Source organism: Barbus barbus (assembly GCF_936440315.1).
Source record: "Barbus barbus genome assembly, chromosome: 20".
In the NCBI taxonomy this organism is placed as follows: domain Eukaryota; kingdom Metazoa; phylum Chordata; class Actinopteri; order Cypriniformes; family Cyprinidae; genus Barbus; species Barbus barbus.
In genome coordinates, this window is record NC_136748.1 from 20,199,814 (window position 1) to 20,343,992 (window position 144,179).

The following is a 144,179-nucleotide window of genomic DNA, read 5'->3' on the forward strand; positions in this document are numbered from 1 at the left end:
TTTGAGAATAATTAATGCATTTGGCCTAAGCTTCTACAGCTTATTAAATCATCTTTACAGTACTCTTCTGTAAAGGAAGACAATCCCCGTTTAATGATAGGTGGTATTGATTTGTTGGATAAAAAGTGCAATAATATTCATATCAGAAGAACATTACTCTCTATAAGCAGTATTGCCCCTAAAGCACTCTTTTCATGGAAACGGATGTATCTTTCTGCATTTCTGGTCTGTTCATAATAATTTTGTGATACCAAACAAGGTTAAAGAAATTCATCTTAAAATCCTGCACAATTTTTACCCCTGTAAGTTATTTTTATCTAAGTTTATGGATATTCGCCCTGAATGTTCATCTGAAAATGAAACAATGCTTCATTTGTTTTTTAGATGTCCCTTCACAGTACCATTTTGGACTGAGATTCCAATTTTGATCTTTCCGTCCTTTAATAACCTCATTGATATTACAGAAGAAATGGTCCTGTTTCTGTTGTAAGTGTAAAGTTACAGCCTCCAAACCAAATTTGATAGTATTTTGCTCTGAATTAAAAAGTTTTGCTGATTCACTGTGCAATTTAAAAAGAAACAAAAAAGCAGTTAAAACGTACCAGATTTTAAATAAGATTATTGATTCGTCTGTGAACAGAGATACATGGTTTAGATGAGGTTTCTTACTCCCTACTTGAGTCAAAACGAAAAGTAAACAAAATTTTTTTTGGTTATTATTATGTATTTCATTATTTCGATTTTATATATTTGTTATTGTTCTTTATCTTCATTTATTTGATCTTGTTGGTTTATATATCTTATGTTTGTTTGATACTTTCAATCCCTCGCAATAGGTTGCTTGTTCTTACACATTGTTAAAATCCAAATATCTTTGTACCTTAAAGTAAGTTTTCAAACTGAAAATGTTACTTGCAAAACAATAATAATAATAAAAAAAAAAAAAATCTTCAGCAAGAGGGCTGACTTTGATATTGCCTGATTTTATAAATATCTGACTCGGTTGACAAAACGTTGGGACACAACCTTATAAAATATGTACATTTCTTTAAAATTAACCTGATTTGAGGACATAGCAGCCTTTTTTTATTATTTAAAAGTATACATTCATATTGTTGTTCTTCTAAAGTTTAAACTATGTTTAATCTATATGCCCCCGGTTTCACAGACAAGGCTTAAACCTAGTCCCAGACTAAAATGCAAGTCTGAGCTGTTTCAACAGAAATAAACTTGCACTGACTGATCTTAAAACATATCAGTGCCTTTCTTAAGATGCACGCCAGTAAAGTTTTTTCTAAGGCATGTTAAAAAAAATTACTTCAATATCCTAATTGAACTATGGCCTAATCCTGGTTTAGTCTAAGCCCTGTCTGTGAAACCGGACCATGATGTATTAAGTTATGGTCTATGGGTCAGAACATACCGTAAATTGGATAAACAGTTTGTTACTTAGAAAATTAACTTGTGTGCCATGAACTATTCATGGAAATGTTTTGCTTATTAATTGTTAGTGTTTCTAAAAGAATTTGAGTATGTCACAACCGGATTGGTGGTATCTCAAACATTTGGTACTGTGCCGATGGTGTTTCGTGCAATGACAAATATGTGTTTTTCACAATTTAAACAGTTGCTCAACCACATTTTGTATAACAGCATAGTACCACTGTGACAGCAAAAAACAAAAGACCTAAAAAAATCAAACTCTCGACTTAATAAACTGAATAAAATGTCTTTTTGTGCTCCTCTAGTTTGCAGTACTCATTTAGACACCTGTTTCTCTGTCTGCATGAAGACTGAAGCAACTTTCATTCCTGTGTTTTTGCTTCGACCACTATGAGGTTCTTCCTTAATTAATGATGAGGCCTTAACATGTTTATGGGTAGAGGAGAGCTTTTGTTTCTTGGTTGCTGGTGACTGCATTTCATTACAGAGATACAATGAAAGACAAGTTCGTACCTGAAACCCAGACGCTAAGACTTAGATGTAACATGAATAAATAAAAGTCAGACTCAACTCCAAAGTCTTCCCTTAAGGCGAAAGCACTGCTCGTCACAACATGTGCACAAGCTCAATCCCACAGTCAGCCTTCATGCATTAGCCTATGCTAAGCACACAAGGTGCTTTCCTCTCTCAAACGCTTTCTTTTGAGGTTCGTAATATATCTGTGGATTTCATGACAGTGCAGTCAATAGGAGCTTTGCTGAGTACACAGTGAAAAACGGCTAAAATGAGGGTCATAAATGGGTGATTCTTCAGTTAGATGCACTTTTGACTACTTGAAATCTTGAAAAATTAAACTTCTTCAAACTACATCTCTCTGGGTGGATTTTTAATTGTGTGTGATGGTTAAGTTTTTGGAGAAAACGTTGAGTAAGGCATAGCTATCGGTCACTCAACTTACTGAACTTAAATTAAAAAAAGAAATCAATTTCTGAATTATACCAGTTTTATAATGACATTAACAAATCTCTCAGATCATGATGTAATTTTTAAAGGGAGTTGTTTTCAGAGATGTTCTTGCCTGTCCCTTTTCATTTCTAACTGTTTTAAAAACTCTAAAATTATAACAGCAGTATGTTAAAAAAAATACAAAGTTGTACACGTACAGTAAATATACAAGTTTTACACAGAAGCGTGAAGTAGAATTACCGAACATCAACTTTGTTTTTTTTTTTTTATAAATGTATTAGTCTGAAAATCCAAAATGAATTTTCCACAAAACACTCTAGTAATTAAAGAGTCAAATAATGTTTATATGTATTATAATAGGCAAAAAATGCAAATTCTCAGGCCTTGATGCTGGCCAAAAAGTCACATTTTTAAAGAAATGTAGAAGTGTTGCTAAAACTAGATTAACTGTTCTTAAAAAAATAAATCATTCAAGAGAACAGAAAGGTTTCCCTGATTTAACAATCACTCATATGTTAAATAACCGCGTCTTGCTGATTTACTGCAACCAAATATACAATTAACTTGCAGTGAGTACATTCAAAATGTAAAATCTCATTGTTTCCATAAACTTTTACCTTTGTACTGAACTGTTAACATTAAAAACTGCAGCACAGTTTAGTGTCCATGGAGTTAAATCACATTCTCTCTGTGATCAAACCCTGTATTGTGAAGATGAGTGGTTACTCATTTGCATTGACAGTCTCTTCTTATAAATGTAACAATTCACAGAAGCTATTTTCTGCCATAAATAATGGTTAAAGGCTCCATTTCTGCTGCCAAGAGCTTAAGGTTGCAAGGTGGATGACTAATAGTATTACTTTTTACTAAGAAATGTGACTCTACTGCAGTTCATGAAATAAAACACTCTTACAATGTCTTTATTGTATAATCATTTCAGAACAACAAATTAACACCTTACCTTAACACCTTAATGACTTCATGATTTGTTTCATTAGACATCTTTCTCAAACTTTCAGTATTGTTCAACCAGACAGCAGTTTCCTGTTCGACGTTTGGAGGTTAATTTGATTGAATATGCCTCAGTAGTGCTGAGAAATGTGAACAAGCATTTCCGAAATACATTTATAATTTTCTCCCCCTCATGTCGTTCCAAACCTGTGTGAGGAACACAAAAGATATTCCGAAGAATGTGTCTACTTTGTCAATTCAATGAAATTCACTCAGGTCCAAAGAATTTATTTATCTGTTCAAAATACGGCATCTTCTTAGCTGATACACAGAATAAGATCAGATTTGTTTATTTCTGGGTGAACTATCCCTCTACTGAAACTATCAAAACAAAACCAACTGAAACCTTTCTGTAGCACTATGCACTCATATGCATTTCAGAAAGAACTTGTGGGTGTGTGGCACAAGACTATAAGGCCAAACCCTTGCAAACACAACAGTCTTGCAATATTTCACTGTTGACTAAATACATTATAGTTTTTCCTCATAGGATGTTTCTAAGCTGTTGTTTCTAAGGAAAAACCATGGCTCCCACCAAATTTGTACTTTGACTAAAGCATAAATCAGCTCACCATTGTTTAAATATGATCATTTTATAATGCAAGTTTCAAAGTCCATTCTGGATTTTTAAGAGTTTTTGGGGCTGACTGACTTGAACTGAAGCTCTCTGTGACGTAGAAAACATACAAATAAAAAACCCATCATGATCAAATTGAAATATATGCCACAAATTTACATGAAAATTGATATTCATTTTTAAGCTTACTATCTGTATCTGTAGTTTCGGTGTGTGTTGCAATGTGTGTGTGGTTGTCATGCTGGTGCTGCAGAACCTGTTTGGTGGCTCCACATGCATTTATCTGACAGAAACCCCATGACAGAGAGGATGACAGTCATATTGACCTGGAGTTTAGAGGTGTCAACATCAACGGCTACAGATACACTCAACATTAACTACATTGGGTAAGTTACTCACTCTGACCAGTGCTTAATTAAATCATACAGAATCAGAACATTATAGTGCAATTTATCATCCTGCGTCATCTAATGGGAACTGATAAATTCAGTTAATTGCAAAATGTAGAGGTTTGTCATATCAAGTCAGACCTAAAGAAGACTGTTCTGTTGTTGAAACAGCTCCTTTAATATCTTGTTTAATATTTGTGTTTGATGATTTATAAATGTTAGTCTATTGAGGTTTTACTGATTAGTTGTCAATTGAAAACGGTCACAAAAATGTGAACAGGAGAAACATTTGGGTAGACTTTCAGAGTCTGAAAGTTTCGCACATTAAAAAATAAATACGACCTCACGTTGTGTCAATCACGTTTACACACTGCCTAAAAAATTCGGATCAGGCTCGATTTTCTGCGTTTTTTAAAATCCGTAGCAAGCATGTTGATAGGAAAGGATGATGGAAGACAAATAATTAAGAAAACAAATGGAAGACAAATATTTAGGGGGGGAAAGCCAGGAGAGATAGAGAGTGGCCTTGTATACATCTCATCTTTCTTTCATCTGAACAAACTGGTTCTCCTCATTCTCCACAGTCCATTCATTCCTAAAACATTCCTGACACAAACCACACATACACAAAAAACATACACAATCTGTTGCAGAGGCAGAATACCAAGTTAAACAGCATCTTATTTTGAGTTAAATTAGGAGGTTGTTTAATAATCTAAAATCTGAAAAAATTGGGCATGTAGAGGCTGTACCTTGCACATATGCAAGGTTTCAGCAATTCTTTCTTTAAAAGATTTAAAAAATCTCTGCTGGCCTGTGAAATGTTACCTCAAACCTCAGTGAGAGAATGAAGATGTCATAATGCCATAAAACCACTGCCCATGTGATTGGTTACCAGACTGCAGATCTTAAAAGGGAGCATAATAAAGCATCATTTGCTTATATTTTGTTCTAAGCAATGTGGTTTGTAGCATGGAATAGTATCTTCCCTTCTTATTTACTTCATTTTTTAACAAACACCTTCTCACTGTAAGATCTAATGTGATTAACTGCATTACATCGGTCTTTGAAAAACTGGAGGCGATTCCTGACTTTTCCCTGCCACTTCTTTTTTCCCTTCTTTTACACGCAATGTTTGTTATTTTTACTTAATATTTAAATAACTGATTTTGATATAAAAAAATAAAATAAAATGGCAATACTATTAATCAATTCATTTTTAAAAACATGTAACACAGTGGTGCCTAGATTAGCTTTATTACCAAGCAATGTACAAGACTACTAAAATGATGCAATATAGATGTAACAAGTGTCTAAAGGAGTGTGGGAAGAGGGTTAAAAAAGGAAGTAACCACACACCTCTGCACTTATATGCTCATTTTATAGAGTAAAGATGGCATGACGATTGCTTGCAACATCTTTGTTTTGAATCAGCAGGTCTAAAACTGGCCTTAAATTCAAATTACAATTAGTCATTGTACTTCCATTGTATGTTCATAAAAATACTAAAATGACATGTTTTGTTGAATGGCTTTGAGTCAGTCATTTTCCTTGGTAATTTTAAATGTAGCCTACTTTTTATAAAATGAATATCCACATAATACATTCCTAAATGTAATGACAAAGATTACTTCAAGTCTTGTTGCTTTTTGTTTTGACAGATCTCCTGAAAACTAGTATTCATGACATGTCAGTTGTATTTAAAGAAGTGAAGACATGATGGTTGGTACCCTCTCCCCAAATTAACAATTTAAAGATTATTGTCATTTTTTAACAGAATTACACACAGAAAATATTCCTAACATCTGACAGATGTAATCAGATTTGTTTAGCCAATCAGAAGTCAGGGCGTGCCTGACTCAATGGTTATGTCTGCTAGAAGTTTCAACATGGCTAACAATAGTTTACAGCACCTTTAATTACATTTCACACATTCATTATACCTCTGATTACATCCTTGCCATGGCGTAGCACATAATTTTTACTTTTGCAAATAATATCATCAATATCATATGAGATTATAAACAAAATACTGTATGGTAGTAAGTCACATTGTTCATGTGCAGAATGGAGAAACAAAGATCCGTGCCCTCTCAGAGACTGTAACTTTGGAGGACACACAAAAAGGAGGAATCACAAATCCAGCAATCAACCTGAAGGAAGGTAAAGAACTCACATGTATCCTCTATGCTGCCTCAGTCATACAACAAGCAAACTTAATGATAGTGATGGATTCTGTAACGTACCTCATCTTCTCTTTTTGTCTCTTGAAGGAGATCAGCTTGTTGCTGCAACCGTTCACCTGGACCACCTCAGTAAAGATGAAGTGCTAAAATTGATCAGAATACTCGAGCCCTATGACAAGAACCTTGAACTCAAGACAGCAAAAGATCTGAAAGCAGGACTGGTAAGCAACCTTGAGATTTAAAGAAAAAGCATAATTAGAGAATAACTGGGTCTCATCGTGTCTTCATCTCACCTTCCTCTTTAGTCTCTTGGTGATCTTCGACTGAACAGTGAGGCAGGACTTCAAGCACCAGGTGTTCAGGTTAATGGGCTAAATGGAGAGATAAATGCCCCAAGCCTTAAGGGTGGCATCTCGACCCCAACAGTAAATGCAAAAATGCCACAGATTGAGCTAAAAGGTGCCACACCTAACTTCAGCAACCGAGGGTTCAAAAAGCCAACTTTTGGATTGTCTGCACCAAATCTCGAAGGAGCAGGTCTGGATGGTGCATTAGAAGCACCTGATGTCTGTGTCTCTACCCCTACTCTTAACACCCCAGATGTTTCTCTTAATGTGGATAAACCGGAACTGAAGACCAAAACGTCCAAATTCAAAATGCCCACCTTCAATCTACATGGTAAAAGACCAAAGGTTGATGGTGATGTGAATCTAACCGTCCCAGACATAAATGCTGACCTAAAAACCCCTGATTTGAATCTGTCAGCCCCAAAGATTAATGGAGAAATTGGGACCCCTGACGTAGACATGACCTTGCCAAAAGCTGAGCTCAGTGGTCCAAACCTGGACATCGAAACACCAAAAGCTAATATCAAAGCTCCCTCTGGCAAGATTAAATTTCCTAAATTAAAGAAAGCAAAAACTACAAAACTAAAAGTACCAGAGGCGAGTGTTGATGCAAATCTTTCTGCTCCAAAAGTAAATGCAGATCTCAGTGCACCAAATGTTGACATTGATCTGCCAAGAGCCAACCTTCAAGCTCCAGATGTAGATATTAAAACTCCTGGTGTCGATATAAATGCTCCCTCTGGGAAAATAAAGTGGCTAACATTTAAGAAACCCACATTTGCGCAGAAGGCTAAATTACCAGAGGTTGGCTTAGATGCCAATGTCTCAACACCTGATTTAAGTCTCTCAGCACCAAAGATAGATGGAGATATCAGCATCCCAAAAGCAGATGTCAATTTACCAAACGCTGATGTTGATGTAAAAGCACCTAATGCAGACATTAATGCTCCAACTGCAAAGCACAAGTTCTCAACTCTTAAAATGCCAAAGCTAAACTTACATAAATCAAAGCTGAAAACTCCAAATCTAAATGCAGGAGTAAAAGCACCAGACTTGGACATGTCGGCTCCTAGGGTAGACATTAATCTGCCAAAAGCTGAACTCGAAGGACCGAATCTAGAGGTCAAGGCACCAGACCTCAACCTCTCTGCAGCAGCTCTAGACATTAAAACTCCAGCTGCTGATGTTACGGCACCAAATATTGACATAGAAGCTCCATCTGCAAAGTTAAAGAAGCCCCATGTTAAACTGCCTAAAATAAATCTATCTGGGCCAAAAGTGAAAGGTCCAGATGTGAACCTCAATGCACAGGCAGATCTCCATGGACCGGACCTAGACCTGAAAGCTCCAGATCTCAGTCTTTCAGCACCCAAAGTGAATGGCAAACTTAGTGCTCCAGAAGTGGATCTGAACTTGCCCAATGCTAAAGTCAAAAGTCCAAATGTAGACCTTGAAGCCCCAGACATTGACATTGATGCCCCCTCTAGCAAAGCCAAGGTACCTCACTTTAAGCTGCCTAAATTTGGTCTTTTTGGACCTCGGGTTAAAACACCAAAACTAGATGCACCTGATATGGATGTGAACATGCCCACAGCAGAACTCAAAGCACCTAATGTAGATGTTAAAGCACCTGATCTTAGTGTTTCAACACCTAAAGTTAAAGGTGACATTTCTGCTCCTTCTTTAGACCTTGGTTTACCGAAAGCCAACTTAAATGCAAACATTGGGGGAAATCTAAAGTCACCAAATCTCAATCTCTCCACCCCCGATGTAGACCTAGACTTGCCAAAAGCAGAGCTCGAAGGACCTGATGCTACACTTAAAGTCCCAGATGTTGACATTAATGCCCCATCTGGAAAATTTAAGATGCCACATTTAAATTTGCCAAAACTGAATTTGTCTGGGCCAAAAGTAAAAGGGCCTGAGCTGGATGCTAACACAGATCTAGATCTCTCAGTTCCCAAACTCAAAGGAGAATTAAATTCACCTAGTGTTGACTTAAATCTTCCCAAAGCTGAGGTCAGTGTACCTAATGTAAATGCAATTTTACCAAAAGCTGAGGTCAGTGTTCCCAATGTAGATATCCAGTCCCCAAACTTAGAGGCTCCGTCTGGAAAGCTGAAACTGATTACATTTAAGAAACCAAAGGTTGACCTTTCTGGTTCAAAAGTGAAAACACCTGAGATTGACTTAAACACAGAAGCTCCTGATCTCAGCCTCTCAGCTCCAACAGTTGATGCAGATGTCAAAGTGCCAGATGCTGATATAAACCTTCCCAAAGCAGATGTTGACATCAGTGCTCCCAAAGGAAAGTTGAAATTCCCAACACTTAAAAAGTTTAACCTGTCTGGTCCAAAAGTCAAATCTCCTGATATTGACATTGATGCTGATGTAAATGGACCAGATCTTATCCTATCTGCGCCTGAAGTTGGTACTCCTGATCTTGAAGCGAGTCTACCAAAAGCTGGGCTTGATGTCGATGTCCCCACAGCAGATGTTGACATCAATGCTCCCAAAGGAAAATTGAAATTCCCAACACTCAAAACGTTTAACCTGTCTGGTCCAAAAGTCAGATCTCCTAATGTTGACATTGCTGCCGATGTAAATGGACCAGACCTTAACCTATCTGCTCCTGAGGTTGATACTCCTGATCTTGATGCGAGTCTACCAAAGGTTGGGGTTGATGTAGATGTCCCCACAGCAGATGTTGACATCAATGCTCCCAAAGGAAAATTGAAATTCCCAACACTCAAAACGTTTAACCTGTTTGGTCCAAAAGTCAGATCTCCTAATGTTGACATTGCTGCCGATGTAAATGGACCAGACCTTAACCTATCTGCTCCTGAGGTTGATACTCCTGATCTTGATGCGAGTCTACCAAAGGTTGGGGTTGATCTAGATGTCCCCACAGCAGATGTTGACATCAATGCTCCCAAAGGAAAATTGAAATTCCCAACACTCAAAACGTTTAACCTGTCTGGTCCAAAAGTCAGATCTCCTAATGTTGACATTGCTGCCGATGTAAATGGACCAGACCTTAACCTATCTGCTCCTGAGGTTGATACTCCTGATCTTGATGCGAGTCTACCAAAAGTTGGGGTTGATGTAGATGTCCCCACAGCAGATGTTGACATCAATGCTCCCAAAGGAAAATTGAAATTCCCAACACTCAAAACGTTTAACCTGTCTGGTCCAAAGGTCAAATCTCCTGATGTTGACATTGATGCTGATGTAAATATACCAGATCTTAACCTATCTGCGCCTGAAGTTGGTACTCCTGATCTTGAGGCGAGTCTACCAAATGCTGGGGTTGATGTAGATGTTCCAGGCATCAACACTGAAGTAGAGGGCTCCAAGCGTAAGGTAAAATGGCCCTTCAAACGGAGAAAATCTACTGAATTAAAGGATGTGGATATAAACATGAAAGCACCAGAAGTAGATGGTACCACTGCAGAAATTAAATTCCCCAAAAATATACCATTGTTCAAGCCTCATTTCCTACCTGACTGCACTATTGACAGCATCTTACAAGAACTCAATGGAGTGGTTGACCCCAGTACTGACCCTACAAAAACAATTAATGACGCGGTTTTCTCAGTCTCCTCAGTCAAAACAAATCTTAAAGCTTCTTCTCCGTCTGTTGGGGTCAATAGACAGACAGCTACTGTAGATATCCGGGAAAGGCTGAGATTGTCTAATGCGCGTACTACAAGCCCAGATTTTGGCATATCTTCAGAACCAGGAAGCCCTACAAAAGTGAACAGAGGAACATTTAAAGTCACAAAGCCTGATGCTGATAAGGACTACCCAGTGATTGATACAACAAGCAGTGAAGATGATGCCAAGATTGCCCTCAGCTTGAACAACATGCTTGGTTTGCCAACGGATTAAACCTTAAATAAAATCAAGAGCCTTGTTAGTGTAGTTCCACACCCACCGCATAGTGCATATGTAAAATATGTAAGCAAAAAAAAAAATTCACCTCCAGCTGCTTGCTTTTAAAATGGGTATAGTATTAAAAGAAAAGAATTATAGAATTTGACAGATGTAATTATTTTTATATTGTTATATACATAATTGTATAAAGTTTTCTTTAAATGTGCAATGATTGTATCTTCTCAAAACATTGACAAGAACATGAATGAAAATATCACTGTTTTTTATGTAATAATTTCTAATATATAGTCTTTTGTTTACACTTTTTTCCATTCCAGTTATATACATCTATATATTTGTCAGTATTGCAAATTGGAAAAAAATCCACTTTTTACATATATTAACTATTTTGTGTATTTCTGTGCGTTTACATAAAGCATGTACCTATTTGCAAGGGCACAAATCTCTCAAAAGACTTTAATAAAGTTTAAGATATGATCATTGCATGGAAAATTCATTTTAACACTCACTCCTGTTGATGTCAGACCATTATTCACCACTGACATTCAAGCGATGCCAGTAGTTCATAATGTATTGCAGATGAAAAAATACTTTATACTTACACTATAAATGGTAGTTATAACAAATATTCAGATACTGTGCATAAAAAAGTTTTATTTTTAAACGGAGAACCCTTGATGCACATAAACAGGCTTTAATGTTTAGACACAGGAAATAAAAAGCTAGGTAGGGTACATGGCACAAAACCAAACACTTTTTAAAGTCTAGAAGTTTAGAAGAGGTAATGTTGTCACATTCTACCCTACTACCTGCATTGTACATTTCACCATACATTTTGAAACACCCTGCATTTTTTAAACTAATATTTTCAATAAAGTCCAGTAAACTTCCAGATCCACTGATGTCTGCAGTTATACTGCTATTTTACCACTCCTTTCTCAGAGACATGCTAAATCTTTCTTAAAGTCTCAAAATAATAATTTTTAAAAAAGTGCCATTCATACTAAACATGATACTAAATTCAAGTGCTCAGTGAGCAGTGCAATGGGAATTTTGATATATAATCGCAATGTTTTACATGCTCAAATACATGTAAAACAATGAAGGAGATTCAGATTTTATACACTGAGTGGAGATGCAGTTTTTGTTTGATTAATTCTAGAATGACCCTGTTACTAGAATGCAGACTTAAACCAGTCTTAAACCAATTTAGATAAAGAACATTGACTCATAGTAGATGTTACGAATTTAAGGACACTTCATAAGACCACCAACACTGGCACACCACCATCAGATGACTGTTTGTCATCCGTTTATCTGTTTATAATAAATTAAATGCTGTATGACCGGAATCACAGTGAATTTCCAGACAGAATCTAAATGAGTAATCACACCTGAGCGGTCTTTCCGTTTTCTCCTGAAGTGCTGGGGAGCTACTGTGCATATATTTGTTAATCTTATCACATAGCTAATGCAGCTAACCAGCTGGTGACATTTGGAGTGATAAAAACAGCCAAAGGTTACCAAAAAAGTACATCCAGTGTAAAACCTCGTAAACACTGTCTTTGTACCACTCTGTTCAGTAATGTGTGTTCTGACCTGCTGTCCATCCCTGCAGTCATGAATTTCAGTTTCTACCAACACGTTTCTCCTTTGAAGTCCAGTTATTGTGAAGTCCCAGCTAATGGGCCTCCTGCCAGCGCGAGGGCCAGTCGTTCTCCATCCACCTCTGGAGCAATCGAAGCACATCGATGCGCTGGTAAAGCTGGCAGAGTTCGGTGAGCTCCGTGACAGGTTTCTGGTTGTAGCGCAGGAGGAACTCTTGAGTGGGACTGTGGTAGGTGGGACCATGTGTGCGCTGCTCTAGAAGCGTGAGCTCGTCGTAGCTCATTCCCCAGCGGCTTGCAAAGTTCTTCCAGTTTTTGACAGTGCAGTGAGTCGGATCGAGTTTCAGCCTTAGAGTGTACAGAAGGTCTTCGTCGTTCATCAGGTCACTGATTTTGGGTGGAGGAGCAGAACATAAACACTCCTTACAAGCCTTATGTTCTTTACTGAAGTCTAGAGAGTGGGGAAAGAAAAGCAGACATTGCATAAAGTCGGGATATCTCCAAAATTCATGCTAACAGTAACAATAGCCCTCCAAAACCCAATTTACACATGCTTCTTAACCCTCCGAAGGCTGTTTGTCTATGAAGCGCATTTTATTTTAAAACACTTCTTTTAAACCCTTTCTGTCACCTGATGGAAAACAAACACTTTTCAAATGAAATATGAAATTACCAATATAACCAGTAGATGGCAACAGAGGATCACTCATTAGCTCAGTTGAAAATACCACTCCCTAGTTCTTATCAGGTCTTGTATTTAGATTTATTGTAACAAATTTTAGTACCTTTACTGTATAGAAGTATGAAGTATAGCAAGCGCAGGAAGTCACGAAGTCCCATGTCATTAAATAAACCCAGACCCCAACAATTTAGAACGGTTAATTATTTAACTATTTTTGCACTAGTTAACTACAAATTAAATAAATTTGTTACCACAATAATAATTAATAAAATAATAATACATTAATACCTTCAAATATTTTTAGATTTAATAATAAAAAAAAAAAATTTAAACATTGCTTTACTTTTTGCTGCTAAATGTATTCAGCCAACACTGACCTGTTGCTGTTGTAGGTTTGTTGCTGAGCATTTACACTGCATTACGTAAGAAGAAGCAAATGATTAAATTACCTATTCATAAAGTCATCAGTCACTTGCTTTGTTCCTGAATGAATCAGTCCTTTTGAAATGATTAAAAGACTTATATATATATATATATACACACACACACACACATAATTCTTATACTGCATTTCTAATATAAGAATTTTACATAAAAGATTAGAACAGGTTAACCAAAAATTGGTTAATACATCTGTTGTGTATAATTGATGCATGGTTTCAGTTCAGTAAATTATAGAATGTGATAAAAAAAAAAAAAAAAACTAATGATTTATTGTTAGCAATGTACAATGTATTAATATCATATTGCCCCATTTTTATAACATTGTGTCCAATATGTGATGACAGTTGTGTACGGTGGGAATGGTAGTATTCTAATATTTACACATACCTGATGAAACAGAAGATGATGGAATAAATTCACTACAGTCATTTTCCACAGGCTGGGTGATTAAAAAAAAAAAGAGAGAGATTGTAAGGTGTATTATTGAAGTTGAAGATTTAATAAAGAAGGCTTAAGTATTACACATTTCACAAATACATTAAAGGAAACATCGGATGCCCATTTTCCACAAGTTCATATGATTCTTTAGGGTCTTCATGAAATGTCTGCAAAATAATTTGGTTAAGATTCCTTAATGGTTAATGTTAGATTCCTAACATGTCAAACATGCAAGGGGAATTTAGCATTAATATGAAAACCACGTTTCTTAAAAAGCCCACATGATACAACTCCTTGAGAATCATTATACAACACAGTGAGTGATCTGAATCTATAAATAAGGATGTTGTCAGAAATGTGTACGTGACTTCGGCAAATCATGATAGAAAGTGATCAGACCAATTCATTTCCAGTGGAAGATGCAAATTGAAAGACTCACTTGTCGTATCCTGTCCACCGCTGAAGACAAATATCCAGGGGGAACAGAGCTGAGCTGTAGGGTTACAGGATCTGTAGAGAATCAGAGATTCTATGAATAAACCCGTTGATCTTTTATTAATGCCTTCATGTCCTTTTTATTAACATCATCATGTCCTATTGAGCACGATTAGATGGAAAGTGTGGAGGCTGAACCAAAGGTCGCCACTCTAATTGCCTGAGATCAGCGGAACTGATTCAATATGCAGACAGGAAATAATCATTAATTGTATGCCTTTACACATTTATCACTACCAATACAAGCAGCAACAATGTAAATAAACAATTAATACCTCTGATACCTTGTGGATCAGTGACCTGAACGGGGTAATTTGACCTCAGCGACTGAAACAAACAAACACACACACAAACATCAGTAAAAACCCCCAGAGGTCAAACATCACATCACACACACATCGGAATCGGGACTTCAGAGGAAAACAATACACCTTTGTTCCTCTTTCTACACGTTGGGACACATTTGAAGAGAGGTGGCGTACAGTGTAGCGAAGGGAGGAAAATTAAACTTTCAGATGTGTGGCTAAATGAGCAGAGAACATGCTAGAACAAACCTCTGAGACTTAGTGGAGGGCGTCCCACAACATCGTAAGAGTGTGAGTTTCAAAACCTGCTCCTCCCATTCAATGCTACTTTCATATCATGTATGAAAATCATGTCTAACCTACATAATCTGTTGTGTTTGATCACAAAATGAAAGGCACCAATGTTTACAACCCATGTACCGTGTCATAATCCAAATCTAAACATCAACCTATGATTCAATTGATGTGTCAGTGGGTATTACCCAACGTCACCCATCCATAACATTGCACCATCTCTTCTGAATGAGTAAAGTACATCCTTAACTTATAAATGAATCAACTAAATGTTTAGGAAAAATAAAAAATCATACCATATCTTTAATGAAGCTGCTGGGGTCAGTGTCCTCCACCGGTTCAGAAGCCACTCTCCCTGCAAAAAAACCAAAGGTGAAACACTACATCATGTCAACCATTAGGTCCATTACACTGAATCAAGCAGAATGACCTATTTTTGATTTGTGAATTCTCAAATGAAAATGTATACATGTAAATATAGAGATATTAGCACAAAGTGAAAAGGCAGAGGATGAGAAGTGCGATGATTGTATTAAGAAAAGAAAATGGTTAAATCCATATATGGAATTAAAACCATCAGTTAAAGTTCTAAGTTTCAAAGACAAAAGGCACCTGTTATTGCTTTATCAGTCGCAAAAAGTCTTCTCTGCCAATACAGGCACTTTTAGCGTGCCAGATTCGAAAGACGTGCAGATCACAAACACTCCTCTGAAGCTGTATATACCATTATGGAACCAACAAGCAACATAAAAAAATAGAGAAGACTGTGAGAGGAAGGAAGTGAGAGAGATGTGTGTCTGTGTGTGAGAAGCACAGCGTGAGTAATTCAGTGGTATCAATGGCATGTGGCAGATTTCAAATACAGATATCTTTACTCTTCAATAATTCTGTGATCACCCCAATTTGCGATACCAAAACAATACATAGCTAGAATTCTACAGTGAGTTGTTTAGCAACAAACAATTAATCAGAAATTGAATGGTGCTTGTGTAATAACTATTGATTAGCTTTGTACAGCCATGGAAATGTTTCATTTCAGTGTCTGAAGGAAAAAAACTAAATCACAATTTTTGTTTGTACCGTTTTAAAACCAAAGTCATCATTAAATAAAAACCACCCTATCTATTATCTAAATGCATGTTATTGATCTTAATGTGTGAACGGTTCATACATTCATGTGTTTAATCTGCTTCAATCAGATGTAAGTCACAATGCACACTGTTACACTTTCACACAACCAGAGCTGATTTTTTTTTGTGATGACTTTCCACAGATAGACATGCAGTCATTTAAACAGGTCACGTGCTAGTTGTGCTACTGTATTCAATCAATTTTTCTGTCTTGTAAGTAAATAACAAAAACAGCGAGGAACAGAGATACATAGCGAGAAACCTGGGACAACTTGGAAGAGTCTCCAAAATTAGTATTTTAAACTCTTCTGTCGCATTTCAGAGGCAAAGCGTAAAAAAGCATGACTTCCATGTTTCCGAGATTAGCTAAAGAGACAGCAGAGACACAACTGACTGTTTGTTGCTTGAGGTTTGGTGACGGGAAAGATTGATCATGCATGGTTATCACCACAGTCTCACCCACACCAGACAGCTTAACCTCTGGTTGTGCTGTGAAATGTGTGTGTTGACCGCCAATGCTACTTCACACGAAAGTCACAATTCAGAGGAATTAAGAAGTAATTTTTGCTTGCTTATACAGACCTTAAAAAAAGGCATGAGCACAAAATATAGGGTATTTTCTAGGAAACTGAAACAGGATGTTGCCCTTTCACTGCAATCATGATGACCGCTGAAAGTACAGGCAGGGAAAAAACAAGCAACAAACTCTGATGTAAGCAGCAAACCGGAAAGGGTGCCTAGCACCTTGAGCTGATGTTATCTATGGAAACTTATTTTCACTTATGCTGTCCCACTGCAAAAATACCCAATACTAATAAAAAGAAAACCTTTCACAATCCAGTGCGTTTCATTTTTTTACAGGAGTAGAACGATAAACTAACGCTCATGGACAGATCAATCTACACGTGCCACATTGAACCTCTGTCAGTATTACAGACGAATCCAAACCTGCGCAGCCTGAATCCATTCATGACCGTTTCTGCTCAGCCAGGGAATGCAGAGAGCATGTAGCCGCTTGCTCGGGATGCACTTGAAGAGAGAAAATGTAAACCACATCATAATATAATCCTGCAGGGCAAAACCCTCTGCACAGACCTTCTTCTGCATGGCCACCCATACACTAACAGAAGCAACACACAAATACTGCAGTATAAACCCCGTCACCTCTACAGAAGAACAAGCAAAGTCTTCTGAAATAAAGACAGAGCAAAACCAACAAGTTTTTATCCTTTTACACAACAGACTGCAGCATGAGAAAGTCTACCTGATTTGATGTAACTCTACAAACAATATATACACATACATACACACATATAGCCTATATAGCTATATATATATATATATATATATATATATATATATATATATATATATATATATATATATATATATATATATATATATATATATATATATATAGGCAACATATATATATATATATAGCCTATACACACAATCGCACACAAATAAATATATATATATATATATATATATATATATATATATATATATATATATATATATATATATATACACACACACACACCATGACATAAACCATGATGTTCCCTATTGTCTGCTTACATTTTACATAAGACCTTACCCTGTAAATGTTCACCTTTTGACGTTTTAAACTTCTTATTTAAAAAACTGAAAACCAAGTAGCCTAGGCTACTCCGAACCAAAACAAAACCATTTCTTGCCCATCATTTTGTCGCTCATGTCCAGTATAAAGCGCATGTATTCTCCAGGTACAAAGAAGCGGCTTTACTTACCAAACGGCTTGGTGAACGCCTTCAAACTCGTCATGTTCACTACAATTGTTTCAAACATAGGAGATGATCGCTGATGACCTTTTACACGATGGCTGGATTTAAATGTTGGGTACGGCGCCGGTGAGCGCGTGCTGTCCCGGTAGATAGAGCCTACACGAAAACCTTCAAACTACCTGCTCTAACTTTTCCTGCACGGAATATCAGACATCTGCTTGTGTGCCGTGAGCTGTCTATTCTGTCCCACTAAAGGAAATTGCGTAGAGCATTTACGCCACAGATAACGTCACATTTTCTCACCTCCGCCTCTACACACGTTTAATGTAATGTATAAACACTGTGCTTGTTTGGTTTGTATAAACGTAACAACTGTATACATAATACTTTACTAATTAAATGATAAGGTTTGATTAAAGATATCTTAATTATGATAATGTGAATAAACCTCGACTTACACGTATGAATGAATCAATGCATCAAGTAAAAATAAAATATTTGCCTTGTACCTTTGACTACAAGTGAGCTCTCAAACATATAAACTTTAAAAATATATATATGTTTAACTGGGCTATGGCCTATGGGCCTATTTTAATTAGAAGCGGATGTACGCTTTGTTTTCTACTTTAATTTACAGGAAATTAAAGCATAGTTGTATGCTATATGTTGCATCTCAAGGTGAGCAACCTACCTGTTACAATCAAAAATGCATATTCTGTCAGCGATGAACGTCAGTCACAACCTATATTTAACTAGCTGGGCGTACAACTAAAAATAACCTTATGACCCAATAGGTCCAATATAAGAAAGTGGTTGGAAAAAAAACCCTCCTAAAATAATTTAATAGTGTCTGTATTTCACAATGTCACCACTGTGGGTCGCTATAAGCACACGGTCTAAAAAATACATTATTTGCCTAATAATAATCTCTGCAAAGAATAACAGCTTGCTTAGGGTATTATCTGTAAAGATAAAATTTTAACAGCTACCCAGAGAAAAATTCGGTTAGCTTTGACTAATTAATTAATTTAAATCTAAAAGTAAGCTTTTAGAACATGTGTCACAGGCAGGCACAAGTTCTTTTTCTTGTGCCAAAATTCTACTTTCTATCCCAATGGGGAACAAACCAAAATCTTCAGTAACGCCACAGAAGGACCACTTTCTCAGAAACGTCTTTATTTTACACAATTAAAAGCGGAAAAGTTCAAGTAGTCTGTTTACGTAGCATTCAATAAAATTAATCTGAATAAATAAAAAGCCCATAGACTGATAAGCACCACAATACACCTACGTCTAAATCAGCCTTGAATAAGCTATTTAGTAGGGGAACCAAGTACTAAGAAAAGCCCCAAAGAAAACCTCACAATTTGCACACACTTAAAAGGCAAATAATCACTACAAGTGCACGGTGAACCCGTACTATAAATTCCCACTCAATTTCATACCACACAAAATACTTAAGTTCCTATTCCCCGATTTAAATTGGATCTAGTGCAGCTCTTTATACAAGGCTGAAATATAGTCGTAACACAGCAAAAGACGAATAATACGCACAACACGACAGTAATGATGCTACTAAAATAACACAATGGTTTCTATTGATAAAAAGCCAAGGATTTAAAGGTCCCTGAATACAACCCCATCCCATCAACTCAGGGGAAGAAGTCTCTGATGGATCATCATGCTCTTGTTCCACCTCTAACTACTGCAGGCACGGACGAAGAAGGTTCTGGTGGACCACCCGCTCTGGCCCAGTTCTCCCTTCTGGTCTTATCACATACACAGGTTGGTCTTGGTATGGTAAGTTCACCACTACATCTGGTCGGGGGTCCCACCGATCCCTCAGCTTTCCCCTTCCTTGTCTCCGTTGATTTCTCACTAATACTCCTTCTCCTGGCAACAAGCGGCAGTCACGTGCAGTCCGATCATACAATAGTTTGTTCTTCTCAGCAGCTCTTTGTAAATTTTGGCAGACCTTATTCTATGCTTGGGTTAGGGATTTATGATGTTCTTGCACCCACTCTTGGACACTCCCCACCCCACTCTGATTAAAAGTCCCCAATGCTAAGTCTACCGGCAGGCAGACATGTCGACCAAACATTAAATTAGTAGGGGCATATCCAGTTGAACTGTGCACAGAATTATTATATATGCGAGTCAAAAAGCAAAGTCGACTCGCCCATTGATCTTGTCCTTCAACATCTAAATGTGCCCAACAAATTCAGTAGGGTCTGGTTAAAACATTCACAGGTCCCATTTCCTTGAGGGTGATACGGAGTGGTGCGTTTTTTTTCGGCACCCATAGATCTTGCACAGTTCTTGTACTAACTTAGACTCAAACCCTGGCCCTTGGTCTGAGTGAAATCTCTCAGGGCAACCAAAAGGTTGAATTACACAGTTCCACAGTACTCAGGCACTTGTTACAGCTGTCTTGTCTGGAGTGGGTACAGCCCATGCAAATTTAGTAAAAAGATCATTCATAACAAGAATGTTCTGATACTGGTCCATAGGTCGACTCAAAGACAAAAAGTCTAGTGCCACAATTTGCAAGGGTGCCTGGGGGACAAAGATGGTCAATTGAGTCTTAGCATCTGGTTTAGCCTTTCGAAGAACACAATGTGGGCAGCCTGCAAGGTACTCACGAACCGAGGTCTCCATCTGGGGCCAAAAGAAATGTCTCTGCAGTAAGGAAAGTATCTTCTCAACTCCTTGATGGCCCATCCGACTGTGGTAAGCCTCTAACAAGCTCTGCTTCTGAGTCTGAGGGACGACTATCTGTTGTACTATCTCCTGTTTTGCTGAGTCTTGTCTGAAACGACAGAGTACACCCTCTTTCAAACACAGTCAATTCCACTGACACAAAAGCTTCTGCACGTCTTTAGGCTGAGCCAGTCATTTCCAATCTCGAGGGCAAACATCCTGCCTCCACATAGTTGCATGCTCTCCTCAAAACTGCATCTTGTCCTTGTAAATCTCGCCAATGTTGTGGATCCCACCCCCACCCAGAGGGCGTATCACTGGGGTGTCTGCCTGGGGCTTCCACCATTGCCACGTTCATCTGCCCTAAAGCAACATGGGGGACTGGCTTATGGGAAATCTGTGAGACCGGCAACCTTGACAAGGCATCAGCATTAATATAAGCCCTCCCAGACCGATATCTTATTTCATAGTCATAACTTGCCAATTGGGCCACCCTCCTCTGCTCTACCGCCCCCAGTTTCGCAGCATGAAGATGTACTAAGGGGTTATTGTCAGTTATCACTATCACTTTAACATCCCACAAATAGTCTTTAAATTTTTCAGTAATGGCCAACTTCATTGTTAGCAGTTCTAGTTTAAATGAACTATAATTTGCATCGTTTCGTTAAGCTGGGTGAAGACTTCTACTCGTGGACGCTATCACATGCTCTACCCCCCCCCCCCCTTGCTGTTGTGCTAATACTGCTCCCAATCCTTGATTACTAGCATCCGTGTACACCAAAAAGGGCAATGAAAAATCGTCATAAGCTAGAGTAGGTGCTTGCACAAGCTCTTTCTTCAACTGTTGGAAAGCAACCTCACACTCTAAGGTCCATTCAATCTTCTGCAAATTTTGACGTTTACATCGCCCTCTACCTACCAACAACCCATTCAAAGGCTTAGCAATCTGAGAGAAACATCTGATGAAATGACGATAATACCTTGCAAACCCTAAAAAAGATCGTACTTGCTTAAAGGTCTCAGGGGTGGGCCATTCTCTTACCACTGTCAGCCACTTCCTCTCCACTGACACAATGTCTCAGAAACTTCACACGTCTGCGGAATACCTGGCACTTCTCGGGTTGCAACTTCAGCCCATACCATTCCAAAGCTTCAAATACTGCACCTAGATGTTCCAAAATGGGTTCAAAATCCTGAGAAAACACAATAACATCATCCAAGTATGCTAAAGTGGAATCTGTAAGGGGACCATTTAAACACCGCTGCATTAACCTTTGGCCCTCTGGTTCCCGTTCACTCGGGCCAAATAGGACTCATCACGAGGATAATTGGTTAATGATGATCGGTTCTGACACAGCTCTTAAAAAAAAGGATCTGACATCCCAGTGAACTGTTCTTTTACCTCTTGCATTAGCTCATGACGAAACATCTGCTTCCAATTGGCGGCAGGCTCTACTGCGACATTCTGGGTAAATACTGGTATAGAGGAGGCCCACAGATCTTGCCTCTTGCTCTCCAAAGCCTCCTTCCTCACATCTTCAAAAGTCAGCCACTGATTTCTCCGGACCTGGGCCCGTAACTCCTGCTGAATAGGTCCTTCTCATAAACCCATTACAAACTGGTCTCTCAGCAGCATATCTCCTCCTTCCAAGCCGGTGTCATCTCGCCACTCCAACCTGGAAAACAAAAAGCCCTAATTGATTGCCAAGCTTCCTGTCTATAATTAAAAAAACTGTGCCCTCAACGCAGCAACTGGGGTATTATCACCATACAGTCCCTTCAATAATGCATTCTTCTCATAGGCATTCAATAAATTTTGACTTTTAGTCTGAGTTAAATCTCTCTTTTTGGCTCTTTTTGTCTGTAAAAGAAAACCTCCCTAATAATTTGGCATGCCTGAATATAAGGAGTTTTTGATTTCCAGCCTTCATGGACAATTATATATCACTTATAAATTATTAAATACAAAGTCAATAGTAGTTATTAAGATTGATGTGGTTTGGAATTGGTAAAATGTTCTTGGAAAAAAATATGACCAGAATATCAACTTGCTTAATAATTCGGCACACCGTGTAGTATTCTACAGTATATGCAGAATAGTGACCACAAAGCAAGACCACATTTTGTGCTTAAATAGGATCTCAGCGTTAATGAGTAAACAGTTCTTCACCGTTCCTCTCCAAGCTCATTTTATAACACAGTTTGCTTATTCCATCTATATATGTTAATGTTGGCTTCACTTCATTGAGATGAAGTATTAAATGCATCCATGTAGAAAGAGAACATTAATACACTTCTTGGAAAGCGGCAACCAGAATAATTAGCTGCTCGCTAGCTGCCCGTACTAAGTGCTCCATTGTTTAAAATGGCAGGCCATGGTCTGATATACAGCCTTACAATGGCCAGTTTTCATTCCTGATATGGTCCGTTAAACAACAGAGGGTTTGAGAAAAGGGGCATCCTAAATGAAAAGTGAGTGGCTACTGTTAATCTTGTGGTAATGAAATTTAGCACTTCATCTTTAGGGCTAATTACTGAAAAATGAACATATCTCCAATCGTGTCTTATTCATGTGTTTTATTAATCAGTTTTATTCACTGAATAATGACAGATGGAGAGTTACTGTAGAGTTATTATTATTATATTAGCACAAGACATCCTTACAGTGAATTACACATCAAATTGTATTAAATAAATAAATAAATACACAAATGGTGGTCAACTAAAATCAGAATCAGTAACTAACAGAATCAGTTTTAATTCAGCTTTGGCAACTAACTAAAGACACTAGATTTTTTAAGTGTGATTTATGTATTTAATCAGTACTATTGTGTAAGAGTGTTTAATAAAACAAAAACAAAATAAAAAAATAAATAAAATATAATTAGTATCTACCATAATGAAGCTGTAGATAAAGAAATGTTTTGTCTCATGGTTATCAAAACTTTCTCCCAACCAAAAATTAGTTATTAAACTTAAATATATACCCTCACTTGAAATCTCACACTTGTAAAAGTGTTCAAAGTGATTTTTTATATAGTTATTTTTTGCAGTCATGTCATAGACTCACCTAGGCAAAGAATTGAACCAGAATTGGGAATGGTGTCTCCCCTCAACAAATAAATTGTAAGTAAATAGCTTGACGCTGCTGTGTGGGATGCAAGGAAACAGTTATTGGACAATTAGACATTTACAAAATAATTATATTTAGAGATAGTGTTGGAGTGTCATAAGAAGCTGCTGCATTTTCAAACAGTTTCAGACACGCTCAGAGCTGAGATATCCCTAAATGAAATAAAACCTGTTGTTATTAGCATGAGTGGATAAGGACACTTTTTTTTTCTATTACTTCCATTTGCAATTAAAATTACTTTCAGGTGCCTCCACAGACTGCATAAGAGTGTCTCAATAACAAGCTGAATAATTGCCCAGAAAGAGGACAACCTCATCTAATACCTCTTAAAACATAACGAATACTCCTCTCTTAAATCACAACTGCTTGAGAATACAACAACATGGTGTAAAAAAACATTGCTGCTTTGTTTCAAGGCCAGAATGTTTTAAGCTATTCAGGATGAGCCTTTTGTATGACTGTATGTGTCATCTTTGCTGCTAACATTTATTTGGTTGAGCACAAGACACCATGGCAGGCCCTCTAACATTGTGTGGTGCATTCACACACACTCTAAAGGGCTCAGGGACCACTGCTCTGTCATTTATGTGACATTTAAAATTCTTTATGAGGTCCAAGATGGTCCTATCTGAATGAAATTGGTTAAGAAATGCACACATTCACGCACAACACAATACTGAATGGCTTGTGTTATTATGGAACATAATCTCTGCTGATTCCTTCAAATGCCAAATAATAGTGAATAGGCTCTTTTAAGCTGCAAGACAATAGAAAATGAGACAAAAAAGAGAATGACTATAATAAAACGATGTGTCTGCTTGCCAGCAGATGCTCCCTCATAATGATTATGTCTGATTCTGATATAAATGCTTCCCATCAGATCATTTTAAACTTTAACGAAGAGCATTTAGGCAGACTTTGTGGATGTGTAGTTGTGGATTTGTAGACCTAAATGACTAAAAACATAAAAATTCTGTAGGTTTTTGAAGCATATGAGGCATAAGAGTAGAAACAGCTGACACTTGTGTGTTCTGGATGATGGATGGATCTATGTGAATAATATGAAGTTGTTAGTCTTTAATCTGTCCTCCTGTCAGATACATTACACTGCAGTGCATTTCACACCAGCTAAAGCTGATGGAAACCCAGTGCACAGCCCAAGGGGCTTCCCAGGTTTTCACATGAGGCCAGACACACTATACGTTTCAAATAAGGGTGCTTCTCAAATGCAAGGCTGCATCCTAGTAAGGCAATTTTTTTTAACTATTACGAAGTAACTTTCACATAAAGTACCTACTAGACAGCATGCGATTTCAGAGCTACTGTATTACGCAGCTCATCCGGGTAGTTCAATTGCGACGGTGCTAAAACTGCGCTCTTTTTCATACAAACGCCGCCATCTTGTGTCTAATTTATGGATTGTAGTGACATTGAAATATGGTTGCAGTTTGTTTCTTTGCTGTTTTGTACACGGTAATGGACTGGTCCTTCTGTGGAAAATAAAATTAGATTTTTTTGATAGTAATTCACTCTCCACAAACAATATAAACATGCGTAAAATGTAAAAAACAAAACAAAAAGCAAATCAAAAATTAAATGTTAGAACAACATTAGGGCTTGTAAATGCTCTTTTAAAGAATCATAATAATTTGTTCTTCACATTTAGGCTACAGTAGGCTATTGAAGTTACAATGATTGTGAATATTCAAAGCATTCTCACTTCCATGTGTCAAATACCTGTGCCACCTTCTTTAAGGGATAGTCCACTCAAAAACAAAAGTTCTCTCATGATGTACTCACCTTCATGCCTCATATGTTTTCTTTCTTCAGATGAAGACAAAATTTTACAAAAATAATCTATATGACTGTGAACCATATGCCAAATGTCATGCATGACGTAAACAAATGTGTTGTGAAACTTGTGGGAGAAGTCCCACACTTGTGGTTTCTGCACTTGACCACTTGTTTACTTAAATAACCTGTTTCCTGTATTTTAAGGGTTCATAATTGGCTTTAAAACTGCAAGTCTGGATAGAACATTTGATTAACCAATGGAACACACTAACAATAGTGTTGTAAAAATGCAAGTAAAATTTTTACAAAGCTTTATTTACACATTTTGTACATATAATACTTTACACTTTAAAATAAAACTACTAGCTGCTAATATTTCAAACTATAAAAGTTTATAGTTTGAAATATTAGTATTTTTCTTCAGAAGACATTTTTGAAGATTGGGGGTCCCATACATTTATTAAATTGACTTAACAAAGGTGGATATTTTTCTAAAAACATTTTTTGCATTAATCTGAAGAAAGAGGGTCATTAACATCTGAACCATCTGTAGTTACCTGAACTACAGATGGAACCTGAATCATGGATTGACTCATGGTTGTCCAACAGTGACGAGAGAAAAGATTTGAGCAGTTTTGAATGTGCAATATTACATTAATGAATGTGCGGTTACATTAATGGCATTGCAATGAAATTTCTTGGAAAAACAGCCCATTGTCAATAGCGATGCATGAATCACAACTCACAAGCTAATCTGCATGACTTTTCCTCCCTCAAGCATTACAGCATGAATTTCTATTGAAATTACTCAATTTTGCCTGCAAATCTGGCTGCACATAAGGTTGTCAATATAATAAATAAATAAAATAAAATACGGCACATTTAAATAGTGTAGTTAATAAATATTTGTTAGTAACTACTAAGGGTTACTTCACCCAAAAATGTAAATTCTGTCATTAATTACTCTTCCTCATGTCGTTCCAAACCCGTAAGACCTTCGTTCATCTTCCGAACACAAATTAAGATAGTTTTGATGGATTCTGAGAGCTCTCTAACCCTCCATAGACAGCAAGGCTATTACCAAAATCAACGGACAGAAACGTAGCAAAAACATCGGTAAAATAGTCCATGTGACATCAGGGGTTCAACCGTAATTTTACGAAGCTACAGCAAAGGAAACAATAATAACAAATTAATCAATGTAATCAGCGTTGTTTACTTTCAGCATGCACGTGCTGTCTACTGAATATAAACAACATTGATTATGTTCTGGGGTACTCTCCAAAATGGCGGAAGACAGTAACTTGGAGAGAAGAATTGTTGAATAAATCATGTTATTATTGTTTTCTTTGTACACAAAAAGTATTCTTGACTTCGTAAAATTACGGTTGAACCCCTGATGTCACATGGACTATTTAACCGATGTCCTTGCTACGTTTCTGTCCGTTGATCGTGGTAATATCCTTGCTTTCTATGGATAGTCAGAGAGCTCTCAGATTCCATCAAAAATATCTTATATATTTTATTTGTGTTCCGAAGATGAACGAAGGTCTTTCGGGTTTGGAACAACATGAGGGTGAGTAATTAATGACAGCATTTTAATTTTTGTGTGAACTATTCTTTTAAATTATGCAGCGTGGCAGTTTCAAAGTAGTTTCCACAACACCATTAAAGATGACACCTTCTGTCTTCTGGACATCAGTAAGCGAGCATGTGTGTGTGTGTGCTTATTCAGAACCACAATCATAAAAAGAGACACACTGCAGCCACTTGGCTCTAAACAGGATTTCCCAAACTTTATTTCCTGTGTAGAGGTGTACTAGGGGAGCAATCACAGTTAGTGGACATCCATCTTATTAGATTGAGTGCAACACAAAAATAAAAAAAACAAAAACAAAATCTCATATTTAATTATTCAGATTGAAATTAAAACAACCTAACGATCAAAACAAAACAGCGTGAAATAAAGCGAAAAGTGCAAGAGAGAAGGAAGAGATAAGAAAGAGAGAGAGTGAGAGGAGGAAAACAGAGTCAGCTTTAATAAGCCCATAACAAGAGGACTGTGTAAGACACACTATGCCACAAGGCCACACACACTTGCATTAACATGACTCTCAGCATTAGCTTACAGCGATCAAACACATACAATGATTTGAGCCCCTCGATCTATACAAGACAGATAAGATAATAAAACTTACAGGCTTTAGACCAGCTATGACGTTACATACAATACATTCAGTCCTGCTTTGGCATGAGAGCTTTCAGCCTTGTTGTTGACATTACAAAAAACAGTGTTTTGTCTTGTTTTTCTGTGTAAATATTCTCTTTTTAACATTTAATTTTTACCCTCTTGTTTTTAAGCATAAACCTCATTAAATTATTAGATTTATGCTTGAATCAACAACAAAAAATAATTCCTTGTTTTAGATTTTTAGATATTTCTTACTGGAAAACAAGACAAAATGACTAGTTAAGAACAATATTCTCTGCAGTATAAGTGGTTTTGCAAACCTTTATACATGCTATAAATTTATACATTATAAATAAGTGATATGTAGACATTTACACACATATACGCACTGTTCAGGAATACCAGGAACACCGCTACACACATATACTCTGCGATTGTTTACAACATACAGCCTACATAATTTCACTGGACACATTAATGCAAGATGTTAGTGAGGCCTTGGATTGGAGAGAGAAAGAGAGTGATAGAGAGAGATGGGAGGAGGAGGAAATAATATTATCAAAGATTAGTATTAAACTCCTGAAAGACTAGAGTCCATCTGAGCAGTGAGGAAGAGAGAGGGGGTTTAGGAATGTAAGACATACACAAGGCAAACCCTGACGCTTCACACACATTCTCCTGATGTTTTACAGACATTTTCCAGATGGTTCACTGATTTTTGCAAGATGGTTTACAGACTCAGAGCAGATAAATAACGGACTGTATGTTCCCTTAATTCTTACAAATATCACAGACTGCTCCAGACCGACCAAACAAACACACTCGCACACACACACTGCTCAGCGAAGAAACTAGAACAAAACAAGCTCTATGCAACAATCAATCCAAAAGGCAATATTTGTCATTCTGAAGTCTCAAATAAATACATTGTATTCTCTCTTTGATAACGGCAGAGCGGTGACTCTGCCTTCATTCTACTGTACAGTATATACATACACACCTGAACACTTCAGTGACAAAATATTTCATACTGTTAAATAATATAACCATTGCAACAACCAAGCAAAGGGCCTTGATATATTGCTTCCTTCATTTGTACATGTGCTCCTGTACTAAACGACAGATACTGCCTTTTTAATATACATGTGCAAGTAAAAAAAAAAAAAACAACAACAAAAAAAACCAAATACATTTAAATGAAACTTACGGACAGGAAAATCAGAAAAAAACAGAATATCTATACAGCTTTCAAACCTCTGTCGACTACATTAATGAAGGGGATTCTGCGTACTATATACAGACAGGTTAGCATCCATGCATTGTCAACACGAAGCACATTAACATTCCAAATATGGACATGGGAAACAAGGGGGCGGGGTAAAGGGAGGGGCTAGGTTCCACAGGGGGGCGGTTCCAATGCAGCCACGCCCTGATTTACAGACCACAGAGCACAGACGCACAATTGCTGACCCCTGCTCTGCCAAAGCAAATACATATACAGTATAAACTGTAGAGACCATGTACAGTTTGAACGCCCCATACGGAGAGGCGCACCTGCGGTCGGTTGGTGTGACGGCTAGCGAGCAGCACGTACAGCAAGAGTCTGTGAAAGACTTCTCGGCAGAACTTGGTATGGCTGTAATTCACATTATTTCACCAACTTCACCTGTTTGTTTATTGGTTAGATAGATATTAGGCTTCAGGTAAGTGTCTTTTATTGATGTTGGTTTAATCCTTCTTTGTTTGTAGTGTCTTTCTTGTGGATTTTAGAATTAGCAAGCAACAGCGGACCATCTTCATCAGGGATTGCAGGTCATCATCGAAGGCTTCCTACAGAAATGCCCTGGAGCTGGTACAGTATAGTTTCCTTTCATTCAAAATGCAAAACAAAACAAAACACAACAAAAAAAAGAAAGAATAATTTTTCTTCTCTTTCAAAATCAAGCTTCTGAAACTACAAACCCCAACACAGAATCCCTTTAAAAACACTCTTTCATTACAAGAAAATGTGTTCAGATGCAGTAAAAGAGCTGTAGGCTGGATCCCTTCAGTACAAACACCTATAAGAAATGTCACCAAGGCCTCTTTATCCTTGCAAGGACATTTTTGCTGTGGGTAAAAAAGGTAAGATTGGAAATACAAAACCCACTTCAGGGGCCTGTGTGGCACACTGCAGTTCTCCACTAGAAAGAATTTCCCTTTGGCAAATTTGGCGCAAACTACACAATAGATGAAGTCCAAAATATCTACGTCAGATCTACTGTGCTCAGTCCAGAAACACGATTTCATATATTTACTTACCCACTAAGACTGAAAATCGAACTTTGGAAAGGAGAGTGAAAAATCCTGCAATTGCATTTTTTAAATTTTAAACCGAGCTACTTTTTTTTCAGTTTGTTTGTGTTAAACCATGCTATCCTAAGGATGTGTATCCTAAGTCAAATTTAGATTAGTTCTACAATTTCTGCTTTTAAAATCGACCTACTTCTAAAGCCGTGACTTCTCTATGAGATTTACCTTACAGCTCTGTATGCAGCGAATCTACAAAGTACAAAGAAGCAATCTCAGCAGGGTTGGAGGGAAAGCGTGCCCTCGTAAACTCCACATAGATGAGTGACTGACTGTCTCTGTATGAGCAAGTTTATCAAGCAAAAGACTACCGATTATACATGCTTGCAAATTGTGTGTTTGAGAACAAATCGCTGAAAGTATGGCCACTGGTTTTGTGTATTTTTCGTAGTGTGTGTCCGTAAATGTATGCGTGCATGTTTGGACGGAAAGTAACAGTCATAATTGTAAACTCTCGAATGTGATGTTGGCAAAAGCATGTCACATGCTGGATTATCTTCACTACGCTGACCTCACACACGGTCCATCGATTGCATAAATTAATAATCGAATCAGTAACAAACCGCAGTGTGTTTGTATTAGAAAATTCAGGATGTTCCTTAAACCGAGCTCTTTCGATAACACTTTACGATCTTTGAGAGCGTCAGATCAAGGCTTTTAAATCAAAGTCTTGCACTAGTGCACCGCTGGTCTCTAAAGCTTCAGCGCCGGGAGAGATTAGAGCTGGCGTACTTCACTCTCCTTATTGTTATTCTCTTTCTGAACTGGAATGGACTACACTAGTGCAAGAGTGCGATAAAAACTGGCCTTCACAGGAACTACAAGCTGCTCTTGAAAACAACAAAAGCTTAAACAGGAGCGGCGAAAGTTGACCCCTTTCGGTTAGGACCGCTCTGATTACATAATCTGTAAACACAAAGTAGTGTGTCTGAAAAATCACCCAAGCAAAATTACAGTACCGCTCGGTCCCCGTTAAGATAACAAACCTATAACACACAGCCACATTACCCAGAGCTCCATGGCACTATGAAGGGAGCTTACAGATTCCACGGTCCAACATGGCTTTTATACTGGTTTACACAACAAAAAAAAAAAGGTTAAAAAAGCACAACTACAGTAGTTAAATGTAGCAATAATAGCTTTTCATAGTCTAGATTTGATGTTTGAACACTGTGGTCAAAGCCCGCCCAATCAGATGCAGTCACACAACAAATAGAGGAAGATGAGGATGAAGGAATGGCATGTTGAGAGAACAGAAGAACGGGCCGATGGTCTGCGGAAAAAACAATTATCCTCATGAACCCGAAACCGAGTCTGACGCTGTTGCCTTCCTCTACAGTCTTTAGTCTTTGCTTATTTTTCCACAGAATGCATGATCGTGTGTGTTACTGTGTGAAGGTGTGTAGTTCTGTGTGTATATGCATGTGTGAGCGCGTGTACGTGTGTTTAGAAGCCCTTGATGTGGCAGTAAGCCTCCAGAGAGGAGAACAGGATGTAGAGGAGCCAGAGGCTGACGAAAAGCATGGTGGTCAGCACTTTAGCAGTCCGCGGACCCCCCAGCTCGCCGCCGATGTCGGGTCGGCGGCGGTACATGAGCACCGCCACACAGATAAAGGCGAAAATGGTGAAGAGGGTGACGGAGAAGGCCAGGCTACCTGGCTCCACCCTGAAGTCGTGGCCCTTTGAGTTGTGGTAGATGGCGGCGATGGACCAGGCCACTCCAATCCCCAAGAAGACGTTCACGGCGTTGCTGCCCGTCACATTTCCAATGGACGCGTCGGCGTACTGATCCTGTGTCGCTGCCACTTTACTGGCAAAAGTGTCTGAGAGGAAGATGACAGGAGGAAGAGGAAGAGAAAGAAAGGAGTTAGAGGAGAAATAGAGGTGTTAGTATAGTCAAATATTTCAGTCAATACTTATCATGATTCATAAACATTCTGATAAATTAACTTAGAATTATAATTGTTAAATAAATAATCAAATAAATAGACTAATAAAATGTTTATTTATTTTACTTGATTTTGAAAGATTTAGATCATTTCTGGGACCATAATTCATAAAAAAGCATTAATGTAACAAGAATACATAGATGAGTCACTAAGTGTATCTGTATGGGATACTGAGCAAGTTTATCAAGCAATAGCCTAGTTATCATGATTTCATAATTATTGTGATAGATTAATAATGTATTTTATACCTTATACTTGTAAAATAAATAATTAAACAAACAAACAAATACAAAGTATTTAAAAAAAAATAAGAATATTATGTATGTATTTCTTTATTTTGCCATAAATCACAAAAATCATTCATGTAGAACAACGCATAAATGTAACAAAATTTAGCCAGGTTTATGCTTAAAACAAGAACGAATAATAAGAATAACTATATATATATATTTCTTTTTTTCTGTACAGAAAATAAGTAATTAAATAATATTCAATTAACATAAAATAATTCAAATAAACAAGTAATTCAAATAGTTTTACTTCAAGTATATCTTGTTTGTCTAAATATGTTTAGATATTTTTTGCAGTGCACACATAAGTGTATGCGCACAAAGTACTCATCTTCTCTCTCGTTCGTCTCTCCTTTTTTGGTGAGGATGCAATTTTGTAATAACAGACTGGTTAACCTCTGATTTGAGTTGAAATCAGAGGGCTGTCTGCTGTTTAAACAGTGTGGTTTCTCGCTCAGAGACAGCTGCATGCTAACAGGGTGATCTATTGCAGACAGCTGAGAAACCATGAGGATGCTGATTGTGAGTTCTGTCTGGAAAGGCCTCTAAATAATCCTAGATGCACATACACTCCCTTTCTAACTCTTTCTTCCTCTCCGTCTCATTTAATCTCCCTCTCTTTCTTTCGTTATGCTAATACGGTCCATAACACATTACCCTGCTGAACTGCTCTGGATATCTTGATATTATTCTTTGCTGCCTGTGATCACAAAGGGCCATTATCCTCATTTAAAGGTCTGGCTATCCTGGATATACACTTTAATATTCACACATTTACATATTTGTGTTCCTGCAGTGCATCTCAAGTGAAAATATATCCAAAAATATTTTATCACTGAACAATACATCAAACAAACAAACAAAAGAAAATAATAGAATATAAACTTGATTTAAAGACATTTTGGTTTCCCCAAAAATATTAAGCAGCACATGTTCAACATTGATAATAATAAGAAATGCTTCTTAACATCAAATCAGCATTTCTGAAGGATTATGTGACACTTAAGACCTGAGTAACAATATATTTAATTAAAACAAAAAGCAGTTATTTTAAAAAAGTAATAATATTTCACAATTTTTGTTTAAACTGTTTTTTGATCAAATAAATACAGCTTCAGTGAACAGAAGAAACTAAAACACAAAATATGTTTAATATTCCATTTTATTATACAATGCTACCAAGTGCTTCTTAGTTTTTGCGTATTTATCAAGAGCTTAAAGAGGTGTTTTAATGTTACCATGAGGCATCTTTCTGCACTCAACAATGAGCGTTCCCACAGAAATGAATCATTTCTGAGTCCAAGGATGTGAAAAGCTAAAAGTTGTCATCTGGTAATTACGGTAATTCCAGCGCGACATGACTGCAGCACTCAACATCTGTCTAAAAGTGAAGGTTAGAAATTCTCCCTGCAAATCTGACAAAGTATCTGAGAACAACATCAGCCATTTAAGGGCTTAAAGGACCAAAATTGACTCAACAACATGTCAAAGACACAGCATTATAAAGCGAAAGCTGGGTTTACTGTAAAATACTTATTTCTGAAATAACATTTTCCTTCTCGTTGTTCATCACTGTCCTGTTATGTTGTTGTAAACAACAGCATGGATGGAGCCGTTTCCATAGCATTACCATGGAAATTCTCAGTTAAGACTCAGCTAACACCCAGTCTGGTGTAAAGTCCTGCCAAAGAGCCTGGCAGCATGCGGACGACAACTGCCGTTAATGTGGGTGTCATGGCAATGAAAAGCTTCATCCCAGAAAGACGCTCGGGAGCAGTTAATCTTTACGGACTTAAACGGATCAGCGTTCCAGACTGTTACAGACTTTGAAACTGTTATAAAACCTCAAACTGCTTACGGTTGCACACAGACACAAATTTGTATTAAAAAACGACCACACATAGTTTAAATGAGTATTTTATCGACTACAAATGTCTCTGTGGCTCAGCCAAGTACAAGTACCAAGTACAAGACTAAATAACATTTAATCCAGAGAGAGAAAAATCACTATAATTAACTTTTTATATTACCACACTTTAGTGGCACTGCATTCAGAAGATGCACGTCAATCATCAAACCCATTTCCATTTTAATTAATCGAGCAAATTATTAATACAAGATACTATATGCTGAATCTATTAGGTTAAAAGGCTTTGTGTTCTGTCTAAAAAGCATTGGTGAACATTGCCTTATCTGTCAGCGTACATTTTCCTTCGCCTTTCCTAATTGGAAGTTCAGTTGTTTTCTCAGTTCTCAATACGGCTTTCATCTCCCACTACAGATTGATACATTTGCTAACTGCTCAATAATGCCTCGTTCAGTATGCAACGTGCAGCATTTGTCATTTTGTTAAACTGTGAAGAAACAGCAGAAAAACAATCAATGGATGTGGTTGTAAACCTTTCACTAGAACACTTTTTTTAAGTCTGCTTCACTGACCTTACTAAAGACTTTGATTTTTGACCTGTTACTAGTTAAATGTGTTTGTTTAATTTTTAATTGTTTAATAGAAATTAAAAATTAAAACATTATTTCATCTGTAAAAATTAAAGGGCATTAAAGAAATTAAGGTTTTTGAGGAAAACATTCCAGGATTTCTCTCCATATAGTGGACTTCAACAGGGATCAGCGAGTTGAAGGTCCAAATTGCAGTTTCAATTTCAGTTTCAGGGCTCTACACAATCCCAGCTGCAGAAAAAGGGTTTTATCTAGCATATCGATTGGTCATTTTCCAAAAAAAAAAAATGTATATACTTTTTAACCACAAATGCTCATCTTGCACTAGCTCTTCGATGTGTGACTTCACGCTTTGCGTAATCACGTTGGAAGTGTCACGCACAGTAAGTTTTTCGTCTGTGTACTCCGGTTCGAAAAGGTAGGGTAGGTACAAAAAACTTCCGCCAACCTCACGCGTGCATGATTACGTAATGCTTGAGGTCAAGCTAGTGCAAGACATGCATTTGTGGTTAAAACATGTATACATTTTTATTCTTTATAGAAAATGACTGATCATTTCGCTAGATAAGACACTTATTCCTCAGCTGGGATCATGTAGAGCCCTTTGAAGCTGCACTGAAACTGCAATTTGGACCTTCAACCTGTTGGCCACCATTGAAGTCCACTATATGGAGGAATCCTGGAATGTTTTCCTCAAAAACCTTAATGTCTTTTCGAATGAAGAAAGAAAGACATAAACATCTTGGATGACATGGCGGTGATTAAATTATCAGGAAATTTTCATTCTGGAAGTGGACTACTCCTTTAAATAGTTGTCAACAATTAATCAAACTTGACTAAAAATTAAGATTTTCTAGGAAAAGACACCTTCCCATAGATTATATAGTTTCCTCCTCACACATAAACATGCTCTCTCTCTCTCTCTCTCTCTCTCTCTCTCTCTCTCTCTCTCACACACACACACACACAGCTGTAAGCAGGTAATAATGATTTTAGCTGATAGGGTACAATGTAAATAATTTTTATCTGATAGGTTACAATGTCTCTAAGGGCTGCTGGGATAAAAGCCGCTTGGATGTAATTTTCTCCTAAAACAAAAATCACAACAGCAATTTTCTAAACATCTGTGGTACTCCTACTAAGTCACAATATTAGATTTTCACTACTCGATTATCTTGGACAAAAGAATTCATGGCAATTATATCATCACTTTCTTGATAATGTTTTTAATTACAATGATGATTAGATTTTTCATGATGATTAGTGCTTTATTTTTTTTGGCCAATGAATAAAATAATTAAATGAATAAAAACATTTGCCTTCAAAAGCATGCAGTGATGCTTGGAATCACCTTAATAATACAGTGAAGTGCAAGATGTGCAGCACCAATCTGTCACAAACATAACATTATAATGAGAACATTATCATGACAGAATGTAATTTTAAAAAGCACATTCACAGCATGAATTAAAAATTCTAACTAGCATGGTTAAGTTCACTTGTGCATTTGCATTGTTTTATGCAGATGTACAGTAGGTCATAATATTATGGTTATAGTATATATCTGATTAATCTCAAACAGGATGCATTTGTGTGTTTTATTAACTTGCGGGCAAAACACTTCAGCAAACTGCTGTTCATTAGCTTCCACTCATGCAGATCAAAAGGCAATACCCAACATTATTGGCTATGATTAAATTTAAAGCAATCATATTCATTTTAGATGTTTCTGTTTCAAAAACATCAATACATTATTAAAAATATAGCAGTGTTATTTTTCAGATATAGTCATGTGTAGTATTAACATGATATCTTTTTAATGTCAGGCCTATTTCCTATTATAAACCCCAGGCTTATGTCCAGTACACAATATATATTGCAAAACCCCTGTTACCGTGGTATCAATATTTAATTTCTTAAATATCACAGTTATCAACAATAATGGTATACTGCAACACCCCTAACTTCCACAAATTGTTCTGCATAAATGCAGAGAAATGGATTTGTTACCAGAACAATATAAACATTTATTATAAAACAGTTATAAAATGCTAAAAGTGATTGAAATAAATATGAAAAATGGGACACTGTTTACTAGTTCTTCAATACTGGTTTTTAAACAAACGGTGCTACTCAATCAATATTTAATTAATGTTTCTTTTTCTATTGCAATACAATTTAGGGCCAAAAAAATCCTTAAGGAAATGTATCCTTTTGTTTATTTTTATATTTATCTTTATGACTTTTTATTCCATTGTTGTTTTGGACCCCACTGACTTTGAATGTATGAAAAAAAAGCATTATTCAAAAAATCTTTTGTGTTTCACAGAGTAAAGAAAGTAATGCAGGTTTGGGTCGACATGAAGGCGAGTAAATAATGACAATGATAACATTTCCGGGTGCACTATCCCTTTGAGGATGTTTTGAGAAAATACTAATTAAGAAAATGATGTCCTTGTGTGTCCATGACATTGTCCACATATGATGGCTTTTACTGGAAGGCAAGACGCAAATGCAAGAAAATTATTTTCTGCGGTGAGATGAGAAGAGCAAAAGGGTGAGAAATAGAGGATGAAAAGAAAAGAAATGGGGTGAGCGAGGTAAAGAGGGAGAAGAACAGCATTAGAGAGAGAGATGGGAATGCTTCTGCGTTCTGCTCTCTCAGCGTTTTCTCTATGAGCAGTCCAGTGTGTCTGGAATACTAAACATGGGGAACATGCACTGCTCTTCCAGTGTGTGTGTTCTGTACATGAACATAGCTGTGTGTGTGTGTGTGTGTTTGTGTGTCTCCTGTTTTAAATAACCGTTATCATGACTGATGAAGGTAATATATGGAGGTGCAATGTAGAAAGCAGCTTTACTCTGCATAATTATATGATATATCATAATCATAGCCTTGCACGTATACACACACACACACACGTGCTTGGACATCCTCATTTTATGATAATTGACTATATGTAAATATAAACATGGGTGGCTAAAACACAAAAATCATGTCGCCCACTCCCCTCTCTCTCTCTCTCACCTGGCACTGAAGTTCCCAGCGCTACAAACACCACTGCTGTGACAGAATCTTTGAGTCCGATGGTGCAGCCGAAGTGGGATGCCAGGTCTCCAATGAAAGCCGTCAGAACGCCAATCATAATGATCGACACCACGAAACACGCCCACCCGTTCCAGTAATCAGTGGGCGGGACAAAGGCAAAGAGAACTTTCCAGAAGACAGTGAGGAAATGCATGACGTAATCGAAGCAGGAGGGGAGCTTCTCCTCTCCGCATTCTTCATCATCATCATCCTCACCTGCAGGAAGATAATGAGAAATAATTAAATATGACTTTATAGAAGGTTAATAAAACCCCTAAGTGCTGAAATTTGGCACATGACTCATCCACATGACTCAGAACTTGCCAGAACAACTTTGCAACCCCCTATCAATCACCCAGAACATCAGCATCCTATCAACTTTATAGGAATGCACCTAAAATGCAGCAGCGACCTGGCAACTGCCTACAAAAAACATCACCGTAGCAGGGAGTTTTGCACTGACCAGGCACCACTTTTCTTTAGAATTTTTTTAAATTTTTTTATTTTGTACCTAAAAGCCACACACCAGGTCAGCCATCATGGCAGTATAGCTGAAACCTTCACATACGCAGACACAGGGTTTATCGATATGTAGAGCACACAGCGTGTGTGTGTGTTCAGGAAGGTTGTAATCTGTTTGATATTCTGTTGGTGCTGCGTTTCCTTAAGAGCGTAAAGAGAGCAGCTTCCAGACGCCTAAATAGTGCTCTCTGACAGGTGAGGCTGTTCCTTTAAAGTGTGATTAGATGCTACAGGATGTTCAGAAATCTCACCTATTCACTGAGAGCAAACGCATTAAAGTCTCGGGCAGGGGATTTAGTCATTGTTTTGTCAAGACATTCATTCTGTTCACAGGCAAAAACCTGATTGCGCACTGTGATTAAAAGGATTATTGATAAAGTAGATGCTTAGGCTAGAACACACACACACACACACTTAGACAGAACATTCACACTGATCTGTATCAAACAAAAACTAATTCAAAAAGATTCAAAGATGACTGAATCATCATGAGTCCCTATTGAAGATTCAGACAGAAATGTCAGCTGATACGAGTTTCTATGTTTATGTATATGTGTATACAGGGATTAAATTGGGATTTGTTATGTGGGGGGTCTCTATGGTATTGAACTAATATATATATATATATATATACACACACAGTTGAAGTCAAAACTTTACATACACCTTTCAGAATCTGCAAAATGTTAATTATTTAAATAAGAGGGATCATAAAAAATGCATGTTATTGTTTATTTAGTACTGACCTGAATAAGATATTTCACATAAAAGATGTTTACATATAGTCCACAAGAGAAAATAATAGTTGAATTTATAAAAATTACCCCATTCAAAAGTTAACATCCACTTAGCTGTGTTTTTTTTTTTAAACTGCCTGCTGTTCTTCAGAAAAATCCTTCAGGTCCCACAAATTCTTTGGTTTTCCAGCATTTTTGTGTATTTGAACCCTTTCCAACAATGACTGTATGATTTTGAGATTTATCTTTCCACACTGAGGACAAATGAGGGACTCATATGCAACTATTACAGAAAGTTCAAACGCTCACTGATGCTCCATGCATTAAGAGCCAGGCGTGAAAACATTTTCAATTTGAAGATCAAGGTAAATTTAACTTAATTTGTCTTCTGGAAAACATGTAAGTATCTTCTGTAGCTTCTGAAGGGCAGTACTAAATGAAAAAAATATGATATTTAGGCAAAACAAGAAAAATTATTTTTTTCTAAATAAATTTCTAAAAGATTTAGTTAACAACAACACTGATCTTAACCCTCAAAGATTATTTAGAATTTTTTGTTTATTATCAATTATTTATGAAAAAATACTTCATGAATCATTCGTCCAATTAAGGACATCTTCAAATGTCTCCAAAGGGAGGTTTGCGTCACATGTAACTTCTGGCGACAATTTTATGTCCAATCAATAGATAAGTGAACCCCCACACACTCAGTGCTCATGTTGTGTTTACTCTCTCCTTATCTTTCTATATAAATCATCTCGCTGTGCTGCAGAGTCTGACATTTAGCAAAGCTTTTAAACTTTAAACTCTCCAATTTACCGCCATTAGCTGCAGACCTTTTATGCTTCTTTGTCCCTATCTGTGTGCATTTGCGTATATGTGCATGTGTGTATCTGCGTCCTGATAAAAAGCCAGAGAAATTTCTGTTCCATTCTCAGTGGCGCTAGATAAAACAAATGATCTAATTTTTCATTTGTCAATGATGGCAATGATTAATGAATGTTTGATATAAGGTAGGATGTTCATGCTGCTTTTTTCCATACTGAAGGTAAAAGGTCAAGAAGAACAATTCACACTTAAATCAGATACTTCAAATATAAGTAATATGGGTTTGGAATGGCATGAGTGTGATGACAGAAGTTTCCCTTTCAACTCATCTACATACATTAAAGAATATTTAACATGCAAAAAAAGATTTTTTGAAATTCTATTTTGAAAACAACCAACATCACTGTAGATACTTTATGAAAAGACTTGGTCTGTACTGGTGATAGGTCAGTTCTGACAGCAGACAGAGCAACATACACGCACACACAAACAAACAAACACACACACACACACACACACACACATACACACATACAAAGGCTTTTAACCTTGCTTTGCCCCAGAGCACAAATTGGCACACTGAGAGGTGTTCAAGTGTGAATCACCAACACCTGATCCACACAAACACATGCACACACACTTACACAGCTAGAGAAGCAGCCTCTATGATCATCAGTCTCTCTGAGGTCGTGCTGTGAGTGCTAATTACTTCTGAGAAAACAAACTGAAAAAAATCCCTCTCTCATTTTTCTCTTTCTCCGCCTCCATCTACTTTCTTTCTCTCCTTTGCACAGAGAATGAAGACTCCTTTGTGTAGCCCAAAGAGAGGTGAAGCTGTAAAACCGTAAAACCTGCTGTACTTTCTTGAGAAACACCGCAGGCACCAGGGGGCGCTTCACAGCTGAGAGTACGAGCGCTTTTGAAATTTCAAATGGAATCCATAAACAACAACATCTGATGCAATCTATATAACCCAGGGATGCCTAATCCTGCTCCTGGATGGCCACTTTCCAGAAGAGCTTAGCTTTAACCTTATTAAACACACTCCAACCACCTTATCAAGCTTTTTAGGATTAATAGAAATGTTCAGGCAGGTGTATTAGAGCAGGCTGAACTCTACAGGAAGATGGCCCCCAGGAGCACTATTGGACACCCCTGATAACCCAATCGAAACAACAGTTAGTAGTATTTAACTAAAAATGTATTTTATAACAGCAATAATAACGTAAAAGTCTCACAGGCACTTCTGGCGACACTTACAAGTGATTATCATCTCGAACGAGATGTTCTTTTTTAATGAATCACTAAATCAGACCTCCCAATGTTCCTCACAAACTGAAACACTCACCGGCGCTGACTGTGATGGCCTCGATGAACTGGTCCCTCCAGCTGTTGGTGCCAACCAGAAGAGCCAAGTTTGTCTTTTTAATCAGCTTATCAACTGTATTCTATAGAGAAGAGTGAGAGACAGCACACAAAGAAAATGAATGGCCGCTTCATTATATTCCAGTGCAGCTTAACAGGAATAAACAAACATAAACACACTTCAGACGAGGTGGACCACAGTTCATCGAGTGCTTCTGACTGCTCTCTGGTCTGCCCCGCTGTGAAGTGTGTGTGGGATCGGAGCGTGTGTACGTTTCAGTACGGCGAGTGCGTGTGGGCTAAAGTGCATGCGTGTGCATGTGGATCGCTCTGAAGTGTGTGGAGGCGATCGATGAGATGCCAACGTTTAAGATCTCTGAACTTCCCTGACAGAACGATAGTGTCTTGTGTTTCCGTAAGCAACAAAAAGGAACATTTTGTCTACAGAAAAACAGGCATTTCTGAATTATATGTGACCTAAAAAGTTAGTTAGTCAATTCTAAATGCAGCAACCCAGAGTCATGTTTGTGCACTGCAAAGATTAACAACTATTTGGTAAGTGAAAATTATCCACAAAAATAATAAAAAGTACATGTTTAAAGTATATTGCAGTAAATAACTTAATGGGAGCTTATAATTACAATTAGACATTATAATTGGCTAAACTAGTAAATTTATGCCAGTATAAAGGTACATCTAAAAAAAATTTTATATCATGAAAAAGTTCGTTTTTTTCTTGTAACTTATTTCAAAAAGTGAAACTTTCATATATTTTAGATTCATTACATGTGAAGTAAAACATTTCAAAAGTTTTTTGTTTTAATTTTGATGATTAGATCTTACAGCTCATGAAAGTCAAAAATCAGTATCTCAAAATATTAGAATATTTACATTTGAGTTTCAATTAATGGCCATCCCTAAAGTACAAATTCCGGGCATCTCTTGTTCTTTGAAACCACAATAATGGGGAAGACTGCTGACTTGGCAATGATCCAGAAGATGAACATTGATGCCCTCCACAAAGAGGGTAAGTCACAGAGGATCATTACTGAAAGATGTGGCTGTTTACAGAGTGCTGTATCAAAGCATATTAAATGCAAAGTTGACTGGAAGGAAGAATTTGGGTAGGAAAAGGTGCACAAGCAACAGGGATGACCGCAAGCTTGAGAATACTGTCAAGCAAAGCTGATTCAAACACTTGGGAGAGCTTCACAAGGAGTGGACTGAAGCTGGAGTCAGTGCATCAAGAGTCACCACGCTCAGACGTCTTCAGGAAAAGGGCTACCAAGCCACTTCTGAACCAGAGACAACGTCAGAAGCGTCTTACCTGGGCTGTGGAGAAAAAGAACTGGACTATTGCTCAGTGGTCCAAAGTCCTCTTTTCAGATGAAAGTCAATTTTACATTTCATTTGGAAATCAAGGTCCCAGAGTCTGGAGGAAGAGTGGAGAGGCACAGAATCCATGTTGCTTGAAGTCAAGTGTGAAGTTTCCACAGTCAGTGAGGATTTGGGCTGCCATGTCGTCTGCTGGTGTTGGTCCATTGTGTTTTCTGAAGTCCACAGTCAACGTAGCCATCTACCAGGTAATTTTAGAGCACTTCATGCTTCCTTCTGCTGACAACCTTTTGGAGATGCTGATTTCATTTTCCAGCAGGACTTGGCACCTGCCCACACTGCCAAAGGTACCAAAAGCTGGTTCAGTGACCATGGTGTTACTGTGCTTGATTGGCCAGCAAACTCGCCTGACCTGAACCCCATAGAGAATCTATGGGGTATTGTCAAGAGGAAGATGAGAGACACCAGACCCAACAATGCAGATGACCTGAAGGCCGCTATCAAAGCAACCTGGGCTTCCATTACACCTGAGCAGTGCCACAGGCTGATTGCCTCCATGCCACGCCGCATTGATGCAGTAATTCATGCAAAAGGAGGCCCAACCAAGTATTAAGTGCATAGAAATTAACATACTTTTCAGAAGCCTGACATTTCTGTTTAAAATATCCTTTATGTAATATTCTAATTTTCTGAGACTTTTGGGTTTTCATTATCTGTAAGCCATAATCATCAAAATTTAAAGAAATAAAGGTTTGAAATATTTCACTCTATGTGTAATGAATCTATATAATATATGGGTTTCACTTTCTGAAATGAGTGACAAAAAATATTGACCTTTTTCATGATATTCTATTTTCTTGAGCTGTACCTGTACTATATACATGTAAATTAATAGTTCATATAAAAATGCACTTTTTTTCAGCAGAACATAAAATATATTTTGAAGAACTTTTTGTCCAAGCAATGAAAACCAAAAGGGGTGAAAAACCAGAAGAAAAAAAAACTGTACGGACAAATGCACACTAAAACATTCTTCAAAATATATTCTTTTGTGTTTTACAGGTTTAGAACAACATGAGGTTAGTATATGTGACTATATGTCATTTTTGGGTGAAAGTTGCTTTAATGTGATTATGAATAAATGGGAAATATGTAGCTAAATTAACACACCTTGAATTCATAAGATTCCTCAATGATAACCTCCAGTTTAGGGTGTTCTCCTAGCATTGGCTTCCCCATTTCTGCGATGCGCCGTTCCTCTTCATCCTCGCCCGTCAGAGGCTCCGCCTCTTCTTGCCCCGCCTCTTTCTCCTCCTCTGAAAACAAAAGCACCAGTCAGAGAGTAGAAAACAAACCCGCCAAACCAGCCACCTTCTATTTCAAGTGATCATCTAGAGCGTGTTTGTGGATCAATAGGTTTCTGTGGATAAACTGGATTGTGTAAGTCAACACAAGAATTTGGCTTTATGGTGGAATGTCCTATAAAAGGTCAAAATCACAGGTCTTCGTTGAGAAATTTAGAAAATGGGTCCATTTCATGAAACATACTTTTGTAATAGAATACACACAGACCACTGTGACCCTGTATATGAGAAATATGTCAGAGGAAGGATTTTTCCTTCATTTCTTTCATGCGATGAAGCTTCTATGGGCCCAGTGGGATTCTAGGTAAGTAAGTGTGTGATATAAGCAACCCCTGACCATGTGACTGGGTTTAGCCCATTCAATCACCCACATTCACACACACAATGAAATGAAAGGGTCAAAAGGAAAGCAGCAGATGCAGACATAAAGGCATGGAGGTATGATGAGGTTTGGAAAGGAAAACAATTAGGTTACAGTAGAGACACATGCACACACTGATGTGGACAGACAAAAGGGAAGGCCTGGGAAAGGAGAAAATGAAAATCCTTTGGCCAGCACCATGGTGATTTCAGTGGAAATGTAATTTTTCGAGTCCTATCACATATATTATCACTTTCTCTTTCTGTCTCATTTATTTCATATTTCTTCTCAGCTCCTGAGCTCAGCTGGCATAACGTCTGCACCAACAACAGCAATAGCCATAAAACAATGTTATGATGACTGCATTCCCAAGCTCAACACAAATATGAGCCTCATAGGCAGAAACGGCTGCGTAAACGAATGAAATATCTAATGGAGCAAATAAATCTCAAGCCACAAATGAACCCTGAGGCATTAATGGAGGATTCCAGCGCAAGATTCTCTGTCAGATTAATGACAGAGCAACTCGTTCCTGTAGCCTAAACAGTCCCTCTCTCTGTCTTAATATTTTATGTTCATCTTTTCCAGCGTAATCTGTTCATCTTTTTCTTAGACTGTAAGTTCTCTTTTTTATGAATTAGTTTTTCTCACTTCTCTGCCTGTTGATTTGTGAGGTAACAAAATATTCACCCATCACCATGTCTTTGTGTTTCTGTCCCTCTGGTTGCATTTTATCCACAAATGTTTTTTGTTGTTGTTGTTGACCCTTATACATCTGCATTATTTATAGTTTTAGCATGTACAGTATAACAGACTCTCATTTAAAGAGTCGCTATATCTTGTTTGGCTGATTGAAAAGGACTCACTAAATCAAAAACAAGAACTGATGGGACAAACTGTAATGGGCCTGTTTGAACAATTATAAGTACTGAAGAACAAGTCAAGATAAAATGAATAGCTAAAAATAGACTGGCTGGAGAACAACTGAAGAGTAACAGGCTGAACAATAATTGGGTTTGACTGATGTCATGCACAGATTCAGTCACATAGATGATAGTAACTGTACATAAAACAAATATACAGGTAAGAAACTAATTAGCCAATATCCTAAAAAAATGAAGAGGCAATAATTGTAATTTACTATGAAAAAATGAATATAATACCTTTATTAGATATTACTAGATATTATGAACTGATTGATGAAATATAAGCAATAAAATAACATTAAATATTACTAATTAAATCCAATAAAACTAAATAATTGTTTTTAATTTCTTACATGTAATGGGGGTTTGGGACCACTGAGATTATTATTGTTTTTTTAAAATAATCTTTAACCAGCTGGTAATTAAAGTAAAACATGTTAGGTCCACTGTAGATTTGCATGCATCACTGAGATGTGAGTGTGATACATCCACAGAAAAAAGCTGAAAGATGCATAGGAAGTAAATTGAAAGACCAACAGAAAATGTGGCGCATCTTCGGTGTAATAAAGTAAGGGCAATTAAAAATTAATTGGTTACATTTTGATACTGTGATTAGTTTTGGTAATTAAACAAGATGCTGCATATTTTTTTTTCTATTGTCTGTAGATGTGAAACGCAACATGAAGATTGTGAGTTATGTTTGTCTGATATTGATTTAATAGGCTAAGGTTCCCTCTTCCTTGTTTTGTCCTTGAAAAGAGAGCTATCATTTTCTATCGACAGCTTGGTGCTACACATCTTGCATGAGCACACACACACAAACACAGTCCATCCAGCCATCCGTTCCTTTCAACCATCTCTTCAGCTGTCCTTTATATTTCTAGTCTCTTCTTTTGTTTTTTCTTTCATACTAAACAATTTAGTTTTCTCTTATCTACAGTATAAAGGTTTTGAATCATCCAGGGTACTTTCACATGTCTTACAAGCAAAGCTAATCAAAGGCAGCTGGACTTGATTATTAATTATTTGGAAGATGATTCACCACTCATCTGAGTGTCTTAATCAGTTTTTTTGTTAATCACTGATGAAGTCGTATGGATGAGTGGCAAAACATCATCAAAAAATGTATAATCAAATCCAGCTGCATTTGATTTGAACTCTACCTGATGTTCCTCTCTCTTTTATATTCCATGTTTTAACCTCTGGATCTCTTTTTATTGTATTTTATATTAATCATGCTAAAACACAGCATTAATCAAAACAACCGAATATCAAGAAGTAAATATAAATATGATAAAAAACATTGATACACATCAAAACATTGAAGTGCTGGGAAAAAGAGCCGTTTTATTTCCTGGAAAAGAAATGTTTATGTAAATGTGAGATGAAACACACTCGAAGAGCCTTGGCTTTGAAGACAGCTCACAATCTTGAGCTCTGAGTCTTTTTAGCTCCCCTAATCTCTCCTCGTGATTTACAGCCCAGCATTTGAACTCATTTGCTGGCGCGTCTTGACGTTTCCTTTGTGTCTAGTTTGAGATTATTGCAAAGAACCAAAATTAAACAGTTCACTTTGAAGCTTTCTTTCTCAACCTGCAAGTATCCTGAGCACACCCTATATGGTAAACTACGAAAAAGATTGCGTAAGAGATGATTATGAATAAAAATTAAAGGATCATATCATTCTTTTGAAAAAAAAGTGTTTGTGTACAATGCGTAAAAGCATCAGAGCTCAAAACACCAGACCATTCAAATATTTGGGGACAGTAAACAGTGTTTTTTTGTTTGGGTTTTTTTTTGGAAAGAAATTAAAGGATTATTTCACTTCCAAAATGAAAATTTCCTGAGAATTTTCTCACCCGCATGTCATTGAAGATGTTCATGTCTTTCGAAAAAATTCCAGGATTTTTCTCCATATAGTGGACTTCAAAAGCAACCAACGAGTTGAAGGTCCAAATTGCAGTTTCAATGTAGCTTCAAAGGGCTCTACATGATCCCAGCCGAGGAATAAGGGTCTCATCTAACAAAACGATTGGTCATTTTCTAAAAAAAAAAAACCCAAAATGTATAATCTCTAACCACAAATGCTCATCTTGCACTAGGTCTGAGATGCGGGTCCACGACTTCACACATTATGTAATCACGTAAAGATTAAATCAAACGCCCTTTTCAAAAATGGTAAAATAACGATGTTGGATGATTTTGAAGTTGGAGGAGAAAAACAGATGGAGTTCGGCCCTCCTGCCTACGTCACACGCAACCTTTGCAATGTGTCTATAGAATGTGTGAAGTCGTGGATGTGCATCTTAGAGCTAGAGCAAGACGAGCATTTGTGGCTAAAAAGTATGTAAGTTTTTGTTTGTTTTTTAGAAAATGACCAATCGTTTTGCTAGATAAGACCTTTATTCCTCGGCAGGGATTGTGTAGAGCCCTTTGAAGCTACACTGAAACTGAAGCAATTTGGACCTTCAACCCCACTGGTCCCCGTTGAAGTCCACTATATGGAGAAAATTCCTGGAAAGTTTTCCTCAAAAACCTTAATTTGTTTGCGACTAAAGAAAGGAAAACATGAACATCTTGGAACACAGGGGTGAGTAAATGATCAGGATTTTTTTATTCTGGAAATGAACTAATCCTTTAATACTTTTATTCCCTAAGGATGCATTAAAATGCATCATTTTATTGACAATAAAGCCATTTATAATGTTTCAATTTCAAATAAATACTGTTCTACTGAACTTTCTATTCATCAAAGAATCCTGAAAAAATGTATCATGGTTTTTACAAAATTATTAAGCATATAAAATATTATAAATATGGAAAACTTTTTAATAAGCAGAAATGTTACTTGACACTGAAGACTGGAGTAATAGATGCTGAAAGTTCAGTTTTGCCATCACAGGAATAAATTACATTGTAAAATATAGTAAAATAGAAAACATGATTTTAAATTGCTATAATATTTCACAAGATTACAGTTTTTGCTGTATGTTTAATCAACAAAATGCAGCTTTGGTGAGATATCTTTCAAGAACATTATAAATATAAACTCTGACCCCAAATTTTGAATGGTAGTGTACATTGAAATAAAGCTGTTAATATGCACATAACGATGCCTTTTATGATAGATGTTATTGCTCCCAAACACCAGAAGACACTATTACTTTAAATGGTGTCTAACTAAAGACAAGAGCAAGATATGGAGAAGGTCTATCAAAATGTTCTTCTGATTCTGGCAAGGCTTTTGTTAAAAAAATCCCTTGTTTTAGATCAATGACTGATTGACAGGTCAGTTGTAGGCCGTCCCTCACTGGATGCATAAGCAGCTACATTATGATATGGCCACATAGCCATTTATATTTGCTTTTAGCTCTGTCCACTTCAAAACTGTGTTAATTGGGCCTTAATTCCGTCAGTGTTGGAGCAATAATCATTGACTAACATTAAAACAAGTAGAATTTGGCTCCTACTGTATGTGTAATGTTTATTTGTTAATGTGCGAGAAGTTGTGTGTTCAGTGAAATCGAATAAATGTCATTCAATTAGTAAGACAGCACACCGACACCAGGAGAGAAAGAGAGAAGGTGAGACTCTGCCCAGAGGAAGAGAAGAGTAAAAAGCAAAGGAGACACGGTGAGAGGGAGAGAAACCTCTGTATACTGTCCATCCTCTCCTTCTCCAAAGTGGCGTCTGTAGCTCTACGCAAAAGCTGCATTGCTTATCGTATTCCTCTCGATTGAGAACCCTGACTGATATCGTCTTCCTGCAGAAACAAGACAACAGGAGGGGGGTTGGAATAATGCATGCATGATACACAAACACACACACACATACACACAAGCAAGCACACGCGAGGGCCTGGCCGGAGGGCTGTCGATTGTGTAATTTGGCCTGTAGTTGATCCCGATGATGATCCAGAGCAGAGAAGGTTCAGCGTGGACTGGTGTTCAGTGTGTCTGTGTGTGTTGTATGTGTGATTTCCTCTGTAGGCTCAGGCCACACCCCCCACCTTTCTTCTCATTGGTCTCTACGAGCTGGGGTTCTCCGATCTCCAGGAAGAAGCCCTTGTTCTTCTCGTATTCTTCGTCATCAATTATCCTGACTTTTATTATTTTGCTGGAGAGAGGGGGAGAGAAAGAAAAAGAGGGAGAGGAAGAAAAGAGTGAGGGAAAGACAGGTCAAGGGAAAAAGAAGAAAGATAAACGGCATGCAGTCATGCACAGGCAGACCGTCAGAATAAGAGGATGATGCAAGAGAGACAGAAAGAGAGAGAGAGCAGCCTCACAAGTCTGACTGTAAATACACATTCACAAATAGTCCCTCTGATTTTTCTACTCACTCCACAAAATCTATTTATGTTGGGTGGATCCTTAATTTATTTTATAAATTTATATTTTTCAACCACCTCATATATACCGTTTTACTACATCTATTTTTTTCTTGAATAATTATATAATTTCATATTTGTACATTTGTTAAATAAATAGGGCTCATTAAAATTCAAAATTCTAATTACATGATTTACTTGATAAGCACATTAATTTGATAAGCAAATTCATAAATCAATATATGCTGAGGAAAGCCACCAAATGAATTGATAATTCAAATCATAGACATTACATTACTGTAGATGAAAGAATGGAATAAACTTCACAAAGTGCTTTTATAGGCCAAGTCAATATATTGTTTGTTTTATTTCCATATCATTAAACATAAGCTATCACTGGCCAACATAATCCATTTTGCAATCGAGTTTGCCAATAATAATAACTTTTTTACAGCTTAATTCTTTTTAATTAATCACACAAAATGTATTTAAATTGACAGCCCTATAAATAAATAAATATTTTGTTAAATAATATATAGGGTAAATATTCATCTATATAATGTGGCTAATTGTTATCTAGAGGCCATCATCTTATTTACAAAAAGAAAATCTCAAGATTTTGTAAATAGAAGAATAAAAATAATATTACATGGCTCCTGTGGGTTTGTGTATGAATTTAAAATTTGTACTGTTCTAAGATGCGGTCAGTGTCTTGTGAATTAGTCAGCGCTGCATATTTACAAGATTTATAACAGCTTCAGTTGCATATTTAATAAAATCAATGGATGTGTGGATGGACTCAAGTTTAAATGGCCATTCATTTAACTCTGACTCAAGAACTCTCAAGCTTATTCTCACATTTTTAGTTTTGTCTGAATTCTTCCTCATCTGCACATCCAGCCTTGTATGCTTAGAGGGAACACTGAATACAAACCTTCTTCTCCAAGCTAACAACACCAACCATCATCAGAACTAGACACAAAATCCTTCATACACACATTCAGACCACTTGCTGCTTTAGGTCTGCATGACCTTTCTCCAAGAGCAACCGCAGCGCACAACATTACAACCATAAAACCTCCACAACCAACCATGTCACATTGGGCTGATGTCATGATTAAAGTCAACAGGAAATCTAAATCGACTCTCTTGGCCTACATTTGTTTCTCACTGAATATCAAGTATCATGGCTGCATGGCTGACGTTGAAGTAATATTTCATTAAATGTTGTTTGTGCTACACATGTTTGTGTAAACATATAGTTTACAATTTAAATAATCTTTAGAGGAAAAATAATGTGATAAAGCTCTGAAAATTGTGGCGACTGAAGGAGAGTGATTATAAAAAATAATTTTTGCTCAGTAAAATGTTTGTTATAAAACATCAGTGCCAACTGAACAATATCCAGACTTACAGAGTTTTACAGAAAAGCACTATCACTTCCAACAGTCATCCATCTTCAATAAAGACACAGGTGCTACAACAAGAAAGACAGACAGTGAAGCAAATGCATGGAAGTGTAACGGGGTGAACAAGACGAGAGACGTGCGGATCCATTTGCAAGCTTTATTACACAGAGACGTGGTCAAAACACAGGCAGGGTCAAAACACCAGCAAACATGTATGGCACAGACTAGAAACAACAATAATCCAAACCAGGCGCGAGTCAGTCGACAACGAATGTTATCCAGAGGGCTTGACAAGAGGGGCAAACCAGAAACATGAGCAATAGTCCAGGTGAAGCACAAACAGATTCAAAATGGCGAGACAATGGTAGATCCAGGAAACACAGGTTAGAAAATCAGAAACAGGTTCCGTATCACAGCTAAAACTTGGAGAGTAATAAACGCAGAACAATACTGGAACTAAACATAAACACAGAATGGCTCGGTAAGGCAGCTAACACTAGGAGAGTGCTATACGCAGAACAATACTTGGCGATCTGTGAAAGGAAGTCCATGGTTTATGTAGGGTGTGTGATTGTGTGATAGTTCTCAGGTGTGAGCGCGTGATTAGTGAGAGGGCTGCTGGGAAATGTAGTCCGGGGTAAATGTGAAACAATCTGTGCAATGTGAGAGTCAATGTGATGGAGGATTGACCTCTGGTGGCGAGCGAATGGAAGTCCATGGACCTGATTCATGACAGGAAGAATGAGGTAAGAAAGACAGAAGAGTTATCAAATGCTGGCATATGCTTCAGGGAAGAATAATAAACACAAACACCCTCTATCTTTGTCTCTCTTTATCTCCCACTTCTCAAAGACAATTTCATATTCCTTTCATCCCATTGGTTGTCAGAAACACAGTGTTAGATTATTTCTAGATCCACACTGTCAGGTGCAGGACGCTGTGTGTGTGTGTGTGTGTGTGTGTGTGAGAGACGGTATGTGGGAATGACCCTCTTCACTTCTCATCTGAATGTTAGGTTCAGCTGAGGTCACGCCAGCGCTCTAATGCTACATCAATAAGTCATAGAAATGCTTTTACATGCACACAAAGGTTTTAAAATGACAGCACATGCCGTTTTAGTATGTGTGTGTGTGGGTTGTTTTTCATTTATTCATTGTACCTTTTGTTCTTATCAAGTGTCTTTGACATATGTCGTTACATCTGTCATCTGTAGTTTCTGGACACTTGCTTTATTTAATTACTCCTCTAATATCTCATTTCAAATGATGTATCAAGTTTATAATTGTATTAGACAATGGCTATTGAATCTGACAGAAAACAAAGTGATTTTGTAAGTGTGTTTGTTGTAGATGAGATGCTAATTAGAGGTGTTCTTGAGCTCTGTGAATAGCAAAGTTTTATTGTTCAAAAGAATGAATGTATAACAGCGAATGTTTCACAAGCAGACCCCAGTTAAAACATGTTAACAGTTTGTGCTCTGGAAGAGAAAAAGTGTGACCACGTGACACACAATCACCTGCTAAACACACTGTCAGATCATCCTTTCACACCTTTCACAACCAGTGTTGCCTGCATCGCTTTTTAGCGGCGGAACAATTTAACCAGTGTGAATCTCCAGTGTGACAGCAAAATAAATCATATTTACCTGAGTTGAGAATATCGAGGTTTAAAATAATGCAATGAGATAAAAAAAGATGTTTATCATGAAATAATGATGACAAACCACATTTATCAAGCTGCATGTAAACACAAACATACAGCGTGAGATGGGTAGTCTGTGGGTAGTCTTTTTTTTTTTTTTTGGCTATTTCCCGGTTGCTAAGCACAAGATCTAATTGCTGGCAAATGTTTCTGGACGCTGTAAGTCAAACTGTGTATGTGTGGTTTTGGCATATAAATTAAGCTAGTAGGTCTGGATCTCATTCCAGTCCAGCTACACTGACCTAACCCTAGTAAACCTGAACATGGAGCAGATGATGGATCAGACCCAAAGGTGTGTTCACATCACAAAGAACAAATCATTTTTGCTTAGATGGAACAGCAGCTATGCTAATTATGTATCTATTTGTTTCTCTGTTTCTGCCACGGATAACAAGGAATTGCAGAAGCTTCAGTCTGGATCCAACCCTTAAATGATCTGAGATGACCGAACACCTGAGAAAAGATAATGCCAACCCCTCAGAGGATGCCAATGCTCAGACAACATACAGAATTACCAAATTTTGCCATAAGTTAAATATATTAAGGTTCTGCAATATATAAATATATTGTGGAAACTTAATTTCCTGTAGAGCTGCTTTGCAACGATTTGTATAGTAAAAAGCGCTATACAAAAAAACTTGAACTTGAACTGTGGGTAGTCAACTCAAGTGAGTTGATTCACAAGTAAATGACTCTCAGTCTGACAAATCATTTGCTGCATGAACACTGCTTGAAGTGTTATTTTGTAATAAATTATTTATTAATTATAATTTCAAAAAAATTATATCATGGGGAACTTAATTATACATTTGTTTATTTATTTTCTCATTAAATCTAACTCTCAAACAAACCTGTTTGCATATATATATATTTAATACATCATTTAGCATGTACTGTATTTCAAGCCTCATGCGAACCATTGGCTCGTCTCTACAATGAGGGCAATCTCAATTTTTACTATTCATGTGGGCACATTTGGTGACCTGACACACTCGCACACACACACACACACACACACACACACACACACACACACGATCGACATGAACACACACACCTTGAAGCCTCTTAAATTAATACAGCATTTCTCTCCTTGTTTTCCATTACAGTAGATGACAGTGGCGTTATGTGTGTGTACCACGTTCCCCTCCGAGAATGCCTGTCTCTCCTTAGCAGCTCAAATTTGAGTATGGCAGGGGTTTGTGGGATATGCTCAGGGTCTTGAATCTCTGATCAGGCTGTTACATAAAGCTGCTCCAATTCATGCCTGACCAGAAACCAAGCACTGCAACACAAGATCATACACATGCTCATGCTTATGAAAGACACGAACAATGCAGAAGAACAATGCAGCACACACACACACACACAAATTATATGACATTATCTCTTCATTAGCATATCTGCATTGCAGTAGCCTTGATCGGAAGAGATCCTGACACAACAACATAATTCAAATTCACTTTCAAATTGTTCTTTAAAATACATATATAGCTTATACAATTCATCAACCGCTTCCTGTTTGAAATTATCTTCGGATCGATGCTTCTAGAGGATGTGCAGACATGTTTTATAGACCAGCTGTGGAACAATCAGGAAGCTTGGACTCCATGCTTGCAGCTGATCGCCCGCCACTGCTGCATTACAGTGAGTTAGCAACTGCAGTGATGTGAACACACCTTTGGGTCTGATCCATCATCTGCTCCATGTTCAGGTTTACTAGGGTTAGGTCAGTGTAGCTGGACTGGAATGAGATCCAGACCTACTAGCTTAATTTATATGCCAAAACCACACATACACACAGTTTGACTTACAGCGTCCAGAAACATTTGCCAGCAATTAGATTTGTGCTTAGCAACCGGGAAAGAGCCAAAATAAAGCCACTTTTCAAGTGTGATTTACCAAAGGCCACATTACACCGCATGTAAGAGAGACAGAGAGCAAGAGAGAGAGAGAGAGAGAGAGAGGGAGTGAAGTAATGCAACCTCTTTAAAATTCAAATCATGTCTGCTCCTTAACACAAGGAGGAGCCATACCAAATTGACACAAGCTGACTTGTTTTTGTGTGAGAGTGGATATGGGTGTAAACATGTTTAAAAAGAATATAGAATAAATATATGGGTATTCACTCTTTTACTTGTGCCATAGTGAGACAGAGGGCGGAGATTCACTAAGAACGATTTGCACCCGTTGATAACACTGCTTATTTGCACATGTTGCGCAAATAAACAATATTATTTTAGCAGCCGATTCACTGCCGGAATTATGCAAATCAGGTAACAGTGCAAATCACAGACTGTATAGTATCACTACTGCAAAATAGACACCTGAACTGGCTCCTTAAAAATGGATAGAGAACTCTTTTCTCCATCATTTGATGAGTTACTGCTACCATGATCAATAAAAAAGCACACAAACTGCTCGTTTTAACCAAATTGCAACAGGCATGATAGTAATTTATTTTAAATATGCCTGGTTAAGTGCTAAACTAGTGCAAGTATCTTCTGGTTTAACTGTATAACAAATAATAATAATACTAATAATTTATAAAACTAATATAATAATATTAATATTAGTAGTATTGCTATATATATAATAAATTTATATAATAACATTTTATTTCATAAAAACAAACAAAAACTAGATTGGATATGGTTAAGATGCAGCTGAAATACAACATGCATTTTTCCTCAGACTGTATGTGATAAGTGAACATAAAAATCATTAAACTATGGAAAATTAAAACGGAGTACAGAGTGTGTGTATTTGTGCATGAATGTGTGTCTCAAAGGCCAAATAAAACCCTTTTCAACATGACCTGAAGTGCAAGGCAATGCATAAACTCGTGTAGGCAAATGCAGTCTCTCCTTTTAATATACTCTGTACTTGGATTCAAGTGTGCATGCAAAAATCTTATGACCTGTTTGCATGCTCACTTAAGCCTATGTAACCCCACCCCAACACACACACAGTGCATGTATTGATTGTGGTATAGTGGGGTGAAATGAGAGCTTGCTGCAGAGACCTGCTATAGTGAATAATGGAAGGAGAGAGCGGGGAAGAGAGAGGAAGGGAAAAACAGGGATGGAAAACTGAGAAGACGAGCGAATGTGCCTTCAGTATGAGCATTGCAGGGTTCTGAAGCACAAACATCATCTTCAATGTAATTTTCAGTACTTTAATGATACAATTTTTTTGACGTTACAAGCTGATTTGTGAGTGTTTAAAACATTTTCAAGCTCTTTAATAAAACATGCCAGCCGGCACAATGAAACTTCACCCACTTGTGACATATTTTGTGCATTTGCTCATTGTCCTTTTACAAACTGCAATTATCACACAATGAAATGCGTCATAACGTACAATTAAATTTTTGGGTAAATGCTGATTCTTCATCATTAATGTGGATGTTTTAGAAAGGCCTGTTGCCAGGGAGAAAGTCACATTTTGTAATTTAGTTTAAAACAAGCATAGAATTAATAAGGTTTAATGTTGAATTACATATATACTGTATTATATGTATTTGTGTGTGTGTGTGTGTGTGTGTGAGTGTATATATATATATATATATATATATATATATACAGGGGCGTAGATTACGCGGGTAACTAGTAAATTCGTAAATTCTAGTAAAAACTAGTAAAAAAAGTAAATTCGTCCCCCGCACTTTTTCATTGGACAGTTGTGTTCTCGACATGTTGAGATTTTAATGGAGCAATGTATATAAATGCAGAATGATTTAAAATTCAAAGAGACAAGATATACATGACGTTTACGTTTCCATGGCAATCAGTCACTCAGTTTGTGACGTCACGATATGCCCAGGCTCGCGCCCGCGGTCCCGCACTGTATGCATCATTCATCAGAGGTCGAGATGAATTCAAAGCGGCAAGAAACTCTTCACTCCTCTTTTACGAAAAAGTCAAGCAGCGTAAGTTGTCATCTGGGATCCGAATAGTGTTGCACAATGTTGAGTGACTCTGCCTATTGCTCTTGTTGAATAATTAGCAAGTTTTGATGTTCATTATATGGAGAAATAAAAAACTGCCTGGACAAACATGCACTTATTTTCAGTGTATTTTTCCGTAACTCTTTTGTAACGTCTTTTATTTTAACACATATGTATGTTATCAGAACCCTTCAAATAAGAATAAAGATAATGCTGAAGTGAGATTTTACAGCGTTTGCAGCATTGTGACATGTTTAACTCTAATGATCAATTCTACATTATGTATTTCAATCAAGCACTGACGATCTTAATTTAGGGGTGCTCTGTCATTATTGCACTAATTTTACGTTTTTATGTGTTGTCAAGAATGAACAAGAAACAGTCAGCCTAGGTTTGTCAAACTTCACAGGTGAGAACAACTGATAGAGTGGCTTTTAACACCTGGCTGTTTTTACATTGTATAAAATCTATTAATGCACAAGCGTTTGTAGGATTATATATGGACCAATCATAGAAAACACATAATTAGTCAAATATTGAACAATAAAAAATAACATTAGTATGATGAACAACTTCTATCATTTTTAACTACAGTAGGTAATTATTAGCTGGCATATTGGTTGTTTATTAGTACTTAAGCACATATTAATTCTGTATTCTTCATGACCATATTCTGCATCCCATAATCCTACCTAATACCTAAACTTAACAACTACAGCGACTAACTTACAAGCTATTAATAAGCAGTAAATGAAGAGTTTATTGAGGCAAAAGTCATAGTTAATAGTGAATATGTGTTCCCCATTCTAAAGTGTTAAAGAATTATTTAGGATACAAATGATTGGTTATTGTTCAGCAGTGTACTTAATTTTGTTATTTTCTTCTGTATGTCACTATTCCCTGTATGTACATGTTTCAAACACTGCTTTATTTGCTATAGACAGAGGCAGAAGTGAATTCACAGATGAGAGTGAATGAGGAAGAACGTTTCAGTGAGGCTTCAGAGGTAAAGATTATTTACATCATTGTCTATGATAAGATATTTATTTTAACAGACTAATCGGACTAATGTATAATAGAACAGAACAGAATAAAGAAGTATGTGAATGTGCAAGTATCCATTACTGTGTGCCATGCACTGTACATACAACACACACAAAATACAATCTGAAATATGTAAACAATAGTACCCTTATAAGGACATCTTTGTAACTTATACTCAAAAAGGTGCACATATAGAGTACCGATATGTACCGTAATGTACAACTATGAAACTTTTTGGGGTAAATAAGGTACAAAGATGTCCTTTTAATGGTACTGTCCCAGCGACAAGCTGTTGTATTTCTTTCTTTCTTTTTCTTTTTTCTCTCTTTCTTTCCTTCGGTTTTATAATCATATATAATAATATAATCATAAAGCATATTAAGCAAAAAGGTATGATTAAAAATAAAACCTGTCAATTAGACAAGGGTTAACTGAAAAAAACAGGTATAACACTAGACATTCCGTCCCCCCACTTTTGAAATGATGGCTACGCCCCTGTATATATATATATATATATATATATATATATATATATATATATATATATACCAAATTCCAAAACCAAAACTCCAGAAACTCATAATCTCAATGCGCAGACGTCTAAAAACTATTTTGAAAAGAAGAGGAGATGCTACACCATGGTAAACATGCCCCCGTCCCAACTATTTTGAGACCTGTAACAGTCATCAAATCTGAAATTAGCTCATTTTTTGCATAAAATTGTAAAATTTCTCAATTTAAACATTTGTTATTTATGTTCTATTGTGAATAAAATATTGGCTCATGTAATTTGAAATTATTTTAGTTTTCATTTTATTCAAATGTAAAAAACTCAAATGTCAAAATTTCAGAAATATGGGTTTGTGTGTATATATATATGCATGCCAAAAGAGGTGATTATTCTTACACTTTTTTTTTTCATGCGAGTTTCAGTTTATGCTTCCTTGTAACTTAATATGAATTCACACATTTTTGGTAAATGTTTTTGCTCAAGAGTTTTTTTTTTTTTAAAAGTCATTTGATGGAAGTGCAAAAGTGCCAGGAAACCTGCATTCCACGGCCTTAATTCGGAAGATGTATCTTTTCTTTCTTTGGTTCGGTTCACTTTTTCTGCTCTCTGAGTTCTCCGTTCCGGGTCAAGGTGAATCCAAACTGAATGAAAGATTTTTGTTCTTGACACAATTTCTCAAGTCTGAACTGTCACAAGAGACTGAAATGACAAGAAGACCCAATTTCAGAACCACAGCACTTCAAAACCTCCATTGCTTCTGTCTGCTGATATCTGGCTCACCCCGCCCCTCTCTATTGCTCTCTCTCTCTTCTCAATGTCTTCCTCTCTCGGGTGAGTTTTGATGGGCAGGTCTTAAGTGAGACAGTTAATTAGATTAATGGTAACTGGCTATGTGCCTCAGGAGACTAATGTATGCTTGTGTGTGCGTATATGTATGTGTATGTGTTCTGGTAAAGTGAAAGAACTTTTTAAACTTCTTAGTGATAAAAGCATTTCAATATTCATGAGCTTTATTTTGCTGATCATTAATAATGTATTAATTGAAAGAGCTGCAGTATATTCAGATGGGAGGGTGTGTAGACACAGTTCAACAAGGCAGTGTGCGTTGATAGTCCTTACAGCAGACAGCACAATGCACATCCATGCCTTCAAGCATGTACATGTCACACACACACACACACACACACACACACACACACACACACAAAGGGGGGAACACAAGACAGTGGAACAAAAAGATGCAATAAAATTTGCCTTCATGACCTTCATAGCTTCTCTTGCCTTCTCTCTGTTCATTTACAGCCCTGCGTAGGTCTCTCCATCTCTCTCTCTGCACTTTTCTCTAACAGAAGAGCTTAAATCAAGGTGCTGCTGGAACTGCAATGGCCCTGTCTACCTTTTCTCTGTAATGAACAAAAGCTATGTGTCTGCTTGTGTGTGAGAGCTTCAGTGGTCTTCAATCTAGGAACACAACAAGACATTCAGACCTGTCCAGAAACAACAGACAAAACTGAAAAAAAGAACAAAGGAAACAAAGACAGAAAGATACATTTTTAATTTTCTATTAAAGGGATAGTTCACCCAAAAATGAAAATCCTGCCATTAATTACTCACCCTCATGTTTATGAAGTTACGAGAATACTTGTGTGCAAAGAAAACAAAAATAATGACTTTATTCAACAATTTCTTCTCTTCTGTGTCAGTCTTTGACACACATTCTCAACAGTACCACGACGTACTGTATGCGTGTCGAAGACTGACACAGAAGAGAAGAAATTGTTGAATAAAGTCATTATTTTTGTTTTCTTTGTGCACAAAAAGTATTCTCGTCGCTTCATAACATTACTGTTGAACCACTGATGTCACATGGACTATTTTATTGATGTCCTTACTACGTTTCTGGGCCTTGAATGTGGTAGCTGCGTTGCTGTCTATGTAGGGACAGAAAGCTCTCGGATTTAATCAAAAATATCATAATTTGTGTTCTGAAGATAAACAAAGGTCTTACGGGTTTGGAGCGACATGAGGGTAATGACAGAATTCAATTTTTTTGGGGTGAACTATCCCTTTAAGGGCAGCAGGTAGTGTGTTGGGTGGTTATTATGGTGTTGCTAGGTGTTCCTCATTTAACAATTTTATGAGGTTTTAAGTCCATTTTATAAAACATTGTGCAACATGACATGATCAGTGTCAGAGCATACTTCATGACAAGAAACAAGCAAAATGATACAATTATGAGTAGTGGGATTTTGGACCAATGAAATTTCACAATGGACGGGCTATTTAGAAAAATTCCACAGAAATAGGTTATAAATTAAAACGATTTACAAAATGTCCAATATACATTACAGACAGATGCATAGGTATTAATCTCACGCATTCATAGTGCTGTAGTCTTTTTCTCTGCTGGATTCTCTGGATGCCCATTTAAGGACACATTTCTCAGCTCTGACCTCTTGACTTCTCCTCCTCTAAAGATCCCACGTACATCAGCTTTACTGTCACTGTAGTAACAGTGTGTACACCCCCACTACCCAGAATAAGAGCTGTAAGTAGCTGCTCTACATACATATGGAGATGCTTGATTTGTGTGTGTGTGTGTGTGTGTTTGATCCTCCTTATCAAGTGTCTCTAGATCAGTTTTTTGAAGGATTTGCAGAGGTTTCCAATTCTGTTTTGCTGCTCTATTGCACACACTCATACTTCTACATACTAGCAAAAAAATTCATCATATATTTACTAGAGGTCAAATAACTGCAATCTCTCTCTCTCTATCTTTCTCTCGTTCCAGCACTCACTCTGGATTTCTTTTCTGGGAAGAGCAGTGATATCCACTTTTCCTCGGATTACTGTCTACTATGGAGCTGCATATTGCACACAACTCTTTCTCTCTCTCTCACACACACACACACACACACACACACACACACACACACACACACACACTTAACCGAGACCCCGGCAGCTACTGAACATTCAGCAGAGACTTGGCTAACCAGAGAGGCTGAGTTCAAGACAAACTGACAGGACACAAATCAAACAGAGCAGAGTCTCATCCCACTAGATCATTATCCACCTAATTTCCAAACAATTCAGTACGGATCGAGAGCAGATGAGGCCCATCAGCTCCGGTCCGCAGCCCATTAGACGAGTCACGGAGGCCCTGTTCCACCCTGCTGCTCCTGTTAGCACCAAAGATACCCAGCAGCTTGTTTAGATGATCCTCTTGCTCACCTCAAGTCATGTCAACATCAGACAAATGTGGCTGTAACACCTCTGCCACAGGAAGTAATGACTGTGTGAAGTGGAGGAAAGATAAACGAACTGATTCGCTGGAAGGGTGCAAGGCAAGCACAACTGCTTAAGAGAAAATTCTACTCATTAGTGTGATAATAATGACAAACAGGAACAGACTGACAGGCCTGGAGACCCTGAGGCCATTTGCACCGTACTACTGATAGAGCAAATAATGCAGTTGAGAGAGTTATGAGTCTACTAGAATAAAGAGGTTTCTACAAACTACACTTTCCATCTGACAGTTCACTAGTCCTGCCTCAAACCCGTGCCATTGGTTATAAGAGAAACTGACATAAATTGCATTTTAAAATATTTTATAAAGTCTTTTTAATATATATTAAAATGGTAAACAGGTATTTCAATTTATTCATTTCTACAAAATAAAAATATTCTACAAAAAAACAAAACTCTAGCTTTTAAACTGTAGTGCACTCTGTTGAGTACCTATACCCAGAGGGATATGATTTGTACATATTTTTTTTATTAACTAAATGTAAAATCCAATATTTTTATTTTTATTTAAGAAAATGCAGATAATCCACTTTTTGTGTGTGTTTTTAGTTTGGAGATGACTGTTGTCCTTGCTTCTACCTGGAATATAGGAGAGCTGAGATGAACAAACCTCTTACAACACCTCTCCACTCATGGGTTTTCAGCCTGACTGATGTGAAAGGTCACACAGTGAGAGCCGCAGAGGGAGAGCTTACTCATCACCCCACTGTATATGCAAATAACCCGCAACAAGGTAATTAAAATCTCCATATAATGAAGTCATGCTTGGGCAGGAATATGGAGCAGAGGGAGAGAGAGTTACAACAATGAAGAAACAGAGGAAAAAGAAAAAAGCAAGAAGAAAAATACCTATAGAATTCTATCATGTTGAAAATAAACCTACGTATATGTCTCTGACATTCAAAGTAAGACACCATATTTCAGGCCGGTGGATCTGGAAAAGGCTCATGGAATTGAACTAAACCTGCGAACCAGAGATTTTCAGAGATTCTGAATCATCGTGCCCTTGAGCAAAATACTTGACTCCAAGTTGTTCTTTAAGGACTGCCCACTGACAGAGTTTAACAGTTCAGTATGTGACTGTGATGTTTCGGCCCTGAACAATTGCTTTTGATCACATCCTTTAAGTGAACAAATGGATAACTGTCATGTACTGATTTTTATGTGTGTTCCTGCCTATAAAGACAAACTATTACAAACACATCAGAGATAAAGCAAATAGGCAAGCTTTTAATCGATTGGTCAAAGTTACTGAACAAATATGCCGCTTCAGTGAACCAAGTTGAATCAAACATCAAACATAGGGATAGTAGTAGCTTTTTATTTATTTTTTTCATTGATATGTTTATTATTGAAATGTTGTTGTTATATGCATGTGTTAATTTTATTTAATTTCTTTATTTTCTTAAATATGTGGGTAGATAGTATTTATAGAGTTGTAACTTTTTTAGTTTTAGTTACTTTTTCTTATTTGTAAGTCGCTTTGGACAAAAGCGTCTGCTAAATGACAAAAGTAAAGTAAAGTAAAGTAAACATCTTCGTTAATTATTATGACCGACGATAAACCAATGGGATGGGGAATGCTGTTCATTCAGTTTGGCAGGGCATAAGCAGCCCGATGAAAAGAGTGCAGCACTACAACAAGTTTTATAAGTTTACACACAGCATAATCCCCAATTTATGAATGTGTAAAAATGACTGATGACCATACACAATTTTCATTGCAAGGAGCCTACTGGAAATGCATTGCTATGGTGCCTAATGTAATACAATATCTCAGTAGCACTCTTTAAACACTTAAAGTACATTACCGAAACTCATAAATCATTTTTAGGCTATTGCTGCAATTTCTCTTTTACTTGATAAAAACACCTAGAAGCAAGGAAGCTGACAAAATGGAGATAAAAACAATCTGCTTTGAAAATACGTGACACTATTTCTCAAGTCTCTTAGTAGATCACGTAGACATGCAACTTTGAATGAAAAATAATGAGATTCGTCACAAACAACTTGATTTTGAGTGAATCTTGAGTGAATGACTCAGGGATTTACTGATACTCAATTTAAAACACTCATTGGTTGTAGCCTACTGGTGTAATGATGTAACCCACAAAAAAGTAACTACATTAATTGCAGAATGAATCACTATCACTAATAACAAATAGTTATAAAAAGCAAATCAAAAGGGGGGAAAAATACAAAAATGGTTAATTTAAAATTTAGTAAAAGCCAACTTCATTGACATAATAACAATCTGGAAAGATTGGTCACCAAGGAAGTCTAAATGACTTGGCACAAATCACAAAAATGTTATTTCATCAAAATACATGGTTACTTTTCAGTGGCTGTCAATGGAAAAACATGCTTTTTTCTCCACATAGTACCGACATCTTCCAGCAGGGGCATACTGCAGAAGCTCTGCTTTAGAGAATGTCCACGTACTTAATGTACTGTAATGTGCTTTTGGTAAAAGCATCTCCTAAATGACAAGTAATGGTACTTCAGAGTGCATACTGAAGCATTTAATGCATAATTAATAGGTTATGCTAATCAGGTCCGCATTCCTCCCACTGTCTTTTTCTCTGCAGACCACTGAACTAATTTAACCCTGCTGCAGAACTCTGACACCCTCTATCTCATCATGTTTAGAGAAAGATGCGGTACATTGAGTGAAAAATTGGTTTTTGTGAACCAAGGAACTGTGGTGAGAGGTGGGATTTCGCAAACGTCAATCAAATCAGAGCCAATCCGATTTCGTTCTACTACGTTGATGTCATTGAGCTGTTTGTTTCCTGAAGGTTCAGTGAAGTCATAGCAACTGATTTTCCGAGGCCACCAGGGGAACTTAAAAACGTTGCCACTCCAAGTTTTCAATGGAAAACTTGTAATTGCTCCCTCTTTCTCTATAGTCCTTCCCTACTGGCATGTTTCAATAACTCTTTCCTCTTCTCCTTCCTCCATCACTCTTTCACTATGTGTGTGTCTTTGGAGTCTGCATCTGTTACTGTACCACCCGCCCACACACACACACACACACACATACACACACACACACACACACACACACACACACACACACACACACAAAGCTATTACTCATAGAGCAACACACACACACACACACACACACACACAGACACAGCTATTACTCAGAGAAATACACACACAAATGCATTATAAAAGCTTGTGTCAGTTTTTTTCATTTCAAAAGGTTGTCTGCAAAGCCAAAGAAGCTCTCAGGAGACAAAAACTAGTAGAAAAAATAACAGGAGAGGACAGATGACAAAAAACAGACCTGTATTTCAATAACAACTGCAAAAAGACAAGGCTCCTAACCTGTGTCTGTGCAAGAACACATACACAAACATTCACATATATGTATTTATATTTCTGGAATGACAAACATACATATTAAATGAACAGTTTACTTAAAAATGTACATCTTGTTGTTCCCATCAGCTTAGTTTTCTTTAGAAGGAGATGAAACTTCCAAGCTGCAACTTTCTATTTAACACAAATGAGTGGAGACTATAGCTGTTGTGCCCAAAAAATGTTTAAAACAAGTTCTGTTTCAAAAGAAGTTTATATGTTTAGTGCTCTATATTCCAAGTCTCCTAAAGCCAGGCAATAGTTTGTCCAAGAAAAAGGCAGAATTTAAGTCAATGACGTCAAAAATGACTCGTTTTCCTTGGGTCCTGTGAGCAAACTTGTATGCTAATGCAAATGGGCAGACAAAATGACTGAAGAATTCCAACAAATGTCACCAGAGAGAAGTCTGACATTTTCACCGGAAGATCAAGTTACGGCATTTTGATTAAAAATGAAACATGAATGGACAAATCGTTCACAATAAAATCAACATGCATTTAAAAGTGATAAGTTGACTTAACTTAATAATATTGAGGAAACCCGTTGCCTTAATATTATTAAGTAAATCATAATTGAAAAAAATAAGTTAAGTGAATTGTCAAGTTATTATTATTTACGTAATAGTTTTTTTTTAAGTTAAGTCAATTTATCAATTTTTACAGGGTGCCTACTTTAAATTTCTGTGTTTTAAGCTATCATATTACTTTAGAAGATTTGAAATAAAGTGCAAAAGATATATAGATTACGTGTATACTATAATTAAAACTGAACTGCACCATCCCTCTTTGTTCACTGTATGTCAAAGAGCAGCTTGAACATTTTTCCTTTTGTGTCATACAAAAGACAGAAAGCTATAAAGGTTTGGAACATATGGGTGATTTAATTGAGTAAACTACTCTGATAATTTATCTAAAAAAACAGCAATACAAGCTTTTTTCTGTTTTTCATTAATCAACTTCCTACTCTGGGTTCAAAGATGCTGATGGGTCAAGGATGGACTATTGTTCAATGACTGAAAAGATTGAAATATTGATTACGTAACGACCACCTCCATCCAGCTCTACACAAAACCTCCATTTTTAAGGGCAAATTGCAGTGATCAACACCAGTGTCAGGCGTCTGATGCTTCTCTCGCTCCCTATGCAGAATGAATGACAGCTCCAGAAATTTTTAGGAGTCATGTAATTCATGACCTTTGACACTCTATTCAACACCTGTTTTTTTTATTTCACTCGCAGGCTGATCTAGCAGCACCAGCCCATGGAATAAGCCAAAATATGGATGAGAGAGAGAAAGAAATAGAAGGCACAAGGTACTGTAATAACCGTAGGAGGTAGAAGGCTTCACAGGAGCAGGCTTTCAAAGAGGCAGAAAAGAAGAAAGAAGGAATAAAGGTAAAAGGAAAGTGCTCTGCAGGAAAATTAAACCTCTGAAGCTGTTTGGGGCTTTTCAATAGAGCTCCACTGAAGGTCCAATCAATCCTGCAGAAACCGTTTGGGGCACATATTATCACACTAGGCTACATTTGCCATTAGTGTGTGTGTGTGTGTGTGTGTGCGCACGTGGACCTGTAACCTATAGAACATGTATCATATGATGGAAGAGAAAGGTGCCTGTTTTTCACGCTTGTACTAAACTCAGACCTGGTTTTACATAAACACTCTCCGGTTGACTGCACAGCTACTCTACACGAGTTACCATTGATCAACTATAGCTAGGACTGCATAAACACGTCCGTTTGTGTGAGCAGTCATCTGAGCACACACACATATGGATACACAAATATCAAAGTACTTAAAAACCCCAAAATGACAGGTTGTACTTAACACAGGCCAGTCATCATCCCAGCAACAATCTGCATGGCCAAAACAAAACAAAATCAGCAATGAGACACTTCAAATGAAAAGTTCATGAAAAATGGCAAAGGGTAGGATAAGGAGAAGTGAAGTGAGTGTTTCACTCGCTTGATTGACAGATGGCATCAGTCAGCTTTCCGGTGAAAACATCCCCCTTACTTGTATAAGCCCAGCTGTATGTTTATAGTCCACGAGTGAGAGTATCGTTTTTGGCACACAAACCCTTTAGGACTGATTAGTGTCTCACTCTCTGTCCATCTTAATCACTTCCACCTCACGTCCACCCATGACCACGGCTACATCCCAAATCATATATTTCTAGTGCACTGTACTAAGTATGCTGAGAATGGGAAAGTATCTGAGTAATTTTAGTATTTTTGAGTAGTTTTAATATGGTCGCTAGTACTATTGCAACATAGTAGCACATCATAAAATTACATTTTAACTTAATTTTTATTTAATTAATATATAAAAAAACTCATTTAAAAGATACATTGAAAGTAAAATATATGTAATATAAAGGGACGTCGTGGCCTAATGGTTAGAGAGTCGGACTCGTAATCCAAAGGTTGTGGGTTCGAGTCTCGGGCCGGCAGGAATTGTAGGTGGGGGGAGTGAATGTCCAGCGCTCGCTCCACCCTCAATACCACGACTGAGGTGCCCTTGAGCAAGGCACCAAACCCCCAACTGCTCCCCGGGCGCCGCAGCATAAATGGCTGCCCACTGCTCCGGGTGTGTGTTCACTGCTGTGTGTGTGTGCACTTTGGATGGGTTAAATGCAGAGCACGAATTCCGAGTATGGGTCACCATACATGGCAGTATGTCACTTCACTCACTTTATTATATAGACTACCATTCAAATGTTTGGGGTCAGTAAGTTTTTTTTTTTAAAGAATTACTAATTACTACTTCTGTTTCATAAAGATGCATTCAATTGATTAAAAGTGGCAGTTTTTATATATGCATAATGTTACAAAATATTTATATTTTACATAAATGATGTTCTACTGTTCAACTTTCTACTCATCAAAGAATTAAAAAACTATTCATGGTTTTCACAACATATTAAGCAGCAGACTGTTTCCAACTTTGATAATAATAAGAAATGTTTCTTGAATGTTTCATAGAATGATTTCTGAAGGATCACGAAACACTGAAGACTGGAATAATTGCTGAATATTCAGCTTTGCCATCACTAAATAAATTACATTTTAAAATATATCAAAGATAAGTTTGAAAAGTGCAACAGTATTCCACAATATTACTGTTTCTATCATTTTTGATCAAATACATGCAGCCTTGGTGAGCATAAGAGATGTCTTCCTGACCCCAAACTTTGGAACATACATTTGTTTTACCATTTAAAATGAAAAAGTAGCATTATAAATGTCTTCTCTCTCAAAGCACAAAGAATTGTGCATAATATTACCCCAAACAGCAAATATGGATCCATCTCTTAAAATTCCAATCTGCAGAATCTGGCATTTTTCACAAAATTTAGGACACACTAATCATAATTTTGCACAGTATACAGTATATAGAAAGTGTGCGAATTGTAAGCAGCCCACAATCCCACAAGACAGCTACATCCAGACCTAAAGCCCCTTTTTAAAAGCAGAATATGTTCAAATTCACAAACATTATGCTTCACGGACAGAGAAAAACACTGCACTTATCCCACTTGGATGCAGCGAGCAGTGAATTCACCTCTTCACCTCCACCGTCCAGTCTGAATGAGAATTAGCTTTGACAGCTGGTTTTGGGGGCGCGTGGAACAACTGCACACTCACATACTGCTTCCATCAAACCTGAAATGCTACAGCCACACGCTGAGCATGTAACTGTGCCATCTGTCAGGTTTGTCGAGGATTGGCATTTTTTACTGTGGCTAATTAATTCAAAACTAGCTTGTTAGTCCGCTTGATAAATGCCATGTAATGTTTTAGCAACATTTGTTAGCTGTCTTGCTAAGTTACATGAAGGTATCTAAGATTTGAGGCTGGTTAAAAAACATGCACGGCATTTAATGTCTGATTTTAGCATCTCATTTACACTTTGAAATAAAGCTAAAATATCTTGTTTTTGCCTTTTGATAATATTTTATGTACCTTGATATCTTGATATTTCCACTTTATCTTAATATTTGCTTTGAAGTGTCTAAAAAGGATGATGAGAAGAACCCTACAGCTATTTTAGTAGAGTCAAATATGAAATAAATAAATAATAAAAATCTAATAAATACACTGTACTTGTAATAAATACACAAAAATCTAGTTAAATGTTTTTCAATTGCTACATGAAGACTCCTGAGAACATTTTTGAGCAACAAAACATTAACGTGTACGCGTGTGCATATGGTATTGAATCATTAAAATCAACAGTTTGAACTGATTCACAGAAATCAATTAAACTAACCACCTCTAGTTTATGAGACTTTATCATATCATTCATATTAATGATGAATTTTTATTGATAATTCTACACTACGCAGATTTTCATCCAGTCAAATGCTTTACAAAACAAAAATGACAAATGTCATGGCTGTGATATAAAAAAATTATTAGATATTAATGACTATTCAAAAAAATCTGTCTAAAGCTCTCAAAAGCCACAATACAAAATTGTGCAGCTAATTCTTTAACAGATTTTTTTAAATTAAAAACACTTTGATATTCATGATTCATCACATATTCATCTTATATCACCAGCAAAATTGTGAATATTCAACATCCTACAGCCCTAATGCTCATTCATGTTATATTCTAACTAAATGCCTTTTAAAGGCCAAACATACTCAAACGGCTGTGATGAGCAGTAAGAAACACACAGTAGATGTGTGTGTGTGTGTGTGTTTCGTCAGGCCAAACTGCTTCTCTTTTCCGCTTGGTTACAGAGGCCACAATTATCTTCCACTCATTCCTCCATCTGTTCTTACAATACGCTACATCTCTCCTTCATTCTGCTCTTTTCTACAAAATGAGCCACTGAAGCAGTATGTATGTAAGATCAAGTGTGTGCAGTTTAATCAGTGGATATATACATGACTTGGTGAGAGAGAAAGAGAGAAAGAGAGGGGAGAAAGAGAGCACTGCCATGCTAGCATAGAGTAACAGAGTTTTTTTTGCTGACAATGATGTAAAAAAATTTGCAAGATGTAAATTGAAATAGCTCCGTTTAGTTATTTATCCTCTATGGCATATGGGTTTGTAATCATAAATACCCATGGTGACACAACAAACCACAGTACTTTTTGATTTGACATGGGCATTGAGAGAGCAGAATCTGTTATGCTTCAAACGAAAATCCCAATTTGTAGCTCTGCATCCGAGATCAAAGCTTCCCGTTCACACAATTTCCTGAATCTGTGTCTATTGTAAAAATGTAATGTTTCTCTAATAAAGGGCAAAGAGTTACACACACATACAGATTTAGCATTTTTCTAATGTTATTTTTTCATTGTAAATTAAATAAACAAAATGACAATTGAGCGAGAACAGTCTTTGTTAAAGAACGGGAGATTCATTTCTTTTCTCACACACTACTGTTCAACAATTTTATTGCCTAAAGTTCCATTAGAAAGACAGAGAGCTAATAAATGAAAGCACTATGGCTGAACTGTCATGTGTGTGCATGTGTGGTTCCTGGGTCCACTGGTAAAAAGGAAATAGGGTTGAACTTTGGCCTCATCTGAAAATGACAAAAATTTGTCGATGATAACTGACCTCCAGTTGACCTTTAGCCTGTTCATTGTTTTGCTGTTTGAGATCTCTTAGAATGAGGAAATCTCTCAACCACTTATAGCATTATGGTCATTTATGGTCAATATCTATTTATTTCTCCCTTCTGCTGATCTCTTTTTCGTTCCAAACAGACCTACAGTAACATAATTGACAGGACTTCAAATTCCCCTGGAGCTAGCTAAGTGCCTTGCTTCAAGCCACAATGATGATTGGGAAAGACAGTGACCCACTTCCTTTGTCACCCTAAGATGGATGTAAACCTGCAATAGCCGTGTTGTAGCAGCCCAGATTATCAACCATTCAAGGAATTGTTCACCCAGTTCTGTTATTTTGGTAACCCTCATGCAGTTCCAAACTCATATGACTCTTTCCTCAATAGACTTTAGTCAGGGTAGACGCTGCATTTAAAAAAGTGTGAATGAAAATATGGCTGTGAGGTTTACGAACAGGGCCTAAAATTAACACTCGCCAAGTACCAAATGCGAGTAAAAATCTGCGTTGGTGAGTACATGTAACAGTGTCAGGCACCAGTTTACGGGTAAAACTTTTACGAAACATAATGCAATGTAGTGAGAACAACATCCGGTATTAAAAGGGAGTCGCTGTTTCTGACGTAACAAATAAAAAAGAGAAATCACTCGACTGCTCTAGTCGCTGATTAACTTTTGTAGCTTGAATAAAGATGAATCTGTATAGTTTATATATATATAATTTATGTGAAGATTGTTTTAAAACCATTTAATATTTCAGAGCCTATTAAATGTTAAAAATAATGGCTTTCAATTATACTGTAAATGTTGAATGGCTTTAATTAATAGGTAAAATTGAGGGAAAATGCATTTAATAGATACACCAGTAGCAGTATTGCATCAATACTTCATAAATAATAGGCTACTTAGTAAATAAATGCCACTAAAAGCATATTTTAAAATATACTATCTTTGCTGTTCAATGTGAAATTATGACAATATAAATATGAGATTAATCATGATTAATTACAGAAAAATGTGTGATCAATACATTTTTGACAGACAGCACTAATGTTAAACTTTTATAGATTTTAGATTTCAATTTAATGTCTAATTTTATAGGTCCCCCCTGAAAGAGATCGGGATGGGGACAGCCCCAACCCCCTAGGCCCCCTTCAAATTTTCTGTTCGATAATCTGGCCTTCAAATGAAGCTAACTGAATAGCCCTGGTCTAATCCGTTAACATGAGTGTGGGGAAAGAAATACGCACCACATACACACTGCAAACGGAGTTTGTTAAAAAAAGATAAATCAATAAATATGTTTGTTGTTTTTTAGTAAAGTAAAGGACAAATTAAAAACGATGCAAATATGTTTAGTCATTGTAGTAGTAATAACTACTACTATAATAATTTTGATATTCAGCAAAATACCTTTTTTAGTGTTCCACAGAAGAAAGAAAGTTACACAGGTATGACATATGTTTGACTGAATTACAGAATTTCAATTTATGGTGCACTGTCCCTTTAAGATGATGACTACTACTCTGCCTGGTATTCTCTGAGTAAATTCACTCTCCTAGACTCTCTGGGAACCAAATGACGAAGCTTGACTGTCACACACATGAAAACTCACGCTTGGGTGTGAGGGGGAGGGGTGTATGTACACATGTTTTTATTTATCATGTTGTGCTGGTGCATGTGTATCTCACCGGTGCAGAGAGGTCTTCCTCTTTTTAACACCTTCTCATTTTTCCTTTGGCTTTCATAATACTCTGAATTATCTAATCATGCAGATTGCTACTGTAGCAAACATAAAATGAAGAGAGAAAGAATGAAGATGCAAAACAGACCGACTGTGCAGTGCATTTCCATATCAATGCTTCTTGGGTGTTTTTAAATGAACGACAACACACACACACACACAAACACGAGGTCAACCAATCATATAGCTGCTTTCATACATTCACACACCTCTGATTTACAGCTGAGAGTTACATGTTTATTAGACGTTATCTCCTGTATATCAACTCTGACTGCATGAAGAGGAACATCTGGATGTTAGAAAAGGTTAATGTAATGTCAAAGTTCCCAAAGTGACCTACATTCAATCTCAAGTCAGAGCCACTGAAAGGAACAAGGGAATGTCACAAACACATCAACACACATTTACAAATCACAGAGCTTATAATATTTCATTCTTGGAGCTGTATGAATCAGTGTTGAGAGAGCATTAGCATTAGCATGGCTGCAACAAGCGATAAGAAGTGGAGATCAGGCTGATTGTGAAGGAACACAATCACGCTGTTTGCATTTGTTCCCTTCCGATGACTCGCTCTCCCTCTCAATCTCTCGCTGTGTCTCAGGCGGCATGGTAAAAAGACCTTTTGGAGCATTCAATTCCCTCCTTTGTGGCAGCTGTCAGCTTTTTATTTAAACCAGGCAGAGATGAACAATACCACAGAAAGTTATGGAGTATGTGTGTGTGTGTGTGTGTGCAGGCGGGGCAGGGGAAAGGAACGTTTAGTAAGACTGAGAGAGCTACTTGCTGTGATTCAACGTGAATTTGTCTACTAAAACAAAGTAACCGCTAAAGTCACTGTTGAATAACTCTCATGACGTTTGGTTCAATGGTTTGATTTACAGTCCCACCTTCACAAATATGACTGGAAAAATTCTCTGTCATCATTTACTCACCCTTTTAAAACCAATATGACTTTTTTTTCTTCCATGCAACACAAAGGAAAATGTTTTGCAGTATGTCTGTCTGGCTGACTTCATTCTTTACAAAGAAATGGGAACTGGTTTGGAAACTGAGGTAATTGAGGTTTTTGGTAAATTATACCTAAAGAAAGAGCAAAACATTTGCTTAAGCTAATTCACAGTAATAGTTTACACAGCAGTTTGTTGAGGCAGTGTGAACCTGCCTTTAGGATCAAATAAACTAGTGTAATAAAAAACTAAAAACTAAACAAAACTAAACTAAACACAATAAAACTAAACTAAGCTAAATTAAATAAAATTAAAATAAAATTATATGAAATAAAACAATACAAAATTAAATTAAATAAGGTACTCTACAGTTAAAAAGTTTGGGGTCGGTTAGATTTTGTTTTACATTTGTAAAAGCTCTTCTTGGCATTTATTTGATCAAAAATACAGTAAAAACAGTAATAATGTGAAATATTATTACAATTAAAAATTGATACAATAATGTTTTCTATTAATATATTTTTATTTATTTCTGTGATGGCAAAGCTGAAGTTTCAGCAGTCATTAACCCAGTCTTCAGCGTCACATGGTTCTTCAGAAATCGTTCTAACATACTGATTTGGTGCTCAAGAAAAATTTCTAATTATTACCAATGTTGAACAGTCATTAATGTCTTTACATCAATTTAATGTATCCATGGATTATATTATTCTCAGTATAATGGGATTATATGAAGCTGGTGTGTGATTATGACATAAGGATGTGGCTGTGAGTTCTGCTCTTGTGCAGCCAGATTAAGGATTAACCAGAGACAAGATGCTCTCTTACTAACCCATACTATCCAGCAGGACTGTGTGCTAACTCTCTCTCTTTCTACGCACTGCCTTGACCTTTTCATTTCATCTTATTTTTCTTCTCTGACTCCAACAGTGGAGCTCCAGGCACAGAGAACCCATGAAATTAAACCAGTATATCATCTCAAACACCCACACGCACACACTCAACATTTCCTCATTTAACACCGAAATGGTTGTGGAATGATATGGAGCGTCTACCTCGGTGAGTGAGCGTGTGTCAGTGTGACATTAATGTGTGAAGTCATTGATCAACTTCATCCCAGATTCCCTCAAGCAGTCAGGCACTTTAAAGTTCCACTAAACCGGATGCCAGACGCATCGCTACTCTCTCAGGTCCTCACGCACACACGAATTGCTCACACGCCAGCCGGAGTGAGTCCATAGACACCCCTGTCAATTTAAAACACATGCTGGATATGAGAAAAGAGAATCAAGGACAAAAATATTCCTACAATGTCAGTCGGCAAAATGACAATGTGTTCATCGCTGTCGTGCACGTCATTCCGCCACGGCCGCACTCCCCGGCGACCACCCCTCAGATGCTGAGATTTCCCATGAGGCTCGACGGTGTGACAGCACCAATGACAGCAGAGGGGCTGAGTGGGAGGAGCTGTCACATTGACAGCTCTGAGCCAATCACGGCCCAGCTGCAGTGATTGACAGCTCTGAGAGAGCTGGGACTGTCAAATCAGGCACTTTTGTTTATGTGGGTTGTTATATTTGTGTAAGACTTCTCGATGTGTAAGTATGTGTAGGCTATCTCCTCTGTTGTTTTATGTTGATCACAGTTGACATTTAGCTGTTCGGTTTTGAAAGAATCATTTTTTCCAAAGCCCAATGCACACTACACAACTCACGATCTTGTTACTGTGGTTGATATTTTGAGATGCAGTATAAAAACGCTGATAACGCTTTAGTATAGGGACCATTTCTCACTATTAACTAGATGCTTATTAGCATGCCTATTATTAAAATATTAGCTTTTTATAAGTACTTATAAAGCACATATTCTGCATTACCATATTCTACATTCCTAATACTACAAAATACCTAAACTTAACAACTACTTTACTATTAATAAGCAGTAAATTAGGAGTTTGAGGCAAAAGTCATAGTTAGTGCTTTGTTAATAGCAAGAATTGGACAAAGTGTGACCAAAACACTGCTAGTATGCAAACTCTCTGCTAGTAGGCATAATTGTGAGATATGTCTTCAAGTGTGAGCACCGTCCCAATAAGCAAGAAAGCAGAAATTAGCAAATAAAAAAAAATAAAAAAAAAGAGATAGAGAGAGAAAAGAGCTAAGCATATGGAAGCCTGTTTCCACTACAGGATAAAATATAATAAACTTCTTAGCTCACAATTATGACTTTTATTCTCACAATTATAAGTTTATAAATCACAATTCTGATTTTCCCCTCACAATTCTGAGTTAAAATTTTGTAATTCTGACATCTTTAATCTGAATCCTGAGTTTACATCTCATAATTCTGACATTTTTAATCTGAATCCTGAGTTTACATCTCATAATTCTTATATTTTTAATCTGAATCCTGAGTTTACATCTCGTAATTCTGACATTTTTAATCTGAATTCTGAGTTTACATCTCGTAATTCTGACATTTTTAATCTGAATTCTGAGTTTATATCTCACAATTCTGAATTTATATTGTGCAATTGTGCTTTCTCTTTCAGCCAAAGGTACAAAATAAAAAAAAGAGAAAACTTTTTTCTTGCAATTTCAAGTTTACGAGTTTAATTTGTCTTCTCAGAACTGCAAGTTTATCTGTAAATCTTACAATTCTGACTTTATATCTGTGACTTAAAGTTTAAAGTTTGTTTTTCACAGCTAAAAACTGAATTTTTTAAATTTGAAATCCTACAAATGTGTCCAGGGTTAGGTTTAGTCTGCAGTAAACCTTTATATAAAACATTCTATAGAATATCCTCAGATAAATAGGGACTGTTGTTTCTTGGACTTTCCTCCTTATACTCAGTTAAAACTTCTCAGACATTACTAACAAAAGCACAGAACGAAACATTAATAACATGACCAACTGATCAGTCAAACATTGTCTAACTAATCTTGCAGAAAGGAAAACCTATCAGGGCTGTTCCCGGTAGCCCAGCCTCCTTTCTCCATGGCAACAGCCAATAGGCTCTGCTTTCTGGTTAATTGACTTTTTGAGAGCAGAGGCAGGAACATCAGTCTCTTTAATGGGAAAAAACCAACATCACGAAATTAAGTCTCTCTCTTACACACTCACTCACTCACACACACACACACACACACACGCACACACTCTCTCTCTAAAGCAATGCATCATCCCTGCTAAAAAATAAAAAACGCTAAATCCCAGGCACACAAAACTAAAATCACATCCAATAGCACGAAACAAAACCCACATCCGAACACTCACACATGCACTGTACCAACAGAGACCAAACTTATCCAAAAAATCCACCCCCCCCCCACGTCTTTCTCTTCACGCTTCTCTATCTCATGCCCGCATCTTCAGTGCGTGTGTTGGTTGGACTTGTGTTCTATGTTCTCGGGTTTCATGAATAACTGAGCTAACAAGTCGTTAATTTAATTTAATTAATAGCCTACAGAGGCATTTGGCAGAGTAAACGAGACCGAAAGAGAGGCAGAAGTAAGGTTCTGACCATGGAATCGCAGTACTGACTGAATATTTGACATTATTGTGTTTACAGTTTTTCTCGATTGCTAAAACACTATAACTAGGCTATTGAACTAAAATTTCAAAACCATAAATTTTTCAAAAAGCACACCCGTTTTGCTGAACTATAAACACTATTCCCTGCTTTAACACGAGCAAAACTCTACACACAAATCCCTACATTTCTCAGTGCTTACACCATCTGATAATTTAGAACGCACTAGCATTCAATGTTGTTCACTCAAGTCTGCACAGTTTGAGCTAAATTAGCACACAATTACCCAAGTGGAAACACTAGGAGTCAAAATGTATCACACACCAATCAGAACCTTCGATGGAGATAAACGAGCAAAAGTCAGCTTACAGTTTTTCTCAGTGGCTTTGGTGCATTTCTCAGATCAGAAATTAAATTCTCAAAACTGCTTGTTCAAACTCCACATCATCTAGTCACTTGTGCACATCATAAAACGTTTCTCATTCTTTTGAACAAGTTGGGATTGCTTTGGTACATTCATGCAACTGATTATGTACATTTCTCTGTGGTTTCCTACATTATCAGTTGCTAATATCATGATGCTCAAAATGTATAGTTCTCTATGCTATAAAACCATATCATATCAATCATTACGGTAAATGCAAAATGGTTAATCTAGTTGTTAAACTGTCAAGCATATTTTCTACACATTTCTATTAAGACTTTTTATAAATTTGCCATGAATTGTTCAAGTGAATCTTGACTTTCACTAATGAAGAGAATATAGATCAACCAATGACAAACCAGTTCTTTGAAATAGCTCAAAGTTACATCTCATGGACCTTCAATTGGAAAGCATATATAGAAAGATGACAACACAAGACTTACAAATTCTGATAGAGAACTTTCTAATTTTTATTTTCCCCTTTGTGCACATATTTATTTTTCTATTCTATTCACAATGACATTGTAATGTGTTTTTTTTTTGGTCAGACCACTAGTAAAAGTGTAACTGTGAATCATATCCAGTCTTTTTCAATCAATATCCCTTATACAGTAATGTGTACATTTGTACTTTTGAAATGGATATATGGCAGCCATAAGAAGTGCAGCGTTCTGCATCTCAGGACAGTAACTGTCATCCAAACTGTTCCCATAGTTTACATCAGGTAATACTAACAGAGTGCACTGTTATATTGACAACATGACTAAGCATTTTGCCAATCTTGTTTGTGAACACAAGGACATCAGGCATGCGAGAGGATTTTATCCCCGCTGCCAGGCCAGGGCCAGTATAGCCTGTGATGTTGAAGAGGTTCTTTGGCCTGTCCCAGACCAAAGACGGGATACTGGGGCAGAATAATTATTTTTGTTGTTTGCTGTATTGTACTGTACTCTACAGTACATTAAATTGAGGAATAAAACATTTGGGGAGTACCACAAGCAACACTTATTACCAGTTTTTGTAGTATTGTTTTGAATTGATCTCATCAGTGTGTAAAACTGTGTTGTAGTGTGTGTGTTTTTGACTATTTGTGTGTCATGTCTGAGAGCAAAGTTTGTTTTTTTCAGCGAGATTGAGTGGAGAGCTTCATTTTGACCTGAATATAGGAAGTTTGAGGAATTGAGTAAGAAGTTATGGATTCGTGTTTACTGTTTTGAGAATACGAGGCATAGTTTCAAGAAATGTGTTTAAGCAATCGAGAAAAACTGTAATTACACTTGTCAGCTGCTTGTTTTGAATTTTTTCAATATTTTAATAATAGGCATGCTAATAAGCAACTAGTTAATAGTGACAATCGGTCCCTATATACTAAAGTGTTCCCAATTAATTTCCACACTAGACAGTTTGATCCTCCCCAATTGTATGCCATGGTTGGACCACAAACTAAGCTAGAAAGAATGTACTTACAGTCCACTTCAAAATAAATGGGTGCAGATTGTGAGAAGACCTTTTAACTGCTGGAGGGTCTTGAGTCGTGTCTCATGTCTGAACAACTCCTTTACCTACAGTAACCCAAACCCGCCTGTCCTTCTTTACATCCTTCTCCTAGAGTACACCACCAGATGAACTTGTAAAACTACAAAATGTTCACGAAGTATAAAAATAGACATGATGATACGATCAATATTTCCACAAAACTTGTCTGTGTGTGTGCGAACATAGCTATTCTGATCATTTCTCATGGGGGATTTCTTTAAGTTCCCAAAGTTAGATTTGTCTTGTACTCTCAGAAAACCTGCTCTGATAGTTTGCCAGGTTTGCATTTACAAAAAAAAAATAATCACACACACGCACACAAAACCATCATCTTCCTGACATGAGCCCACATAGAGAGTCTGGAAGTTCACTAGAGAGAGAGGAATGAAAAGAAGTCTACAAATAGATGACTGGAGGATACAGAGAGAGAGAGAGAGAGTTTGCCTCATATGGACTTCAACGAAACAGCAATGCCTCGACCCCATTTTCATTTGGTGTGGGGGAGTGTATGTGTGTTTTCTCTGCTGGTCTTCTATGGCGGGGTATCATTTCTGAGACAACCATCTGGATCAAACAGCATCAGATGCTACAGGACAACACACATGTTTTCTTGTCATCTGTCTACAGGCATCGATGCATCCCTGTTTCATCTTAACACCGTATCTGTTATCCTGGATATTCTCTCTCGCCCTCGCATTTTAATAGTCTTGTCATCTCTCCTGCTCCTACATCACCTGATTAAATTAGACGGTAAACCTGTGACACACACACAGACACACATACAAGTGGTCCCCAGTATTGGCATGTAAGAGCTGTGTGATTTGATTAATGCCATTTTGGGAAACCACTGAAATGAGGTTAGAAACGATTTAACTTTCAAAACACATTTAAGACACAGGAGGCATTTGCATGCTTTGAATGTTCATAAACTGTAGATGGTCCTCAAAAACCTTATTACACAAATTTATGACATTATTTTTGATTTAATACATACACATTTTTTGTCTGTAAATATATGGCTATACACATACAAACATATACATACAAGCACACTTGATTCCATGTTTCATAAGGCAAAAACACTGGTCAGAGGACGAACACAGATGGGCTCTGGGGGTCTTGTTGCCCGGGTGACATTGCTATTTCAACTCATGCACTCTGAGCAACACCAGACAAAGAAGTTTCACAGGGGGGCTGTGTATGTGTGTGTGTGTGTGGGTTAGTGAGTGAGTGTCTACAAAAAAGACTGAAGTCATGGAAAAAATGCTGAAGTTTATGTAGCTTTTCAAAACAAGAAGCTGTGCCAGCAAGAGACAGAGAGACGCAGAGCGAGACAGACAGGGAGAGAGAGATTAATCAGGGTTAGTCATCTTTAAACATTCTGTAATTTTGGTGAATACCAATAATGGTGAAGATTGCTGTTCTTGTTTTGCTGCTTTTGTCATTTTTGAATTAACACGGAACTCAATCAAAAACTAGGAAAATTACAAACACAAACAAAATGGACAGAACATTTTTTTTTTTTTGCTGTGAGAACTGTATGTATGTGTGTGTTTAGGGGATGTCTGGACATTCCTGGGGGATTCCAACATTTTCCATTCCCTCTCAGAATATCCCAGACTCTTTTCCATGAAACCGGAGCAACTACCAGCACAAATGTAATCAGTCGCGGAAACACGAGTCTAATGAATGTATCGACAGAATTTATTTAGCAATCAAATAAATCTTTCCACACACAGGGATGTTACGGAGTAACAATTACTGGGATTTGAGTTCCCATATGCATTCCCTGACACTTAAATTATTTAAATTGAATTTTGAAGACCAGCATTAAAAATTTAATATGGGGTCAGGCAAAATGACCTTCACACTGATAGGGGAATTCACTAAAAATTCATTCGCACACACTGTCTCCATTGTTTTAGCACCCAATTCACTAAAAGAATTATGCATATCAGGTAACATGGCAACAGTTCACCATAAACACAATTCGCAAGGCGCAATTTACCATCAATTTAATGCATGTATATGTGTGTTTCTCATATAAACACATAAAACCTCTAAATTTTGTGTTTTTTACTTCACGTCTTCAGTACAAGAAAACAAACTAACAAGCAAACAAAGTTTTATTGACCTCCTAAAGCCAGAACACGTAGGATTTGTGGTGCCTCTGTAGGTTGGCCTTAAAACTGGAAGATGAACGAATATCAGAGAGCAGAGAGGATCTGATTCATAACTCTGCTGGAGGAGAGACAGAAATATTACATTTCCTCTCCCTTTGTTCCAACTGAGTGAATGGACACTTCACAGTAATGATTAGATGGCAGAGAATTTAAGCAGAGTGTATTTGTCACGGATTATGCAAATTATATGCAAATGTATGCACACTGTATATAATATTTTTTTTCACTAAACATTTGTTGAAAAGGACGGAAAATGTTTTTTTTTTGGAGTTTCAGGACATTTTTGATCTGATTCGAGGAAAGTGCCAGACTTGCACACGCAAACAAACAAGTCCTTTTCCTTTTTGACTGGTGTAGATTTCTTAGTGACTTTCATGTCACACCAATATTCTTTCTTCTCAGTGTGAGAGCATTGAAAGGAGAGAGAGAATGACTGGAAAAGAACCACAGCAGATAAAAGGAAAAGGGAAGGAGGGAGGGAAGACATAAAAGAGTGCAAACGTGATGTGCACATCAAAGCTTCACCATAACGACCATGGCATTTATGCTGACATGTACGATAAGTGTGTGTGTGCGTATCTGTGACATTCTAAGGTACAATCTAAGGGGGATTTTTGTCCATTGCAATCAAACATCTTTTCCACCCAAATTGCTCCGCTCTTCTTTCAAAACACTGTTATGACATTGACTGCTGATCTGAGACCTGCCTCAATGCGCTCAGAAGTGTTGAAGTCCCATGCTAGGAAATCCAGAAAAAAAAAGCTTCTGGTGGCAGTAGGTATTAGATATTTTCCAGCTGGTCTGAGCTGGTTTAGTTGATTGATTAGCTGCAATACCAGCATTCTTCAACAACCTTTTCAACTGTTAAATTCTTGCAGTAAAAAAGGTCAAAGAAATATTTTTCTTTAATCTATGGGAAATATAAATTTATCAGTGACTAGCAGGATTAGTATCCATTAAAGATCAGTTTTTAGTTAAGTTTTAGATAGATTTAATATGATAAAAATACACTGATTGTTATTTATTAAACAATAATTAAGCATTTTTTACATTTTATAAATTTGACATTTAAATTGGTGTTATTTCAAGTTTATTGCTAGAAAATAACAAACAAACGTATTTGTGAATTTAGGCAAAACATTTATTCCACCAGCTGAAGATTAATATGGTCTACCATCTTGTTGACTTGGTAGACCATCTTAAGGTGCGGTCATACTTAACACTGGTGAATTTCATGGCAAAATCCAGTAATTTCAACAGGAACCCATGCCATCAGGAATTTCACATGAGAGTGAAAGTGTCCTCTATGCAAACTTCGCAACAAATTCAGATTAGTCATGCAAATTTGCCACAATGACCAACAAAAAACGTTTACGTTTGCAAGTGACTTCTGTATGCCCTATGATTCAAACATCGCTACACTATACTACACTATTGACAATTAGCATGCCAAATTTAGCTAATGTGACCACTACTTTGGTCAAACTGGTAAGACATGGCTGAACTGGTTAACATACTTAACAATAATGTTAACCATACATAACTTGACCACCTTAAAACTTCACAATGAACATCCTTCTCTCAGGACCCCCTTTGAGCATAGCCAGGCTGTTCATCTCAAAATAAGCCCAACAGTACGGACAACAGCAGTCTTTCACATTCTGACTTCCTGTCAATTAGACAGTGTTTCCACAGCAACAAAAGCCTCTCTGCCCACCCACCAGATCGCTTTGCTTCCGGAGACAGACGGACGAGGCGTGCGTGTGTCATAGAGCAAAGTAGAAATAAGGGTGCAAAAATAAATATGGGCGTGTTTTATTAATGAACTCATGTCTCACACTGAGCAACTCAAAATGCTGTCCGTATACCGTGCGTCATGTCACAGCGTCACATGTCATTTCATTTTCATGTGTGGAGCCTTAGAGGAGGCGTTTAACTGATCTGAGTCAGTCCGACAGACTAACCATGCCCAGTACAGCTAAGGCCGGCTTATCTCTAAACCATCTCTGTTAGCACCAATGAACATCTTTTGATTTGGCTGTAGTCAGAATTCCAGGACGAGTCTTTTGTCAAGAGCTTGTTTGACACACAGTTAACTAATAAAAGATACAGATGAATTATGGGATCAGTTCAGTGGAGTGGGTTACAGCTCTTCTGCGGTTTAATTGGGTTCGGAATATGAGAGAAAGAGAATCCAGGGAATTTCACACAAACTGACATGGCATGTGTAAGTATGTAAATGTGTGTGTGTGGAAGGTCGGAAAAGACGGTTGCTTAAGCAGAACACCAGAGAATTCTGGGACGTGAGTTGTGCCTTGGGTAACATCATTGCAGAGGGCTGCAGTGACGCACTGCAAAAGATCACACATGCTCGCACACACACCGGGAGCGGTTATTTGGAGAGGACGGGCTGGAATATGACAACAACGATTCGAGCGCTGACAATTTACGGCAATCTTGCTCACCTCCCTCAGCGTCACCTGTCATCCTTCTTGTTTTTCATTTAACTAGCCCTCCCTCACCATTTTCTCTGTGAAATGGCATCCAAAAAGAGAAGCCAAATATCATCAGGAGATCCAGACGCAAGAGTTCAATTGCTCCGTTCTCCATCCAAAACACTGTAACAACCTTGACTGCTGATGTCAAAAGTGTTGAGGTGGAAAATGCAGGTGTGATAGCTAGTTGATCAACTGAAATACCAGATGGTTTATTTTAAAGACCATCTTGGTCAACCTGATTATAGACCATGTTTATAGACTAAATGCTTGAATACATGCACAACTTTTTGAATCTAAACAGATTTTAAAACACTGGGCAACTTTGCACAACTTTTTAAAATGGAAAAAGAGAAAAACTGTTGCTAGGAGACAAATGGCACATTAAAACAATGTGTTCTAAAATCAGTTCAAAATCTCAAACATGTTTGACGTCCTTGACGACATTGTCTGAAGTTCCCCTCAATGGGTTGAAGGTCCAAATTGCAGTTTCAATGCAGTTTCCAAGGGCTCTACACGATCCCAGCCGAGGAATAAGGGTCTTATCTAGCAAAACCATTGGTCATTTTCAAAAAAGTTAAAATTTATAAACTTTTTAACCACGAATGTTCGACTTGCATCAGTTTGACTTCAGGACAACAGTCACGTTGGAAAGGTCACGCGTGACATAGGCTGAAGTACACTGTTTACAGCGAACATGCAAAGAAAGTTAAATGCCATTAAATACAGTAATGATGAGGTAAAATAATGATGATGGATGATCTTGAAGTTGGAGGAGAAAATGAGATGGAGTTTTTCGCCCTACCCTATCTTTTGAACCCGAGTACATAGACGAAGAACTAACCACACGTGGCCTTTCCAACATGATCACGTAAAGTCGTGGACACGCATCGCAGAGCAAGTGCAAAATGAGCATTTGTGGTTAAAAAGTATATACATTTTTATTTATTTATTTTTAGAAAATGACTGATTGTTTTGCTTTATAAGACCTTATTCCTCGACTGGGATCATGTAGAGCCCTTTGAAGCTGCATTGAAACTGCAATTTGGCTCCCACTGAAGTCCACTATATGGAATGTTTTCCTCAAAAACCTTCTTTTTGACTGAAGAAAGAAAGACGTGCACATCTTGGATGAAATGGGGATGAGTAAATTATCAGGAAATTTTTATTCTGGAAGTAAACGAATCGTTTAAAATCCGTCAACTCCAAATTGCCAAAATCTGTAGACTGGCTCTGACGCTCAGCAGCTAGCTTGTTCAGACTGCAAACTGAAGCTAAATTCTGGGTAAAATCCTTAGTGTATTCTATCGTTAGGCGACAGGGACCCAGCTATGTTCCAAAACACAATTTGACCTTCTAAACTATCTCCAGGTAGACTTTGACTGAACCGGTGAAGACCTGATTGAGCTGGACAACCTGCTGTTCAAAAACAACTTGACTAGCTTGATAGTAAGCCCTGACTCTGCCCTCATGACCCTTTTGGATAGGACCAGAGCTGTTCACTTCACTGCCTGCCAATATCAATCCAACAAAGAAATGGACAGCAGGAGTCTCTCACATTCAGAGTCAAGGCCATTAAACCCACTAACACCAGCAGCACTAATAAGCAAAAACGAAGATGGATATGCTAATTCTCCATCTCTCTTTTTTCATTCCCTCACTCCTTCTTAGTTTCTTTTCTTCTCCCCCAGTTCCCCCCTGCTGTGGCCTGCTCTTACTGCAGGTCACACTCATTACTCTGGGAGCTGTAAATCCGTTTGCCGTTTTCTCTCTCAAGAAGGAGGGAGAGAGAGACAGAAAGGAAGGAATGATGGAAGGACTGATGACTGAGTCAACTCCAGTAACCACAGATGGGAAAATGTGCTCAGATCTGAAAAGCAGCAACATTAATGTGACATTTTAAAGTCAAAACAGCGTTCTCAAAAGATTTTCTTCTTTAATCTGACGCATTCCTGAGTGGGTATGGAAATTCATTGAGAAAAATATGCAGGGTGGGATTTGATTTTATTATAAGTTCATTTTGATTTTATTACAAGTTAATTTATCTTAATTTATCTTTTCTTGAAAAAAGTCTGTCTCATAAAAGAGTTAATTATATTATATTATATTATATTATATATTAATGTAGTATTGTATATTATCCAATACTAATATTATTACCAATAATACAATTCTACACTATTTTGACATGGTGGCAAAGGTAATCTAAATGTAGAAATCAGGGAAATGAGCATGCACAATTAAATATCCTAAATCACCTGATATATATCCATTATGAGCTGGTCTGAACCTCAGCTGACAGAACTGGACATAGACCTCAGACTACAGGAACCATCGGGAAGGACACACGCAAACACAGATACACACACTTATCAGTGTCTCTGTCCTCTTAGTGGACTGGACAACCTGCCCTCAGCAAACAGAGAAAGAGAGAACCAGATAGAGATGAAGCAAGGAGAGAGAGGAGGAAGATCTATGTCATTGGATGCTTTTTGACTCAGAGCAGTTTGAGTGACTGAAGGTCTCAACCCATCATGACAATATTCAGATCACACAGTCATAAGACCCCAAGTGCAATGTGTATGTGTGTGTGTGTGTGTGTGGCGGGTGGCTGTCCTTGCCTGTCCTGGCCACACCCTGCAGGGCATGAGTTATAAAAGGAGCAGAGCTGTCTACACACACACAACAAACACAGTCTCTTGCTCTCCGAGTGTTGCTCTTTTCGTGTTACACCATCCCCAGGGTGATAACGACCCAATGAACACCCTACCCTTAAATCTGTCCTCCACCTAAACCCATAATGTAATCCTCAATCCCCAATCCTAACCTCTGATCCTAACCATTTGCTCATTCCCAACCTTATCTTTGACTAACTCTGAATTTTAAAAGTTCACTCAGTCAATTCCAAACCCACCCCAAAACCTTATATCTAACCTTAATCTTAATCCTTTAAGAAAACCCTATAATCCTGATCTTCTGTACTCTTCCTTTCATAACTTCTAAAGTAAATCTAAGTGTTGTTATTGTCACTATCTCTTTTGTTAATTAAAAATGCACATATGAGACGAAAAACTTCAAAGATTATAATGTTATTTTGGAAACTAGCAAAAGTAAATTCAAGTATTAAAATGTCCAAATAAATAAATAAAAGCTAAATATAAAGATATAAAAAACTAAAATGGACAAAAATTTAAATGAAAACTGAACTAATAAAATTAAAAATATTAAATAGTAACATTATATAACATTAAATATACTATATAAATAATACTAAAATAACACTGGTAAGTCTATGGAAGATATGTGTTTTTGAACAGTTTGTCATTTTTAAAAGTTTGCCAAAAAATAAAAAGCAAAAAGTAGTAAAACATGACTGATACAAGGTACCCAGAAAATATGGGTACCTTTTTTAAATATTTAAATAAATCTGGAGAAGCGCATGCTGCTTTCTCTGCCCTCATTAATTAATGAACATGCAAAACATCAGTAACAACAGCATCTACATTTGGTAAATGAATTTTAATAGTTTAAGGCTGATTCATGTACATACTGATTCAGGTTGTTGTGTTGACAGTAACTAAAGAATTCACACTCCCACAGTGAGTATGTTGTAGAAACATTAGGAAAAGTTGTGTTCACTTACACTGATGTTATCACTTGTAATCACTTTCAAATGACTGTGATAAGCATTAGCCTCAGATTCACAGTCTCTTCAGTTTTTAATCCGGTTACTGCTTAATTTAGCACTTTTTTACATTACAAGGGAAAATGTTTCACAATGTCACGATTCATCCCAACCTATTTAGGAATGAAAATAATTTATTTAAATGACCCTGTTTTCAGCACATTCCTATAGAGTTAGCAACACAAACCAAGAAAGGAGGAGCTTAACAAAAGGTCAACTGCATAAAATAAACATAACTTATTCTGATAGCATCTTCCCATTACATTATTCTTATTTCCCCTTCTGCAGCACACCGGAAGGATCCAATTTAACACCAAAATGTTCATTACACCCATAAACATCACTGCAGCATTGTAGAACAACTCAAGATAATAGAGCTAGCTAAAGATAGCATTTTATTAGCAATTACAAGGATGCTAAAGGGACAGCCAGCTATAAAAGAAATGACAATTTTCCTCCTGCTGTTGTAATCTCTGCTGATGTACTCATGACTCTAGATTTCACTCATGAAATCCTCATATTCCACAAATCTGTTCAAATAATCAAATTTCAAGACAGTCCCCGTGGATATTCACATTTGACTCAAAGGTTTAATCAGAGGTATTACTGCTGATCTAGCGAAGCAACGCAAGTTAGTTCGGCCAGAGGACGCTTAAAATTAATGAAAGCACTTTTTCAGTCTAATGGCGTTATTGAACAGTAAAAGGACGTAGCAGCTCTTTCCTGTAATTATACAGCATCAGGGAGGGTTGTCTGGCCTCAGATCAGTAATGGAAGTAAGATTTAGTGGCAGCCCTTAATCAGTATGATTAATGAAGCATCTCAGACTTTATTGATACAGACGATACTTGTTTTTGAATAAAGCTTTTCAAAAACTGTCCTACTAGAGATCTAGTGAGAAGGTTATGTACGGTATCTGGAGACTGTGTGTATATGTAAGGAGGTTGTTTGTATTAGTCAGGCGTGTTTTTGCAGATGATTGAGTAAACGATGTAAATTAGTTGCACGCTTGTGTGTGTATCTGAGTGATTATAAAGCTGTAGCTGTGTTTGTGTTCATCAACTCACTCAAAGTCCAATTTTAGCTGTAAGATAAAATCCTGCAACTTGGCACCAACTCTGCAGAAACGACCAGCATTATTGGTTCTCATGGCATGCTGGTGTGCTTGTATGTCCCTTAGTGTTGAACATTGGCAAAGTGGTTTTTGATTTCACTTTCCCAGCTGATGAACACTCCCAAATGAACACTCCCAAACATATCCTATAAAGTAAACATGAGACATGCGAATGCACAAGTAAACTCGAACTTAGTTAAAGGGAAAGTTCAGGCAAAAAATTAAATTGCCATAAATTACTCTCCAAACCCAAATCCGTAAGACCTTAGTTCATCTTCAGAACACAAATTAAGATATTTTTGAAGAAATCCGAGAATTTTCTGACCCTGCATAGACAGCAATACAACTGACACATTCAAGGCCGAGAAAGTTAATAAAGGTAGCCTTTCGGGGCCTTGAACGTGATAGTTGCATTGCTGTCTACAGAGGGTCAGAAAGCTCTTGGATTTGATCAAAAATATCTTAATTTTTGTTCCGAAGATGAATGAAGGTCTTACGGGTTTGGGTGAACTATCCCTTTAAATGTGAGCCACGTTATTAATGTTGTCTTCCTGAAAAACAGAAAATGAATACAAAAAAGCACAGCGTTAACAGTTCACCTCTAGGCTATTTACTTTGATTAACCAACAAAACCCTGCTGGTCCAACCATCTTGCCCATCAGTTCACCAACATTAAACCAGCTAGTTAGTCATCCTAAACTAGCTTGAAAATTCATGGAAATTGCAGGAAGCTTTGCAACGTCCACGCAATAGTCACATTCAGTACTATCATGTCCATGTTAATGTACAGCTCAAGAGAAGCACTTGCTCACTGATGCGCAGCTGACACCTGGCTTATTTTGTGCGACAGAATATGATTGATTGTATTCATTGACATTAGCCGTGGGCAGCTGAAGATCCGATGAACGTCTCTTCCAACACTAACAACTGAAAGTCAATGATACAATTAGAAGTGACGTGAACACCAGCCAGGACAAACAACAGTTAGCGCCTCAACTGATGCTCTTCTAGAAGTAGAAAAGTGTCGGTCGAATTGTTGGGTTTTGCTTCCTCAATCAGGATCTGTCTTACGCATCGCTAGTCAGATTTTATGGTTCATCTTTTATGGTTATGATAGTTTCATGTCCTTATGGTTTATGTTGCTGTGTTACATCTAATACATTTAACATCATTTCAATGTAGTCGCACATGTTTGTTTTTCCATCACAGAGGGAACTTTCTATTGACTTTTATTGTTTTTAAACTGAGAGACTGTACAAACAGTTCTACAGTATCTAATCTTCATAGAAACCTTCTGTATTTTTACATTTTCAAGATAGTATTTAGTACATACGGGTCGACGCTGAAATTTATTCTGCTCTCATACATACTGTACATACAATCAACATAAACTACTCGATTTAAATAAAACAGATTTGAACCCCTACAGTATCTCTCTCTCTTTCATGGTCAATGATTCTGTGAACTAGCGAATGTGTGTGTTTGAGTGCATGCATGTGTGTTTGAAATCCTGAGGGGCCGGGTTGTCTGCCCAGATAACCGAGTCTACCCTTCAACCTGTTTCATTATTTAAGACATGTTCTCCCTCGTTTCTCTCTCTCCCTCAAAAACTGAAAAGCAGAATGAATGTGTGAAAAAGCAGGTGTGAATGAATGAAAGTGTGAAAAATATAAGACAGATATTAGAAATAAAAGAAAGAGTGAGTGAGAGAGAGAAAGAGAGAGAGAAAGTGAGTCCCTGGGATATCTATCTTCTTGCAGTCGTTCATTACAATAGTTGAAGAGGAATAAACTGCCCTCTGGCTTCCCAGCATGCATCACCAATCCTAAAGTCTTCAGCAAGCTGAACTCAGCAACTAGATTTTAAATTTTTAAAAAATGGCAAACAATGAATTCTCAGTAAAGTAATTCACATAGGTTACACATGCCCAGCTGTTCAAGTTTTCATACAGGATGTAAATTTGGTGTGCCAGGGCTCAATGTGGCCAAGCTAACTTCCAGGTCACACATTTACTGACATAAATGATTTGCTAACATGGTGTCCAAATGTGACAAGGCACAATTGCTGACTCATTTCCAGCAAAAGACGAATTGTGTGCCCGGGTTGAATGTTAATAAGCCTGTCACTCGCAGCCAATCAGAAGATACTTTAAATTTAAATTACAATACAGTGCAGCAGTCACCTCCCACTTTTTAGCTCACGAAGTATCCCCTTTCATTTTCTCCACTGAGAAAAGTCTTCAATTTGTGTTCTAAGGCATGAACCAAATCAATCAGCTTTGAGATTATGAAGTGTTTGAAAAACAAGAGAAAAGACAAAGGTGAAAGAATGTGTACTGCACTTAATATCTTTCGTAAAACAATGAATTACTCAGCCCATTAAGCATTGTGAATGGCATAATCAAAGAATATTCGATAGTACATTTAAAAAAGATTGATTATTAGTGTAAAAAGCCATATATTAGCAAATGTGATTATGTATGATTTGCAATGCTTTATAGTTCACTGCTTTCAATGCCGTTTTTGTTTCTATGGTAAGATTATTGTATTTCTTGTTTCAAATCAAATACATGACTTTTTTTCAAGAAATAAAACTGAAATCACACTGACTTATGGCTTCTGCCTAAGCATATATTGTAATTGAATAATATCGGAGACCAATGTATGACTGTCTTGAAAGGTTATACTGTTATCACAGGTCACAGTTTAACAGGTTATTACTGTTAAAGACTTTGACATTGGTAAGATTTTTTAAATGGTTTTTGAAATAAATATTTTATGGTCACCAAGGCTTATTTATTTAATCAGAAATACAGTAAAACAGTAATATTGTGAAATATAAAACATTGTTCAATGTATATTTATATGTACAATTTATAATTGCTAACTTTTCAGCAGCCATTACTCCAGTCTTCAGTGTCACATGATCCTTCAGAAATCCTAATATATGGTGCTCAAGTAACATTTATTATTACTATCAAAGTTAAATAATTCTGCTGCTATTTTTATGGAAATCATGATACATATTTTTTCCAGGATTTAAAAAAAAAAGATTCTTCAAACAGAATAAAAAGCAGAAAATCTGAAACAAAAATCTTTAATCAAATATTATGGTTTTACTTTCAATTTTGATCAATTTAATGATTCCTTGCTCAAAAAAAAGTATTAATTTCTTTTGAAACAATAATATTAATAGTAAATAAAAATCATACAGTCCACAAACTTTTGAGAGGCAGTAAAGCAGGGACATTTTTTGCTTGTGGTCACCTCTCCACACAAACCACTTTGGTTTTCCACAGGCTCTACTAAACAAAACGAATCACACATTATCAAATTTATTCCATAACCTGCTCTTGATGGTCGCGTTAGCGCTCAAACACGCCCATGCACCCCATAGATTGCATCCTCTCTGAGCTTTCATGATTACCTTGTGTTCTATCACAGAATGTTTGGCATTTATTGCATTTCTGTGCACAGCATATCCTCTCTTGCTCTCTTTCGTCCTCTCCTTCTTCACTCTAATATAAGAAACTTGGCTGCACCTGTCAGGGCTCTTATATAACACTACAGTACAATACAACATCCCTACTGCAAAACAACTGAAAGCGCACAAACATCTGATCTGATGCAGAGATCATTTATTGTGCCATGGCAAGACGTGAACAGATCCAACCCAGCTTTACATGTTAATGAATCAAGAGATGTGCATCTAAGACAAAAACCAGGGGAACACGTGTGCGTTGCCAGGGGCCTGAGGAGACATCTATAAATACGTTTGTGAACCAGGCCAGAACGGAAATAGGGAAATGAAGCAGGACAACCTCCACTGAGCCAGGACTAGAAAAGAAAGAGTAAGACAAAGACAAGACTAACAAAAAGAGAGAGAGATATGAACTGCTTTTTATAACACATGACATATCTAGGACTAAAAACATCACAAATGAGATATCTTTTATTTCACATTTTTTTTTTAAAGACACCATGGGGCCATGGCCCCTCCAATTTTAGTTCCCTGATCCAAGTAAATACGTAATATACTTAAGTATAATTTTGGAGAATTTCTGTACTTTATTACAGTAATACTGAAACAGAAAATTCCACAGGCAAATATATACCTATAAAACCTGGAAATTTCATTTAAACCTCTAATATACAAAGTACATGATTTGCAAGGACTAAAGACTAAAATCTGCCTTCTTTCTGTCCATTTTACTGAGCTTTCCTGATAGAGTACATTAGATACAGAAAAAAACTACCAACATACAAAAGTAATATCTACATTTAAGTTTGTGAATTCTGGAAGTTTCACAGATTAAGCTGTTTATTTGTACTTCTCAACTGAGGGAAAATAATAATCTCACAAATCTACTACTAATAGGCCTACTATTGTAAAGACTTGTCTTATGAATATTAATTAGTTTACAGGATTGGGAGGTCCATGGCTCTTACGCATGACCAAATGAACCAAATATTAATAACAGGTCACAAAGTCCATAGGTGTTTCACAAGACAAAAGCAAAAAAAAAATACACGTAATCTGCATACTGTATGTTTACTGTAAATTTTCAAGAATTCCTCAAACTATACTTACTTATTTTAGCCAACATACATTTTCTTATCAGATTATTTCAAGACTCAATTATCTGGTCTGTTCTATTCTTGTAATTTTGTAGCTTTATAGTCTTACTGTATGCATGGAAATAGTCTTTTTCCTCATGGAAAACTGAAGCTTGAAATCTTTCAAATCCAATAAAAATAAAATAAAGGTTTGAATGACTTAAGTGTGAGTACTGTAAATTACGTGTGTTCATTTTGGGTTGCTTTTAAAAAAAAAAACATGACTGAGAAGTTTCCAGAGTTTTGAAAGAACAACCACTGAGCAATACAATTTCCATCTGGGTAAACCAATAGGCACAACCTGTACCAAATTGCAAGCAAAAGCAAAACCTCTTATAAAAATGGCAGCAGAAACAACAGCCGGCATTTTAGTGGAGCTAAAAAGCTCTTAACGATTACAAAACAGAATGAGACACTATCAGGGCATGTGCTCCCAGAATTCACTAACAACACACACTCTCTCTCATTCACACTGCTACTGGACAGTCAGTACCAAGAGACTCTAACAGGATGGCAGACAGACCACAGTGGCACCCTGACATGTTTCAACCCTGCGACTCACTGATTGTGACTGTGTGTGTGTGTGTGTGTGTGTGTGTTGGCTGAAGGACAGGCTGATTGCTGTCTTCATGTTAACCTTTCAGACTAAGTAGTGTTACTGTATAGGAGCCTTTCCTGCTTCTGTAACAAGCCACCCACATCAGTGTGAACTGACAGTACCTTATCAAGTTTTTCACTCTGCTGCCATTTGATTACCATAGATGTACTCAAACTCAAAAATATGACACATCATGAGAACAACAGTTAAAAACAGAGACAGAGAGAATTTGCCATTCAGAGATCTCTGACATCTTCTGTGTGTCACTGCCAATCATACCTGGGGCGTATATTTGAATTTTAACCTAGCGTGTGTGTGTATGTATGTATGTGTGCGAGAGAGATAGAGATCCACACATACACACACATTTCCAATGGGAGATGTGTAATGATGTTCTGTCAATAGAGGGTGAATCTTTCTTTCTAATCCTTTTAGAAAACTCCGCCAAAGCCAGATGAGCAGTGAATGGAGAACAGAGAGAGAGAAAGAGACAGAGAAAAGGTGGATGAATAATGCAGTCGTACAGCACATCCTCTTGAGCCCTCTAGACATCAAATGAAGGGATCAACACAAACAGACTGAATGCACACTCACTCAAATGTGCACACACACACACACACACACATACAGAGAGAGACATTTACCTCAAAATTTAATTAAAGACATACCATAGGTTTTCATTTTTACAGGGGAAGTGTGTAATTTCTGTGCCACTACTGAACTGCAAAATCAATAACTGTTTCCAAACACATTTCTCAATCAATCCCACTTATGCTCTTTTAACTTCGGAGGACTATATTGTCTCTAAAATATAGCTGTATGTAAATATATAAAAATCACAAACATAAATTGAAGACTTCACAATTTAAACACTAGTCTGAGATATTAATTAGTTATATATATATATACACAGTAAATATTTTGGCTTTGTATATGATCAGACACTTGCACTTAATTTCTGAAAATCATACTCAAAATGGAGTTAATGAGGTTTTTGACGAGCGAGTGACAGAGATCTGTGTTTTGTTCATCATTAGCCACATCTGAGGCAGTAAATTAATAGCATCACGTTTTCACCAGTTTGCAGGTTATAACGTTTATTGTAGCTATATGGGCGCTCAGTTTCTCTTGTTGTTAATACATTTGGCCAAAATCTCACGATATAAAAGACGAACAGCTATGATATTTAAAACGTAACTTACAAAAGTGTATTGGCTACAACTAGACAGCAAATGCTAAGACTCTTCTCTGCTCTTTATACACACAAAAACATTATCCTTTATAGTCTTGAGTAAAGAAAATGCTGTACTTATTTAAACATCAGTTCTTTATTTACCCTTGCATTGCAAAGAAGTAGACGTCTGTCTTTAAACTGAGCGTCGTGGCGTTTCATTCTGAAAGGAGGCGGGATGGAGGTATGAGGTTTGACTGACAATTTGAGGATCCAATGAAGTTACGAAGTTTAGCCACAAGCTCTTTTGAATGCTTTTCATTGGTTAAATATTTGAACCCAAAAAACCCACAAACAGACATCCTATAGCACTGATTTAAAATAATAACGAAATATAATAGAGATAAGGAAGTTTTAGATAATTTTCCACGGCACACCCGACAACCTGTCGCAGCACACTGGTTGGGAAACACTGATCTACATTAACAGATTTAATGTCAAATTATTACAATATAAAAGTATGTTTAAAAACTGTAATATTAGGTGATTAATTAAAAGAAAAAATGCCATTAATTAGTAAATTTTTTTAAACGATTAATCGCATCCAAAATAAAAGTTTTTGTTTACATAATATATGTGTGTGTGCTTTGTATATTTATTATGTATATATAAACACAAACACATGCATGTATATATTTAAGAAAAATATGTTATGTTTATATATTAAATATATCTATATATAAGAATATAAATATATAAATGTATATGCATTTAAATATTTCCACAATATATGCTGTGTGTGTGTATGTGTATATATATATATATATATATATATATATATATATATATATATATATATATATATATATATATACACACACACACACATAATAAATATACACAGTACACACACATATATTATGTAAACAAAAGCTTTTATTTTGGAATGCGATTAATCGTGATTAATCATTTGACAGTACTAATATATATATATACACACACACACACACATACACACACACACGCACACACAACTAAAGTAATTCAATGATTAAATGATAAAGGCACATAACAAAATTACATAAGTAAAATTAAAATGAAAACTGAAAATATAAAGATAATTCAAAATATTAATACAACTATAATAGTATTAAAATAACTTTACTTATTACTACTAATGCATTAAATGATGTTAATAAATTCAACAAGTAATGTGCTACCAGATCACCCATCCAGTGAAATGTACACAAAACACAGATGCATTTTCAAGTGTTTATGCACATTCTGGGGGAATTCACAAAAACATGAGGGAGTTATGAAAAAAAGGGAGCAGTATAAAAATACCCCAAAAGTGCTGCGATATGTACAATACAAGTCCACATTGTGCTGATCAGTTCTGTTAGTGCATGGTTAACCTGGATTGCAAGTAATGAGTGAATAAGATGCAGTATTTTTTTAACTGAAATACAGCATGCAAAAAAAGATGAATGATTTATTTATTTTGTCCCGTCTATATTTTTAGTGTGTGCATGCACACAAACATAAAATAGCCTTGTTAAAGCAGTACACAAAACACTGTACATCTTTAAACACACAGAGAGATATTGAAGTACCAAAAAAAAAAGAGAATACTCATTTGACCACAGTAAAACACCACAGATAGGCACACAGACAAGAACACTCTGACTTTCCACAAAATGGAATCAAAAGTGATGAAAAGTGTTTGATTAATTTAAATGGTGTGTGTGATCGATTCCTCTCTCAGCACAGCACTGATAACTGGGACGAGCGCTATTATCTTTGCCTCCCAGGAACTAGACCGAGCCAATCCATGAAGTCTATTGTGTTGCGAAGAAAAAGATCATCCCCAGCACATCTCCATCTGCTAGTTTTGAGACGAAGCATCCTGAAGAGGGGACGCGTGCACAATACAACGACATAAACAAGAGGGGAGGTACAGGACAGCTGGACCTCCAAGAGGGCCAACTTCCAGTCAGTGGATTACAAACAAAACTACCCTCATAACATGACTCAGCAGGATTAGGAGACTATTAGATATCACCTCACACACACACACACATTCACACTGGCTCATCTCTCCCTCCATTATTCTTCTATATAGGGGTGATTCTTCACTTAGGGAACTAGGATACTAGGAGCCTAGAACAAAACTTTGGGAAAAAAGCCTTTAAAACAAAATTACAGTAACAAAGTATAGATTATAATGTTGCTTTACTTTGTATTGTGCTACTTTAATTGCCTTTTCATCATTTTTAAGAGGTTCAATTAAAGTTTTTAAAGGTTAACTTAGACAGCAATCCACTGTTCTGGGCCTTGCCAGACTTTTTAACTTTCACACTATTAAATATTGTATAAAAAGTGTCAGGAAAATTATATTTTGTACTTTGCCCTAAGACCCTGTACTATTAAATATACTGTCTATACAGCATACACACTACTGTTCAAAAGTTTGGCATCAATAAGATTTTATTATATAAATCAATACTTTTATTCAGCAAGTTTGGTATCAATAAGATTTTATTAAAGAAATTAATATTTTTATTCCGCAAGAATGCATGAAATTGCTCAAAAGAGAAAGTAAATGTGTTTACATTGTAACAAACAAACAAAAAATTATTTTGAACTTTCTAGTCAAAGAATCATGAACAAATGCATCATGGTTTACACAAAAATATTAAACAGAACAATTGTCGATAATAAAATAAATGCACCAAATCAGCATATTAGAATGATTTCTCAAGAATCATGTGACACTGAAGATTGGAATATCACAAGAATAAATTACAATTATTAAAATATATAAAAAAAGAAAAGTGTTTAGTGCATTTTTGATCAAATGCAGCCATTCAAAACATTTAAACATCTTTGACTATTTTCAACTTGCTGTCCAACTTAAAAAAAATAAAAATAATAATAATGTCAGTTATGACATATTACCAACATACACAACATTAAAATCTTTGCAATCTCACATTACAGCAAAAAATAAATAAATTCCATATTTCTACATAGATAAAAGCATATTTTTCCACATCTAAAGTAGTCAGAAGTGGCTGAATCGAAGGATCACCCGCATGCTGCACAGTGTGAGTGTTCTTGACATTGCCAAAAGACTTGTTTCTGAAACTAAAAATTGAAATCCAACCAAAAAGGTGTAATATTACATATGAATAAAAATCTAAACATTCCGCCTCTCTCTCTGTTACTCTCTCCCCTCTCTGTCTTTTTTCTTCTATAATGAGGATGGATCTCTTTTTGTGCTTGTTTCAACATCATGAATCTAAAGCTGAGCTCATTACTGAACCCGGGACATTTAATAACCTCCTTTTCAGAGAGCTAATAAGCATTAATGCTCCTTCCTTATCTCCAGGCCAGAGTGTGAACTGACTTTCAGCAAATGACTTGTGTCGGCCAGAGGAATCACCCTCGCTTTCAGCACAACTCGGGGAACTTCGGCGTAAAAAGTGCCGCATCCAGCTGCGCCTGGATTTGTTCGGAAAGAAACGGGACCTGCAGGCCACCGTAGATTAGTGCAGGAAGTTTTAATCCTTTGAAAAAGTCACAGGAGAAAAATCAGCAGCTTAAAACTTCCATTGCAGAAGGCGAAAGGCCAACTTAAAAGAAGGATGATAGCTCAGACGTTGTGTGCTTAAGTGTGTGTGTGTCATAAGTCTGGTAAAGGTGTGTAAAATTGATCTAATCCAGGGGGATCGGTCTCCACCGGCAGCAGGATTTTCCTAAAGGATTTTCCACTAATCTTTAAAGAGAACCATGCCAATGTTTCCACATACACCAGCTCATTTATAAAGCACCCCTTTTTTGCCTCTCTCTCAGTGCTATTTTCTCCCCCTTGTTTCTCTTTCCTCATTTGTGACCTGTAGAATGGCAACCACTCCATCACGTCTGTTGCTTAGTGATGACTTTTTGTAAGTTCAGCTCTCTCTCTCTCTCTTTATACATATAGACAAACATACTAACTCACTGCTCCTGACTGAGCCTTACTGCGCCGCTCTGGATTTAAGGGGGTCATATCTCACACTTCTGTGACATTTTATTATTTTTTTTCCTCTGAAGTCAAATTATACTGGTTGGTAAAGGTTTCTTGCACCATAATTTAGTTTTTGATGACTATTTTCCACCCGCTTCCATCCTTAGGCTGTTTTTATACTGTACCTTTAAGACTTCCAAAGAACTTCTGTTATGATTGGCTAACTTCTAAGCAAGTGAAAAGAATAGAGTTTTCTTTCATCTCATGTACTGATTCAAATGAGTTGGTATTAATGGGATCAACCAAAAAGCTCAAATTTTACCTTAATTCAGTATTCAATGATGATCAAAATAAATGAGTATCGCTGTGAAAAAATAATTGACTACTATCATTGACAGTCCTCATATTTTAACAATGAGTGAGCCAAAAAATAAATAAATAGATGAATAAATAAATACAAAATAGTAAGCAATTTACCCTATAATTTTTAACAGATCGTACAGGTGAAAAAACATGCTTGATTAAAATCACAAAGTATGCATGCAATACAAATGTACCTGACCTCCTCAGGAAAGAAAACTGGCCCCGTACGAACAGTGTTTTAGTGTATTTTTATGCAGTACATCAAACTCTGCAATTTCACCAGAGCAAGTAAAAGCCTGTTTTCCATTATATGCACCCTTTAACCATTTCCTTTTTAATCCAGACACATTCATTCTGAGTGACTGGATGAAGGAGTGATATTTTCCCTCATGTTCAGGCCCAGATTGAATATGCAGACTTTTTACACTTTCTCTGTACTTATTTTATCAAATATCTGCAGGACTCTGTAAAATGGTTGTTGTTAAAACATTGCATCAAATGCAGCTGAGAGTACTGGCAACTGAAATAATGAACAAATTATTTCATAAACAAACAAAAAAGGAACCGCATATGCATGAATGATGGACGTTTCAATTCATGCGGAAATCTGCGTGGGTCATGTATAAACATAAAATATCTGAACAAGGTCCAGGTAGGAAAGAGAAAGAGAGAAGAGACAGTGTAATAGGTCCTACTCTGTTATGTCCAACCACTATGAAACTTCTTCTGTAAATCAATTCACAGGAAGCTGATTTAAAAAGAAGCATTGGGTCCATCTGTGTGGCTACTGTTAGTGTTCTCTTGTAATATTTCAGGTCAAAAATAAGAAACTCTTAAGGGGAATAACGCATACACACACACACATACACACACACACACGTGTGTGTTCTCTGGTTACAGTAAATAGTAATAGCAGTGTTTTGGCATAAGTAACCCCACCTGTTAGCTCAGCGCCTGCCAGGGAAGCTGAAACACAACAAACATTCCACCGCCTTCTCTTCACATTTTCAGTTCCTTTCTCATTTCTCCAATCCCCTATTAGCTTCTCATCCACCTCTGTGAGAAAGGACTCGCACCAATGTGACCCATAACAAACACACACACACACGCTCCAATACACACTGACAGAGAAACACGAACCAGAAAGACCATAAACATTCAACTTCTCACGTACACACAGAGAGAGAGAGAATTAACTGAAAAATAAAGTGAAAAAAATGATAATGAAAAAACAAAAAGTAGGGTAGTATATGTATATAAGTACATATACTGTATATATATATATATATATATATATATATATATATATATATATATATATATATATATACACACACACACACACACTATATATATATATATATATTTATATTATAATATTTTATATGTACATGATATAAGATATATGTAATTTATAAATCTGTAATATATTCCTTTAACTTGCGTAACTTGTAAAAAACATTTAATGTAATAAAAATGTATTATGTAATATGCATATTTTATATATCATATACATATATACACATATCTACATATATATCACATGCAATATACATATTTAATACAACATAATATAAATATTATGTAATATATATAGTACATATGTATATTATTTTACAAATATATCATTATTAAATATATATTATATTATATCTAAATATACAAGAAACAAATGGACATCTATATAATATAATATATATATATTAATTTTATTATTTATTAAACTACAAAGCTTTTATTTATAATTACATTTAATTATATTGATATTTTACATATATACATGTATCCATTATCAATATCAATAGTTAATTAAAATAATATACTTACATAAATAATATACATACTGTATCTGATCTCCAGATGTGGCATTTCTCTCTTAAGGATAGGTGATTGCTCAAATCCCTAAGCCCTAAACATTAGAGTTCTAAAGAGTGATAGAAAGCAAGCAAGGAAGAAAGAAATGAAGGCAGCTGATAGAGCTGAAACGGGACTGGAGCGAGGGTGACAGTGACAGTATGTCTGGGTGTTCATTAGTGAGGCTTGACTCAGCTCTCGGGGTGAGTGAGGGTTCAGGATATCGGACAGAAACAGTCCCTTCCCACCTGCACAGGAAGCTCGTGCGCTAATTGAAACATCACTGTTAATAACCCTCTCATTACAGACGCACACTCTCTGCCCAGAATGCAACATTTTTCATGCCACTGTCAGAGTGAGAAAAAGAGACAGAGGCAGAAAGACAGACGCCAACAGACAGAAGGAGAGAGACTAGAAAAGCAAGAAAGAATCTGAGGAGACCAAATGAAATCTTGGTTAATACTGGTTTCATTATTAGCATTTAATGGAGTGCTATTATACACAATGATGTGTAAAGCCTGTAATATGTTACTAAGAACAGTAATCAGCTGCACTCATAACTTTTAAATATCATAATGGCTTTAAAATGAATGAATGACACTTGCAGGTGAAGTGGGATTTTTTTCTTTTCTCCATTAGTTTATGGAAAATAATATAAAAATATTTTCCCTGCAACGTTTAATTGAATAATATCACTCTTAATGGTCAATTATGAGACAGCTAATAGCCCTTATAGGCATTTAAAGAGTGTGCAAGTAAGTGTGTGCAAGCATGTCTATGAGTGTGTGATTGGATGCATTACTGAATTGTGTTACAAATGGCATGCTGCAAATCTTGATGCCCCGCTCAAAAAACAATGAGACATAAACAAGTGTTTATAAACTATAAACAAATATATAACTGTAGAAAGTCAGTGACATTAACTTGGCAATCTTGTGACCTGTTAAACATTTCTCTTAATTTTGCCTTTTCTGTGCTAAAATATTTTCTGTTACATTTTGAAGATTTAAATGAGTTAAATCTGGTGGGAAAATATGTCAGTTCAGTGCTGATGAGCTTTGTAATTTGAGTCACAATTTATTAAAGAAATAAAACAAAAAATATAAATATAAATGTTTAAAAAAAAGAAAATTAAAAATCATTCTGTATATAAAAAAAAATATATATATACATTAAAAATTCTAATATTCAATGATGACTATTAGTGCAGATACATTGCATTCCTAAAAATCAATTCCAATCATGAATCTTGTTAAAATATTTTGTCTGTGTAACATTAAAAATTCTATGAAAACACATGGTATATGTACCACAATTTAATTAAATTTAAAATCGAACCAAATTTAACCAACATACTTCTTACTCGTAATGGTGAGAATGACCCCTGCATAGCACCGGGTGCGTCCCTTACACCAGTGTGTGTGAGCCTGTGTCGTTTGAGTGTGTGTGCTGCCGCTGCACGAATGTTCTAATTATGCTTTTTCCTGCAGCTGTTATTGGCTCTAATGAGAAAGAGCAGATTAACACTTCAAACCTGACCCTGTGTCTCTCTCTCTCTTTCTCTCTCTCTTTGTATCTATCGCCCTCTTCATCTCTCTCTTCCTTTTTCTTTACTTCCTGCCAAAACAATTGGCACTTACCAAGCAATAAATGGCTTTGGCAGGTAAATAAAATTACTTGCCATTTAGGCAGCAAGTCAAACTGCAAGAATGACCTTCACACATGCTAAGTCTTTGAAATAAAAACACCTAGAAAAAGAAAACATTTTTAATTTGCAATTTGTGCATCTCCTGGCTAAAAACTAAAAAGTGTATCTATGACAGCCTTGTTTACATTTTTTGTTCTAGAACTAATAAGCAAGGAAAACAATTACATATGTCCTAAATTAATATTAACTATAAAATATTTACAATTAGCTATTGTATTTCAGAATATATATTCATAAAAATAGAATACAATTAATGCCAAATTTAAATTCATGACCTGGTTGTTTCAAAACCTAGCAAAATGTGTACCTAGACAGTAGACATAGTCTGTGATGCCTAAAATGCTGTCTATGTAGGCAGCTCAAAAGGTTTTTAAACCCATATTTGGTGTTATATTTCTTAATCAGCTAATCTGTTCTCAAAACATTTCTCTCTCCCTTAGGTTTAGCCTTCATTTCTTCCTTCTTTCATCTCATTCTGAGCCTGTCCAGCGGGACGGTCTGATGATTAAGTTGTCAGATACAGATACAGATGTCATTTGTCATACCGTTTTATTACTTACACCTGCATGCTTTTTGTATTTACACACACATAATCCCATAATGTTGGCTGCTTTATCTGATCTAAAGCTGATCTTAAGGACATCTTACCAATGGCTGCTTCAACTACATATACTACATCAACATACACACATAGACACATAAATACACCTGGAAGACCATGTGCAAACCTGCAAATAACAGATGTACAAGCATTAGCATGACTCTCCTTGCCACCCACTGCCCTGGCATTTCATGACACAAATGTCAAAATGCCAGTTAGAGCTGATAATGCAGCGGTACTCTGAATCTGTGTACAGTGTGACTGTGTGTGTTATATTATATGTCTGGCAAATATTTTAAAGTAGGATCTGGTGGAAATTAATATAAACCAGTGTTGTGCAAAATTCAGAACTGAATAACTGGCATTCCTTCAGTATTGAATTGGAGCTTAAACTGAACAGGCACATCACAAAAAGCTGAATTGGAATTGGAATGACAAGAAGAATGAAGGAAATGAAGTGTTCTTCCATTCAGATCCACAAAAGTTAATTTATTAAGTAGGATTAAATAAATCAACTAAATACACATTCATAAAAGTGAAATTTTAAAACATCTATCTGTCAGTAAGGCCTACAAATCTTTCTTTTTTTCTTCAAAACTTTAAAACAAACCTTTGTTGAGCCATTGAGTCAATATTCAAAAATTATCTTGACAAGCTTTGCTTTTCTTGATAAAAATAACAATTGAATTTTGTTACACTTTAAATTACAATTCTGCTTTCTATTCGATACATCAAATTAAATTATATAAAAATTCAGGAGTTGAATTTAAAAGTTAAAGTCATTAAATGCAAAAATATGAATGACATTAAATTCAACATAACCTGATACCATATAAAACACTCATCATTCAGAATTTTTTCTGAATTTTTTGTGCTCATTTCAGGGGAAATCTGCAGTACTGTATGTATTGTGAGCCGAAAGAATAATCAATAAGCCAAATATTTCATGAGCAAACAAGCAATGATCAGTGGATGCGTAGGACAGTGTGATTGACAGGTGTTCTAGCTCTGCTGAAATCTGCTTATCAGTTAATGCCAGCGCTCCTGACTGTCGGAATAATCCAATGGGAGCAAGGAAACTACGGGCCTGTGAGGACCTCAAACTTTAGTTCTGTGTTTTCTCTTACAAACTGCGACACTGAAATTAGGGTGGAGTCTGCCTCTGGCTCTGGGATGTAGATCATCTATTTTCTCAATCCATTTTTCTTTTTTTTCCTCTCTCTTTTCCAGAGCAATCCATTCTGCCTTGCATCTGGGTTTTGTTCAAGGGCATCGCAGCACGTTGGTGCTTCACAGCCTTGTCTCCCTCCATGAGACCTGGCCTGGAATTCTTAACATCCCATGACACCACCAAAACACAACCATTAGACCCAGAAGCCACCACAATAAAGGGCATATTGAACTGATATTTACCACATGATTTTGAATGATCTACATGATCTAGATGATCTACTGTGTGACAGTGAGACCACACAATCCTGTGAGGAAAATAAAAGTTGTGTGTCTGCAAGCACATCTGTGATGTTAACAGTTTGCTCTAAAGAGAGATTTTGGCAGTGCATACTTCTTTCACTGACATCCAGAATGTTTCTAAGCGTGGTCAAACACTGTTTTGGAGTGAATAACTTTCACAGGCCTGTATTTAGTAAACAGACCATCCAAATGGTTCCAAAAGGGCTCAGAAAGTGCAATGAATCATGGTCCTGCACAGTGAGGTAACCCTGCATTCCAACCTTGTTCCACACTCATATTCCAGAATGCTGAGATAATGTTCTAATTATATGTTCTGGAAATTTTTGAAATCAGGACATCAGGGTTCTTGAATGCGAATTGAGCTGCAAGCAGCCCCAATCCAGTCTATAGTCCTCCTGTATAGTGCACAACACACCCCCTCTATCCCTTCATCATTTCATTACAGGAGTGTTATTAAAATCCACTTAAAGGCACGCACAGCTTTGCTCAATGGAAAGTATGCAACAGGCCAACAGGCCCCTGAAAGTCTGACCCTCAACATCTGGTTTGAATCTGGTTAAAATATACACGGCCTGTTACAATTGGTCAATGTGTTTGCCTAACGCCTGGTATACCAGAGCAGATTGACCGTTTTCTGTTTTACCGTATGTCTTATGCAGATGGGCTGATTATTCACTTTCAATAACCTTTGCTCAGGTGCAGGAGACATGTTTGAGATAGCTTTGAGGCTTCCCTCTCATGTCACAGTTTGTCAGCAAACAACAAAACACACTCACACTATGATCTGTATAGAAAATTGATGTAGTCATAATGTCATCATGGCAAATCCATGGGTCACATGGCGAGGAACCTGTGCAAACCTTGTTGGAAAAAAAAAAACTAGCTTAAACCAGTCTGGCTCACTGGACTTGACTGGTTTGACTTAGTCTCCAAGCCTGGTTTAGCTAAAGTGCCCAAGACCAGCCAACCAGTTCAGTCTGGTCTAAGATGTTTTGTTTTTCAACAGGGAATATACTCATGAGATCAGCAACACGCAAGCATGCATCATCTCCAGAAACAACTAACTTGTTTGTAGTTAAAAGCAAAACGACGACTCATTAAACATTTACGAAGATTACACGAAGCAGTCGATAAAATAATAAATAAATAGGAAACAAAACAGCAAAACATCTGCCAAACAGAATATCATAATCATTCACACTGACTCTCAGGAATCAGGAATCAGGCTTTGAGGCTGTGATATAAAGAGGGAGAATTGTGAAAGATACATAAAAAGATGGAGAAGACAAGAAGATGAGAAGTAGATATGGGGAGTTTCTTTTTGATGACATCCTCCATCGTCTGCTCTTTGTACATAATGCTTCTGATATCACTGTGACATCACAATGATGTCACACAGCAAAATACTTAGCATCAAGCATGCCGCTCCATCAAGCACATACAATTCAAAAACATCTTACATGCATTACATTCCTGTTCTGACAGGCCACTATATTAGCACAAATTTAATTCAGATTCTTCTTAACTATAATATTTTAGGAGTGACCCATCAGGACAGGAACCCAAAAAAACAACAACAACATTTTACTGTAAATATAAGACTATGACTTACAAGATTTCGTCGTTTTGGAACTCCAGAACACCGTGGGAGTCTTCAAAGTCTTCTCCCCCTCCATGCGCAGTTCCCTCAATGGTTTTATATGGCAGTGACACCACCCCACGGGCGCCAGACGTACGCAGGACCTTCACCTCCATGACACCCACACTCTCACTAACGTGGGTGACTGGCTCTTCAAATGTGAAGATTCCAGCATGGTCATCGTCAAAGATGGTGACTGTTGCTGTGGAGGGCACACCGAGCGTTGCGATGGTCTCCATGTGATTGGCTTCAGTGGCCTCTGGCTCATCACCCTCATGAAGCACACGGACATTGCTGAGGTGGATGAGGAAGTTCTCGTCCTCTTCAAAGATGTCATCGTCAATAATTCCAACTCGGATCTCCTTTTGCGTCTCACCTGGCTTGAAAACGACAGTACCTTCTGTAAATTCGTAATCTGAGCCAGCATTTGCGGTTCCATCTTCCGTGCGGAATTCCACAGACACAGTCTGGTTGAGATCGCCTCCACGTCGGATCACATTCACTGCCACGGTTCCACAGTTTTCCAGGCACTGGTAAGAGCCAGGGTCAAAAAATATCTTGGAAATCGGGTCATTCTCTCCAGTGTCACTGCGCACCTCATGCATGCTCACTGCTTTACGAGCTTGGTCCGCCGCATGCTTCTTCAGAATGTTACCTGCTCCGGTCATTAAGCGGGTCGCTTGGCATCGGTAGAATGCACGGCTCTTCTGCTGCTGGCTGAGCACCTGGTAATTAGCGAGTTCAATCAACTGTTCCACCTCTTTATCGGGATGTTTCTGCTTCAGTTCCTTCAGGATCTTTGCCATATCACGTCTTGCTTCCTCCTCATCTAGATCTTTGTCCTCCAGTTCCAAAGCCAGAGTTCCATCCAAGAAATCCACCGCGTGAGAGTTCAGCATCTTCCCGTCCATCTCGATATCCACCTTGGATGGCAGAGGACGGTCCCCCTCTGTTTCGATGATCATGCCACGGTGCTTGCCAGCTCGGTAGCGCTTGTAAACATATTTGTAAAACAGGAGGCGGCGGTCAGCGATCCAAGCAAAGACCACGCAAATTGGAAAGAAGAAAAGAGTGAGAAGACCTTCCCACACCTGGACGACACCTGGCGATATAACAGCCAAGATCAGGTAGAGCCACAAGTAAGCGAAGATGCTCCAAGTGGCGGTGACGAAGAAAACACGCAGGTGTTTCACTTTGCGATGCTCTCCGTCGGGCACCACGTAGACACAGATTCCAATAATGACGAACATGTTGAAAGCTGCACTACCGACAATGGTAGAGGGTCCGAGGTCACCAGCTTCAAAGTTATGGCCACACACTTCAATGACCGAGAGCAGAATCTCAGGAGCAGAAGACCCCAGAGCCATGAGGGTGAGGTTGGACACAGTTTCGTTCCAGATGCGTACAGTAGTAGTGGTCGTTTCACCATTGGGTTTCTTAATGGTGATCTCCTTCTCCTGAGAGGTGATGACCTCAATGGATGCCATGAAGCGGTCAGCAATAATCGAAACTCCCAGAAACATGTATACCATTGCCACAAAGTAAACCGTGGCCCGGGCTACCTTGTCTCCAAATGAAGGGTTTGGGGGCTCCCATACCGGAAGGATGACTCCTGGGCCACATGAAACTGACCCACCACAGTTCAAAGACTTGTTGGAAGGAGAACTATGATCCTGGCTGTGGTCTGGAGCATGTTCCGCTGTCACATGGTGGACGTTGTAGAGCAGTATCACCATGATGACTAGACACTGAAAGCTCAGGAAGAAGCGTGGGGAGGTCTCACGATGCCTCATCGTTCCTTACTCGGCGACAAACTTCTGCTATAATAGAAAAAGAAAAGGGGGATGAAGAGAAAAATAGATCAACCAACCAGGACATAGAAGATCACCAACAAGCACCACAGGCGTTCTCAAAAACTGCTGCATTATTGCAGCATGTCTGATATTGATTCAAGGCTGACATTTTTGGAACATTTCATCAGCATTTGCTGAAAGGCGCGTTCCCAAAATGTCAGGTAAAAAAAAAAAAAAACTAATTCTGGAGCATCTGGACTTGATTATCTATTTGTCAAATTTGTTTATCAATTCAATCATCAGGTTCATTTCAACAGAATGCATAAACAAGTCCAGATGCTCCCTTAAGCCTAGTGCTCAACGACATTACAAACGACATTACAATCTGCTAGTTGTTTCTCGCAATGCAGCGCGTTCCAAAAAATAATCCAATGAAGTTCAGGTTGGGACGCTGGTGCTTGATTGCAAGCAAGCAGATCTGATTTAAAACAATGCCTGCATCATCATACAATGGGTGGCAATCGGCCCCTGAAGCAAGAAGAAACACTTATCATGGTGCAAAACACATGCATGGACACACACCCATAGTGTCACACACACACTCATTTCTGCAGTCATCAATGAGCATAGTCCACAGCAAAAGCTTGAAGACCTTACTCGCACATTCATATGCAACTAAAACCACTAAGCTTTTAATAGGCCTACATAATTATTTAATCATATGCATTGGTAGCTTTAACGATCTGAAATGCAAAAGAACCGAATACAGAGTGCTTTAATTCAGCACTGCTCAAATCTCGCTCACTCTCATTCACATCTACCGCAAACTACTGCTCTCATTCAGCACCTCTACCCCATCCACTGATGAAACATCTGCTATCCCACAACGTACGCGATGCGGACACACATCATTTCTTATTTGAGTGCTCTTATTGTTCGGATAAACGTTGGCTACGGTTGCCTTGAGGTTTTTATTTTCGTGATGTGCTCATAGAGCGCGGGGGTTCTTGCAACCAGATCGCGTTTAATACAACTTTCACGTGTACATCAGAATCTCTAAAACGAGGTGAAGGCGAACTGCCGGCCGGTTAAATCATCATCCGCGGGCCACTGCGGACCGCACCGGACCGGACGGACACGAGAGCGCACCTCTGTATCAAATGGGTCACTCTCCGTAATGATAATATGAATGTGATACTCGGTTTGTCGGTGGCCCCCTACTAACCCTCGTGTAACGATATCGCCAGCATAGCTATATGCAAACCCATAATATATACATATAAAGAAGGTTCTCTTACTGTAACGGTGTTCCGTGAAGTAGTCAGTCTGTGGGAAAACGGCAGCAGGAGTGTTAACGAAGACAGTGCGTGTCGGAAGCCGTCAGTAGTATCCCAGCTCGCATTAGTTTAGGTTTTTATATAGGTGATGCAAGATTAGAGACCCAAGCGAGTATTATACGCACCCTCCGATTTCCACACACGCGTGTTTTTCCCCAAACAGACCCGTAGCGATCAAATATCTGATGCTTTATCAGCAAATCTGTGAGAGCTGAAATGTGCGTGCGAGTTCTTCCTCATTCTTCCCTCTCTCGGCTGGATCAGTGTGTGTGTGACTGGATGCGTAAGTGAATGTGTGTGTGTGTGTGTGAGCGTGTGCGTGCGTGCGTGCAGCGGAGCCTCGCGCTCTGTAAGCGGGATACGCGCTCTGCGTTCGGGAAGAGAAAGAGAGAGAGCATGGATTCTGCTTCAACGTTTCTCTTTTTTCTCCTCTCCCTCTGTTGCCCTCTCTTACACACATGTATGAACGCAAACGGTCCTTTATCCGTGTTACTGATGATCAGTGAATGAATTATCACGGTAACCACGTGATACAATACCGGTTTAATTTGTAGTGGTGTAATACATCACACACTCGACATCCCATTCATTTTCTATAGTCCTACTGCAACCTCTCTAGCCGGCTGTATAAACCACACCATCCCGTGATGAACGGGTTTGTCTGTGTAAGTAAGCTAGTAAAGCGGGAAATCCCACTCATTCGGCGAATCAGTTATTTAGGTTTAGCACGTTTAATTTCATTTTTTTATGTTCTTCCGCTCTATTAAAATAACTTTTCGCACAATTAATTCGAAACAAATATTTCAAATAATTAACAAAAAGGCGTCCGAAGGAGATGCTCAGTTCAATAGGTCAGTAATGTATTTGTGGAATTATTCAAGTCGAATTTTAAACAATCGCTGAATGATCCGACTCAAAAGAACACTTCGTTAAATCGGACATAGCTCCTGAATGGATATAGGCTATTTAAAAATGTATATATAAGTGAACTTCAGAATTTCAAACTCAAAAATCAGATTACTTGTAATTATTAAAAAACGCCATTATTTTATTTAAAATAAATAATTACTTTATTTTACTGACAAAATATTTTAGTTTGTCTTGTATATTTTTTTCATAAAATCAGATAACATTTTAGGGTGTCATATGGTCATGTTACAACGCGCCCCCCAGCTGTTACAATGTACCCCACCTACGGGGCATGTTGTCACATTTCACTTCCAATTTTTGAGGGTAAATAAAGAAAAACGTATACACTGTATTTATGAAACAAAGCGACATATTTGTACTAGACAAGTGTGATATTACTATTGATAAATTATACTCTGAACACGAAGTGGATTTACACAATCTGAGAAAGTCAAAAAGTGTTACTTTGTGCCCCGCTCTCCCCGTATGTATGTATAGCCAATATATATAATATAATATAATAATATATATATATATATAATAGCTAAATAGTGTGAAATTCTAAAATTCACATGCATGCGCGCACACATACACTTTAATCTCTAATTTACATCTCAATTGCATCATTTCATTAAAACCTAAGCAGATTTCTTTGATCTTCATCCTTTTCTAAATGCAACCCCCTAGCATTCTCTTTAAATTATTTCATGTGCAACATGACTTTTTTGGTGACTGTTGATGCTGGTAGTCACACATGTATCAAGATGATTCATCTGATATATATATATATATATATATATATATATATATATATATATATATATATATATATATATATATATATATATATATATATATATATATATATGCTATAAATAAAAAAAATAAATAAAAAAAATAGCATATATATATATATATATATATATATATATATATATATATGCTATTTTATTTTTATTTTTTATTACTGCGCATGATCTAGAAACAACATGGCAGGTCATTACATATCTGCATCACAAATTAAGAGCATTTTACAGTAATCTGTCTCTTACCTTTACTGCCTACTTTTTTGGTTTGACTGCAATAATACATTATGTCAACAGAGGCGCCACAGAGGCATGAAGCTCTGGATTACAGCACAGGTGAGTATTCACCAACAGTGGCACGCAGAGGGATAATCGCTGGCACGCGAGCAAAAGGGAAAACTGTATACTGACGTACATTTTGATGTAATAACTTCTCATAGTCACACAGCCAGTAGGAGCTATAAATTCTATTAAATTGTGAAAATTAACTTGCGCTAGTCTGCGCGCGTGACTGCTGCACATACTAGGCGCTTCAGATCAAATCCTCAGTGATCTAACAGCGCTCATCAATGTCAAAATAACTTAGATGGCCAATCAAATCAAAGTAGGGGGGTTTGGGGATGTATTGGCACAGTGGTTAACCAGAAAAATGAAAAATGGTACGTCATGCCGAAAAGGTTGCCGACCCCTGGTCTATAGTGAATTGCTAATCTCTTTTCTCACTCACTCAAACGGTTAGATCATTATATAGGATAAGCAAGCCTTCAGTTCAGAGTCAAATAAAACATAAGAATACATGGAACTAAACCTATCAAAACAAACACTGTTTAAACCAACAGTGAAAACATGCATTTTACCTCAACTGATTTTTACTCTGTTGAATCTGACAGTTATGGCAAATAATGTCAGACTTGTGCAAATAGTTGCTCGGGCTCTTTTGTTTGAAACAATTTGTTTCATTCATCTGCATTTGGCTCAGATGTGTTTATTATAAGGCCACATCTGATGCCCAGAGGAGCTTAGTGACAGTGATCAAACCTAAACTACTGAACACACTGCCACACACACAAAAAGTTTCGTCCTTGCGGCTCTTCAGACACACTGTGGTCAGAATAGAGGACGCTGAGTGTTGCCACTAATGTAAAAATAAAGTTACAGTAGTTGTTTTTTTCCCTCAATAAATCTAAAGGTGAGTTTAAAAAGCAGCAGCAGCTGTTTTGGCTTTGCTCAGGTGCGGTACAGCGTGGCCTAGTTCTTGTTCATTTTGGCCAGAGGGAGATGTCTCTCTCTTTCTCTCCATCCCTCTCACTGCTTCTCTACTCATCCCTCATTCACCCCCTCAGTCTCTCTCATTCTCTACTGTCGATCCAGCAGTTTACTGCCAGTTGATGCAAACCTGATGTGTAAAAATGCCAGTTTAAACCACCATTATCTTTTTCACACAAACAAATTGACGTAATAGTTTTCAAAGACAATGATATTTGCAATACCAAACCTTCACACAAACCTGTTGACATTACTAGAGCTAGAGTCAAACATGATTTATGAGCTATTCAGATAGTATTTATGAGCTATTCAATGAGCGCTTCAAATGTTTTTGTCATCTCTCATGAAGACATTTTCACAAACTTGGGCAGCACTATTTTTGTTCCATTGGTTTCCATTCATACACATGCAAATGCATGAGATCAGAAACGCAAGATCATGCGAATTTTAAAGTTCAAGTTTAGTGAACTCTGATCTGCAAATTCGTATCACGTGAAGACATGACCAATAGAAAATCAATAAATCATGCCATGATCCCGTAGCAGAATTAAAACGCAAATTTTAAAGCTGCAGGGTTGCAGTAAAGTTGAGTAATATTTTTACAGTTCGGATCTATTATTATTTGCTGTATGTTGAATTTATGATTTTTAAAAGGACGCAGTTTCCATTGAGATTTCTATTGCTCAAAGTCTATTGTGTCCATCAGTATATAGCTAAGCCAAAGACACAAATCAATGAAGCTAGTATTTTCTGACATAAATTAACTCAGAATCTAACATTATATAATCTGCTAATTCTGTAATTGTATAATTCTGTTTTAGGCCCCACAGGGAACTTTGCAAAAATGAAACCTTACTCGTACTGAAGAAAGGGTGAAAAAGCCAACTGCTGAATATAATTACAGTTACTGAGTAACAATTTGTTGACAAACTGAAAAAATGCATTATAACAAAGATTCTGTCAGAATGCAGAGCTATTTCTCTCTTTCATACACTATTAGTCATATGAGGCCATATTCTTTGATAACAGTACCCTAATCTGCGATAGACTCAGTGCAATTAAACAGGGAGGGAGTGTTCTCATCTCTTAACATGACAGAAATATTTCCTGTTTCTCTGATAACATTTGATAACTTAACCAGGCTCTTCCTGTCAGCCAAGTCTCATAACTCTCAGCTGTCCTCTTCACTCTCCCACCTTTTCCACTCAGCAGTTTCATCTCACTCAGACTAATGTGACACAAAATCTGTTTGTCTTCTGCGCTGTTGGTGACATACTGACAGTGAATATGTTCTCTGTGTGTGTACATGTGCATTTTCTCTTCTTTATGGATGAAAAAACTTGTATACATCTCTATGTCTGAGCAGCATTTGATGTTTACACTTCTGTAAATAAGCTACTGGCACACCGAAGCATTACCAAACCAAGAACATATGTGACCCTGGACCACAAAACCAGTCTTAAATCGTTGGGGTATATTTGTAGCAATAGCCAAAAATAAATAGTATGGGTCAAAATGATTGATTTTTCATTTATGCCAAAAAATCCTTAGGACATTAAGTAAAGATCATGTTCCATGAAGATATTTTGTAAAGAACTTCATTTGGACAAATTCAAAGGTGATTTTCTCAGTATTTAGATTTTTTTGCACCCTCAGATTCCAGATTTTCAAATAGTTGTACCTCGGCCAAATATTATCCTATCCTAAAAACCATACATCAATGGAAAGCTTATTTATTCATGTGATGTGTAAATCTCAATTTCGAAAAATTGTGACTGGTTTTGTGGACCAGGGTCACATATATTATATTACATTACATTGTATTTGTGTCAGTGAAATAAGTAAAACCTCAAGTTATGGTTTAAACAGGATTGTTTAAACCAAAAATTTAAATTGTAATCATTGACTCATTCCAAACCCACATTAAGTTGTGACAGAATGTTGAGGTTTGTCTTTCGCCAAAACGATAAAAAAAAACAAAAAAACATTGGAAATGTTTCAATTTAACAGGTAATCTCTTACCAGAACTGGCCAAAATGGCAGAATAAAGGCCTGTTCTCACCAACACAAATGTCTGTGAAAATCTGTTGTGTGATTTATCTCTCCAGACCAATGCATATAAAATGACAGAGGGGTTGACTGAAAATGCGAATTCACTCTCTAACAGTAAGTGGCGCTGACAGAAAATCAGAAATACCCTGTTTACCCTGGTAAACAAAGTTCTGCTCAACTCTCCGTTTATGATACCCGCTTGATAAGAGTTTTGGATTCTTTCTCTGCTGCAATGTAGTCTGTTTGTGAGCACCACCAAGTTGTAGTTTTTCTGTAACAGCAGCTCTGGGCATGTGACCAAAAATGCATAAAGCTCATTCTACAGTACCGTGTGGAAAAGAACAGCCTAGACATTGAGCTAAATAACTTATCCTGTGTTCTGAAGTAAAATAACAATCATACAGGTTTTTGAAAAACTTAAGGGTGAGTAAATGAAGCCAGAATGTTCATTTTTGGGTCAACTACCGCTACAATCACAAGTGTAGCTGTTAGTGTGCATGTTTGAGGTTCAGTGGGTCTGGCTTTGCCTTCAGGGGCGTTGTGTGCTGCTCTTTTTAAGACCAAACCGTGTCAGCAGCACAGAGCGCCAGAGGTCATGACAGCAGTCACCACACCACACGAGCACATTGTGCTCGTTCTGGACACGCTCATGTGTGTTTCAGTAGATATGTGTAAATAATCAGGAAATTAATTGTATTGCTTTGAAACATCACAAATTATATTCTAATACCCTAACTGTTCCTACTCGACCAATCAACAATCATCAGAAAGATTACTGACAAATGGAAAGGAGAATCAAGTGCACATACAGCTCATACACACAACACCATGGAAAAAAATGTGCTGGTATAGTCCGAATATACTGGTATTTACTGGTATATTTATAAGAGCTTGTCACCTGACTTTGACCTTCATAGGCTCACCTGCTCTAACCTTTTGTATATTAAGGTGTATTAATACTTGGCTATATTCTTCAGGGGTAGATATGGCACAAATACATTTACAACTAATGTTTAGGGGTACAGTGGAGGTATCTTTGATGGAACTGCCCCAGAAGAGGTCACTTATGATCACCAAATCTGCATTTATTTGATCAAAAAAGTTATTAAAGTAAATATTAGTGGAATATTATTATAATTTAAAATCATCTTCAGCATGATATTTGATATTCCTCATAAATAATTCTTATATGGTTATTTGGTGCTCAACAAATAAAAATGTCTAATTATGATCAACATACAAAAAAATAGTTAATAGTTGAAATAGTGGAAACCATGCTACTTTTTCAGGATTCTTTGATGAATAAAAAGTTTAACAGAATCACATTTATTATAAAATATGTATTTTTTGTTGCCATTTAAAAATCTTTACACTCACTTTTGATCAATTAAGCACATCCTTGCTGAATAAAAATATAAATTTCTTTAAAAAAAGAAGCCTAAATGTACAATTTCTGCAAATTTTTCCAGACATTAGTTTTGTATATTGGTGTGCACAAATCTGTTGTCATACATACGTATGACTGTTTACATGTTTAAGAGCCAATTAGATAATGGAAACAAACATCTATGGCCACGTCCCAGAAACAACTTGATTATATGCCATGCGGTTTGCATCCAGTTTATAAAATTTTAATTACTGCCATTCCATTAAAATGTGACATATTTTCTAAGTTAGCTGAGATAGTTGCCAATATCTGAATAGGAACTGAGTTTGTTCAAGCACACCCAAAGACAAGCCAGCAACACAAACCAAACCGATCCAGCAGGAGTGTACTCAGCTGCAAGCAATTTGAGCTCAGATCATCTGTGGAGTCATGGGATTTAGTATTATTCCAATTACTGGGTCATTGTGTGTGTGTGTGCCTAACATCTGTACTTGAACCCCTGCTGTGACTGTGAGGCTTTCTGCCAATATGTTCCATTAAGACTAACAATAACGATTAATCACTACTGATGTCTTTTATCACATACTGAGTCAGATCATCATAACTACATGTGTAATGTCTTAAAAACTGCAACGACCCCTAAGATGTTATTGGAGTGTCAGAACACCCAGTTAAAAAACCCAAAAACATCAAGGCTGTTGTGGCAGAGTAAAAAAGTATTTTCTACTACCATCAAATAACCTGCAAAGGATACAGGCTAAAATATTTAACTGAAAACATTATATTTCAAATCCAGTACAGGTCCAACAGAATCTGCAGGCACGTATTGTACATAATACATTTGCATGTGTGTGTTTAGCATAGTATTTCCCAGTACACAACTGCATCTGTTCCCAAAGGGCCTGCTCCTATCACTGGCAATTTGACCATTACTGTGACCAAATCTGTAAAAACACTTGCAGCTACAAATATGACATACAGCTATTAATAACCCTGCAAAAAATATTATAAATTTTATTTTAGCTTGTTTTCCAGTAAAAATAGACAAATATCCTTAAGATATCAAGACTTGATTTCAATTAAGTTTATTTTTCTTACCACACCGGCAATTCGTTTTTTTCTTGTTTAAAACAATGTTTTGGGAAAATACATATTTCGTTTTTAAAGATGTTATTTTTACTTGAAAATGACCAAGAAAAGTACATTTATTATGCACAATCCATTCCAAACAGTTTGTGAGATAACAATTAGTGTGTCCACAAATCATTGAACAAAAGATTTCCAGTTAAATAGTCTATGATAAAGATGTATGTGGATGAAAAGATGAATTTTTATGACTTAGTATGTCCTAGCTCGCATACTTTTTACCTACTCAAAAGTATGTACTTGGTCATTACAATTGAAGTTTATATGTGATAAATATGCAATTTGCAGACCAAATCTCAGATATCTTTATATCTACTACACTCGTAAAGTGTAGGTTCTCTTAAAGGTGCTTCAAAACGATGCCATAGAAGAACCATTTTTGGTTCCACTAAGAGCCATTTAGTCAAAGGTTCTTTAAAGAACCATCTCTTCCTTACCTTTGTATAATCTGAAGAACCTTCTTTCACCACAAAGAACCATTTGTGAAACAGAAAGGTTCTTCAGATGTTAAAGGTTCTGTATGGAACCATTTAGACAAAAAGGTTCTTATGGCATCGTGAAGCACCTTTATTTTTAAGAGTGTAATTGCAAACAGTCACCATAATGCTTGATTTATGTCTCCATGTGTATTGCTTAATTCAATTTTAGATAATAATCAGCCTTCTGCAAACATATTGTTCAAAATGACAAGCATACAGACCAACAGATGCTCATAAGCTTATACAGAAGCTAACCTCACAGTAACTCTCACTTTGTCTTATTAAACACAAGAACTTCTACAGATGTGAGTGAACCTTTTCTGCTTTGCAAGACATGCAACATCTGTATGGACACTTGTTTATTTTTACTCGAGATCTTGCATGTGATTATTTGCTCTTTTCCTGTACCCTCAACCTTTTAACCGATGCAAATGTGAATGAAAAAAACCAAACAAATCACTCAGACTTGTTTTTTTGTCAGCTGTCTAAAATGGTTTACCAAAGTGTTGTAAATGCCAGTGTTGATTGGCTGATGGCACCACAAGAATGCACACATAACCAAATTCTCCACTAACAACTATCTTGAGCTTTGCTGTCAAAGGCAGCAGACAGAAAAAAAAAATAATGTCATGCTTTTAAGGGCACCTTTGAAAATAAAACTGGCAAGCAACAAAACCTTAAATGTTGCTTGTACAAAAAAGTCAGAATACATGGATAAAAATACTTTTTTTTTTGGGTTGGATGGTGCAGTTCTGGCTAATTGGGCCATGCTAACCAGCCAAACGCTGACCCTCAGGAGTGAGTCAGCATGACCTGCCACCACCGATGACCTCCTTGTAATCCCTGTGTGACAGAAATACTAAGAACCTGCTCAAGAAACAGACTTTATGAATGTGGGAGAAAAATAGGGTGTCCGTGCATTTCATGCCTTTACTTTTTTGTCCTTATAGCCATCAGAAATATTGATGTTAGTGAATTAAACATAATCAGATCACTTTTTGGAAATATTTTCAAATAAGTAAACAAATAAGCACATCACTTATATTTAATTTATCTACTGATAGAACTAGCCTATCCACTTCTCTCTTCTCCATAATGTATTCAGATACACCTACACAGTCTACACGACTCAACAAAACTATATAACTTTCACTGTAATCAACAAAGCATGTCTATATTGCGAGGGCCATACAAACCATGTTAGTGGGAACAATAGAGTTTTATATAAAAATCAGTTGGAGCCTTTTCATCTAGACCTGTCAATCATGGTATAAAAGATTTCTCTTTTAAATAAATGTTCTTTTGAACTTTCTATTCATCAAAGAATCCTGAAAAAGTTCATGGTTCCCACAAAAATATTAAGCAGCACAAGTGTTTTAAACATAGATAATAATAAGAAATGTTACTTAAACACAAAATCAGCATATTGGAATGATTTCTGAAGCATCATGTGAAACTGAAGAGTAGTGTAATGACTGCTGAAAATTCAGGAATAAATTTTAAGTTTTTAGTTATAATATAGTTATTTTAGTAAATAAAATGTTGCCTTGGTTGAGCATAATGGTAGTGTAAGTGGCAGTTTATCTTACTCCCATCACATTTCTTCCAATATTATATTATATTATCAAAATATTCAATAATTAAAGAAACAGAAAAATTCCTTTAAGTAGTCAAAAGCTGAATCTTACAGCTCAATCAACTCAAAAATTAGATCATCGGACTTATGAAATACCACTTTTAAGAAAAAAATAAATAAATCTAGCAAAGCATAATGCAAGAATGAAAGACTAGTAGAGTAATGAGAGCCTCAGCCTGCTGATGGTAATGCAAAAGTAGCAATACATAATCCTATTAAAAATATCAAACATAAGATTTTGACAAACAGACTTTTATCTCATTCATGTATTAAATGAAAATGTGAATAAAATTATATATATATAATTTTATATATATATATATATATATATATATATATATATATATATATATATATATATATATATATATATATATATATATATATATATACACACACATATACACATGAGATAAAAGTAAAGCTCCCAGGATTTCTGGTGTCGACAGGATTAAATGGAAAAATAAATAATTTTTTTACAACTCCATTAACATTCCCCAGCAATGACCAGAAAGATGAAACAGAGAGATGAAACTCATATACACTCATGCAAATACTCCCATACTCAATTCTTTCTGTTCCAGCAACTTTATAATCCATCAACCTAACTGTCTCATTGCCTTTGATAATAGCTCTCTCTCTCTCTGTGTGTGTATTTGTGTGTGTGTGTGCGTGTATGCCAGCATGCGTATGCAAAACAAAAAGAAGGGGAGTAATGGGGACAGAACTCAAAGCCAGCTGCGGTCTGTCATGTGCAGAAGGGACCAGAGATGAATAGAGGAGAGAGGAAGATGGGATGAAGGGACAGATTTCTGTGCAACTGTCTGCGTGTGTATGTGTGAATAAAGGGCAGGGGGTTGTTGAGCAGAAAGGTTTGAGTGGGCATGCAGGACCACAGGAGCTGTCAGCTCTGCATCACAAAAACGCAGCACACGTTGCACCGCCGTTTCATATTTATGTAAGAACATTTAATGGTCTCGGGCTAGGCTACTTAAAAGATAATTACCATAATTATCAGAAACACTCTCGTTTAGCATGACACAGGGAGTTGTTTGAATGACATGCAGCGTTCACCAGAAATCCAGCACATTTCTTGGAAAAATTCGCTTGTGTTTGATTGCTCATCATATGAAGAGTGAGTAGAGTTCATGGGTCATTCGTCGAGATATGGAAAACAGACTATTTTGCGATTTTCTATAACGTACAATGATCTAAAGGAAAGCTTAGTCGAGCATGGTTCCGTCAGGTAACCTCTAATTGACTGGACACATACTGAGAGCCTAATGCTGATATTCAACAGAAATCAAAGACTGTGATTTAACATACTGTCTACATTCTGTGGTTATAAAAATGAAGGCAGACACACATTGAATAGATCTCTTAACAGGAGTGTTATAATGGCGTCAAGTTTTTGTTCTTAACTTGTGTCGGCCTCTCTCAGAGAGAGACTCTAGCCTACGCTTTCACCTCCTTGTGAATAACACCCTGTCATTAGCATAGCGATTATGAGCATAAGCATGGGTAGACTCTCTTTACCTGTCAATCAAATAAACTCTTATTATAAAATCTTAGATTCTACAGGTGCAAGAGGCTTTTTGTATTAAATGTGAGTTGTGTTTGAGAGAAAAAAGCATAGTTCTAATACTATTCTAACATTTTCCCAAACAAGATGTGAATTATGTTGAGGTCTGACCCCCCTAATTAAGTCTTAAATCCCCTCTAAATTTGGTGGTCTTGTCATATTTTGTTGCATACAAGTACCTGTTTTAACAGTGTTTTCAAACAACATTTGCGTAAACCCTCTAAAGCGTTCATCTGAGGAGGTTACTATAGCAACAGTACAGTAGGCTGCTCAAACCCTGTGCATTTGTATCAGTATCTAAAAATTATCTTCTTTGACTATAATTAGGCCATTTGACAGTGCTTGTTTATACTTAAAAACACTAATATTCAAGATATAGTCTATGAAAATAAGTCTTAATGTCTTATGCATTGTTGCTTCTCAAGTAAATTCATGTTTTTTTTTAACTGGATAGTTTTACTGGAAAATTAAACAAAAATACTCATTTAGAATAGGATTTTTTGCACTACACCTATATAAGTTGTGGCCTAATGGTTAGAGAGTTGGACTCGTAATCCAAAGGTTACGAGTTCAAGTCTCAGGCTGGCAGGAATTGTAGGTGGGGGGAGTGAATGTCCAGCGCTCTCCCCACCCTCAATACCATGACTGAGGTGCCATTGAGCAAGGCACCGAACCCCCAACTGCTCCCTGGGCGCCGCAGCATAAATGGCTGCCCACTGCTCCGGGTGTGTGTTCATGGTATGTGTGTGTGCACTTTGGATGGGTTAAATGCAGAGCACGAATTCAGAGTATGGGTCACCATACTTGGCTGTATGTCACGTCACTTTCACATATAAAAAAGCCCCTTTAAGGTACTGTTGTTATGGGGTGTGCGATATCACAATTTTTGATTGTGGATGATTAAAATGTCTCCACAATCTGCCTTTGAAGAAATATCTGCAGCGCACATTCTATCAGTTGCAGTTCTGGCACCTCCGTCTCAATATTCAGTACAACGCCATAGAGAGAGAGCATCCTGACGGGAAACATCACGACCTGGTTTGGAAACAGTACCATGCAGGACAGACGAGCTCTACAGAGGGTGGTGCGATCAGCTGAGCGCATCATCCGCACCGAACTCCCTGACCTGCACTCAATCTACAGCAAGCGGTGCTGGACCAAGGCCAGGAAGATCGTAAAGGACCTCAGCCATCCCAACAATGGACTGTTCTCTCTGTTGCGGTCTGGGAAGCGATTCCGCTCCCTGAAGACCAACACAGAGAGACTGAGGAGGAGCTTCTTCCCGCAGGCGATAAGGTCTCTCAATCACACCATCACACAGGAGTAATATCTTTGAAACATTGACATTGACTGGACAATCATGGACACATTCATGCAATACATTTTTTATATATCTGAACCATTGCACATGACACTTCATAAGTCACTTTAACGTTTCATAAGTCACTTTTGCATTGCCACTTTAAAATTTTTATATATATATATGCCCTTATTTGTACAGTTTATTTACCAGTTAAATTTATTTTCTTTTGTATTTCTTCTTATTAATATTTTTTAAGGTCACTGGCTGCCGTACAAGCATTTCACTGCATATCGTACTGTGTATGACTGTGTATGTGACAAATAAAATTTGAATTTGAAACGCAACAGATCACATCAAATGGTAACTAAGTGGTGAGTTACACTCACAGGACACTGCACTTCGCAATCACAAAAGTACATTATTTGCATGGGTTTTAAAGCCTTGCTGGTTAAACATCTAATTCACATGCTGTTCTGACATGCGCTTTTTCTGAGCGCGCGCATCTGAAGTGTATTCACACTAAGAAGCCTGTCAAACAGCGCCTGATTACAGGACTAAGTCATCATTCATGTCTGATTTTGCGCTAAGACACAACGTTTACATATAAACACATTTGGTTATGTCTAAAGTGAAAGTAAAGAGTTAAGAGAAAAACGTATGTGCCTGTATATTAGATGCGTGCAGGTCTTAAAGTGACAACAGACTAATGGTGCTAAACATGCTGCCGCTTGTCATTAAAGGGATAATTCACTCAAAAATGAAAATTCTGTCATTATTTACTCACCCTCATGTTGTCCCAAACCTGTATTAATTTCTTTCTTGTGCTGAAAACAAAAGAAGATATTTTTAAGAATGTGGATAACCAAACTGTTTAGTTACCCACATTCTTCAAAATAACTTTTATGTTCAACAGAAGAAAGAGTGTGTAAAGAGTGTGTAAAGAAAGAGTGTGTTGAGAGTGAGTAAATGACAGAATTTTCATTTTTGGGTAAGCTATCTCTTTAATGTTAATAAAACAACAAAACACAAAGTAAAATCACTCACTGCTCTTGACTCATTGTATAATTTATACAGTGAAGTGTATATAGTGTTTTATTTGTTATATTCATAAGCGCTGGAGCAAAAGGACAGTTGAACATAAGGCAGATATAAAAGATTAAAAGCTATTATTTAGTTGCAACAATCTTGCGAACAATCACAGCAGTGAGTCTGGGACCCATAGACATCACCAGACTCTTGGTCTCATCCTTTGAAATACTTTTCCCAGGTTAATGAAGCCAATTCCAATTGTTGCTTGTTTTGGGGAGTTTCTGCCTTTACTCTCCTCTTCAGCTGGTGAGATTCATGTTCAATCGGATTTAAATCTGGAGGTTGACTTGGGCAATCTAAGACTTTCCATTTCTTTGCCCTTATAAATTCCTTGACTAAACTGGCAGGGTGTTTTGGGTCATTGTCCTGATGCAATATGAAGCACTTCCCAATGAATCTGGTGGCTTTTCTTGAATATTGGTAGGCAAGATGGTTTTGTACCCTTCCAAATTAATTCTGCTACTGTCATCATACATTAAGACCCCGTCCACACGAAGACATGTTTCGCTGTATACGCATACATTTTTTTACCGTATAGGCGTTTCGTCCACATGAATCCGGTGTTTTCGAAGAGTGAAACCGATCATTTTTGAAACCGGGTCCCAGGGTGGATAAATTTGAAAACGCCGTTTTCACGTTTTCGTGTGGACGGCGAATCCGTCATCAGTAAAGTTGAGGGGGCCTGTTCCAGAGGCAGCCACACATGCCCATGCCATGACATCACCTCCACCATGCTTTACAGATGAGGCTATGCTTGGGATCAATGCAGTTCCCTTTTTTTCTCCACATTTTTGCTTTCCCATCACTTAGATAAAGGTTCATCTTTGTCTCATCGGTCCATAAACACAGTTCCAAAACTCTTCTAGCTCACCTTTGTGCTTTTTTGCAAACTCTAATCTTACTTTTCTATTTTTGGTGCTGGTCAGAGGTTTGCATCTTGCTGATCTGTAATTCTGTGTCAAAGTCTCCTGAGAACAGTAGATTGTCAGAGCATCACCTCAGCTTTCTGGAAATTGTTGGTGATTTTACAGACGCGTCTTTTAGGATTCATTTTCACAGCTTTTATGATTTGTCTGTCATCAACTACTGTTGTTTTCTCAGCCGATCAGGTCGTTGTTGGTTGCTGGTGTCACTGGTGGTTTCCAAACTCTTGATTTCTCCATGCCCTTTGTTTTTGCTATAGCTCTAATTGACTTCCTCTTTTCTTTTAGCATCCAAATTGCTTGCTTTTCTCTCAAAGTCAGCTCCTTCGTCTTCATCCAGGTTTGTGTGTGTCATCATCGAATGCAAGATTCAGAATGCAGAAGTAATGGATATAACTGATATGACATTCCCTGCTTTTAATATCTGAACAATTAATGCAACAGGACACAGCTGATCACTTAGTGAAGTGAAGTGACATTCAGCCAAGTATGGCGACCCATACTCGGAATTCGTGCTCTGCATTTAACCCATCCAACGTGCACACACACAGCAGTGAACACACACACACCGTGAACACACACCCGGAGCAGTGGGCAGCCATTTTATGCTGAAGCGCCCGGGGAGCAGTGCCTTGCTCAAGGGCACCTCAGTCGTGGTATTGAGGGTGGAGAGAGCGCTGGACATTCACTCCCCCCACCTACAATTCCTGCCGGCCGGAGACTCAAACCCGCAACCTTCGGATTACAAGTCCGACTCTCTAACCATTAGGCCACGACTTCACAGGTCTTTAGAAAGACCTGGGAGGCAACTGTTCCAATACTTATGCTCACATCAGATAGAGGGATGAAACTCTAAAAGTGCTGAACTTCTTAGCTGGTAAAACATCTGTGTTGAATCACCCAATAATAAAATGTGTCATTCTGTAGATTTGTCTCATATTCATCTTTTAATCATATTTGTAAATGTCTTGACTCCACAGCCAACAGAGCAATTTTGTCTTTGCTGTTCCAATACTTTGGGAGGGCACTGTACCTATTGTACCTGAAAAAATAAAGCACCGTTTGTTTTATATTATGTGTATTTGTAATGTGTATCTTTGTTCTTATTTTTTAATAACAAAGATAAAATAATGACAAAGATTTTTTATCTTCACCCACTTTGGCCTAAATATCTTCCATTCTTTTTTATTTTATATTTTGTTATCTTGTAAGGCTTTGTCAATAAAAATAGGGAAATTATTTTACTCAGGCTCAGACTTGCAAAACAGTAAAATCAACTTGACAAAGATGTTATTTTTGGAATGTTCAAAATCCAATCATTTCAACAGGACTTTACACACCCAGATTTCACAACGGGTTTAAGTTGGTCATGTAGATTTGCCATGTTGACCAACAGAAAACTGATTGGGTTGAAAATGACTTGTGTGACCTGTGCTTCATAGATTGTTACACTAGTGTAGACAATTGACAATAGTCATTTTTGTCTGTGTAAATTTCACTGAATTTGGCTGCACCTTTGGTATAGAATTTAAAATATATAAGGGAGTTGATGTTAGCTACAGTCACTGCACTAGTGGCACTTTACTGCACCTAGAAAATTATGATTAACAATTGTAATTTAATTAATCCCTGAAAGGTTTTGAATAAGTCACACACTAATTACCATACTAAACCAAAACGACTCCTAAAACTACTCAAGAAACACCACCGCTGTTCACACATCACCTGAAGCCTATCCCAGCACTCCAACATTATCGCTGCAGAACTATCCTCCAATCTCAGGGCTAGAAAGTATGCTGTTTATCGAAAGGTTGCTGGTTCAAGCCCACAATGAATGCCACTACTGTGCTCTCCAGAACAACCCCTTCACTTTTTAGTCTTGATCAACAGCATAAGAATTCAGCAATGAATTTAATATCATTCAACAATCTCAAAAATGTGTGCGTGGAGAAACTGATGTTCAAAGCACGCCACATGGACATTTCAGCTCTTGTTATTCTCTCATAAATGCAGGAACTTTCCAGATGGTCCTCAACAGTTTTTAGAGGCTTCCAATCAGATCAAAGGAATGAAAAATTAGCCTAGCAGCTCTTCTGATATTACAAATCACACAGGCACATATTCTCATGCATATACACACACACTATCAGCTGGAAAATATGGAGAATGAGAAGTTAAGGAAGCAGAAATAACAATGCTCACAGCTCATCACCAGCTCTGCCCTGTCACAGTATATGCCAATCAATTCTCAAACCAGTGAACAGCTAACAGCTAACCTTTTCCCTAGAAACAGGTTTCATCAGTTACCTTTTGCCTATTTAGGATCTTGTGAGAAAAACAGAAAGCACAGTTACCGTTACACAATGCCATTTTTTCAGCGAGTATCTCTTTCTTTGTTGACACTATCTGTCTTTTGAAGGGCTAACATATCAAAGTTTCCTCATGGACATTTTGCCTCCCTGTGATTGAGAGTGAGGGGGTCACAGCTTGTGCCTGCAGCTGTGATTTCAGAAGAAACAAGCACCATGCTGACCAGACCACACAACAGAGCAACTGAGCATCAAAACAACACCTTTCCCTTCAGATGGGGCAAAAGACAACTGTTCAAAAGCCTGGAAAATGGCACTCTTCATGAAGACGGTTTCACAAAATTGTTCAATATTCCATCCATACATTGTAAAAAAATAAGATTGCAATTTTAAGTATAAAACTGTTAAACAGTAAAATACTGTTAAATATTCTCCGCCTATGTTATTGTGGTGGTTTTCAATATATGTTAAAGGTATAAAAAAAATGTAGTAACACTGTGGCCTTAATTCAGCAGAAAAGAGCTGCCAGATTTTCCAGTTTAAACAACCTGATCTCATGGCAATTCGTACATATTTTCCTAAGTGGCTAATTCATATGAATTCGTAAGACCTCACTCGTACGAATTTGTACGATTTGTGAAAATTTGTAGGAACATATTTTACAAGGTGGCAAATTCGTAAGAATTCGTGCCAAGGACCAACCCTAACCCCGCCCCTAAATTTACCCCTCACAGAAATTGTACAAAAACGCAACAAATTCTTGTTCTGTAATTGTTTACATTTTTACTGTATTTTTACGAAATAAAACCACATCTGCAAGTGTTTTCCTGTAAAAATATTTTTTTTTTATAATGTACTCAGCAGGGATGCATCAATATTACAATTCTGGCTGATATCGATAAACAAATCATTAATTTCATGCTATGTTTGATTACTAATAAATGGCAGATATAATTTTGTCAAAATACAATAAAATGAAATTCTAAAATAAAAAAAAATCGAAATTGCTAAAGAGGAATCATCAGGTGACAGCTAATCTAAAAGTAAAAATAGTGAAAATGAGCATATGCAATTAAATATCCAACATCAACAAAGGATAAATCTCTAATATTGGCCAATAACTGATATGGAACCAACATCTCTAATTTTCAACTTTTCTTCTTTTGATAAGCAAATGTACAATGTCAAGCTTTTGTCAATATCTCACTGGAATGTTTTATCTTACAAAAAACACTAAGCTGTTTAGCAGAGTTGATGTGAATGAGGCTGTTTCTTGACTTACTGAAAGTGTCTGTCTTCTCATAGGCAGCATTGCTTTAATTTATTCACACAGGGCTTCCCTCCACTTTAAAGTTCTAATCATGTCCTCTCTTGACTGCTTTCAGCTTCAGAAAAGAAGCTAGAGCAAGAATTATAGCAAATGTTGAAATTAGCTTACTGTGACAATATTTGGCTGGGCATGAGGAAGTGTTTTACAGTTCAAAAGAAAAAACGAGGAATACAAAATATTGCTCCACTTTGGAGTTGAAGATGCTTTATGTAACACTTGGTTGCACAGAAACCAAAGTAATTCACATTAATACTGGGACACCAGAGAACCTGCTAAGTTATTTTCAGGGGTGGTGATGTTGTTTCAGGGCCAAAAACAGACCAAACAGAGGTTATGCTGATTTAGTTAATGGAAAGATTTTAGTGAAAGACATTAATTAAAATTAGTCAAGCGTGTTGCGATCCTTTCTAGTTACTACACACTTTCATATTCCTTCAGCACTCATAAAAATGTGAAAACAACATATGCCGCTCATATGCACGTTGACATCCATGACAGGAAGTGGCTGTGTGTCAAATGGAGTTCACAGTGTTATCATTTACTCATCCTTGTGTCTTTTGAATTCTGTATGACTTACTTTCTTCAGTGGAACACAAAAATAAAAATTATGAATTTCCAAGCTCTTTTTCTATACAACAAAAGTGAATGGTGACCACAGATGTCAAGCTCGATTTATGACAAGAATTTCAGTAAATAATGAAACATTTCAAAGCTATTGTATGACTTCAGAACATAGCGCATGAGTCGTAAGGGCCACTTTTATGATACTTTATGTGTTTTGAGATTGACAGCCCTTAGTCACCATTCACTTTCACTGTATAGAAAGAGAGCTTGGAAACAAAATTTTTTCTCCTTTAGATGAGAAAAAGTGCCACACCAGTTTGGAACATCTTATATTAAACATCATTATTTTAAAGCCAACTTACACAACTATTACTTAGCTTTATGTGGCACTTTCAGAATGACCAAAAAAAGTAGAAACACGCACATATACATACAACCCAAATTCCGGAAATGTTGGGACGTTTTTTAAATTGGAATAAAATGAAAACTAAAAGACTTTCAAATCACATGAGCCAATATTTTATTCACAATAGAACATAGAGAACATAACAAATATTTAAACTGAGCAATTTTACACTTTTATCCACTAAATGAGCTCATTTCAAATTTGATGCCTGCTACAGGTCTCAAAAAAGTTGGCACAGGGCCAACAAAGGGCTGAAAAAGAACATCTAGCAACTAATTAAGTTAATTGACATCAGGTCTGTAACATAATTAGCTATAAAAGGGATGTCTTAGAGAGGCAGAGTCTCTCAGAAGTAAAGATGGGCAGAGGATCTCCAATCTGTGAAAGAGTGCGTAAAAAGATTGTGGAATACTTTAAAAACAATGTTCCTCGAAGTCAAATTGCAAAAGGTTTGCAAATCTACATCTACAGTGATCATTACATCATCAAAAGATTCAGAGAAACTGGAGAAATCTCTGTGCGTAAGGGACAAGGTCGAAGACCTTTTTTGGATGCCAGTGGTTTAAACTGCATTACTCATCGGCATGATTCTGTCATTGACATTACTAAATGGGCCCAGGAATACTTCCAGAAACCACGGTCAGTAAACACAATCCACTGTGCCATCTGCAGATGTCAACTAAAGCTCTATCATGCAAATAGGAAGCCATAAGACCAGCGAACATGGTCCAGAAGCACCGTCGTGTCCTGTGGGCCAAGGCTCATTTAAAATGGACTGTTTCAAAGTGGTAAAGTGTTCTATGGTCAGACGAGTCCAAATTTGGCATTCTTGTTGGAAATCATGGATGCCGTGTCCTCCGGGCTAAAGAGGAGGGAGACCTTCCAGCGTGTCATCAGCATTCAGTTCAAAGGCCAGCATTTCTGATGGTATGGGGATGCATAAGTGCATATGGTATGTGTTTTGGAAGGCACTATGAATGCTGAAAGGTATATAAAGGTTTTAGAGCAACATATGCTCCCCTCCAGACGACGTCTATTTCAGCAGGACAATGCAAAACCACATACTGCAGCTATTACAAAAGCATGGCTTCACAGTAGAAGTGTCCAGGTGCTGAACTGGCCTGCCTGCAGTCCAGATCTTTCACCTATAAAGAACATTTGGCACATCATTAAAGGAAAAATACGTCAAAGACGACCACAAACTCTTCAGCAGCTGGAAACCTATATCAGGCAAGAATGGGACCAAATTCCAACACCAAAACTCCAGAAACTCATAACCTCAATGCTCAGATGTCTTCAAACTGTTCTGGAAAGAAGAGGAGAATCTACACCATGGTAAACATGCAACTATTTTGAGAACTGTAGCAGGCATCAAATTTAAAATGAGCTCATTTTGTGCATAAAATTTGTAAAATTTCTTAGTTTAAACATTTGTTATGTTATCTATGTTCTATTGTGAATAAAATATTGGCTCATGCGATTTTAAATTATTTTAGTTTTCATTTTACTCAGATTTAAAAATTCTGGTCGTATTTAAACACTTCATACCACTGTCTAATATGCAGTCCAGTCCACAGATTTGGAATTCATCTTTATCTTTGAATTTTCTCTGAATGAGAAAGCGTCCAAGGAGAAGGACATTATAAAGAAGTAGAAAACAGAAGTTACACAGTCAGCGCTCAGCTGCTGCAGTGAGACACAGAGCCGAGCTCATTTTAATGAGCCAAGAAGACAAGAAAAAAGATTCCTGCAGCAATACGGTGCTTTTCTTTTTTCTACAGGAACAGTGACGCAAAATGAGAATAAACTTCATGCTGTCCAATATGGCGAACAATAATGTTCTCTTCAGGCCTTGAAACAGCCTGACTGGAAGCAGCTGATTGGACTTGCAAACACAGACACAAAACATCAAAGCGCAAATATTACTGTATTGATGGAAAATTACATGGTCAGAGTGTAAAACGTGTGTGAAATGAGTCTCACCTGCCATGTTCAGGACAGCTCTGCAGGTTCCCTCCTCACAGCACTGGAAAATGCCTGGTAAGATGTGAGTACTGGTTAGTCACTGGAAAATACTGAATCACCTGCTTAGGTAATATTTCACAAATAGAGTGTGTGAGTGGGGGAAGTGTGTGTGTGTGTGTGGTGATGAAATCGTGCATTCAGTGTCTCACTGAGCACACTAAGGTGGGCCGTATCGTATTTAAATAATAATATGGGTTTATGCATCACCTGCGTGTGTCTACAGTTTCAATGTGTCAAGGTCAACAGTTTCCATCTAGCCGTAGAATCCAAACCTAGTGACCTTTTAAGGTTTAAAATATGATGGATGTGTCACTAGGAGCTGCTTTAATGTGTTCTCCGTTGCTCTCGAAGCCCTGCAGAATTCATTGCGAGCTCAATCTTTTGAGAACACTATAATTCTCCCTTCCTGTGTCTGTAATGGTTTTATTGAGTGAAACACATTTCATTGAGCGGCTCAGAAGAGCAGCGTGGTCAAGTATTGTCTGCTGTGTAATGCATATGTCCTTCAGGTTATACTTATCGATGTCATTAGCTATCTGAGAATCACTTTGAATGGCCATTAAATGCATTAGATAAAAATCGTGAAGTTGAGTTAATAATGCTGGCAAATGGTGATCCATCCATCCAGTGTTTTCTATATAGAATAATTTACATGGGATGCATGTTTAGATTAAATAGCATGTCAGATCAATGTGCAGTTCATTTAAGAATTTGATACAGTACTCACAAATAATAAATCAAAAATGGAACATTGAAATATCCACGCTGAGCCTTTCAATCTGCTTACACGTGTGTGAATTTAACTGTGATTGTGTAGTTGTCCATTGTGTATAAGAAGATAAAATTACATACACACACACAGTGCAGCAATCACACTTCTAATTATTACCACGGCAGCACCATCACACTTCCCACAATTACCACAATGATATTATTACGTGTTTTATCATTACCGCAGCAATAATAGGACTCCTATCGGAGCTGCTCCACCGCAAACATAGTCTGCAGTATTTTGGAGTTCTGCTTTGGTTTATATCTCTATAATGACTGATGACAAAGTGGAGGTCAGGCCTTTTATGAGAGCAGCCTTAATAATACACCCTGATGCACAAGCAAATGAAAACCATCTGTAGAGGATCAGCTAGTCAGAAATCTCTCTGTACTATTTCAGAGTCACAATCAACGATTGGCACGAATGTTAACGTAATATTAACGAAACACACACAGCACTGACAGTAAATATGAAAAGTATAGAATATACACAATATATAATACATAAAATAAAAATTGGAATATATAATTCAATATGTATTATGAAAAAATATTTTATAGATAAGTGCTGTGCATGCTTTGTTAATATTGTTACATCAACATTCGTGCTTAATTATTGCTTGATATATTTGTATATGTATTAATTTGTATTAATTGTAGATTTTTCACAATATCAGATTTTCACTACACATTTATCGTGGTCAAAAAATATTGCAATAGGTACAGAAATCGTGAAAAAATAAAATAAAAAATGCCGATATTTAATTTTTTTTATCAATTTTAAAATATCACAATTATGATCACGATCATGACACCCCTAATTAAATGATTAAATCTCACACACAGATAACGAGATAAGAGGAAAACATTAAAGTAACAAGTGAGTAAATAAATTATTAAATAAAATATGGCATTATACAAAATAAAATCAATCATAATTTTTGCATCTATCAAAGACATTTTGGTTTAATATGTGGACACCTCTTACAGTGTGTAATGTTGTTGAAATGTCCACATATCACATATCTAATCTTACACATCACCTCTTAGCTCATCCAATCTTTCCTGCTCGTTCACTCTCTTCCATTCCCCCATCCTTCCATCACTTTCTTCCAAGTCTCCCTCTGATCAAAACAACTGTCAGCCTCCTCCGGGCCTGACCACAGAGTAGCGTGAGCATTAACTATAATCTCTGTGTGCAGCTGTGCGCAGTGCGTTTCTGTCTGTGTGTCTGTGTGTGTGTGTGTCAGGAGCAGAGCATTAAAAACAGCCTGTGTCTGATGGGGTTCACCTTGACTTCTCTTAGACTCCAGACGGCTGTTTGGCCGCCATTAACTGCTGTGTGTAGGGGGGCAAAAGACGACGAGCTCTATCTGTGGGAATCCATTGATTTTGGTTCTTAAGCCTTCAGGGTGGTTTAAATGTCCAGGCTGTGCTCTTTAAATATGCGTGTTTATGAAGCCACACAGAGGGGTAGTGTAGTGTTAAGCACTTAAGTAAGAGAGACAGGCCCAATGTGAATGCATTTGTGTGTGCGTGTGTGTCTAGCCTCTAAGAAAATGACTTGGGGCACTAATAAAAACAATTATTTTAACTGATGAATACATTCACATATTTATACACATACACCACTAATCCTGTAGAAAAAACAGGCTACAGATCTGAAAATGGGGACATACAACGAGAGGAATTGTCTAAGAACCCCAAATAAATCATTTATAATCTCAGTGATGGATTTGACACAAAATGATTTGATTATTGTTTGGGATTTTTAAAATAAATTTTACTTATTTTAAGTATATAATTTAGTATACAAATATTTTGCGTATGTAAATAAATAAATACATATTTAATATAATTTAAATATAAAAAATTTTTTTGTTGCTGTTGTAATTGAGTACTTAATTCTTATATTGAACTAGCATGCTGAATGAAAAAAAAAAAAAAAAGTTAAATTTATATAACAAAACAACAAAAAACGTGGACTTCACAACCCTTACAAAAATTAACCATTTAAACATCCACGGTATCGTTCATATCGCAGTTTAAATCACGCAATTCTGAGAAAAAAGTCAGCTGTCAGCTGAAAATATTCAGAAGGAACAAATAAATTCCTTGAGAAATATAACTTCCCGCTCATGTCCACTACAGTCATCATAGCCTTCACATTCTTTCTGATTTGAGAGATCCTTTTCTATCGAGCTAGCTAAATATGTTTAACGTGAATTCTGGCTAAATATGCAGTTATATTACGGGTCCTTTGCATGAATTGTACTCGTGATGGAACGGTGATGGAGTGCTCTTGGAGCGAGTGAAAACCACGACGCTCCGACTTTTAAAAAATCTGCTCCTCGCTCCATTCAAAATCACACCACTCCACTCCGCTCATATACAGTACTCTGATTGTGAGTAACTGTTGCTGTCATGACAGATTCATGTCAGAACCAGGCGCTATAAAAAATAAAACTCTTGCAAAATTCAACACTGTCAGATTCCTTGTAACAACAAAATTAAAGAAAACAATACACAATGCTTTCACACAAAATATTGTGATCAATAACTTGAATACCTCAAAATATGATCAAATAGACAATCAGTTTGATTTAATATACAGAATGAAGTTCTGAATTTTCACTTTCAGTTGCAAATGAATCACTTTCTCCTCAAAACTTAATGATCTGTCCAATGTGAATCAGAGGCTCAAGATTTGACAAATTAATTCAGTTAACCTGAGTTCATGAATCTAATGGATGAGTTCAGAGAACTGTTGATTCTTTTAGAACAGTTCAGGATCACAATTAATGTCTTTCGTTGAGAAATCAAAAAGGAAAAAAATAGGAAAAACAAGATGATCTCAATGAGTCCGAGTCCCGTTTGTCCAAAAGTAAGAGAAAGAATCCTCCTACCAGTTTGATGGCTCAAAACACAGTTCAACAGAGAAAACGGTTCTGTGGGTGGCTGGCCATATGCAAACTGCACCTCCTGCGTCCAGCACGAATCAGGGAACTCATCACAGAAGAACTTGAATCTCACAAAAAAACCCAGCCTTGTAAAAACACATGGCAGAACAACAATTAATCGTCAATTAAAACAATTTCACCATCAAATCACACGTATGCACTTCAATTAACACTTAAATACCATACTTTATGATACTTCATTAGCTCATTAGCATTTTCACACATGCGTTAGCTTTAGCCCATGTGCTATCCACTTCGGCTCTCACGGCCTATATAAAATACACCTCGTATCGATTTTCTATCAGATTCGCGGCACTTTTTTTTTGCATAAATGTCAAGTTAATGTTTGACTTTAACGTTTTAACTCACCAAGGCAAATAATTTATATATTTTCAAACAAGGATGTTAATTTGTGGCACATTGATGCTTCGTGGGTCTGCATCGATCCGTTTCACAAGCCTCCGCTTCTTACTCCGGCAACAACTCCTTCATATTATAGCATCAGATCAGAAATCCTGTTTTCCTGTTGTATCCGATCACTTTTCTCTGAATTGATCACTTACATGGACGGGTTTTGAAGATCGCCACGTGTAGCTGCCTGGTCTCACTTGCTCTCTCTCTCTAGCAAAACCGAGAACTTTCTCTCGCGCGCTCAGCAAGTAGCAGATAGGCGGGGCTTGGTTCACCGCTGCTACTAGCTCTTAAAGAGCCCATCACCACATTTAATCAGTGATTTCTTTCTGATTCTTCCTTAACTTTCATATTATAACTTATCATATAACCTGGGTTACCCGGGTTACATAATCGCAACCTCTGTGGTTGAAATGTTTTTTCATATCGCGATATCCAAATGCAATTAATCGTTCAGCCCTAATATATATATACAGTCATGGCCAAAAAAAATCAATAAGTTATTGACTGTTAGAAATCTTATAATGGGCCATGTTTGGATCTTCCAACCGTACAATAATCCAAACACAATCCTCAAAAACAACACAAAAATGGGTCACTAAGCACAAAACCAAGCTTCTGCTATGGCTAAATGAGTGAGGTGAACTGAAAAGAAGCACCACCAACATGGAGCTGGGAATCTAAAGGGTCTGGAGTGATTCTGGATGAAGGTGTAGCAATTTATAAGCTCAAAAGGGAATTGTATATAAATAATTACAATTAATTATGATTAATTACAATTATTTATATCGGCTGACAGTGATAACTGTAGCAGAAATAAATAGCTAACAACTAATCTGTTCATCCAGCGAACATTCAGTATAAGTTCATATCAACTTTAAGAAAGGATATTTTCTTGGCCACAGAAAACACTTTCCTAAGTATTAATACATTAGAGCATGTAGTAAGGATCAAAAATCGTAAAGGGACATTAATTTGCAAGGCAGAATCAGAAACTCATGTAATTTGTGCACAAGAGTTTTATTAACTAAACATTAACACAGACTAGTCTAACAAACAAACAACAAACAAACAAACATACAATCACTCATACATGGGGAAAGGGCAAATGAGAGTTGATGGATAAAACCATCAGGAAAACCAGAGCATGCAGTTATGAAAAGAGTCATTTAACCACCTTAGTAAAACCATCAGCACCATTTATAACGGGTTCTATAACTTATGCTAAATGTCTGTTTCGTTTAGTTAAATGTACGATACTTGCATGGCCTTGGTTGTGACAAGTGTCTGAAATGCAGTCTCAGATGAAAGTCTTAATGGTTTCAAGGGTTTGGACTCCCGATCACGTTCTTCTGGGTTGAATTCCAAAGGTGTTCTGCGGTAGAAATGTTCTTCCCAGGTAGAAAGTAAAAAAGAGCTAAGAAAGAGATCTGCTGAGGTCCGAGAAGCTTTGTTTGAATGGAAAGTCAAGGCCGCAAGGCCTGGCACAAAACTTAAGGGTCCAGAAGAGTTCTAGCTCACATCCTCCTAGGATCTAACAGAACCGCAGACTGCCGGGGCGTTACATGATGTGAAAGTTTTATCTGCTATAGAGGTCACACCTCTGGGGAGTCAAAGAGCCTATGGTGACTTGAACTTTTGGAGGGAAAGTTTATGACTCTTTGTCTCCATGCATGGTAATTTGCATATGAACTGGATTGGAAGTTGATATACAAACTATTAAAGATTCTTAGAACACTTATATGTTGCATAGGTATCGACATATAATATACACTCTCAATTAGATCATCCTAAAACGAATTGATAGAGACCAAACATGATATACATGAGGTAATACTAACTAGTGTTCTATCATAAGCATGCATAAAACAGGATACAATACACAAAAAACATATACAAGAACAGTAATAAAATACACAATGACCTGAAGATATGTGTGTTAATTCAAAAAAAGGTTTTCCTATGAATTAATTAGAGAAGGGTCCATGTCTCTTTCCTAAAGCGAAATTAAGTGAGTTGCTCTGCCCGCATTCCTTTGAGCAATAAAACAAATGTTATCAGATGGGTTGCCATGGAACCAGAGGCCTGTTCTGCCTTTCTGATGTGTTAATGCATTTCAGGGGAAGGGTCCACAGACCCTCATAGTTGGCCTTTTGGGTTAGGTGAGGGGGCATAAGAGATTATTTGTTAAATATAACAAATAGTTGTGTGTCTGATTGGTCCAAATGTTGCAAAGGAATTGTCTCTGATCTCTTGTCAGGTGTTCTCTATCCTCATCAGGCATTATAGGAGACAATCTAGAGCTGTTAAACTGGCAAATGGAGGTTTCAAAAAGTATTGAATAAAAGGGTGCCGTTAATTGTGGCCAATGTGTATTAGAGAAAAACATTTATTTCATAATGATATTTCTCCCCATTTTAAATTCTTATTATCCAATGAAAGGTTAGATTTTTGTGAATTTTTTAAATAAAAGGCCTAATGGTTAGAGAGTCGGACTTGTAATCCGAAGGTTGCGGGTTCGAGTCTCCGGCCGGCAGGAATTGTAGGTGGGGGGAGTGAATGTCCAGCGCTCTCTCCACCCTCAATAACACGACTGAGGTTCCCTTGAGCAAGGCACTGAACCCCCAACTGCTCCCCGGGCGCTGCAGCATAAAATGGCTGCCCACTGCTCCGGGTGTGTGTTCACGGTGTGTGTGTGTTCACTGCTGTGTGTGTGCACGTTGGATGGGTTAAATGCAGAGCACGAATTCTGAGTATGGGTCACCATACTTGGCTGAATGTCACTTCACTTCTTTGATCATATTTACCAAGGGTGCCGATATTTTTGGCCATGACTGTACACACACACACACACATACACACGCACACACACACACACACATACACATATATATATATATACATACAGTATCTCACAGAAGTGAGTACACCCCTCACAATTTTGTAAATATTTTGTAAATATATTTTTTTCATGTAACAACACTGAAGAAATTACACTTTGAGTGTACAGCTTGTATAACAGTGTAAATTTGCTGTCCCCTCAAAATAACTCAACACACAGCCATTAATGTCTAAAGCGCTGGCCACAAAAGTGAGTACGCCCCTAAGTGAAAATGTCCAAATTGGGCCCAAAGTGTCAATATTTTGTGTGGCCATCATTATTTTACAGCACTGCCTTAACCCTCTTGGGCATGGAGTTCACCAGAGCTTCACAGGCTGCCACTGGAGTCCTCTTCCACTCCTCCATGACGACATCACGGAGCTGGTGGATGTTAGAAACCTTGCGCTCCTCTACCTTCCGTTTGAGGATGCCCCACAGATGCTCAATTGGGTTTATGTCTGGAGACATGCTTGGCCAGTCCATCACCTTTACCCTCAGCTTCTTTAGCAAGGCAGTGGTCGACTTGGAGGTGTGTTTGGGGTCGTTACCGTGTTGGAATACTGCCCTGCGGCCCAGTCTCTGCTTCAGTATGTCACAGTACATGTTGGCATTCATGGTTCCCTCAATGAACTGTAGCTCCCTAGTGCCGACAGCACTCATGCAGCCCCAGACCATGACACTCCCACCACCATGCTTGACTGTAGGCAAGACACGCTTGTCTTTGTACTCCTCACCTGGTTGCCGCTATACACACTTAACACCATCTGAACCAAATAAGTTTATCTTGGTCTCATCAGACCACAGGACATGGGTTCAGCAATCCATGTCCTTAGTCTGCTTGTCTTCAGCAAACTGTTTGCGGGCTTTCTTGTGCATCATCTTTAGAAGAGACTTCCTTCTGAGATGATCAATTTGATGCAGTGTGTGGCGTATGGTCTGAGCACTGACAGGCTGACCCCCCACCCCTTCAACCTCTGCAGCAATGCTGGCAGCACTCATATGTCTATTTCCCAAACACAACCTCTGGATATGACGCTGAGCACGTGCACTCAACTTCTTTGGTCGACCATGGTGAGGCCTGTCCTGAGTGGAACCTGTCCTGTTAAACCGCTGTATGGTCTTGGCCACCGAGCTGCAGATCAGTTTCAGGGTCTTGGCAATCTTCTTATAGCCTACGCCATCTTTATGTAGAGCAACAATTATTTTTTTCAGATCCTCAGAGAGTTTTTTGCCATGAGGTGCCACGTTGAACTTCCAGTGACCAGTATGAGAGAGTGAGAGCGATAACACCAAATTTAACATACCTGCTCCCCATTCACACCTGAGACCTTGTAACACTAACGAGTCACATGACATCGAGGAGAGAAAATGGCTAATTGGGCCCAATTTGGACATTTTCACTTAGGGGTGTACTTACTTTTGTGGCCAGCGGTTTAGACATTAATGGCGTGTGTTGAGTTATTTTGAGGGGACAGCAAATTTTATACAAGCTGTACACTCACTACTTTACATTGTAGCAAAGTGTCATTTCTTCAGTTTTGTCACATGAAAAGATATAATAAAATATTTACAAAAATGTAATGGGGTGTACTCACTTCTGTGAGATGCTGTATATAAATTGTCAGGATTATGGACCTGTTTTGCACGCTTATGTTCCTGTTTTCCCTTATTCGGTCATGTTCCTGTCCTCGTTTAGTTGATTATGATCCCATGCACCTGTGTTTCACCAATTATCCCTTGTATTTAAGTCTCAGCCTTTGAGTTCTATCTTTGTCGGGTCTACAAGTTGTGTACGTGTGTCTTCCTCCTGTTCCCTGTGTGAATTTACCCTGTGTGTTGTCTTTATTAAAAGACAGTGGTCGTTTAATTCAGTTTCAATTAAAGCTAAAGCCCGAGCCCATCGATGACAGAGAGCCCATTCCCGCCGCGATCTACTAGCCAGAGCAATGCCGAGTAACTGAGCGGAGGATTGCCCTGAAAGCAGAGCCCAACCCGTCAGACCAGGTGCAAAAGCTGGCGACCATGCCCACCGTGAGGGAGCAAGCAGTGGATGGTGTGAACGCAGAGTGGAGCTCCACCCCCTGCACCGCGGGTGAGGGTGAGCTGATCATACATCTGGGACTGCTGGACTTCGAGGGGGATCTTATTGACTGGGAGGCTGACCTGCTCCCTCCTTCTTCGGAACCCTTTGTTACCCCTGTTCCCATGTCCATCCCTGAGTGGGCTGCGGTTCCCACATCCTGCCCGGAGAGGGCTTCGGTTCCCTTGTCAGGCTCAGAGGGGCTCCCGATCCAGAGTTTAGCCCGGAAAGCCCGGAGGCTCACAAATGCCTGCCCTCCCACTCACTCCTGCCTCCTCCTCCGCTATCGTCTGGCAGCCCCTCTGCTCGCCCTCAGCCCACCATCAATACGGTGCGAGCACCGCGGGTCTGCCATCCTCCATCGTCACTGTGGCTGGAGCATCCCTCACCTCCACCTCCAGCCTCCGAGGCCTGGACTCCGCCTCGGCCCATAGACCCAGCAGCCTCCACTGTCACCCTTCGATCCACCAGCTCCACCGGGCACCCTCGTCCCTCCCGCACCGCCTTGATCAGGCGTCGACCTGCCATTGTCTCAGGACTCCTCACCTCCGGCTGCACCTCGTCGCTTCGTCCCACTGGCTCCATTTGGCTCCTTCCTCCCGCCAGCTCCACCATGGTCCTCGGTCGCTCCGGCTCAGCCACGGATCTCCGCCTCGGTCGCCAGAGCCCTCGGCTCCACCCTGGTCCCCCAGATCCTCGGCATCCCCCTGGCTCGTTGGCTCTCCGTCTCCAACTCTGACTTCTCCACCACCTGCTCCGCCACCGTTGCTCAGCCCCCTGGAGTCGGCGGCCGTTCCTCCTCCATGGCCCCTCCCTTCGTCGGCTCCACCGTGGGCCACCGTTATGGCTGTGGCCTGGGTCCTGCTGTACTCCTTCTGCTCCGGGTTGCTCCTGTCTCCTCCCTCCTTCGTCGCCTCCCTGGTCTCAGTCCGTCGTCCTCCTCCCGGATATCTGTCCTCCTCCTGAGCCTCCTCCTTAGTTCTCACCCGTTCCCCGGAGCGATATGTCAGGATTATGGACCTGTTTTGCCCCTTTTTCTGTTTCTGTTCCTGTTTCCCTTATTTGGTCATGTTCCTGTCCTTGTTTTGTTGATTATGATCCCATGCACCTGTGTTTCCCCAATTATCCCTTGTATTTAAGTCTCAGCCTTTGGGTTCTGTCTTTTTCGGGTCTACAAGTTGTGTATGTGTGTCTTCCTCCTGTTCCCTGTGTGGATTTACCATGTGTGTTGGCTTTATTAAAAGACAGTTTCTATTATCCATGGCTCTGTGTTCCTTTTGGCAGCGTAACGTGATATATATGGATTCCACAAAAATATTAAGCAGCACAACTATTTTCAACATTAAGAAAATAAACACCAAATCAGCACCAACACGCGTGACACTGAAAATTCAGCTTTGACATCACAGGAATAATTTACATTTTAAGACATATTAGAACAGAAAACAGGTATTCTAAATTTAAAAATAATAATTCACAATATTACTGTTTAATCAAATAAATGAAGACTGTGGGAGAGCATAAGAGACTTCTTTCAAAAATGTTTAGCCATAAAGTATATATGAAATAGAACAGAAAATATGAAAATAATAAGGTAAAAACTCTGGCCTAATATTTCAATAAAATGGCAGCAACAATAAGATAAAGCCCATATTATTCATCTACCATGTAATGTAGTCCATTAACCTAACTACCATATACTTGTCTGCACCTCTGCAACTGGAATTATTAATGTACAAATTTACATGAACAAAATCCACATTTGTCTCCACCAAAACACGTCTGCAAAACAAACACTTTTAAATTTGCAGCTTCCTCTAAAGTGACACAGCCAAATCATTTTTTATTTAAGTGGATATTTAAGGAGGTACAAAGTTAAGTAGTAATAAGGAGGGCAGGTTTCTCCTTAATGGTTTTTGAAGAGTGCATATCACAACAAACCGGCAACTTTGCGCGCAAGAAATGCAAAGTGCTTCAAAACACTTGGAGGTGTGACTAGTAAATGCCTGAAGCATTAAAACATCACGTTTGATTGGTCAGCCAGTTTGTGACCTTGACTAAGGTTGCCCTCGTTCCCATTCACATTGCTGTATGGTAAGACCCTGTTTCTCAGAGAACGCTGACCCCTCCCACTCCTTTCCACGGTTACTGTTACCATGACACTGTGAGTAATCCATATCACTCACTAAAATTTAACACCTTCAGGGAGTGAAAGAGTGAAAGACTCCAACTGTGAGAGAAAGAGAGATGAAGCCAAAGAAATGCAGGTTTCCAAGCCGCTGAAAAGCTCCTATCATGTACATTATTCCAGCTTGTTTTCTGGATAACTGTCTTCTGCTGTCTGTCCCAATGGCCTCTGCTCTGACAAAGCACTCATAGATCATTTTTACTTGGATGCTTCAAGTCTCAGTCCCAGTGAGATTCAACACAAAGAGCAGATGGGAGACAAGGATGAATAGAGACAGAGTTTCTAGCATTGGATGATCTCTTTTCTTCTACGAATGAGTGAGTTTCTGCCCTGTCTCTGCTCCAGGAGGGCCATCTGAGCTGACCAAACTAGTTTTATCTGTTCACCCTTCTCTTCTGAAGTGAAGGACATTAATCCTTTTTATTGACCCCTCTTTGGTGCTCACAACATTTAATTAGTTTCAGTGGTTCTAGCGATCACTCAGACAGTCTGGTTCCTAGTAGCATATCTGGGTGACAGAAAAGCTTTAACTACCCATTTACCTTTCACTGATTTACCCAGACAGAAGTGGGTCCTCTCCAGGCTCATGAGTTAGTCATGCAGGATGTTACTGGATCAGCATTCTATGTTGGTCGTTGCTACTGACTGCCAAGCCTAAATTCTAAACCTTACCTCGCTTTAAAACATGTAACCTCAATCTGATTATAACCTTAACTTGCATCATCCAAGTCTAACCTTTAACTCTACATGCTAACCCAAACCTCAACCTATTATATAAATAATATACAGTAAAACGGCATTTTAGTCACTACACAAAGTGCAGATTTCTTCCGCATCTTGGAAAAAATTAAATACAATTCTGCTGATTTGCAAAAAATGCCTAATATTAACTTATTTGATTATGCTGAGATCAGATATAACAATAAAAAATAAACCAAGTAAAAAATTTTCACAAAATGAGAACAAAGATTTTTTAAATAATACACATGTATCAGCTTTAATGGTCAAAATAACAAAACGAAACAAAAACAAAAGACAAGTTTCCGTACTTGTCAAAAGATTAATTTTTTTTTTTTCTACTCAATTTAACTTTGAATCTGCAAAGGAGTGGGAATCTGCAAAGTCTTCAGAATCATTCATACATGTGAAGATTGACTAAGAATGTATTGAACAAATAGTTCAATAGTTCAATGGCTTAGAGGAAGATTGTGGAAGTTGAATACAAGACTTCTTTCCTAGCAAATGTTTGTCGAAAGCAAAAATGCTACAAAATGCATATGACATTTTGTGAGAAAGTGGCATGCTAGAGCAAAACGGGCTCTATTCTGGGAATCAGCACCCCAAAATTAGTAAGAGAGAAGTATTGGATTTTATTCAGCAAATATGTTGAAGGGCTGTGTTTTATATATATATATATATATACATATACATACACACACACACACATATACAGTGGTGTGAAAAAGTGTTGGCCCCCTTCCTGATTTTTTTTTTTTTGCATGTTTGTCACACTTTAATGTTTCAGATCATCAAACAAATTTAAATATTAATCAAAGATAACACAAGTAAACACAACATGCAGTTTTTAAATGAAGGTTTTTTTATGAAGGGAAAACAAAATCCAAACCCACTTGGCCCTGTGTGAAAAAGTGCTTGCCCCTTAAACCTAATAACTGGTTGGACCACCCTTAGCAGCAACAACTGCAATCAAGCATTTGTGATAACTTGCAATGAGTCAAGTCAAGTCAAGTCTGCTTTATTGTCAATTCTTCCACATGTACGGCACATACATACAGATAATTGAAATTGCGTTACTCTCAGACCCTTGGTGCATACAGTTAACATTTAAGACACTGACAGTAGACGTTCAAATACAGATAAATACAGTTTAAACATATGTACATACAACTATACATATATACAAATGAGGACATTGTAGAAAAATAAAGAAAGAGATAGATAAAGTGGCATAAGGCACATGGCAGATAGAGTGCAAACCAGTTAAATAAAACAAAACTGTGCAGATATATGTGTATAGAGTGTATATATATAGTGCAAGAGGAGCTTATCAGTCTGAGGACATTGTAGAAAAATAAAAAAAGAGATAAATAAAGTGGCATAAGGCACATGGCAGAATAGATAGAGTGCAAACCAGTTAAATAAAACAAAACTGTGCAGATATATGTGTAGTGCAAGAAGAGCTTATCAGTCTGTTAAAGTGACAAAAGAACAGTCTTTTTATCAGACTATCCGTGGAGGTAGTTTGCAGTCAATGCTGGA

At 37.3% G+C, this 144,179-nt stretch overlaps 2 protein-coding genes across 4 annotated transcripts; both read right to left on the reverse strand.

The window, feature by feature from the left end:
- Positions 1-11,446: 11,446 nt before the first annotated feature.
- LOC306886605 (ectodysplasin-A receptor-associated adapter protein-like) lies at positions 11,447-18,228 on the reverse strand. 3 transcript variants are annotated; one of them, XM_079443866.1, is made up of 7 exons: positions 17,987-18,228; positions 17,160-17,240; positions 15,378-15,436; positions 14,758-14,809; positions 14,427-14,497; positions 13,937-13,988; positions 11,447-12,874 (listed from the first exon to the last, which is right to left on the reverse strand). In XM_079443866.1, exons 2-7 carry the CDS (start codon positions 17,176-17,178, stop codon positions 12,498-12,500), a joined length of 630 nt encoding a protein of 209 aa, XP_079299992.1. In that variant the 5' UTR covers positions 17,179-17,240; positions 17,987-18,228; the 3' UTR covers positions 11,447-12,497. The 3 variants fall into 3 exon arrangements, with proteins under 3 accessions (XP_079299992.1, XP_079299990.1, XP_079299991.1); XM_079443864.1 differs by lacking the exon at positions 17,160-17,240; XM_079443865.1 differs by lacking the exon at positions 17,160-17,240 and having other exon boundaries at positions 11,452-12,874; positions 14,767-14,809.
- Positions 18,229-27,379: 9,151 nt separating this feature from the next.
- On the reverse strand, positions 27,380-109,649 carry LOC306885900 (sodium/calcium exchanger 1-like). The gene is made up of 7 exons (XM_079442706.1): positions 109,358-109,649; positions 106,240-108,086; positions 49,020-49,132; positions 43,889-44,034; positions 41,367-41,466; positions 37,872-38,147; positions 27,380-31,970 (listed from the first exon to the last, which is right to left on the reverse strand). The coding sequence occupies exons 2-7, from the start codon at positions 108,057-108,059 to the stop codon at positions 31,594-31,596; spliced, it is 2,832 nt and encodes a 943-aa protein (XP_079298832.1). The 5' UTR covers positions 108,060-108,086; positions 109,358-109,649; the 3' UTR covers positions 27,380-31,593.
- Between the last annotated feature and the right edge of the window lie 34,530 nt (positions 109,650-144,179).

Coding starts and splice junctions, on each gene's coding strand:
- LOC306886605 (XM_079443864.1), bottom strand. CDS start 18,044: ATGTTTGAAACAATTGTAGTGAACATGACGAGTTTGAAGGCGTTCACC. Junction 13,989..14,426: donor CGGTGGACAGGATACGACAA/GTGAGTCTTTCA, acceptor TTAATCACCCAG/CCTGTGGAAAATGACTGTAG. Junction 12,875..13,936: donor ATCATCTTCTGTTTCATCAG/GTATGTGTAAAT, acceptor CCCACTCTCTAG/ACTTCAGTAAAGAACATAAG.
- LOC306885900 (XM_079442706.1), bottom strand. CDS start 108,059: ATGAGGCATCGTGAGACCTCCCCACGCTTCTTCCTGAGCTTTCAGTGT. Junction 38,148..41,366: donor GGCCATCACAGTCAGCGCCG/GTGAGTGTTTCA, acceptor ATCTTCCTGCAG/GTGAGGATGATGATGATGAA. Junction 31,971..37,871: donor GCTGGGAACTTCAGTGCCAG/GTGAGAGAGAGA, acceptor TCTTCCTCTCAG/ACACTTTTGCCAGTAAAGTG.